At 46.3% G+C, this 133,295-nt stretch overlaps 7 protein-coding genes across 9 annotated transcripts; all 7 read left to right on the top strand.

The window, feature by feature from the left end:
- Positions 1-9,627: 9,627 nt before the first annotated feature.
- On the top strand, positions 9,628-14,780 carry LOC149453317 (uncharacterized). 2 transcript variants are annotated; one of them, XM_089688412.1, is made up of 7 exons: positions 9,628-9,720; positions 9,840-9,896; positions 10,099-10,231; positions 10,491-10,588; positions 10,704-10,847; positions 11,029-11,170; positions 12,389-14,780. In XM_089688412.1, the coding sequence occupies exons 3-7, from the start codon at positions 10,111-10,113 to the stop codon at positions 13,558-13,560; spliced, it is 1,677 nt and encodes a 558-aa protein (XP_089544538.1). In that variant the 5' UTR covers positions 9,628-9,720; positions 9,840-9,896; positions 10,099-10,110; the 3' UTR covers positions 13,561-14,780. The 2 variants fall into 2 exon arrangements, with proteins under 2 accessions (XP_089544538.1, XP_089544537.1); XM_089688411.1 differs by having other exon boundaries at positions 9,840-9,989.
- A 10,108-nt stretch (positions 14,781-24,888) lies between these two features.
- On the top strand, positions 24,889-54,088 carry LOC149453315 (uncharacterized). Its single transcript, XM_089688567.1, has 8 exons — positions 24,889-24,992; positions 25,079-25,202; positions 25,319-25,518; positions 25,598-25,810; positions 25,922-26,065; positions 28,042-28,183; positions 29,452-31,248; positions 49,404-54,088. The coding sequence occupies exons 2-8, from the start codon at positions 25,118-25,120 to the stop codon at positions 50,864-50,866; spliced, it is 4,044 nt and encodes a 1,347-aa protein (XP_089544693.1). The 5' UTR covers positions 24,889-24,992; positions 25,079-25,117; the 3' UTR covers positions 50,867-54,088.
- On the top strand, positions 44,327-46,332 carry LOC149453316 (uncharacterized). Its single transcript, XM_089688595.1, has 4 exons — positions 44,327-44,466; positions 44,582-44,704; positions 45,538-45,918; positions 46,039-46,332. Exons 1-4 carry the CDS (start codon positions 44,395-44,397, stop codon positions 46,330-46,332), a joined length of 870 nt encoding a protein of 289 aa, XP_089544721.1. The 5' UTR covers positions 44,327-44,394.
- An 8,382-nt stretch (positions 54,089-62,470) lies between the features above and the next one.
- LOC149453314 (uncharacterized) lies at positions 62,471-68,939 on the top strand. Its single transcript, XM_089688318.1, has 6 exons — positions 62,471-62,743; positions 62,830-62,953; positions 63,070-63,161; positions 63,273-63,620; positions 64,424-64,553; positions 67,090-68,939. Exons 1-6 carry the CDS (start codon positions 62,627-62,629, stop codon positions 68,478-68,480), a joined length of 2,202 nt encoding a protein of 733 aa, XP_089544444.1. The 5' UTR covers positions 62,471-62,626; the 3' UTR covers positions 68,481-68,939.
- Positions 68,940-77,436: 8,497 nt separating this feature from the next.
- LOC149453313 (uncharacterized) lies at positions 77,437-91,342 on the top strand. 2 transcript variants are annotated; one of them, XM_089688241.1, is made up of 7 exons: positions 77,437-77,530; positions 81,753-81,940; positions 82,057-82,970; positions 83,088-83,237; positions 83,339-83,413; positions 86,915-87,050; positions 89,117-91,342. In XM_089688241.1, exons 2-7 carry the CDS (start codon positions 81,907-81,909, stop codon positions 90,436-90,438), a joined length of 2,631 nt encoding a protein of 876 aa, XP_089544367.1. In that variant the 5' UTR covers positions 77,437-77,530; positions 81,753-81,906; the 3' UTR covers positions 90,439-91,342. The 2 variants fall into 2 exon arrangements, with proteins under 2 accessions (XP_089544367.1, XP_089544368.1); XM_089688242.1 differs by lacking the exon at positions 77,437-77,530 and having other exon boundaries at positions 80,551-81,940.
- A 13,616-nt stretch (positions 91,343-104,958) lies between these two features.
- LOC149453312 (uncharacterized) lies at positions 104,959-110,429 on the top strand. Its single transcript, XM_089688538.1, has 5 exons — positions 104,959-105,123; positions 105,240-105,643; positions 105,761-105,910; positions 106,012-106,086; positions 110,163-110,429. Exons 1-5 carry the CDS (start codon positions 105,090-105,092, stop codon positions 110,391-110,393), a joined length of 894 nt encoding a protein of 297 aa, XP_089544664.1. The 5' UTR covers positions 104,959-105,089; the 3' UTR covers positions 110,394-110,429.
- An 827-nt stretch (positions 110,430-111,256) lies between these two features.
- LOC149453311 (uncharacterized) lies at positions 111,257-115,018 on the top strand. Its single transcript, XM_089688497.1, has one exon. The coding sequence runs from the start codon at positions 111,403-111,405 to the stop codon at positions 113,230-113,232; it is 1,830 nt and encodes a 609-aa protein (XP_089544623.1). The 5' UTR covers positions 111,257-111,402; the 3' UTR covers positions 113,233-115,018.
- Positions 115,019-133,295: the final 18,277 nt, after the last annotated feature.

The raw sequence follows: 133,295 nt of genomic DNA, 5'->3' as shown, positions 1-133,295 counted from the left end.
GATCGGATATGCGGATTGAGCATAATGGATCGAAGTCTGATTCATTATCCTCTCCAATCCGCAGATCCCATCCATCCTGCGGGGATCATTGGCTTGCAACCTATACGGGGTTAACTGATCTCTCCACAAAAAGGTACGTTTTAAAGCAAGCCAATGATCCCCGCAGGATGGATCGGATCTGCGGATTAGGGAGCATAATGGATTGGACTCCAATCCATTATGCTCAATCTGCCAGAGCATAATGGAGTCCGATCCATTATTCTCCCCAATCCGCAGATCCGATCAATCCTGTGGGGATCATCGGCTTGCTTTAAAACTTACCTTTTTGTGGAGTGGTTCCAGTGTCACCACGTGCAATAGGTGTCACCGGGTGCGGCGCGCACCCACCGCACCTGCCTAGGGACACGCCTGCCCCCCAGATTTTCCCTTCTAGGCAAAATCTCTCCCCAAATCCCCCTCCTAGTACCAATTCCCCCTACAAATCACCCCCCAAATACCCACAGTGCCTAGGGCAGTTGTTCCTCCTGCCCACCCCTTTCCCTGACCCAGCTCCTGATGTAACAACAATTACTTATAGAAATAGCATTAAATAACAGAGCGCAGGGGGTCAGGATATAATTCTGATATGATTTCCCCTTTACCTCATTTCCTGTGACAGAAAACAGACCCCATTCCACCGTCTCTTCTGTCCCCGATGTAAAACAAAATGGAGAATTCAGGAATAGAAGAGCTGAGGATAGCTGCACACCTCACAGCGACCTACAGAGGACTGAATTCACAGACACCCCGAAAATCAAAGTGAAGAAATGATGCATCAGGCGAGTCCATTGTGCTGAAATGTCATTGCAGCAACTCAGAATGGTCCTCAGTAGTTTGTATGGCCCCTATGTGCTTGTATGCATGCTAGAGAAAGTCAGGGGAGGCTCCTAATGAGACAATGGATGGTGTCCTGGGGAAATTCCTCCCAGATCTGGACCAGGGCATCACTGAGCTCCTGGACAGTCTGAGGTGCAACCTGGCGGCAGTGGATGGACCAAAACATGACATCCCAGAAGGGTTCTATTGGATTTAGGTTAGGCGAGTGTGGGGGCCAGTCAGTGGTATCAATTCCTTCATCCTCCAGGAACTGCCTGCACACTCTCACCACATGAGGCCGGGCATTGTAGTGCACCAGGAGGAACTCAGGACCCACTGCACCAGGAGGAATCCAGAACCAACTACACCAGGAGGAACCCAAGACCCACCGCACCAGGAGGAACCCAGGACTCACTACACCAGGAGGAACCCAAGACCCACTGCACCAGGAGGAACCCAAGACCCACCGCACAAGGGAGGAACCCAGGACCCACCTCACCAGCGTAGGGTCTGACAATGGGTACAAGGATTTCATTCTGATACCTAATGGCAGTCAGGGTGCCATTGTCTAGCCTGTTGAGGTCTGTGCATCCCTCCATGGATATGCCTCCCCAGACCATCACTGACCCACCACCAAAACGGTCATGCTGAACCATGTTACAGGCAGCAGAACGTTCTCCACGGCTTCTCCAGACCCTTTCACGTCTGTCAGGGTGAACCTGCTCTCATCTGTGAAAAGCACAGGGCATCAGTGGTGGACCTGCCAATTCTGGGGTTCAATGGCAAATGCCAATCCAGCTCTGTGGTGCCAGGCAGTGAGCACAGGGCTCACTAGAGGACATCGGGCCCTCAGGCCACCCTCATGAAGTCTGTTTCTGATTGTTTGGTCAGAGACATTCACACCGGTGGCCTGCTGGAGGTGATTTTGTAGGGCTCTGGCAGGGCTCATCCTGTTCCTCCTTGCACAAAGGAGCAGATACCGGTCTTGCTGATGGGTTAAGCACCTTCTACGGCCCTGTCCAGCTCTCCTAGAGTAACTGCCTGTCTCCTGGAATCTCCTCCATGCTCTTGAGACTGTGCTGGGAGACACAGCAAACCTTCTGGCAATGGTACGTACTGATGTGCCATCCTGGAGGAGTTGGACTGCCTGTGCAACCTCTATAGGGTCCAGGTATGGCCTCATGCTACCAGTAGTGACACTGACCCTAGCCAAATACAAAACAAGTGAAAAACAGTCAGAAAAGATGAGTAGGAAAAAAAATGTCATTGACCTCCACCTGTAAAACCATTCCTGTTTTGGGGGTCATCTCATTGTTGCCCATCAAATGCACCTGTTGGTAATTTCATTAACACCAAAGCAGCTGAAACTGATTACCATCCCCCTCAGCTACTTACCTGACCAGATCAATATCCCAGTTTACCGGATTTGATGCTAGACTCTGATTAAAAAGTGTTTCTTTCATTTTTTTGACCAGTGTACATTTATATAGCTGTGACATATACCGCAGCGCTGTACAGAGAACACCAAGCCAGTCACATCAGTCTCTGTACCAGAGGAGCTTACGCTCTGCACCAGAGAGGTTGTGCTGCAGTTGCTCTCCCTCTCCAGGCACTAGGGGGCCAGGCCTGCTCGCCTGGCCCCAGAAACATGGCCTCTTCTGGGCTAGGCTCAGACCATGCTCCCCCTGAGGGACCCAGCTTGCCCTCCCATACTTCACCAGCACCTGAAGACCTTGACTGTGGCCCTAAAAGAGGGGAATCCCTCCCTGTCTTCAGAGAACGGGTTGCTGATTATCTGGTGAGAATTGCGAAGGAGGAGTAAAAGTTGATGAATCTGAAAGCTGACTACAAGAAGAAGAAAGTTCTCCATGACAAGTCATGGAGCAGCAAGAGGCAGAGTCTGAAGCCGGAGATGAAGGGTTTGGAGGACGCCATTAAGAAGCAGCAGAATCTGGTAAAGACTCTGAAGGAGAAGAGCGGAGCTTTTAAAGAAAAGTTCCGTAATGAGGAAAGGTTCCGGAAGATGAAGGGAGACTCCGGTAAGGATCCAGCATCGGCGGTGGCAGTATGGGTGGAGAGCGAGGAGGGGGTCCTGGATGCTGCCCCTGGTATCCCATCCACCTCAGGATCTGCTTCCCTGGAGGAAATGTCAGCCTCTGCTTCCCTCCCTCCACAGCAAGCTGGAGGAACAGCACAGGAGGTAGAGGAACATGGCGGAGGGCTGCTAAACTTCATTAATGAATTGGAGTCTTCCCTAATTGGAAGAACCTTCCGCTTTTCCGAGGATTCTGCGGATGAGGAAGACGGTGAGGACTCTGTACCTGGTCCTGTAAAGGAGAAAAAACAGAAAAGCCACGCTTTATTAAAAGTGACAGTTTGGACTTCAACATGGACAGCCATGTGCACAGCAGTGTTTTGGAGGGAAATCCTCCTGTGTGCACAGAGCTTTGCAGGGAAGATGGCTGCTGTGCCTGCAGGACTGCACTCTGCTGGGACTGTGGATACCAGGAACCCTGTGACTGTGGACTCTGCTGGGGGGAAGGTAAAGGGGGGATCTGAGTCTTTTTCTGGACAATCCCTGCTGATGGCTGCAAATGCAGCAGAAAATGGTGGGAGGGAAAATGTCAGCAGCACTCTGAAAGGTGTTGCTGAAACCCAGGGGAGAGTGACCAGGAGTGGAAGGCTTTTGCCTAAGAGGAATATGTTGGGGGAGGGGGAGACAGGAGCATCTGGTGTGAGTGGGTCTGCTGGGAGCAGTAGTGCCACGAGTGAAAGGAAACATGTGAATGATAGTGCTTGCAATGCTGGAAAGGGGAATGCCTGTGTGTTGGTGGATGGAGTGACTGCTGCTGCTGCCTCTGATGGTAGTTTGCAGAGCGGGGGCTCTGAGGTTCCTGCAACCAATGGGCAGGGTGCAGCTTTAAGGTCCAGTACAACTAATGCTGCAAATAAAACCTATTCTGGGGCTCTGGCTGGGAGGAGGGGGTCACATCATGCTGTCAGCTCTGGGGGGAGGTCTGCTGCAGGTCTGCCATCTGCACCCCTGTCCTTCAGGAGGAGGAATTTGGTGCAGCTCAGGTGGGAAGGTGGGGGTGCTCCCCCGGTCAGGAAGTTGGTGGTGGACAGGATTTTGGAGATGGGGTTTAGGGTGGATAACATCTTCGCCTTGATCAGCCCTGTAGGATCCTATGAATATGACTTGTCCTTTGTGCGCCCCGAGTCTTTGGATATATTCTGGGAGAAATATGAACACATGTATAAGGGTCAGCCGGAGTGGAAGGGACTTGTCCCAAAGGTTGTCTCACGCCAACCTCTAGTGAAGATGGTCACCATTCTAGTACGGAATGAGTCAATTCCTTCTGCTGACTTGGCTGTCTGGCTGAGGAGATTTGGGGAGCTACTGACCCCCCTGAAGAAGATTGTGGATGAGAGGGGGATATGGACTGGTGGGTGGTCAGTGCAGATGAGGTTGTATGTGTGTGGGAATGTGGTCCAGCATCTGCCATCCTCAGCCTTCATTGGGAAGGATAGGATTGTGGTGTTCTACCCTGGACAGCCCAAGCTCTGCAATAAGTGTGGTTCTCGGGGTCACTTCGCCTCCTCATGTCCAGAGATGAATGAAGTGCTCTCTATGTCAGGATCTGGGGCATCTGGCTAAGGATTGTAATATCATCAGGTGCAATCTGTGTGATAAGGTTGGCCATTCGTACAACCGGTGCCCTGAGGCCATGCATAACCAGTCAGCTTTGGTGGAAGAGTTTTTTCGTCTGGACATGGAGGAGGCAGAGGAGAAGGAGGCTGTGCCAGGGGTCCCCAATGTCTCTGTCCCTGTGGTCCCAGTGTCTGATGGTCCCTCTAATGTGTCATCTCCTTGTGTTGTGCCCCCTGAGTTAGTGTCTGTGGATGTTGTGTCTGATCCTCCTGTGTCAGTTTCCCCAGAGGTAGTGGGGGCTGTGGAGGGAGCTGGACCAATGTGTATGGTTGCACCGACCCCCGCTCCTCGGCGTTTGAGGGTCAGAGGGCATGAGGCGCTGGGGGGTGGAGTGAATGATGGTGGGGGTGTTGTGGTGAAGGTTGGGGGGACTGCTGTGGTGAGTGGAGAGAGTGGGGTGGATGATGTTGTTGGTGATGGTGGAAGGGAAGGGCAGGGGGCTTTGCAGTCCGGTTTATCAAATGATGATATGGAGTGGTTGGAGGCAAAAAGGAAGTCTGGGAAGAAGAAGCGGAAGAAGGATGTGCCTGTACCTGACCCTGGGAGGGTGGAGGTGTCAAACACATTTGATGTGTTATCTGAGGTGGAGGATGAGGGATCTTCGGGTGATGAGTCTGTGGTTTCCATGGAGGAGGAATCACAGAGGACTCTGAAGCGTGTAGGGTCTCCAAGTAGGGAGGGGGGTAAGCAGGCTAAGAAACGGGTACCTCGATCATCCTGATGGCGGTTCCCACTCCTTTGAAGGTGGCGACCATTAATGTCGCCAGCATAAAATCAGTAAGCGCTCGTAACATGGCCTTATTTTTGCTCAGCTGGTTTGAGGCTGACATTTTCTTTTTGCAAGAGACCAGGTTGTCCAGTTTTGGGGATGTTCATATGGCGAAGGAGTGGAGGCGTGGCCCCTCCTTCTGGTCTCTTGCGGCCGAGCCTTACACTGGAGTTGCGGTACTTTTTTCCGGCATGGTAACCTGTCGGCGGATTATTGAGGTAGAAATGGGGAGATGCATGGTCTTAGACGTCTCCATGGGGGGGCAGGACCTACGCCTGATTAACATCTATGGGCCCCAGACAAAATGGGACAGGAAATGCCTCTTCATGAAGATCAAGCCTTTCCTTTTTACAGCCCAGCAAGTTGTCTTCGGTGGTGACTTTAACACCGTCACTAGGACTAAGGACAGGAGAGGGACCGGAGTCAGGCTGGACTGTGACAGGTTTTTTTTAAACAAAATAGCTAGAGAGGCAGGTCTGGTTGATGTGCACATTCATTGCTGCCCAGACGACACGGGATTCACTTTTCAGCGAGGTTCTAGTCAGAGTAGAATAGATAGGTTTTTTTTAAAGGGGAACTCCGCCTTTTTGGCACCAGTGTGTCAGGCGGTGGAGTTTTCCGATCACTGTATTCTGTCTGTGACTCTGAGTGGCCCCGATACACCACCTAAGGGGAGGGGTACCTGGAAGCTGAATTCGGAACTCCTGGACGATGAGAAGGTGAGTCAATCCTTTGAGGATTTTTTTCAGGCACAGGTATCAATCATGGACGTTTGCAGCAGTAAGTCCGAGTGGTGGGAGCTTACAAAACTAAGGATCGTTGGGTTTCTCAAGGCCATAGGAAGAAATAAACAGCTTGATAAGTATGTCACCTACCAGCGTCTGCGGAGGAAGCTCGATTGGCTTGTCTCGAATAATGGAGATCCAGAAGTGATCTCTGAGGTTAAACTCTTGCTCAGGCAGTGTCAATATGACAGGCATGCCTCTTTGGTTCTGGAAAGGGTTTATGGGAAATATCACTCGCCCGACCCTTACCAGAATTGCAAACAAGGTAGAGCAGTTAAGTCAGTTGTAGGCCTGGTTGACAGTACGGGTTCCCTGACAAAGTCCAAGTCGGGGATCCTGGAAACTTCCAGGTCATATTATGCTGACCTCCTGGGTAGGAGGGACCTCGATCGGGCGAGCATGTTGGGTTTTCTGGACTCTACTCCAGGACTGGGAAATGGCAGTTCTCTTGTGAGTTTGACAGAGGACATCATGGCAGATGAGGTGGTGAAAGCTATTGATCAGCTTGCCATGAAGAAGTCGCCTGGGCCAGACGGATTGACAGCCGAGTTTTATAAGCACTTTAAGGTGACTCTGGCCCCATATTTAGTGGAGGTTTTTATTGGCTGTCTGAGAGAGGGTTCGCTCTCTCCCTCCATGCGACAATCTGCAGTGATTCTTCTGTCAAAGGGTAAGGATTCCTCGAGAATTGAGAATTGGCGGCCCATTAGCCTTCTCAATGTTGATAGGAAGATATTGGCAAAGATTATTTTCTGGCGTTTATCGTCTGTTGTGGGCAATTTACTTTCTTGTCATCAGCACTGTTCGGTTCAGGGAAGAAGCACTTTTTCAGCGGTGTTAGCTTTCCGGGAGGCCCTGGAGCGGTGCAGGGCTGCAGGCTGGGGAAAGTTCCTGCTGGCATTGGATCAGGCCAAAGCTTTTGATCGAGTCAATCATGAATACCTATGGCTGCTTCTTGGCAAGTATGGCCTGGAGGGGGGCTTTATCGATTGGCTAAAGACCTTATACAGAGGAGCTGAAAGCTTCATGCTTGTAAATGGTTGGATTGGACGGCCCTTTGAGGTTGGCTCAGGTGTGCGTCAGGGGTGTCCTTTGAGTCCTCTGCTATATGCGTTTGTAATCGATCCCTTCATTCGGAGGTTAGAGAGCGGACCATTGTGTGGAGTTCCTTTGGGCATTCTTGGGGAGCCCCCTCTGAGGGTCATGGCCTATGCTGATGACGTGTCTGTTTTCATCTCCGGGACGCAGGAGGCGGAGGAGGTGGTCTCGGTGATGGAACAGTATGCTGAGGCATCTGGCTCAAAGATCAATCAGGATAAGAGTGAGGTTTTCTGGATGGAAGAGGAAGGCGAAGGCTTTACCCTTCCGGACGCCTTCCCAGAGCCCCAGCAGGAAATTAAAGTTTTAGGCATCAGATTTGGTCCCGGTGATTACGGCCTTGCAAATTGGGTAAGCAGGCTACAAGATGCCGATGCCAAGGTGGCCAGCTGGAAGGATTGGAAACTCTCTTACAGGTAAAGGATTGACCTGATTAAAACTTACCTGATCCTGGTATTTCTGTATGTCAGCTTTGTCTGTGTTTTGCCAGTGTCTCTCTATGCGAGGATCTACAGTTGTTTCTTCCAGCTGTTATGGGGGCACAAACTGAACCTCATTAAGAGGTCTGTAACCTACCTTCCCAGGCGGATGGATGGCCTAGGTATGGTCAACCCGGTGGTTTTCTTTTCTCTGATGTTTTTGAAACATAATTTTGGTAGCATGCTGGCAGAGGAACCGCCTGGGTGGGTTGGTATTTTTCAGTCCTGGTTTAGGCCTTTTCTACGGAGCTGGGAGAATGGTGGGCCAGTGAAAAGCCTGAGGGTCCAACATGGTAAGCTCCCGGCTTATGTTGCCCCATGTCTGAAAATGCTTCGGTAATGGCGAGTGACGGCGGAGGAAATTAAATCTCTTCCTAGGAAGGCCCTGGAGAGGAGGGTTGTTGAATCTGCCTTTAGCGAGCCATTGGCCTTGAGGGATTGCCCAGGCCCAATTATGAGGGAGGGTCTGCGTTTGATGAATCTGGAGAGAATCCCTTTAAAGTTTCGGGATTTGGCCTGGCTCTCGTTCCATGGCAGACTCTATGCGAAGGGCAACCTGAAGCATCGCTCTGCGGAGAACCGTGGTTGTCCAAGAGTGGAGTGCGGTGGAGTGGAGGAGACGATGGACCATTTCTTGCTTCAGTGCCCCTTCAATATAGATGTCTACAAGCGGGTGGGTGGGGCTCTGGGGATCCCTTTCCTTTCTCGCTTGAGTTACGCGGAGTGGTCTTACGGTGCCTTTCAGACTCACCGGGACTTTGATTTTGAGACACTTTTTTCTAGTTAGCTTAGCAGTCCGTTACTACACGTGGAATGCACGGTGTCAGGTTTCCATTCGCAAAAAAGTCCTTCCTGTCGAGGTGGTGGTGAATAACATTCTGGGTGAGGTTGGGAAGATTCGGGGTCTTGAGAAGGACAGGTGGCGGCAGGGAGCCTGGACAAAGGCGTGGAGGAATGTCAGGTCCCCGTAGCTGCTGTCTGTCAGTCTCTGGGGGCGTGGCTTCTCTTTCTGTCCTTTCACGTCCCCTAGATTTTGTAACATCAGATTTTTGAAGAAAGGCTGCATGCATGGGATCAATGTTTCATCGTTTCTTAGCCTGAGGGGGTGTTTAGGTGACGGTCAGGATTTGTTATTGTTTTGCTGATGTAAGCTGGTTTTGTTTATATTTTATTCTGTATATATGTAAATATGTTTTTATGATGTTTTTTGTTTGCAAGATTTTAATAAACAAAAATTTACACTCTAATGTCCCCTCCCCCACAGTCACACACTATTATTATTATTATACATTTATATGTTGTGGAGGAACACACGTTAGCGTAGTAGACTGCAGTATTTATATTCAAGAGACCTTCTCACATTGAACATACCAGACAGGAAATGATGTAAGTTACAGACAGGAAGTGATTTAGGCACACAAACAGGAAGTTCTGGGTGAGAGGCAAGTCAGGAAGAAGTAGAGAGGAGACATTGCTGGAACTGGCAAAAGAGGAGATAATAGAAATTTAAAGATAGAGGGCAGACGGAGCTCTGCAAGAGAAACCATAAGAAGATTCTAGAAGTCACCCAGAAGATCATTGATCTGCTGACAGGAGAGGTGAGCGGTGCCAGGAATTCTGGGACATTCTCCAGTAACAGACAAGGGATGTGTCTGGATGGTGACTGTATCATTGTGTGTGTCAGGTTCCTATAAGGTGTCAGGATGTCACTGTCTATTTCTCCATGGAGGAGTGGGAGTATTTAGAAGGACACAAGGACCTCTACAAGGACGTCATGATGGACAATCAGCCGCCCCTCACATCACCGGGTAAGAGGAGACTTTATTGTAAAGGAGAGAGCAGTACGGAGGGTCCACCTAGATCCCCCATCATCTGATAAACACATAGAAATAATGGATTCAGTCAGTGTATGTGTTTCCTACAGATGGATCCAGTCATGGGAACCAACCAGAGAGATGTCCCCGACCTCTGTATTCCCGGGATTCCACACAGGAAGGTCACACCATCCCTCACCATCATTCGGTAGGTGGAACTGAGCAATTACAACTCAAAAATAATTCTAATCTTTGAGATGATAGGTAATGATCTATATAATTTCTTGCTTTTTTAAAAATTGTTCTCTAACATATTTTGGGACTTAGGAAGAAGAACTGGAAGATATCAAAGCTGAGATTAAAGAGGAAGAAGAAGAGAAATTGGTGAGTGGAGCTCAGCAATCTATGGCAGAGTGTGGTCCTCTGTATTCCCAGAATTCCACACAGGAAGGTCACACCATCCCCCACCATCATCAGGTAGATGGAAAGAACATAAAAGTGGCTCCAGACTGTATGAGATTTTATTCTTCTCTCTGGCTATTGGTCCTCACATTTGTAAAGTTTTCGTTCTTTTTTGTTGGTTTAGCATGAAGAACAGATGTATGTGAAAGTTGAGTTTAAAGAGGAGGAAGAGGTGATGGATTATCAGGAGTCTATGGGGGAAGTTGGGATGATGGTGACAACTAAAGAGAAGAAACCTTCTCTCGATACCAGCACAGGTGAGAAATGAACATTAAATACAGCAAATGTTCCTGTTCAAGGATATACATTGATGACTGAGGATATTTAGACCTTCACATCAGATATTATGATCTTAACACGGACGTCATGATTTACAATCAGCTGCCCCTCACATCACCGGGTAAGAGGAGACTTTATTGTAAAGGAGAGAGCAGTACGGAGGATCCACCTAGATCCCCCATCATCTGATAAACACATAGAAACAATGGATTCAGTCAGTGTGTGTGTTTCCTACAGATGGATCCAGTCATGGGAACCCACCAGAGAGATGTCCCCGTCCTCTGTATTCCCTGGATTCCACACAGGAAGGTCACACCATTCCTCACCATCATCAGGTAGGTAGGACTGAGCAACTAGAACTGAAATAGCTTTCTATACTTTTAGATTACATTCTTCTGTCATCTCTTGTTTTTTTTTCTACAAGTCCATTCTATCATATTTGTGCTTTAGGGTGAAGAACTGAAAAACACCAAAGTTGAGGTTAAAGTGGAAAAAGAAGAGGTGTTTTGTGATTCGCATTCTATGGAGGAGGGTTGTTTTCTGTATTCCCAGGATTCCACACAGGAAGATCACACCATCCCTCACAATCATCAGGTAGGTGGACTGCAAGAGCCTGATACCAGGTCACATTCAGGTACTTATACTGCTTACATTAATTTAAAAAAAAAAACTCATTGAATGATGTATTAATGATTGCAGAAAAGCTGTCATTATTGGCTTTTATATCTTCCCGGAGTAAATTTGAATAGATGTTTTTGATTATTTTGGGGTTTAGGGTGAAGAACAGATTAATATAAAATCTGAGGTCAAAGAGGAAGAAGAGGAGATGTATGTGGGGGGGGATCAGCCGTCCACGGAGGAGGTTGGGATGATTATAAAAAGTGAACAGGAAGAAGTTTTTCTACCTATTGGCACAGGTAAGCAGAGGCACTATGGAAGAAACGGGTCTCATTTTATTTCCAAGTAAGGATTGTAGTTTAACCAGATCGGTTCTGGAGCAAATCTTTTTATATTTTATGCACATACCAACCATGTCAAGTCTTAAAATTGCGTATGCCCGTAATATCCCAAAAAAATATGGTGCCCAAAAATCTATAGGTTACGATTTGAAAGCCTTTACAGCTCATCAATATTGAGTTAACTAGGAGCCATTCTGTTAAAATTAGTGCTTTCACTTCAACATTCACTATGATATCTCACGTGTGGTGCGACCGCGGTTTTCATATGTGTGCACACCTTTGGCGTGCATTTGCACAAGTATGTAGGACAAAGGTGTTATGCAATTGATGAGTGATTGTGATTGAAGAATCAAGATAAAATAATAGTTAAAAACAAATCTCAGTTCTCTTTTTCAGTGGCTCCGCACCCCGTGCTTTGCAGTGCCGCCATTATGGCACTTGCGCAAATCTGCTAAAAGGTTCTTTCCGGCCTTTGGGTTGTGGCAGATTTCTTTGGCACATCTGCACGTACACAGGAGATACTGTAGACCATAGGAAAGGTCCATCTCCATTCCTCAGTATAACAGCATGTTCCCAACAAATGAGGAGGAGATACTGGACACCATATGAAAGGTCCATCTCCATTCCTCAATATAATGTCATGTTCCCAACAAATGAGGAGGAGATACTGGACACCATATGAAAGGTCCATCTCCATTCCTCAATATAACGTCATGGTCCCAACAAATGAGGAGGAGATACTGGACACCATATGGAAGGTCCATCTCCATTCCTCAATATAACGTCAATTGCACCCAGTTTCCATGCCAGAGCTCTATGAAACTGTTGGACCAATGTGACTTTTTATTGCTGACATTTTAGAAAAGTGTTCTCACTGGACTCCATATATGATCTGCAAAATATTTATAATTTAAAATCCAGACAAATACAGGCAATCCAATGTAGTAACAAACCACTAATGCGTTTTGGCTAACTAAACCAGTCATAGCTATTTAATATTAGACTTTGCAGATCATTTATAGACTCCAGTATGACCATTTTCCAGACTGATTTTGGAGGGAGAACAGGAGCCCAGCTGTGAGATCGGCATTTCCACTTATTCCACTGATGGGACGGTAAAGCTAAAAATCCAGTTATTTTGTGAACTACTGACTTTTTTACATTTCTTTCCATCAGATGGATGTTATGCAAGGAATACCTCGGAGAGACGTCTTCTATTATCTGCTGATTGGAAGTCAGAAGATAATGCCATCACACAGGATTCTCCAAGAGTGAATCCAAATACACCCAATATCCATCACAGACCTTCCTGTCCGGAGACATCAGTGGATCCCTCTGATCAGGGGGAATCTTCTGACCAATCACATACTATTGAGTGTCCTTACTTATGCTCAGAGTGTGGGAAATCTTTCAAAAGGAAAGATAATCTTGTTACTCACCAGAGAATTCACACAGGTGTACGCCCTTATTCATGTTCAGAGTGCGGGAAATCTTTCACTCTTAAAGGAGGCCTTGATACACACCAGAGAATTCACACAAGTGAGCGTCCTTATTCATGTTCAGAGTGCGGGAAATCTTTCACTCATAAAGGAGGCCTTGATACCCACCAGAGAATTCACACAGGTGAGCGTCCATATTCATGTTCAGAGTGCGGGAAATCTTTCACCCGTAAAGAAGGCCTTGATGCACACCAGAGAATTCACACGGGCGAGCGTCCTTATTCATGTTCAGAATGCGGGAGATCTTTCACTCATAAAGGAGCCCTTGTTAAACACCAGAGAATTCACACAGGTGACCGTCCTCATTCATGTTCAGAGTGCGGGAAATCTTTCTTTCATAAAGGAGACCTTGTTGCCCACCAGAGAATTCACACGGGTGAGAATTCATGTACAGAGTGCGGGAAATCTTTTACTCAGAAAGAAGGCCTGGTTAAACACCAGAAAATTCACACAGGTGAGCGTCCTTATTCATGTTCAGTGTGCGGGAAATCTTTCTCTTTTAAAGAAGACCTTTTTAAACACCAGCGCATTCACACCGGTGAGCGTCCTTATTCATGTTCGGTGTGTTGGAAATCGTTCACTGTAAAAGGAGTCCTTGTGGAACATCAGAGAATTCACACGGGTGAGCGCCCATATTCATGTTCAGAGTGCGGGAAATCTTTCACTCAGAAAGGGAACCTTGCAAAGCACCGAAGAATTCATACGGGTGAGCGGCCTTATTCATGTACTGAGTGCGGGAAATCTTTCACTCAGAAAGAAGCCCTTGTGGCACATCAGAGAACTCACATTACACAGAATCCTCAGTGTATTCAGACTGCGGGAAATGATTTAGAGATAAAAGAAGTTTAATTAGACATCAGAGGAAATGCGCCTGCTGTTTCTTTTGACATATGTCATGTTCCCAACAAATGGGGAGGAGGTACTGGACACCATATGAAAGGTCCATCTCCATTCCTCAATATACCATCATGTTCCCAACAAATGGGGAGGAGGTACTGGACACCGTATGAAAGGTCCATCTCCATTCCTCAATATAACATCATGTTCCCAACAAATGAGGAGGAGATACTGGACACCATATGAAAGGTCCATCTCCATTCCTCAATATAACGTCATGTTCCCAACAAATGGGGAGGAGGTACTGGACACCATATGAAAGGTCCATCTCCATTCCTCAATATAACGTCATGTTCCCAACAAATGGGGAGGAGGTACTGGACACCATATGAAAGGTCCATCTCCATTCCTCAATATAATGTCATGTTCCCAACAAATGAGGAGGAAGTACTGGACACCATATGAAAGGTGCATCTCCATTCCTCAATATAACGTAATGCTCCCAACAAATGGGGATTAGGTACTGGACACCATATGAAAGGTGCATCTCCATTCCTCAATATAACGTCATGTTCCCAACAAATGAGGAGATACTGTACACCATATGAAAGGTCCATCTCCGTTCCTCAATATAATGTCATGTTCCCAACAAATGACAAACGACAGATCCATCCATGGTGACAACAGTTTTTACTAGCGGAAGTTACTGATCCATAATGCAACTGTAGGAAGAAAATATTTCGTTTATAAAGGGGTGCGTCTTGGAAAAAGTGGTTTTACGTTTATAGGAGATGGATGGAGCCGGGTTTTTTTTACTCGTATTTTTTTTGGAGACTCCCGATGGTGGAATTTCTCTGCTACAGTTTCTGCTCCCCACATTCTAGCATCCCCATTCCTCTTTTTTTTCATAAATACAGCATAGTGAGTGCTAGCCACTCATAATAGGTTACAATGGTACACCAAGATATAATCATACCAAACGTTTAACTTATTGAGCCTCAGATTCTCCAAGACAAGCCAAGTGATGTACAGTGAACCAAGAATAAATTCTAGTAATTCAGTCCTCATTTAAACAAGTACTGAGATGCTTTAATACTTGCATAGCTAGTCATGTAACTGTGGGTAGCAAACTAGCATTTGTGACAATACCAGGACAATTTTATCAATACACGGCAAGAAACATGCAATTGTAGCAATATATAGGCAATAAAATGCAGGAACAATAATTGAAACTCAGTCTATCTTTTGTTTTTGTCTTCTGCTGAAAAGCCTGGATATGGATCTAACCTACTGAATGCAGAAAGGGTGACTGTAAAAAATAGACCAAGGCCCACTTACTTTGGTAGAAAGTGAAGGATCTTTTTACACAGGTGGTCAGTGCAGATGGACTTCTTGAAATGTTGGAAAGAATGTTCCTTCCACTTGTGGTCAGTTTGGTAAAATCACCCTCATAGACCACTCGAAAGAATGCTCCAGTAAATATATGGATAAGATGGGAAACAAAGTAATTACAGACAGTGAGGAGTCAGCTGTCAGAAAATGAATGTCGGTGAGAGCTTTCATAGAAGGTAGCATGGATGGTGGGAGGAGAGCTGTCAGAGAATGTAGTGTGGATGGTGGGAGGAGAGCTGTCAGAGAATGTAGTGTGGATGGTGGGAGGAGAGCTGTCAGAGAATGTAGTGTGGATGGTGGGAGGAGAGCTGTCAGAGAATGTAGTGTGGATGGTGGAGGAGAGCTGTCAGAGAATGTAGTGTGGATGGTGGGGGAGGAGAGCTGTCGGAGAATGTAGTGTGGATGGTGGAGGAGAGCTGTCAGAGAATGTAGTGTGGATGGGAGGGGGAGGAGAGCTGTCAGAGAATATAGTGTGGATGGTGGGGGAGGAGAGATGTCAGAGAATGTAGTGTGGATGGTGGGGGAGGAGAGCTGTCAGTGAATGTAGTGTGGATGGTGGGGGAGGAGAGCTGTCAGAGAATGTAGTGTGGATGGTGGGAGGAGAGCTGTCCGAGAATGTATTGTAGATGGTGGGGGGAGGAGAGCTATCAGAGAATGTAGTGTGGAGGGAGGAGAGCTGTCGGAGAATCTTGTGTGGATGGTGGGGAGGAGAGCTGTCGGAGAATGTAGTGTGGATGGTGGATGAGATGTGTCGGAGAATGTAGTGTGGATGGTGGGGGAGGAGTGCTGTTAGAGAATGTAGTGTGGATGGGGGGAGGGGGGAGGAGAGCTGTCGGAGAATGTAGTGTGGATGGTGGACACTGAGCTCTTTATATCTACTCTGTGGCTTTTGCTTCTGTGTGCCCAGCTTTTGCAATGAAGTCCTGCTTAGCCAAGCATGGCTCAGTGGCTGGAGAGTATGAAAGCAAATTGATGTGGGCTTTTGGCAGCAATCTAAAAGGGTGAGGTTATGAAATTTGTATTCTCGAGTGTTATTTCAAAGACAGCAGCCATATTGTATAAACTCACTGCCCAGTGTGATAGCATTTGTACTTGGCCACTATGAACCATATTTTGTTTTGCAAAAAATTCTGTTTATTACATCAGAGCCTGAAATATTTAATGGACTCACTGCACACCATGTAAGTGTTTTTACTAAGCTACAAGAGAAGATGGAGAGACTTGGCTGGTGTTATATGTAACTAAATTCAAGCGTAATTTTCCTGAGCCACAAGCAAGTGATTCGTTGAGCAGTATGTACTTTTTTTTTTTCTATGTGCAGCTCCCCCCCTTATACTTACTGATATTGATCCACTATATCCATCTGCCTTGGCTCAGTCATAATCTGAGCTGAGAACCCTCTCTCCCTTACTGAAGACTCCTGGGTTGTATGACGTCATTTTGCCTAGACATGGAAACCACCAAGTTACTGAAGAAATGTAAAAAAAAGTTTAAAACAAGTAACAATGATATACTTTTCTGTCTATTTACTAACTCCAGCAGTGTAAGGATTAAACATAGTCCATGTTATTAGAGAGAGGGAAGTTTTACTTTAAGAGACTTCTATTGGACTTCCAAGAGGCCAGAGGCTGTGTCTCCTGAATAAACATTCTTACTTTTTTTGATTTTTTTTCTTTAGTATTTAATTAGGGATGACTGATCCCGACTACACTGTATTTGTGCATTATGTACGTTGGCCATATGTAAAGGGGAACTTCACTCACTCTCTCAATCAGCATTGACTATTTTTAATCCTTTTGCTGCTAGCATTAGTAAATAAATAGGAAAGTATATATTTTTGTTTTTAAACTTTTTTTTTTTTTTTTTGCATTTCTTCAGTTACTTCCTGGTTTCCATGCCTAGGCAAATGATGTCATACATCCCAGGAGTCTTCAGGAGGAGAGTAAGTACCACAATTTTTTTTAAATGTTATATACACTGCTCAAAAAAATGAAAGGAAGACTTTGTAATCGGAGTCTAGCATCAAGTCGATGAAACTCCTGGGATATTGATCTGGTCAGTTAAGTAGCAGAGGGGGTTGTTCATCAGCTTCTTTGGTGTTAATGAAATTGCACTAGATGGGCAACAATGAGATGATCCCCAAAACAGGAATGGTTTTACAGGTGGAGGCCACTGACATTTTGTTTTCCTACTCATCTTTTCTGACTGTTTTTCACTCATTTTGCATTTGGCTAGGGTCAGTGTCACTACTGGTAGCATGAGGCCATACCTGGACCCTACAGAGGTTGCACAAGCAGTCCAACTCCTCCAGGATGGCACATCAATACGTTCCGTTGGCAGAAGGTTTGCTGTGTCTCCCATCACAGTCTCAAGAGCATGGAGGAGATTCCAGGAGACAACCAGTTACTCTAGGAGAGCTGAACAGGGCCGTAGAAGGTCCTTAACCCATCAGCAGGACCGGTTTCTGCTCCTTTGTGCAAGGAGGAACAGGATGAGTACTACCAGAGCCCTACAAAATTACCTCCAGCAGGCCACTGGTGTGAATTTCTCTGACCAATCAGAAACAGACTTCATGAGGGTGGTTTGAGGGCCTGAAGTCCTCTAGAGGGCCCTGTGCTCACTGCCTGGCACCATAGAGCTGGATTGGCATTTGCCATTGAACACCAGAATTGACAGGTCAGTGCTTTTCACTGATGAGAGCAGGTTCACCCTGAGCACATGTAACAGATGTGAAAGGGTCTGGAGAAGCCGTGGAGAACGTTCTGCTGCCTGTAACTTGGTTCAGCATGACCGTTTTGGTGGTGGGTCAGTGATGGTCTGGGGAGGCATGTCCATGGAGGGACGCACAGACCTCTATAGGCTAGACAATGGCACCCTGACTGCCATTAGGTATCGGGATGAAATCCTTGGACCCACTGTCAGACCCTACGCTGGTGCAGTGGCTCCTGGGTTCCTCCTGGTGCACGACAATGCCCAACCTCATGTGATGAGAGTATGCAGGCAGTATACAGGATTTGATACCACTGAATGGCCCCCATGCTCGCCTGACCTAAATCTAATTGAACACCTCTGGGATGTCATGTTTCAGTCCATCCGACACCGCCAGGTTGCACCACAGACTGTCCAGGAGCTCAGTGATGCCTTGGTGCAGATCTGGGAGGAAATCCCCCAGGACACCAACCGTCATCTCATTAGGAGCCTCTCCCAACGTCAGGCATGCATACAAACACGTGGGGGCCATACAGACTACTGAGGACCATTCTGAGTTGCAGGCACAGGGAGAACATGGAAACTCCATGCAGGTAGTGCCGTGGTTGGGCACACACATACATACAACGGAGTAGACTACAGTATTCATGGGCAATCTCACTTGAAAGCACAGATAGGAAATGATATATGTTACAAGCAGGAAGTGATATAGGCACACAAACAGGAAGTTCCGGGTCAGTTGGAGGGAAGTAGAGAGGAGACATTGCTGGAACTGGCAGCAGAGGAGGTAATAAGATCTTATTTTATATTTACACCCAGTAACCCCCCCCCCGTCATGTCCGTCCTCTTCCTCCAGTGACGTCTTTTATTTTTACCTGCTACTACGGCTATATAGAACCATTTATCCAACCGTCCATCCAGAGCCTCTGGTTTATAGACCGGATGCATCCTAAATATAGAACCATATATCCAAATGTCCATCCAGAACCTCTGGTTTATAGACCGGATACATCCTAAATATAGAACCATTTATCCAAATGTCCATCCAGAACCTCTGGTTTATAGACCGGATACGTCCTAAATATAGAACCATTTAGCCAACCGTCCATCCAGAGCCTCTGGTTTATAGACCGAATACATCCTAAATATAGAACCATTTATCCAACCATCCATCCGGAGCCTCTGGTTTATAGACCGGATACATCCTAAATATAGAACCATTTATCCAACCGTCCATCCGGAGCTTCTGGTTTATAGACCGGATACATCCTAAATATAGAGCCATTTATCCAACCGTCCATCCGGAGCCTCTGGTTTATAGACCGGATACATCCTAAATATAGAACCATTTATCTAACCGTCCATCCAGAGCCTCTGGTTTATAGAACGGATACATCCTAAATATAGAACCATTTATCCAACCGTCCATCTGGAGCCTCTGGTATATAGACCAGATACATCCTAAATATAAAGCCATTTATCCAACCGTCTATCCAGAGCTTCTGGTTTTTATTCCACATACATGAGACTGCTGGTGGGTTCCGCCACCTTGGGTAGGAGCTGACAGGACATACTGGGATAGGGAGTTGCAGAGGATGGGAGAGGTTCCTAGAGGCGAGTGTGGAAGAGGTAACAAGGGAGCTAGAGAGCAAGCCATCTTGTGAGGAGTGGAGAGGACAATTTAGACGATATCTGCAGATGAGGTTGGTGATGTAGCTAGGGGCAATGTTATGGATGGCTTTGTACATTGGGGTTAGTTTTTAGAATTTTATATGTTGGTTTAGTGGAAGCCAGTGAAGGGTTTGGCAGAGAAGGGCAGCAGTCAGGGATCGGTTGGTAAAGTATATAAGGCCAGCAGCAGCATTCATAATAGACTGAAGGGGGGATATCCTGTGTAAAGGTAGGCCAATGAGGAGGGAGTTGCAGTAGTAAAGGTGGGAATTAACCAAGGAGTGAGTAAGTTGTTTTGCGTTGTTAATCTGAAAGGAGTGAATTCTGGAAATGTGGATGTTGAGGCAGCAATATTTAGCCTGTGATTAGATGTGGGAGGCAAAGGAGAGTTCTGAGTCTAGGATTACACCTAGCACCCTGGCAGGTGGGGAGGAACCAATGGCTGTGCTATTGATCTCAATGGTAAAGTCATGGGGGTTATTCAGAGAGGAGGAAATATTACGAACTCAGTTTTGGAAAGATTAAGTTTGAGGAAGTGATGTGACATCTATACTGATATGTCGCTCAGTAAATTTTTGATACGTGAGGAGATCAAGGGGCTGAGTTAAGGGAGTAGATAGAATTGGGTGTCGTTGGTGTAGAGGTGGCACAGGAAGCCATGGGAGGTTATCATCTGGAGAGAGAGTAGGAGGATCCCAAGGACCGAGCCCTGGGGTACCCCAACAGAAAGAAGAAGGGGACTGAAAGAGACGGCGTTGTATGTGACACTGAAAATACTCTGAGATACGTAAGAGGAGGACCAGGAAAGAGCAGAGTCACGGAGGCCAAGGCAGTGGAATTTGAGGAGGAGTGGGTGGTCATCTATGTCGAAGGCAGCAGAAAGGTCTAAGAGTATGGATATGGCGTTATGGCTGTTGTGTTTTAGCAGTTAGTAGGTCGTTATTGAGTTTTAGTAGGGTCGTTTCATTGGAATGTTGTGGGCAGAAGTCAGACTGTAGGGGGTCAATGAGGTTGTTATCAATGAGGTAGCAACTCATACGGTTGTGGACAAGGCATTCAAGAATCTTGGAGGCAAACGAGAGCAGGGAGATGGGTCTGAAGGTTTTTTAAATATGGGGGTAATTAGTACATGCTTGAGGTAAAGGTGATGGTGGAGAGGGAGAGGTTGAAGATGTGGGTTAGAGAGTTTAGGATAGAGCAGGAAGGGGTAGGGTTGCCCCCTCATCCCTTTAAACCCGAGAACATATTAATGACACAGGTTCTGAGGCTAATTTAATGAAGACAAGGCACTAAGTGAGTTTAAATATCGCCTTAATCAGCCACAGAACCCGTGTCATCACTATGTGTTTGATTTTTAAAGGGGTGAGGTGGCAACCCTAGGAAGGGTTGTAATTGTGTGGTGACAGGGTCCAGGGGACAGCTAGTGATGTGGGCCTTCGAAAGGAGTTTGGCAACTTCCTCAGTGGGTCGAAGGAGGAAAGTATTAAGGGTGGTGTGTTGGCTAGAGGAGAAGGCTGGACACTGGAGATCTCATTATCAATTGTGTCGATTTGGGCAGGAAGTTGGTGGGTGAAGCAAGGAATTAGGGGAAGAAAAAGAGTACATGGGGATTGGGTTTTGATGAGAGTGGTGTAGTAGGCAGTATGGAGGCCACAGTTGTGTTTGAGAAGAACAGATTTGTAGAGGGGGGAAGTCTTGCCTTATGGATGCCCAAGAAAGAGGCGGATCTTCTACAGCCAGCCCCAAAGTGGGGGTGTTGAAGTTACCCTGAATACTAGGTGTGGTATAATAGAGTCTCCGTCTACTTGTGTATACACCACACATGTACGCCATATTCCTCCTACTCACAAAATACTCCTTCATGACAGAGGAACCAATGAGAGTCCTAGACACATAAACACGCAATGCGAAAACATTTTATGGAAAGGAGAAACGCGGCAAGTAAGCCATTTACACGCTTCATTTTTCTGTTCTTTTATCTTTTGTTTAGATGGTTACGGCTCGGGTTGGTTCTTTTCCAATAACATACTGAAAGTAGAAGGGACTCCTTTTAGACCCGGTTCACATATATACAAATAGGATGCGTTTTGAGCCACATTCGACTCAAGACATGTGAACCAAAACCGCTTTCCATGGAGCCGAATCACATATTGCATGGGCCGGGCCACAGTACGTCTTTAAAAAAAAAATGAGTCGGGTACCATTGTCAGTCCGGTTCAGGTTCGATTTCAAGCGTTGTACACTTTAAAAATTTGCACTTGGGCTGCTGAACAACACCGCACCGGACTCCTTTTATAAAATCGTGCTGAAACCCGCCCTGCACATATGTGAACACCGTCTTAATGGCGTTACATTTAAAGTGGAAATGTTTTCTGATTTTATTGAGTGGTGGGAGAGGGAGAATGGAAGATTGTTTTTCTACAGACACAGGAAGTGGTGTCCATTGCAGACAGGAAGTCCTATACAGATAGGAAGTGATGTAGGGGGTCTAAACAGGAAGTTCTGGGTGAGAGGTGAGTCGGGAGGAAGTAGAGAGGAGACATTGGTGGAAGTGGCAGCAGAGTAGGTAATAATTATATTTACACCCAGTAACCCCCCCCCCCCCGTTATGTCCGTCCTCTTCCTCCATAGTCACTGTGATGTCCGTCCTTTTCCTCCATAGTCACCGTGATGTCCGTCCTCTTCCTCCATAGTCACCGTGATTTCCGTCCTCTTCCTTCATAGTCACCGTGATGTCCAACCTCTTCCTTCATAGTCACCGTGATGTCCGTCCTCTTCCTTCATAGTAACTGTGATGTCCGTCCTCTTCCTCCATAGTCCTCATGATGTCCGTCCTCTTCCTCCATAGTCATGTCCGTTCTCTTCTTTCATAGTCACTGTGATGTCCATCCTCTTCCTCCATAGTCATCGTGTTGTCTGTCCTCTTCCTCCATAGTCATGTCCGTCCACTTCCTCCTTAGTCATGTCTGTCCTCTTCCTTCGTAGTCACTGTGATGTCCGTAATCTTCCTCCACCGTTTCTGTAACTTCCGTCCCCTTCCTCCATAATCACCGTGATTTTCCGTCCTCTTCCCCCATAGTCACAGTGATGTCCGTCTTCTTCCTCCATAGCCATGTCCATCCTCTTCCTCTGTAGTCGCTGTGATTTCTGTCTTCTTCCTCCATAGTCATTTCTGTCCTCTTCCTCCATAGTCTCTGTGATGTCCATCCTCTTCCTCCATAGTCACCGTGATGTCCATCCTCTTCCTCCATAGTTACTGTGATGTCCGTCCTCTTCCTCTATAGTCACTGTGACGTCTTTTATCTCCAGCAGATGCTGATATACAGAAACAAATGTATATACAGTGTATACTAATAGATTGTAAGCTCGAAAGAGCAGGGCCTTCGAACCACTCGTGTATTGTACTGTATTGTCTCATGTTCTGTCCCCCTCGCTAATGTACAGCGCTGAGCAAACCCTTTTGCGCTATATAAATACTGTATAATAATAATATTCAATACAGCAATATTACTTATACAACTATATACAGTACTCAGCATAAATGAGTACAGTCAGAAAACCTTTACTTTCCTTCCAGAATCCACATTTTCTATGGGACATGATACTACAAACTCCTCCCACAAATTCCGGCCATTGATTGCAGACAAGATTTGTTCATTTGCACCCACAAAATATTAATTTTCCCAACATATTCATCCGAGACCGTGTTGCAAAAATGAATACACCCCAATGAAAGTCTTAGGAGCAAAGCTAAATTGTAGACAACAAAATCCTAATTAACAAGAATTCAACTCCAGGTGAGTCTAATTATTCATTAAACAGGTGTCCAGCAGACAGGCGATTATAAAAGAGCGTTACTTAACAAAGAAAACCCCGCCCATTTCATGCTGTCAGCAATGGCACCACATGGAAGAGAAATGTCAAAAGACCTTAGAAAGAAAATAATTCCTTTACATAAGAAAGGTGAAGGCTACAGGAAGATCAGCAAAGCTTTATTTATCAGACAGAATACTGGGGCAAGAGTGATACAAAAATGTAACAAAGATGGAACTGCAACCACCTCTCAGAGACGTCCAGGCCATCCATGGAAGTTAACACCTCGACAGGAGCATCATCAGAAGGGTTGAAGAAAATCGCCATGCAAGTTCACTGCAGTTAGGTAACGAAGTAGAAAGCCAAACTGGGGCGATTGTTTCCCGTGACACAATACGGCATACACTGAAGAGGAATGGCATGCATGGGGGTCGTCCACCAAGGAAACCTCTCCTAAAGCCCATGCACAAAAAAGCCCACTGAGAATTTGCCAGGGCCAATGCTGGAAAAGAAGAAGACTACTGGGACTCTGTACTGTGGAGTGATGAGACCAATAAATGTTTTTTGGAACTGATGACTTTAAAACTGTACAGCGTCACAAAGGTGAGTGGTACAAAGAAAAATGCATGGTGCCTACTGTGAAACATGGTGGTGGCAGTGTCCTTCTGTGGGGCTGCATAAGTGCTGTTGGTGTCGGGGAGCTGCATTTCACTGATGGTATCATGAATTCAAAGATATACTGCTCTATATTGAAAGAGAAGATGCTCCATCACTCCGTGTCCTCGGTCGTTGTGCACTTTTCCAACATGACAATGATCCAAAACACACATCTAAGGCCACTGATGCATTTCTGAAGAAGAACCGGGTGAAAGGGACTCAGGGGCCAAGTATGTCTCCAGATCTGAACTCAATCCAACATCTATGGGGAATTCTGAAAAGACAAGTTGAGCATCACTCTCCCTCCAGCATCCAGGCTCTAGAAGAGGTCGTTCTTGAAGAATGGAAGAAGACCGATGTTACAATATGTCGCCAACCTGTTCATTCCATGCCTAGAAGACTCGGTGCCGTCCTTACAAATCATGGAGGTCATACAGAATACTTTTGCTGGGGGGTGTATTCATTTTTGCATCGACTAATTGGAGTAAAACTAAAGATTTTGTCATCGAAGTTCGATTATTAATCTTACTTCCATGTCATGAGCCGAACAAATGTTCTAGAAAACTCAGTTTTGTCAAAATTTTGGAAATTGTTCTTGTGTCCATTGAGATATTGATTAAAATCTTACTTTTCAAAAGGGGTGTCCTCATTTATACTGAGCACTGTAAATGCACGATGCCTCCATAAATAGAACTTCTCATAACTAATATTAAATGTGTTTTTAAATATACAGAAAATATTAAAATAAATATTGAAAAACATAATTGTTGCTGCATATTTACAAATTAGGGTATTGTAGGGTTTTTGTTTTGTTTTTTTAGTGTTTCAGGCTCTCGTGGTTTTCATGTTGGATATATTTGGTGTTTATTAACACAATGCAGACACTGTTGTAAACCTTCTTCACTTGAATTCTAGTACACACCCCACCCAGGAGATCTTCTACGAGGAGGATTCTAGGAGGTCACATGACATCACTCATATCTCTATTAATAAAACACAGACCTGACCGGAGAGGTGAGGAGGATTCTAGGAGGTCACTTGACAATTTTATTGCTCTTTCGATGCAGATTGTTCCTCCAGTGAAGCTTGGTGGCCATATAACCATTAGAGTGCATCCATCACATATCCTGAAATTCAAGAGAAACATTGGCAAGAAGATTCTAGAAGTCACACGGAAGATCATTGATCTGCTGACAGGAGAGGTGAGCGGTGCTGGGAATTCTGGGACATTCTCCAGTAAAAGACAAGGGATGTGTCTGGATGGTGACTGTATCATTGTGTGTGTCAGGTTCCTATAAGGTGTCAGGATGTCACTGTCTATTTCTCCATGGAGGAGTGGGAGTATTTAGAAGGACACAAGGACCTCTACAAGGACGTCATGATGGACAATCAGTCGCCCCTAACATCACCGGGTAAGAGGAGACTTTATTGTAAAGGAGAGAGCAGTATGGAGGGTCCTCCTAGATCCCCCATCATCTGATAAACACATAGAAACAATGGATTCAGTCAGTGTGTGTGTTTCCTACAGATGGATCCAGTCATGGGAACCCACCAGAGAGATGTTCCCGTCCTCTGTATTCCCTGGATTCCACACAGGAAGGTCACACCATCCCTCACCATCATCAGGTAGATGGATCCAGTCATGAGAACCCACCAGAGAGATGTCCCCGTCCTCTGTATTCTCGGGATTCCACACAGGAGGATCACACCATCCCTCACTACCATCAGGTAGGTGATTAGCAATTATTACTAATTATGATTTCTATACAGCATGTTTGTTACAATTAATGTTTTATTATATTCTCAGAGTGGAAACCTCCGGGATGATAATATTTTCATTAAAGAAGAGTTTAAAGAGGAGGATGAGAAGTATGGTGTGATGGAGGAGCTTTCTGAAAGACACAAAGACCTCTACAAGGTCATTATGATGGAGTCGCCTAAGAACAGAAACCCACCTCCCTATCCTCTGTATTCCCGGGATTCCACATGCAAAGATCAAAACTATGCACACCATGATCAGGTAGATGGCACTAAGCAACTGGAACTCGAATAGAATTCTATCCTTTGAGATGATATTCTTCTGTCATCTCGTTTCCATTTACAAATCCATTCTATCACATATGCACTTTAGGGTGAAGAACTGAAAGACATCAAAGTTGAGGTTAAAGTGGAAAAAGAAGAGATGTTCGGAGATCAGCAGTCTAATGAGGAGAGTGGTCCTTTGTATTCCCGGGATTCTACACAGGAAGATCACACCATCCCTCACCATCATCAGGTAGGTGGGACAGGGCTTATAGACTTTTTCTAAGCTATGAGATGACATTTTTATGTAGTCTCTTTTTTTTATTGCTTACTTCTCCATCTGAGAGTGCTGCCTTTACTCCCCAAACCCCCCATCTCAATTTCCAGCTCTTTTGAGCACCCTACATTTTTCACCCCCCATTTTTATTGGGTTTTTTTCAAGCAGTATATGTCCCATTCTTCTGTAGGTGTTAAGTTCAGTCATCATGGGTCCTCCCATTCCTCAATTCCTCAATATAACGTCATGTCCCCAAGAAATGAGGAGGAGATACTGAACACCATATGAAAGGTCCATCTCCATTCCTCAATATAACGTCATGTTCCCAACAAATGAGGAGAAGATACTGGACACCATATGGAAGGTCCATCCCCATTCCTCAATATAACGTCATGTTCCCAACAAATGAGGCGGAGATACTGGACACCATATGGAAGGTCCATCTCCATTCCTCAATATAACGTCATGTTCCCAACAAATGAGGAGAAGATACTGGACACCATATGGAAGGTCCATCCCCATTCCTCAATATAACGTCATGTTCCCAACAAATGAGGCGGAGATACTGGACACCATATGAAAGGTCCATCTCCATTCCTCTGTATTTTTACATTGGAGTCCATTTGTGATCTGCAAATTCTTTATTATTAAAGATCCAAGAAATTCCAGGCAATCCAATACACCAGCTAACCACTAACGCAGTTTGGCCAATTAAGCCTTAGTCATAGCTGTTCAATACTGAAGAATTTGCAGATCATACATGGACTCAAACAAATATATTTGAAATATATTTTAAAAATACTCTTCCCAAATATATTGACTTATATTTGAAATGCTACAATTTTGACCATATTCTATATATTTCAAAATATAGTTCAATAAATATATATATACTGTATGTTGAAATGTGTTTCAATTACAAAAGATATGAAAAATATTTTTTGAAATACATTTCAAATATACTGTACAGTATGTCTTTAAATATACCAATCTACATTTTTGGAATGCATTTACAAATATATGTAAAAATATATGTTAAAATGACTTTCTTTAAAAAAAATCTGAAGAATATATTAAAAAAAATATATATTTTTTAAATATATTCTTCAGATTTTTTTTAACATATAAAAAAGTCATTTTAACTATATATATTTTTACATATATTTGTAAATCCATTCCAAAAATGCAGATTTGTATTTTTAAAGACATTCAGTATATTTGAAATGTATTTTTAAAAATATTTTTCATATCTTTTGTAATAAAAACGCATTTCAACATACAGTGTGTGTGTATATACATATACATACACACACACACACACACACACACACACACACATATATATTGAATATGGCCAAAATTGTAGCATTTCTTTTAAAATATATGTCAATATATTTGGGAAGAGTATTTTTAAAATATATTTTAAATATATTTTTCTTCCATATGGGCTCTTCCTCTTTATGTAACTCCAACATGGGGGTGCGCTGAATGACATGGTGCTTTTCTATGCTCCTCTTAGTCCAGACCAACTAAATAAATGCCAATAGGGAATGAGCCTCTGGCTTCCTAGGCTCACAGGAAATGGGCAGTAGACCGGATTTATCTCTGCTTCAGGTCATTAACACCTGCCGGTCTTGTCCCTCCCCCAGCCTGTTACTGGACAGTGAAAGGAGAAGCAGAAGACTGATGAGCTCATCTCTGCTCTCTCGTCCTATCAGCATGTTCCTTGTTAGCTGCTGCTTGTTCTGCTTCTCCCTCTCCCTCTCCCAGTCTGTGCTCTTATGTACAGATACTGCAAGAGCCTGATACCAGGTCCCATTCAGGTACTCACACTTTCATTTATTCAAAAAACACATTTAGTTATGTTTTCAGGAATTCAGAACTGCTGTTATTTGTGTCTTATACGCCATGAGCTGACCTTGTTAGACGTTTTCTATTATTTTGGGGTCTAGGGTGAAGAACGGATTAATATAAAATCTGAGGTTAAAGAGGAAGAAGAGGAGACGTATGTGGGGGGGGGTCAGCCGTCCACAGAGGAAGTTGGGATGGTGATGAAGAGTGAACAGAAAGAAATGTCTCTACTTATCAACACAAGTAAGTACAGGCACTGTGGAAGAAACAGTCACAATCTCAATTTACTTGTGAGTAGGTTTGTAGCTTAAGGACAAATGATCGATAATCCTCAGATCTTCACATCCTCCTGCAGGCAGGTGCTAAAAGGTTAAATATTTGTTTACCAAATAAAGGGTTAATGTGTGGTGTTTCAAGGGTTAACACTTGGTGCTGTGATGTACCTTCCCCCACACGTGTCACTTCCTGCTTCTGAAGAGATATATGCAGGAGGAGCCTGGACCTCTTGGTCTGTTAGTGTATGAGAGGCTGGACCCCTAACTTTGGACCTACTGCAGAACAAAACTCTCCTATGGAACCACGTGTGCGAGGCTTCTTGAGGTATGTGTTGTGGTTCTCCTCTTTGCTTTTGGATTGGATATGGTGAAGGATATGTGATAAATGAGGAGGAGATGCTGTACATCATATGAAAGGTCCATCTCCATTCCTCAATATAACGTCATGTTCCCAACAAATGAGGAGGAGATACTGGATACCATATGAAAGGTCCATCTCCATTCCTCAATATAACGTCACGTTCCCAACAAATGAGGAGGAGATACTGGACACCATATGGAAGGTCCATCTCCATTCCTCAATATAACGTCATGTTCCCAACAAATAAGGAGGAGATACTGTACACCATATGAAAGGTCCATCTCCATTCCTCAATATAACGTCATGTTCCCAACAAATGAGGAGGAGATACTGGACACCATATGAAAGGTCCATCTCCATTCCTCAATATAACATCATGTTCCCAACAAATGAGGAGGAGATACTGGACACCATATGAAAGGTCCATCTCCATTCCTCAATAGAACGTCATGTTCCCAACAAATGAGGAGGAGATACTGGACACCATATGGAAGGTCCATCTCCATTCCTCAATATAACGTCACGTTCCCAACAAATGAGGAGGAGATACTGGACACCATATGGAAGGTCCATCTCCATTCCTCAGTATTTTTACATTGAAGTCCATATGTGATCTGCAAATTCTTTACTATTAAAGATCCAAGCAAATCCAGTCAATCCAATACACCAGCTAACCACTACCGCCATTTGGCCAATGAAGCCTTAGTCATAGCTGTTCAATATTGAAGAATTCATCTTACATGGACTCAGCGTGAACATTTTTCTGTTCGATTTTGAAGGGAGAAACTGAGATCGGCATTTCTGCTTATTCCACTGTTGGGGAGGTGAAGCTAAAACTCGAATTATTTGTGAACTACTTTTTTTCTTTCCAACAGATGGATGTTATGCCTGGAATACATCAGAGAAGCATCTTCTATTTGCTGATTGGAATTTAGAAGATAATGCCATCACACAGGATTCTCTAGGAGTGAATCCAAATACACCCAATATCCATCACAGACCTTCCTGTCCGGAGACATCAATGGATCCCTCTGATCAGGGGGAATCTTCTGACCAATCACATACTAGGAGTGCAAATGTCCATTTAGGATCTCACACTGCAGAGAGATCAACAGATTCATCTAATCCCAAGGAATCTTCCTCACCCCATGAAGGAGCTCACCAAGGGGACAATCTAATATCATGTTCAGAGTGTGGGAAATGTTTCACTCATAAAGAATACCTTGTCCAACATCAGAGAATTCACACGGGTGAGCGTCCGTATTCATGTTCAGAGTGTGGGAAATCTTTCACTGTAAAAGGAAGCCTTGTTGCACACCAGAAAGTCCATACGGGTGAGCATTCATGCACAGAGTGTGGGAAATCTTTTGCTCAGAAAGGAAACCTTTTGCAACATCAGAGAATCCACACGGGTGAGCGTCCTTATTCGTGTACAGAGTGTGGGAAAACTTTCACTCAGAAAGGAAACCTTGCAAAACACCAGAGAATTCACACAGGGGAGCGTCCATATTCTTGTTCAGAGTGTGGGAAATCTTTCTCTAATAAACAGAACCTACAAGAACACCAGAGAAATTACACGGGTGAGCGAAACTATTCCTGTTCAGAGTGCGGGAAATCTTTCTTTAAGAAAGATAATCTTCTTAAACACCAGAAAATTCACACAGGTGAGCGTCCCTATTCATGTTCAGAGTGCGGAAAATCCTTCTTTAAGAAAGATAATCTTGTTAGACATCAGAGATTTCACACTGGTGAGCGTCCTTATTCATGTTCAGAGTGTGGGAAATGTTTCTCTCATAAAGGAGACCTTGTTGTACATCAAAGAATTCACACAGGTGAGCGCCCATATTCATGTGCAGAGTGTGGGAAATCTTTCACTCATAAAGGGGACTTTGTTAAGCATCAGAGAACTCACACGGGTGAGCGCCCATATTCATGTTCAGAGTGCGGGAAATCTTTCATTCATAAAGGCGATCTTCATAAACATCGGAAAATTCACACGCGTGAGGGTCCTTATTCATGTTCAGAGTGCGAGAAATCTTTTACTCATAAAGAAGACCTTGTTAAACATCGGACAGTTCACACGGGTGATCATCCCTATCCATGCTCAGAGTGTGGGAAATCTTTCAGTCATAAAGGAGACCTTGTTAAACATCAGCGAATTCACACGGGTGAGCGTCCGTATTCATGTTCAGAGTGTGGGAAATCTTTCACTTATAAAGGAGTCCTTGATAAACACCAGAAGATTCACACAGGTGAGCGCCCTTATTCATGTTTAGAGTGCGGGATATCTTTCACTGAGAAAAACGTACTTTTTAGACACTACAAAATTCACACGGGTGAGCGCCCCTATTTGTGCTCAGAGTGTGGGAGATCTTTCTCTAGGAAAGACAACCTAGAAGACCACCAGAGAAAACACACAGATGGGCATTCGTGTTCAGAGTGCGGGAAATCTTTTACTACTAAAGGCAGCCTTGTTATACACCAGAGAATTCACACAGGCGAGCGCCCTTATTCTTGTTCAGAGTGCGGGAAAGCCTTCACTAAAAAAGGAGGCCTTGTCAGACACCAGATAACTCACGCGGGTGAGCGTCCTTATTCGTGTATGGAGTGCGGGAAATCTTTCAATCAGAAAGAAACCCTTACGACACATCAGAGAACACACGCTTCACAGAGTCCTCAATCCCTTCAATGTGCAGGAAATCTACAGAAAGAAGAAGTCTAATGAGACTTCGGAGGGTAAGCACATCGTGGCCAAAGCAGATGCGTGATGGGCCGGGTCTTCTTCTGGCTTCTTGTATTTCTTGGAGTTTCCAATGGTGAGATGTGTCTGCTACGGTTTTTACCCCCCTAGTTTGGGGTATCCGCATTCCTTTTTTTTTTTTTTTTACTTTTGTACACTTTGATTATAAAAACGTAGCCCCTCATGAAAGATTACGGCGGTACACAAAGATATACGCGCTCCAGTGAACAATTGTAACACCACGAGCCTCAGATTGTCCAAGGTTGCAGATAGGATAAGTGGTGTACAATGCCCATTAGAGTACATTGGGGGCATAGTGTAAATATTTCAGTTTTTAGGGTGGTGGGGTGATAGTTATATACCCAAAAGGCTTAAATTATAGTAATGAAGTCCTGAGCGACTTCAATACAGGTATACCTCGGTTTACAAATTTAATGCGTTCCCCGGGACATTTCATATTGCGAAAAATTCACAAACCGAAATGTGGTTTCCCATAGGAATGCATTGAAAACCAATTAATCCGTTCCGGAGGTCAGAAAAAAGTTTAAAAAAAAAAAGTCGCTGTCACTATTGGTCAGTGCCAAATTTTAAATGTAATTATTGGCTCTTTATATTCTTCACTATAGCTCAGAAAATCAGCTGTCACTTTCCCTCCCAGCTAAAAGAAACAATGTTTACTTTTAGTTTCTTTCCCAAAATAAAAGGAACAAAGTTTCCTTTTAGTTTCTTTCCCGAGATAAAAGAAACAAAGTTTCCTTTTAGTTTCTTTCCCGAAATAAAAGGAACAAAGTTTCCTTTTAGTTTCTTTCCATAGATAAAAGAAACAAAGTTTCCTTTTAGTTTCTTTTCCGAGACAAACAAAGTTTCCTTTTAGTTTCTGTCCATAGATAAAAGAAACAAAAGTTTCCTTTTAGTTTCTTTCCCGAGATAAAAGGAACAAAGTTTCCTTTTGGTTTCTTTCCAGAGGTAAAAGAAACAAAGTTTCCTTTTAGTTTCTTTTACGATATAATCAAAGTTTCCTTTTAGTTTCTTTCTCTAGATAAAAGGAACAAAGTTTCCTTTTAGTTTCTTTCTCTAGATAAAAGGAACAAAGTTTCCTTTTAGTTTCTTTCCCGAGATAAAAGAAACAATTTCCTTTTAGTTTCTTTCCCGAGATAAAAGGAACAAAGTTTTCTTTTAGTTCCTGTCCATAGATTGTAAGCTCCACGAGCCGGGCCCTCCTATTCCTTCTGTACTGAAATGTATTGTAATTGTACTGTCTCCCGTTATATTGTAAAGCGCTGCGCAAACTGTTGGCGCCATAAATCCTGCATAATAATAATAATAGATAAAAGAAACAAAAGTTTCCTTTTAGTTTATTTCCCCGGATAAAAGAAAAAAATGTTTCCTTTTATTTTCTTTCCTGGGATAAAAGAAACAAAATTTCCTTTAGCTCCGGGGAAAATCACAGCTAATTCTGTGAGCTATAGTGAAGAAAAAAAACAGCCGGCAATTGCATTTAAAAATCGGCACCTCCATACACTTTGTATTGCGAAAAAAATTTGTAACAATATGTAAATCAAGGCATTATTTTCAATGGAATTTCATTTGTAAACTGAAAATTACGTTAACCGAGGCGTTCGTAATCCGAGGTAGGAATACACGGCAAGAAACAAGCAATGCTAGCAATACATAGGTGAAAGAAATGCAAGTACAAAAACCGGAGCTCAGCCGGACTTTTATGTTAGCCTTCTGCTGAAAAGCATGTAAATGGATGTAACCTACTGAATGCAGAAAAGATCACTGTAATAAAAGTACTAAACCAAAGGCATCCAAACAGAATCCCCACTGTTACTTTGGTAAAAGGGAAGGAGCTTCTTATATGGGGGGTCAGTACAGGAGGACTTCCTTAAATTGTTACTCATTGGAAAGAATGTTCCTTCCACTGGTAGTCAGTTGGGTCACACTTATAGACAACACAAAAAATGTTACTGCAGAGAATGTAGTGTGGATGGTGGAGGGAAGAGAGCTGTCAGAGAATGTAGTGTGGATGGTGGGAGGAGAGCTGTCAGAGAATGTAGTGTGGAGGAGGAGAGCTGTCAGAGAATGTAGTGTGGATGGTGGAGGAGAGCTGTCAGAAAATGTAGTGTGGATGGAGGGAGGAGAGATGTCAGAGAATGTAGTGTAGATGGTGGGGGAGGAGAGATGTCAGAGAATGTAGTGTGGATGGTGGGAGGAGAGCTGTCAGAGAATGTAGTGTGGACGGTGGAGGAGGAGAGCTGTCAGAGAATGTAGTGTGGACGGTGGAGGAGGAGAGCTGTCAGAGAACGTAGTGTGGATGGTGGGGGAGGAGAGCTGTCAGAAAATGTAGTGTGGATGGTGGGAGGAGAGCTGTCGGAGAATGTAGTGTGGATGGTGGAGGAGAGCTTTCAGAGAATGTAATGTGGATGGTGGAGGAGAGCTGTCAGAGAATGTAGTGATAATGGTGGGAGGAGAGCTGTCAGTGAATGTAGTGTGGATGGTGGGAGGAGAGCTGTCGGAGAATGTAGTGTGAATGGTGGGAAGAAAGCTGTCAGAGAATGTAATGTGGATGGGGGAGGAGAGCTGTCAGAGAGTGTAGTGTGGATGGGGGAGGAGAGCTGTCAGAGAATGTAGTGTGGATGGGGGAGGAGAGCTGTCAGAGAATGTAGTGTGGATGGTGGGGGAGGAGAGCTGCCAGAGAATGTAGTGTGGATGGTGGGGGAGGAGAGCTGCCAGAGAATGTAGTGTGGATGGTGGGGGAGGAGAGCTGTCAGAAAATATAGTCTGGATGGTGGGGGGAGGAGAGCTGTTGGAGAATGTAGTGTGGATGGTGGGGGAGGAGAACTGCCAGAGAATGTAGTGTGAATGGTGGGAGGAGAGCTGTCAGTGAATGTAGTGTGGATGTGGAGGAGAGCTTTCAGAGAATGTAGTATTGATGGTGGAGGAGAGCTGTCAGAGAATGTAGTGTGGATGATGGGGGAGGAGAGCTGTCAGAGAATGTAGTGTGGATGGTGGGAGGAGAGGTGTCAGAGAATGTAGTGTGGATGGGGGAGGAGAGCTGTCAGAGAATGTAGTGTGGATGGGGGAGGAGAGCTGTCAGAGAATGTAGTGTGGATGGGGGAGGAGAGCTGTCAGAGAATGTAGTGTGGATGGGGGAGGAGAGCTGTCAGAGAATGTAGTGTGGATGGTGGGGGGGGGAGAGCTGTCGGAGAATGTAGTGTGGATGGTGGGGGAGGAGAGCTGTCAGAGAATGTAGTGTGAATGGTGGGGGAGGAGAGCTGTCAGAGAATGTAGTGTGAATGGTGGGGGAGGAGAGCTGTCAGAGAATGTAGTGTGGATGGTGGGAGGAGAGCTGTCAGAGAATGTAGTGTGGATGGGGGAGGAGAGCTGTCAGAGAATGTAGTGTGGATGGTGGGAGAAGAGGTGTCAGAGAATGTAGTGTGGATGGTGGGGGGAGGAGAGCTGTCAGAGAATGTAGTGTGGATGGTGGGAAAGGAGAGCTGGCAGAAAATGTAGTGTGGATGGTGGGGGAGGAGAGCTGGCAGAGAATGTAGTGTCGATGGTGGAGGCGAGCTGTCAGAGAATGTAGTGTGGATGGTGGGGGAGGAGAGCTGTCGGATAATGTAGTGTGGATGGTTGGGGGAGGAGAGCTGTCAGAAAATATAGTCTGGATGGTGGGGGGAGGAGAGCTGTTGGAGAATGTAGTGTGGATGGTGGGGGAGGAGAACTGCCAGAGAATGTAGTGTGAATGGTGGGAGGAGAGCTGTCAGTGAATGTAGTGTGGATGTGGAGGAGAGCTTTCAGAGAATGTAGTATTGATGGTGGAGGAGAGCTGTCAGAGAATGTAGTGTGGATGGTGGGAGGAGAGGTGTCAGAGAATGTAGTGTGGATGGGGGAGGAGAGCTGTCAGAGAATGTAGTGTGGATGGGGGAGGAGAGCTGTCAGAGAATGTAGTGTGGATGGGGGAGGAGAGCTGTCAGAGAATGTAGTGTGGATGGTGGGAGAAGAGGTGTCAGAGAATGTAGTGTGGATGGTGGGGGGAGGAGAGCTGTCAGAGAATGTAGTGTGGATGGTGGGGGAGGAGAGCTGTCAGAGAATGTAGTGTGGATGGTGGGGGAGGAGAGCTGGCAGAAAATGTAGTGTGGATGGTGGGGGAGGAGAGCTGGCAGAGAATGTAGTGTGGATGGTGGAGGCGAGCTGTCGGAGAATGTAGTGTGGATGGTGGGGGAGGAGAGCTGTCGGATAATGTAGTGTGGATGGTTGGGGGAGGAGAGCTGTCAGAGAATGTAGTGTGGATGGTGGAGGAGAGCTGTCGGAAAATGTAGTGTGGATGGTGGGGGAGGAGAGCTGTCAGAGAAGGTAGTGTGCATGGAGGTCCTACGTGCTGCCAGTAGGTTGTCTTGTTGCTACACCCATGCACTTCTTGTTCTCTTCCTGGCTCAGTGATTCTAGGCTCTCTTTGTTGCAGCCTACTTATAGTGGCCCCCTTTGATCCTGTACACCTTCACCCTTTCCCAGTTCTTCTCTATGTCTGTGCACTCCTGCCTGCTTAGAGTATGTTACCCAATGACCGGTGAGTCCTGCGTTAAATCCCTGCTAAGGACTATATCGAGCATACTTACCTTCATTTCCCAGTAGGTGGTTCCTTGGCTGATCAAAGGACCACAACCTTGATGACACCTGCAGCGTAACATCCCCACCTCTCTAAGTTCTGGTGAAGACCAGAGTGTTTGGTGATGTGGACTTTGCTGAGAGAACAATAGGTGGTGGGGATGTAGACACTGATGATCAAGGAATGTCCTTACCAGGGTGTTGTTGTTCTTGAACAATGTGCGCGCTGATTACTTTTCGGCATTGCCAAATAAAACTCCAGAAGAGACCTAGAAATTCTGGTGAAGACCAGGCCGGTACCTTAGACTCTGCACCTTGGCTCTTAGGGCTCTCAACATCACTCATCAAGCAAGAACACTGAGCTCTCTGTGTCTACTCTTTGGCTTTTGCCATTGGCTGTCCAGCTGGTACAACTAAGTCCTGCTCAGCCACTCTGTCCTCTAGTGAGAGCAGAATTCCAATCTCTGAGAGTATGGTCTGGGGATGGGGCTCCCAGAGAATGTAGTATGGACATTGAGAAAGGAGATACAACACCGGGGTGCAGAGAGTGTTTGGTAATGTGTACTCTGTTGAGAGAACAACGGGGATGGGGATGTAGACACTGATGATCAGGGCATGTAGACACTGATGATCAGGGAATGTCCTTACCAGGGTGTTGTTATTGAACAATGTGCATGCTGATGACTTTTCAGCATTGCCAAATAAAACTCCAGAAGTGACTGGATCTGATAAGAGCTGCATCTCCTTCCCTAGTTCATTCATTCTCCATGATAGATTCTCCAGCACTGTACATAAGTGAAGCACTCAGATCTGGGCTCTACTCTACATCCTGAGGACTTACAGGCAACGCATGGCAGAACCATCAGAGCAAACAGGAAGTTTCAGCATCTTTGGTTAAGAATGGGAAGATACATTATCCACGGAACAGACAAACTATACCAGAATCATCGACAGAGATGTCAAATGTGAACCGGCATGTAACCAATGAGTCCTGCGTACATCGGTGATCATTTTAAACCCTTGTTAAATATTCATATATTGACACAATTAAAGTGTGGACTTTATACCTTTGTGAATCCATTTCATTTTGTTGTTCGTTCTTTAGTTTTGCCATAATTATAAATAGAGATGAGATGAATGGACCCGGGTTTGATTCAGTGCAGGTTCAGCAGATGTTATGAAGTTTGGATCCCGAATTTGAAACCCATTAAATTTAACAGGAGCCAAACCTTAGCTACACTATATTGCCAAAAGTATTGGCGCCGCCCTCCAAATCATGTGATTAAGGTGTTCCAATCCCCTCTATGGACACAGGTGTATACAATCAAGCCCCTAGGCATGAAGACTGCTTCTACAAACATTGGTAAAAGAATGGGTCGCTCTCAAGAGCTCAGTGACTCCAAGCGTGGTCCCGTGATAGGTGGCTACTAAATATTCCACGCTTAACTGTTAGTGGGATTATAACAAAGTGGAAGCAACTGGGAACAACAGCCACCAAGTGGTAGGCCACGCCACATGACAGACCGGGGTCAGTGTAGCAATTGTGCATACAGAGATGGACACGGTCATCCATCTTGCTAAGGATCCTCCATTTTGTATCATTTCTACTCCCAAATCAGCTTCCCTCCTATTCCCCCCCCCCCTCAGGAATGTGGTCTGTATGATGCCAGAGATCACAGACAATCAGGCTCAGCGGGAGAGCTTAATGGTTATATATCCCCAAATTAGCTGTTGCCCAGGTGTTTGTTAGCTTCTCAATCTGAGATATCGTAAAGCCATAAACCAGTCCTTCACTGAGCTTCAAAGACATTCCAGATAAGCCATAAAACAGACATCACATTAAAAATCCACTTTCCCCTATGCTTTCATATCTTGGAATATGAAAGACTTACAAGGAAACCAGGCATATGTTCAGATCAGTCACTTTAATACAAGTTGCCTGATATCTTACACCCCCTAGTTGAAGTCTACAGGAGAGCAGAAAATGATATCTCCTTAACCGTCCCAAGCCGGTATGTCATGTTTAATATCTAGACGTTCAGCAGATGCTTCTGCATATTAATCTACTAGTGGCTAGGCTACTACATGCACCGAGGGTAAGTTATGGATCATGATAGAAACTGAGAGGGATTTTGGGCCTCCAACACCCTCCCCAAATGAGGCGATTGGTTCTCTGCTTCAAGGAGACACCCTGCTGAGTTCCTAGAAAGGCTGTTATGCTTGGAGCAGAAAGTTAAGTTGAGTGAGTTGAAGTTGAAGAATCCTCCCTTTGAACATCGGAACCAAGTGGATTCTTTGGGAGAAAAGGCCCTTTTGCTCAGGAAACTTGATCTGCTTAACCCAGGACTTTTGGCAAGTACTCTATCTCTCTAAACTTCTTTCTCTTATCTCTCTGTTGTGGTATTGCTCTCTGTATTTATATATATATATATTGGCTACATCTTTTTCTGTAAATATTTTTATTGCACCCTTTTGACCTTTTAGTAATAAATCTTACTTTCTGAAAATGTTGAACTGTTTCTAAAGCTCTTTAATGCAAACTAAGAACCCCTGCCTCTGAAGAGCGCTACTGTGTGTTTTTAAACTTCTGTACATCTCTGCCTGCGGTTACAGTGGTATACAGACGATTATTCAACATCATAGTGTATTGCTAATATCTCTGTACAAAAGGGAGGTGGTGGCAGTGTGAAGGGTTAATTGCGTAATTAACCTGACCCAGTAACATTCGCTCCGGGCTGCAAGTACACAGATTGTGGTCCATTAGCTGGAAAATCTTTGTGCAGAGTGCAGCTGGGCGTGGCATTGTTACGCACGTGACAATTTAGATTAGCTAGTTCTTCGGTCGCGAGTTTGGTGAAAAAGGCTGGGGTCTGACACCGCGATCGTCACAATCAGCACATGCTGAAGCACACAGAGCGCAGAAGTCGCCAACTGTCTGCAGAGTCAATAGCTAAAGACCTCCAAACTTGGTGTGGCCTTCAGATGAGCCCAGCAACAGTGAGTAGAGCGCTTCATGGAATGGGTTTCCGTGGCCGAGCAGCTGCATCTAAGCCTTCCATCACCAAGTGCAATGCAAAGCATCGGATGCCGTGGCATAAAGCACGCCACCACTGGACTCTAGAGCAGTGGTGGCGTGTTCTCTGGAGTGACTACTCTTCTCTGTCTGGCAATCCGATGAACGTGTCTGGGTTTGGTGGTGGCCAGGAGAACGGTACTTGCCTCACTGCATTGTGCCAAGTGTAAAGTTTGGTGGAGGGGGGATTATGGTGTGGGGTTGTCTTTCAGGGGTTGGGCTTGGCCCCCTAGTTCCAGTGAAGGGAACTCTTAAGATGACATTTTGGACAATTTCATGCTCCCAACTTTGTGGGAAGAGTTTGGGGATGGCCCCTTCCTGTTCCAACATGACTGCGCACCAGTGCACAAAGCAAGGTCCATAAAGACATGGAGGAGCCAGTTTGGGGTGGAAGAACTTGACTGTCCTGTACAGAGTCCTGACCTCAACCCCATAGAACACCTTTGGGATGAATTAGAGTGGAGGCTGCAAGCCAGGCCTCCTCCCCCGACATCAGTGCCTGACCTGACAAATGTGCTTCTGGAAGAAAGGTCCAACCTTCCCCTAGACACCCTCCTAAACCTTGTGGACGGCCTTCCCAGAAGAGTTGAAGCTGTTATAGCTGCAAAGGGTGGGGCCAACTCAATATTGAACCCTACGGACTAAGACTGGGGGGTCATTAAAGGCCATGTGTAGAGGACAATGCAATGCAAAAAAAATTAAAAATTGTCTTTCAGCAGGAAGAGGGTTTTATCGGGCAGCTTAAAGGTGAATATTGAAAAAACAAAGATCCTCTGAACTATGCTTTCGATTCCACATCCAATCACTGTTCAAAGCGTGCCACCTCAACCTCCGCAACATCTCCAAGATACACCCCTTCCTCATCAATGCCACCACAAAGCTTCTAACTCACCCCCTGGTCATCTCTCGCCTCGACTACTGCAACTCCTTTTTTTCTGTCTTACCTTTACATAGGCTATTCCCCCCTTCAGTTCATCCTTGATGCTGCTGCCAGGCTCGTCCGTGTTTACAGCTGTCTGTTTTACAGAAGCCAGTCTTATGACCAACTTCTGTCAAACGGGCATACTGGCTACCAGCGCTGATCAGTGCGCTCTGGCAGGAGAGGGAGGGAGTCCCCTGTGAGAAAACAAAGGCACAGTAGGGGAGATCAACACACTGACATCACATTACGCAAAGCCAGCTATCTGCCAACTGCTGCTTTGGAACTTCTGCACATATCTACTGTACATATGGAAAGGTTTATAGACCGGATACGTCCTAAATATAGAACCGTTTATCCAACCGTCCCTCCGGAGCCTCTGGTTTATAGACCGGATACGTCCTAAATACAGAACCGTTTATCCAACCGTCCATCCGGAGCCTCTGGTTTATAGACCGGATACGTCCTAAATACAGAACCGTTTATCCAACCGTCCATCCGGAGCCTCTGGTTTATAGACCGGATACGTCCTAAATACAGAACCGTTTATCCAACCGTCCATCCGGAGCCTCTGGTTTATAGACCGGATACGTCCAAAATATAGAACAGTTTATCCAACCGTCCATCCGGAGCCTCTGGTTTATAGACCGGAAACGTCCTAAATACAGAACCGTTTATCCAACCGTCCCTCCGGAGCCTCTGGTTTATAGACCGGATACGTCCTAAATACAGAACCGTTTATCCAACCGTCCCTCCGGAGCCTCTGGTTTATAGACCGGATACGTCCTAAATACAGAACCGTTTATCCAACCGTCCCTCCGGAGCCTCTGGTTTATAGACCGGATACGTCCTAAATACAGAACCGTTTATCCAACCGTCCATCCGGAGCCTCTGGTTTACAGACCGGATACGTCCTAAATACAGAACCGTTTATCCAACCGTCCATCCGGAGCCTCTGGTTTACAGACCGGATACGTCCTAAATACAGAACCGTTTATCCAACCGTCCATCCGGAGCCTCCGGTTTATAGACCGGATACGTCCTAAATATAGAACCATTTATCCAACTGTCCATCCGAAGGTCACATTTTCGCCGTAGTCCTTCTTTTGACAGAATACTTAACATGCTTATTTTTTGTGCTTTTATTTGCAATTTGAAGGTGTTTACAGGATTTGTTCTTATTTTTTTTTTCAACCACTTCAGTGTTTTCCTTTAATAGTCCAGTAGTGAAAATAGACAGGACTCCCCCTTTAAATAAATTACTCTGGTGGAGATTTTCCAATTTTATAGAGACAGGAAGAGCCTGATTGTATGGACACCAGAAGTGATCCCACCAATGGGGAGGAAGTGGTGTTAGGTGCAGACAGGAAGTGAAAGACAGACAGGAAGTGAGGTCACTTGTGGACAGGAAGTGATGTGAGGGTCTAAACAGGAAGTTGTGGGTGAGAGGCGAGTTGTAAGGAAGTGGAGGGAAGATGAGGAGGTAATAAGATATTATTTCATATGGAAGTATGATGTCTCCAGAAATAGAACTTCTCACTTATTTATTCTTAAAGTTTAATATATTATACATTTTTAAAAAATTATTAGAAAAACACACATTTAAAGGTTTTTGTTACATATTTACAATTTTAAGTATTGTTTTGTTTTTTAAGTTTTTCAGGCACTCGTTTTTTTCATGTTGAATATATTTGGCATTTATTAACACATTACTTAACCCCTCGCTCTCCAGGGGATTTCCCCCCTTCCTTCCTGACCAGGCCATTTTTTGCGTTACGGTGCTGCATTACTTTACCTGATAATTGCTCATTCATGCAACGCTGCACCCCAAATGAAATTGACGTCCTTTTTCTTCTCACAAATAGAGCTTTCTTTCGGTGGTATTTGATCACCTGTGCTTTTTTTTTATTTTTTGCGCTATAAGCAAAAAAAACACCAACAATTTCGAGAAAAAATACAATATTTTGGACTTATTGCTATTAAACATGTCCAGTAAAAAAAATTCAAAATATCAAATTTCGACATAAATTTCGGCCAAAACGTATCCTGCTCCGTGTCTTTGCTGAAAAAAAAATACGTGTAAATTAATTGGATTACGTGAAAGTTATAGCGTCTACAAATGGCGGAATAGATACTGGGATTTATATTTTTTCAATACTAGTAATGGCGGCGATCAGCGACTTTTGGACTTTTTGCTAATAAAAAATCCAATTTCGTCATAAATTTTGTCCAAAATGTATTCTGCTCCGTATTTTTGCTTAAAATCTCAATACGTGTAAATTAATTGGTTTACAGTCATAGCGTTTACAAATGGCGGTATATATACACAGAGATTTTTTTTTTTTCTACTAGTAATGGCGGCAATCAGCGACTTTTAGCGGGACTGCGTTGGACATTCTGACACTGGGAGGGGGGGAACTGACTTGGTGTCACTGACACCCCAGTGACACCAATACAGTGATCAGCGCTAATAAAAAGCACTGACACTGTACTAATGGCACTGGGCAGGAAGGAGTTAATGTGAGGGGCGATCGTAGGGTGCTGGGAGTGGTTTACTAGGGGGCGGGAAAACAATCTTCCTCCCTGTTGGAGATGCTCGGTAATCACTGGGCACCAGTGGGTAGTTACTGGCTGGGACCCAGTGATTGACATCCGTGGGTGCAAATAGGGTGCGCGCGTGCCCTCTACCTGGAAATGCAGAATGACATATATATAAGTGATCCTGCGCACAGGTGCCACCCTATATATATTTTTATAAAGGCTGTAAAAGCAATAATTTCTCCTTCTCTCTGGCTGCATTCCTGCAGCCATTGAGAAATACTGTGAGAGCTGTGATTGGTCACAGATTGTCACATGGTACAAGGCTGTTGTGAACAGCCCTGTACAATGTGATCTCTGTGATTATTCGCAGATTTAACTAGTAGTAAGCAATGATGTCAGGAAGTGACATCTTGTTTACTACTGTTAGTGTGATCACTGATTGGCTAATCAGGGATCACATGATCGGGACCTCACACAGAGGTCCCATACAGCGATCGATGTTCCGCTGTGTCCTCCGGATCGCGGTGCCGTGTGCTCCCAGGGAGCGGGGAGGACGTTTGTAAATGGCCACCCGCTCCTGCACTGCTCCCGTCTGGCCGTTTATATACATGGGCTGGATGGGAAGTGGTTAATAAAACTTTTTTACACTATACCTTTAATTATTATTTTTTTTTAACTTTATTGCTATTACAGGGGATGGGCAACATCGCTTGTGATAGCATGGGCCATGGCAGATCCTCTTTATGGAGAGATTTGGGGTTCTATTGGATCCCAGATGTCTCTTCTGCCTTCCAAAGCATCTGATTAAACCGAGATTGGTTTGATCAAATGCTTAACGAGCCGGTAATGTCTTGTAAACAAACAAACCAAAACTGTGAGTGAAAAATATGAAAGTTTTGTAACTTCCGATTTCTGATCTGAGCTCCTGAGTCTGAGCTCCCAGGATGCACCTGTTTTAATTTCTTTTTAGAATGAAGGAGTTTTTTTTATAAAGGCAAAGCAGTCCCTAGTTTCTGTAAAGCAGTACATTTATTCTGGGCTTTAGTTAGTAGCTGAATTTAATATTGCATAGTGATTTCCCCAGCTGAAGGCAGAACGGAACCGCCAGCATTAAAAAAAAATGATCTCTCCATCATTGCTGCAGCAATGACTAAGATAACAGCTCTCCCATCCGAGGGACGTATATATAACTGTGGCAGATGGGAAGTGTTTAATGTAGAATTTCATCTAAAGACTAACTAGTCCTAAACTGTCCCTCCCCCTCCAAACACCTATACTACCTATCTTGGGTATAAACCTCCCTGCTGACAGGAGAGGTGAGCGGTGCTGGGAATTCTGGGACATTCTCCAGTAACAGACAAGGGATGTGTCTGGATGGTGACTGTATCATTGTGTGTGTCAGGTTCCTATAAGGTGTCAGGATGTCACTGTCTATTTCTCCATGGAGGAGTGGGAGTATTTAGAAGGACACAAGGACCTCTACAAGGACGTCATGATGGACAATCAGCCGCCCCTCACATCACCGGGTAAGAGGAGACTTTATTGTAAAGGAGAGAGCAGTACGGAGGCTCCACCTAGATCCCCCATCATCTGATAAACACATAGAAACAATGGATTCAGTCAGTGTGTGTGTTTCCTACAGATGGATCCAGTAATGGGAACCCACCAGAGAGATGTCCCCGTCCTCTGTATTCCCGGGATTCCACACAGGAAGGTCACACCATCCCTCACCATCATCAGGTAGGTGGAACTGAGCAACTAGAACTTAAATATGTTGTAGAATTCTACTCTTCGAGATAACATTCTTCTTTGTCCTCTCTTGTTTCCTTTTACAAATCCGTTCTATCATATTTGCACTTTAGGGTGAAGAACTGAGAGACCTCACAGTTGAGGTTAAAGTGGAAAAAGAAGACACATTTGGGGATCAGCAGTCAATGGAGGAGGGTGTTCCTCTGTATTCTCGGGATTCCACACAGGAAGATCACACCGTCCCTCACCATCATCAGGTAGGTGGGACTGATCAACTAGAACTCAAATACAATTCTACATTTTGAGATAACATTCTTCTATGTCGTCTCTTGTTTCTTTTTACAAATCTGTTCTATCATTTTTGCTCTTTAGGGTGAAGAACTGAAAGACATCAAAGTTGAGGTTAAAATGGAAAAAGAAGAGTTCGGAGATCCGCAATCTATGGAGGAGGGTGGTCCCCTGTATTCCCGGGATTCCATCCCTCACAATCATCAGGTAGGTGGGACTGAGCAACTAGAATTCAAATGTATAATAAGCTATGAGAATATATATTTTTTTCCATGTAATTTCTTGCTCCATTTTATAAATGTACAGTAATACCTTGGTTTAAGAACGCCTCGGTTAAAGTAATTTTTGGTTTACAAATGAAAATCCGCTGAAAATAATGCCTCGGTTTACAAATTTTGTATGAATTTTTTTCGCAATACGAAGCGTATGTCAGTGCTGATTTTTAAATGCTGGCTCTTTTTTTTTTCTTCACTATAGCTCACAGAATTAGCTGTCACTTTCCCCAAAGTTAACGGAAATGTTGTTTCTTTCAAGAAACTAAAAAGAAACATTGTTCCCCCTCTCCCCCCCTTTCCTTACCTGCCAGGCTGCATGCTCTGAAAAGGGTCTGGTATGGATTTTGGGGAGAACCCTATGCCATTTTGTTTTAAATTTTGGCGTGGGAGTTCCCCTCAAATCCATACCAGACACGAAGGGCTTGGTATGGATGGGAAGGGGGACCCCACACAGTTTTTTAAATTTTTTTTAATTGCCGGCAATTCTTTTACATTCAGCTGTCAGTGGGGAACCCTGCTGACAGCTGAAATATTAACACATGGTTGTCACTACTAAAATGCCACATGACTTGACAAAATAACTCATGCGGTATTTATTAGTGTTTACTATTTTCTGATCTCCGGAACAGATTAATTGGTTTTCAATGCATTCCTATGGGAAACTGCGTTTCGGTTTAAGAATTTTTCGCTATAAGAAAGGTCCTGCAGAACGAATTAAATTCTTAAACCGAGGTATTACTGTATTTTATCATCTTTGGGGTTTAGGGTGAGAGATGTCCCCATCCTCTGTATTCCCGGGATTCCACACAGGAAGGTCACACCATCCCTAACCATCATCAGGTAGATGGATCCAGTCATGGGAACCCACCAGAGAGATGTCCCTATCCTCTGTATTCCTGGGATTCCACACAGGAAGATCACACCATCCCTCACCGTCATCAGGTAGATGGATCCAGTAATGGGAACCCACCAGAGAGATGTCCCCGTCCTCTGTATTCCCGGGATTCCACACAGGAAGGTCACACCATCCCCCACCATCATCAGGTAGATGGATCCAGTAATGGGAACCCACCAGAGAGATGTCCCCGTCCTCTGTATTCCCGGGATTCTACACAGGAAGATCACACCATCCCTCACCATCATCAGGTAGGTGGAACAGAGCAACTAGAACTTAAATATGTTGTAGAATTCTATGCTTCGAGATAACATTCTTCTATGTCCTCTTGTTTCCTTTTACAAATCCGTTCTATCATATTTGGGGTTTAGGGTGAAGAACTGAAAGACATCAAAGTTGAGGTTAAAGTGGAAAAAGAAGACACATTTGGGGATCAGCAGTCTATGAAGGAGGATGTTCCTCTATATTCCTGGGATTCCACACAGGAAGATCACACCATCCTTCACCATCATCAGGTAGATGGATCCAGTAATGGGAACCCACCAGAGAGATGTCCCCATCCTCTCTATTCCCGGGATTCCACACAGGAAGGTCACACCATCCCTCACCATCATCAGGTAGGTGGGACTGAACATGGAGACCTAAATATGTATTCTAAGCTATGAGATGACATTCTCCCATGTAGTTTCTTGTTTTGATGCTTCTACATCTAAAGTTTTCTAGCTCCTTTGAGCACCCTACATTTTTCACACCCCATTTTTATTTATTGATGTTTAATCAATATACATTTTTTTCCTCTGTGGGTCTTAAACCCAGTCACATGTCATCATGGGTCCTCTTTCTCTTTGCACGGTGGGGGGGGGGGGGGTGCATACTGAATAGCACAGTGCTGTTGTTTGCTCCTGTAAGTCCAGGCAGATGTGATAATGTGCCACTAGGGATCCAGGGATTCCTAGGTTCACAGGAAACGGGCTGTAGACCTGATTTCTCTCTGCTTCAGGTCAATAGCTCCTGCTGGTCTTGCCCCTCCCCCAGCCAGTGAAAAGAGGAAGCAGAAGACTGATGAGCTCATCTCTCTGTCACTCTGCTCTCTCGTCCTATCAGCATGTTCTTTGTTAGAACTGCAGCACAGTTGATTGGCTCACTGTTCTGCTTCTCCCTCTCCCAGTCTGAGCTCTTATGTACAGGTCCTGAAAGAGCCTCATACCAGGTCCCATTCAGATATTTACACATTTAATGATGTTGTAGAGAATGCAGAGCTGCTGTCTTTTGTGTCTTTTATATCTGCCTGGAGTTCGGCTTTATTAGATGTTTTCTATTATTTTGGGGTTTAGGGAGAAGAACGGATTAATATAAAATCTGAGGTTAAAGAGGAAGAAGAGGAGATGTATGTGGGAGGGGATCAGCCATCCACGGAGGAGGTTGGGATGGTTATGAAGAGTGAACAGGAAGAAATTTCCCCACCTATCAACACAGGTAAGTACAGGCACTATGGAAGAAACGGGTCACAATCTCATTTTACGTCTGAGTAGAAGGTTTGGAGTTTATGATGGTATTTACTGGGATGCAACTAAACCATCAAAAGGTATGGAGAGCGCCACACAGCACAGCCAAGTCCGGTACAGCGATTGGACAGAGATTGGAAATGCAATTGAAATTCTGTATATCACACAAATGTACTTCTACGGAACCCGTACAGAGCTGTAAATATCGTTTTATTCAGTAAAGGGCTTATTGGTTAAGAGTAACCATCTGTTACTTTGGAAGAGAAGGTGTTTTGCAGCACATTTGTCAAGCACAAGGCCCATGGGCCAAATCATGTAGTCCTTGCACCTCTCCTGCAGCTGTGACACTCCTACATCGTTCCCTCCCCCCCCGTCTCAGCAGTCAACAGCAGAGAGGAGAGCAGAAGTCCTCCTCCAGATCCTGCACTTCTCTGAGCAGCCGCAAAAAGCCTCATCTCTGCCCCCTTCATCTCAGCAGAGAGGACAGAACTCCTCCTCCAGGAACATCATGTTCCCAACAAATGAGGAGGAGATACTGGACACCATATGGAAGGTCCATCTCCATTCCTCAATATAACGTCATGTTCCCAACAAATGAGGAGGAGATACTGGACACCATATGAAAGGTCCATCTCCATTCCTCAATATAACGTCATCTTCCCAACAAATGAGGAGGAGATACTGGACACCATATGAAAGGTCCATCTCCATTCCTCAATATAACGTCATGTCCCCAACAAATGAGGAGGAGATACTGGACGACATATGAAAGGTCCATCTCCATTCCTCAATATAACGTCATGTCCCCAACAAATGAGGAGATACTGGACACCATATGAAAGGTCCATCTCCATTCCTCAATATAACGTCATGTTACCAACAAATGAGGAGGAGATACTGGACACCATATGAAAGGTCCATCTCCATTCCACAATATAACGTCATCTTCCCAACAAATGAGGAGGAGATACTGGACACCATATGAAAGGTCCATCTCCATTCCTCAATATAACGTCATGTCCCCAACAAATGAGGAGGAGATATTGGACACCATATGAAAGGTCCATCTCCATTCCTCAATATAACGTCATCTTCCCAACAAATGAGGAGGAGATACTGGACACCATATGAAAGGTCCATCTCCATTCCTCAATATAACGTCATGTCCCCAACAAATGAGGAGGAGATACTGGACGACATATGAAAGGTCCATCTCCATTCCTCAATATAACGTCATGTCCCCAACAAATGAGGAGATACTGGACACCATATGAAAGGTCCATCTCCATTCCTCAATATAACGTCATGTTACCAACAAATGAGGAGGAGATACTGGACACCATATGAAAGGTCCATCTCCATTCCTCAATATAACGTCATCTTCCCAACAAATGAGGAGGAGATACTGGACACCATATGAAAGGTCCATCTCCATTCCTCAATATAACGTCATGTCCCCAACAAATGAGGAGGAGATACTGGACGACATATGAAAGGTCCATCTCCATTCCTCAATATAACGTCATGTCCCCAACAAATGAGGAGATACTGGACACCATATGAAAGGTCCATCTCCATTCCTCAATATAACGTCATGTTACCAACAAATGAGGAGGAGATACTGGACACCATATGAAAGGTCCATCTCCATTCCACAATATAATCCAGACAAATTCAGGCAATCCAGTGTAGTAACAAACCAATGATATGTATGGGCTGATGAAGACTTAGTCGCAGCTATTGAATAGTAAAGACTCTGCAGACCATATATGGACTCGGTGTAAACACTTTTCTGATCGATTTTGGAGGGAGAACAGGAGCCCAGCTGTGCGATTTCCATTCATTCCATTCATTTCCATTCATTCCACTGACGGGGGGAGGAGCTAAATCTCCAGTTATTTGTGAATTCTGACATTTCTTCCATTTCTCTCCATCAGATCGCACTGATGTCAGGAATTCCTCGGAGAGACGTCTTCTATTATCTGCTGATTGGAAGTCAGAAGATAATGCCATCACACAGGATTCTCTAGGAGTGAATCCAAATACACCCAATATCCATCACAGACCTTCCTGTCTGGAGACATCAATGGATCCCTCTGATCAGGGGGAATCTTCTGACCAATCACATACTAGGAGTGCAAATGTCCATTTAGGATCTCACACTGCAGATAGATCAACAGATCCATCTAATCCCAAGGAATCTTCCTCACCCCATGAAGGAGCTCACCGAGGGGACAATCTATTCTCATGTTCAGAATGTGGGAAATGTCTCACTAGGAAAGGAAACCTTGTTAAACATCAGAGAATTCATACAGGGGAGCGCCCCTATTCATGTTCAGAGTGCGGGAAATCTTTCCATATGAAAAATATTCTTGTTAGACACCAGAAAATTCACACGGGTGAGCGTCCTTATCTGTGTTCAGAGTGCGGGAAATCATTCACTAACAAAGGAGACCTTGTTAGACACCAGAAAATTCACATAGATGAGTGTCCTCATTCATGTTCAGAGTGCGGGAAATCTTTCCTTAAGAAGGGTAATCTTATTAAACACCAGAAAATTCACATGGGTGTGCATCCCTATTTATGTACAGAGTGCGGGAAATCTTTCACTCATAAAAAAGACTTTGCCAAACACCGGAGAATTCACATGAGGGTGCATCCCTATTTATGTACAGAGTGCGGTAAATCTTTCACTCATAAAGCAAAATTAGCAAAACATCAGAAAATTCACACAGGTGAGCATCCTTATTCATGTTCAGAGTGCGGGAAATCTTTCACTCATAAAGGAGACCTTGTAAAACATCAGAAAATTCACATGGGTGAGCGTCCTTATTCATGTTCAGAGTGCGGGAAATCTTTCCTCAAGAAAGATAATCTTGTTAAACATTTGAGAATTCACACAGGGGAACGTCCCTATTCCTGTTCAGAGTGTGGGAAATCTTTCACTCATAAAGGAAGCCTTGTTCAGCATCAGAGAATTCACACTGGTGAGCGTCCGTATTCATGTTCAGAGTGCGGGAAATCTTTCATTCAGAAAGGAGACCTTGTTGTACATCAGAGAATTCACACGAATGAGCGTCCTTTTTCATGTTCAGAGTGCGGGAAATCTTTCACTCATAAAAGAAGCCTTGTTAAACATCAGAGAATTCACACAGGTGAGCGTCCCTTCTCATGTTCAGAGTGCGGAAAATCTTTCATTCAGAAAGGTGACCTTGTTGAACATCAAAGAATTCATACGGGCGAGCGTCCCTTTTCATGTTTAGAGTGCGGGAAATCTTTCGCTCACAAAGGAGACCTGGTTAAACATCAGAGAATTCACACCGGTGAACATCCCTATTCGTGTTCAGAGTGCAAGAAATCTTTCATTTGTAAAGGAAAACTTGCAAAACACCAGAGAATTCACACAGGTGAACGTCCCTTTTCTTGTTCAGAGTGCGGGAAATCCTTCCCTCATAAAGCTGGCCTTGATAAACATCAGAGAATTCACACTGGTGAGCGTCCCTTTTCATGTTCAGAGTGCGGGAAATCTTTCATTCATAAAGATTACCTTGTTCAACATCAGAAAATTCACACGGGTGAACGTCCTTATTGTTCCAAATGTGGGAAATCTTTCTATAAGAAAAGTAATCTTGTTAAACACCAGAAAAAACAGTGTAGTGTGTATGGTGGGGAGGAGATCTGTCAGAGAATGTAGTGTGGATGGTGGGGAGGAGATCTGTCAGAGAATGTAGTGTGGATGGTGGGGGAGGAGATCTGTCAGAGAATGTAGTGTGGTAGTGGGGGGAGGACAGCTGTAAAAGAAAGTAGTGTGGATGGTGGGGGGAGGACAGCTGTAAGAGAATGTAGTGTGGATGGTGGGGAGGAGAGCTGTAAGAGAATGTAGTGTGGATGGTGGGGAGGAGAGCTGTAAGAGAATGTAGTGTGGATGGTGGGGGAGAGCTGTAAGAGAATGTAGTGTGGATGGTGGGGAGGAGATCTGTCAGAGAATGTAGTGTGGATGGTGGAGGAGAGCTGTCAGAGAATGTAGTTTGGATGGTGGAGGAGAGCTGTCAGAGAACGTAGTGTGGATGGTGGGGGAGGAGAGCTGTCAGAAAATGTAGTGTGGATGGTGGAGGAGAGCTGTCAGAGAATGTAGTTTGGATGGTGGAGGAGAGCTGTCAGAGAATGTAGTGTGGATGGTGGGAGGAGAGCTGTCAGAGAATGTAGTGTGGATGGTGGGAGGAGAGCTGTCAGAGAATGTAGTGTGGATGGTGGAGGAGAGCTGTCAGAGAATGTAGTTTGGATGGTGGGTGGAGGAGAGCTGTTGGAAAATGTAGTGTGGATGGTGGGGGAGGAGAGCTGTCAGAGAATGTAGTGTGGATGGAGGAGAGCTGTCAGAGAATGTAGTGTGGATGGTGGGGGAGGAGAGCTGTCAGGAAATGTAGTGTGGATGGTGGGGGAGGAGAGCTGTCAGGAAATGTAGTGTGGATGGTGGGGGAGGAGAGCTGTCAGAGAATGTAGTGTGGATGGTAGGGGAGGAGAGGTGTCAGAAAATGTAGTGTGGATGGTGGGGGGAGAGCTGTCAGAGAATATAGTGTGGATGGTGGGGGGAGAGCTGTCAGAGAATATAGTGTGGATGGTGGAGGAGAGCTGTCAGAGAATGTAGTGTGGATGGTGGGGGAGGAGAGCTGTCAGAGAATGTAGTATGGATGGTGGGGAGGAGAGCTGTCAGAGAATGTAGTGTGGATGGAGGAGAGCTGTCAGAGAATGTAGTGTGGATGGTGGGGGAAGAGCTGTCAGAGAATGTAGTGTGGATGGTGGGAGAGGAGAGCTTTCAGAAAATGTAGTTTGGATGGTGGGGGAGGAGAGCTGTCAGAGAATGTAGTGTGGATGGTGGAGGAGAGCTGTCAGAGAATGTAGTGTGGATGGTGGAGGAGAGCTGTCAGAGAATGTAGTGTGGATGGTGGGAGGAGAGCTGTCAGAGAATGTAGTGTGGATGGTGGGGAGGAGATCTGTCAGAGAATGTAGTGTGGATGGTGGGGGAGGAGAGCTGTCAGAGAATGTAGTGTGGATGGTAGAGGAGAGCTGTAAGAGAATGTAGTGTGGATGGTGGAGGATAGCTGTCAGAGAATGTAGTGTGGATGGTGGGGGGAGAGCTGTCAGAGAATGTAGTGTGGATGGTGGGGGAGGAGAGCTGTCAGAGAATGTAGTGTGGATGGTGGGGGAGGAGAACTGTCAGAGAATTTAGTTTGGATGGTGGGGGAGGAAAGCTGTCAGAGAATGTAGTGTGGATGGTGGTGGAGGAGAGCTGTCAGAGAACGTAGTGTGGATGGTGGGGGAAGAGAGCTGTCAGAAAATGTAGTGTGGATGGTGGAGGAGAGCTGTCAGAGAATGTAGTTTGGATGGTGGAGGAGAGCTGTCAGAGAATGTAGTGTGGATGGTGGGAGGAGAGCTGTCAGAGAATGTAGTGTGGATGGTGGAGGAGAGCTGTCAGAGAATGTAGTTTGGATGGTGGGTGGAGGAGAGCTGTTGGAAAATGTAGTGTGGATGGTGGGGGAGGAGAGGTGTCAGAGAATGTAGTGTGGATGGTAGGGGAGGAGAGGTGTCAGAAAATGTAGTGTGGATGGTGGGGGGAGAGCTGTCAGAGAATATAGTGTGGATGGTGGAGGAGAGCTGTCAGAGAATGTAGTGTGGATGGTGGGGGAGGAGAGCTGTCAGAGAATGTAGTATGGATGGTGGGGAGGAGAGCTGTCAGAGAATGTAGTGTGGATGGAGGAGAGCTGTCAGAGAATGTAGTGTGGATGGTGGGGGAAGAGCTGTCAGAGAATGTAGTGTGGATGGTGGGGGGAGAGGTGTCAGAGAATGTAGTGTGGATGGTGGGAGAGGAGAGCTTTCAGAAAATGTAGTTTGGATGGTGGGGGAGGAGAGCTGTCAGAGAATGTAGTGTGGATGGTGGAGGAGAGCTGTCAGAGAATGTAGTGTGGATGGTGGGGAGGAGATCTGTCAGAGAATGTAGTGTGGATGGTGGGGGAGGAGAGCTGTCAGAGAATGTAGTGTGGATGGTAGAGGAGAGCTGTAAGAGAATGTAGTGTGGATGGTGGAGGATAGCTGTCAGAGAATGTAGTGTGGATGGTGGGGGGAGAGCTGTCAGAGAATGTAGTGTGGATGGTGGGGGAGGAGAGCTGTCAGAGAATGTAGTGTGGATGGTGGGGGAGGAGAACTGTCAGAGAATGTAGTGTGGATGGTGGTGGAGGAGAGCTGTCAGAGAACGTAGTGTGGATGGTGGGGGAGGAGAGCTGTCAGAAAATGTAGTGTGGATGGTGGAGGAGAGCTGTCAAGAGAATGTAGTTTGGATGGTGGAGGAGAGCTGTCAGAGAATGTAGTGTGGATGGTGGGAGGAGAGCTGTCAGAGAATGTAGTGTGGATGGTGGAGGAGAGCTGTCAGAGAATGTAGTTTGGATGGTGGGTGGAGGAGAGCTGTTGGAAAATGTAGTGTGGATGGTGGGGGAGGAGAGCTGTCAGAGAATGTAGTGTGGATGGTGAGAGGAGAGCTGTCAGAGAATGTAGTGTGGATGGAGGAGAGCTGTCAGAGAATGTAGTGTGGATGGTGGGGGAGGAGAGCTGTCAGGAAATGTAGTGTGGATGGTGGGGGAGGAGAGGTGTCAGAGAATGTAGTGTGGATGGTAGGGGAGGAGAGGTGTCAGAAAATGTAGTGTGGATGGTGGAGGGAGAGCTGTCAGAGAATATAGTGTGGATGGTGGGGGGAGAGCTGTCAGAGAATATAGTGTGGATGGTGGAGGAGAGCTGTCAGAGAATGTAGTGTGGATGGTGGGGGAGGAGAGCTGTCAGAGAATGTAGTATGGATGGTGGGGAGGAGAGCTGGCAGAGAATGTAGTGTGGATGGAGGAGAGCTGTCAGAGAATGTAGTGTGGATGGTGGGGGAAGAGCTGTTAGAGAATGTAGTGTGGATGGTGGGGGGGGGGGGGAGAGGTGTCAGAGAATGTAGTGTGGATGGTGGGAGAGGAGAGCTTTCAGAAAATGTAGTTTGGATGGTGGGGGAGGAGAGCTGTCAGAAAATGTAGTTTGGATGGTGGGGGAGGAGAGCTGTCAGAGAATGTAGTGTGGATGGTGGGGAGGAGATCTGTCAGAGAATGTAGTGTGGATGGTGGGGGAGGAGAGCTGTCAGAAAATGTAGTTTGGATGGTGGGGGAGGAGAGCTGTCAGAGAATGTAGTGTGGATGGTGGGGGAGGAGAGCTGTTGGAAAATGTAGTGTGGATGGTGGGGGAGGAGAGCTGTCAGAGAATGTAGTGTGGATGGTGAGAGGAGAGCTGTCAGAGAATGTAGTGTGGATGGAGGAGAGCTGTCAGAGAATGTAGTGTGAATGGTGGGGGAGGAGAGCTGTCAGAAAATGTAGTGTGGATGGGGGAAGGGAGAATGTAGTGTGGATGGTGGGGGAGGAGAGCTGTCAGAGAATGTAGTATGGATGGTGGGGAGGAGAGCTGGCAGAGAATGTAGTGTGGATGGAGGAGAGCTGTCAGAGAATGTAGTGTGGATGGTGGGGGAAGAGCTGTTAGAGAATGTAGTGTGGATGGTGGGGGGGGGGGGGGAGAGGTGTCAGAGAATGTAGTGTGGATGGTGGGAGAGGAGAGCTTTCAGAAAATGTAGTTTGGATGGTGGGGGAGGAGAGCTGTCAGAAAATGTAGTTTGGATGGTGGGGGAGGAGAGCTGTCAGAGAATGTAGTGTGGATGGTGGGGAGGAGATCTGTCAGAGAATGTAGTGTGGATGGTGGGGGAGGAGAGCTGTCAGAAAATGTAGTTTGGATGGTGGGGGAGGAGAGCTGTCAGAGAATGTAGTGTGGATGGTGGGGGAGGAGAGCTGTTGGAAAATGTAGTGTGGATGGTGGGGGAGGAGAGCTGTCAGAGAATGTAGTGTGGATGGTGAGAGGAGAGCTGTCAGAGAATGTAGTGTGGATGGAGGAGAGCTGTCAGAGAATGTAGTGTGAATGGTGGGGGAGGAGAGCTGTCAGAAAATGTAGTGTGGATGGGGGAAGGGAGAATGTAGTGTGGATGGTGGGAGTAGAGCTGTCAGAGAATGTAGTGTGGATGGTGGGGGAGGAGAGCTGTCAGAGAATGTAGTGTGGATGGTGGGGGGGAGAGGTGTCAGAGAATGTAGTGTGGATGGTGGGAGAGGAGAGCTTTTAGAAAATGTAGTATTGGATGGTGGGGGAGGAGAGCTGTCTGAGAATGTAGTGTGGATGGTGGGGGAGGAGAGGTGTCAGAGAATGTAGTGTGGATGGTGGGGGAGGAGAGGTGTCAGAGAATGTAGTGTGGATGGTGGGGAGGAGAGGTTTCAGAAAATGTACTGTGGATGGTGGGGGAGGAGAGGTTTCAGAAAATGTAGTGTGGATGGTGGGGGGAGAGCTGTCAGAGAATGTAGTGTGGATGGTGGAGGAGAGCTGTCAGAGAATATAGTGTGGATGGTGGAGGAGAGCTGTCAGAGAATGTAGTGTGGATGGTGGGGGAGGAGAGCTATCAGAGAATGTAGTGTGGATGGTGGGGGAGGAGAGCTGTCAGAGAATGTAGTGTGGATGGTGGGGGAGGAGAGCTGTCAGAGAATGTAGTGTGGATGGAGGAGAGCTGTCAGAGAATGTAGTGTGGACGGTGGGGGAAGAGCTGTCAGAGAATGTAGTGTGGATGGTGGGGGGGAGGAGAGCTGTCAGAGAATGTAGTTTGGATGGTGGAGGAGAGCTGTCAGAGAATGTAGTGTGGATGGTGGGAGGAGAGCTGTCAGAGAATGTAGTGTGGATGGTGGAGGAGAGCTGTCAGAGAATGTAGTTTGGATGGTGGCTGGAGGAGAGCTGTTGGAAAATGTAGTGTGGATGGTGGGGGAGGAGAGCTGTCAGAGAATGTAGTGTGGATGGTGGGAGGAGAGCTGTCAGAGAATGTAGTGTGGATGGTGGGAGGAGAGCTGTAAGAGAATGTAGTATGGATGGTGGGGGAGGAGAGCTGTCAAAGAATGTAGTGTGGATGGTGGGGGAGGAGAGCTATCAGAGAAGAGCTGTCAGAGAATGTAGTGTGGACGGTGGGGGAAGAGCTGTCAGAGAATGTAGTGTGGATGGTGGGGGGGAGGAGAGCTGTCAGAGAATGTAGTGTGGATGGTTGGCAGAGGAGAGCTGTCAGATAATGTAGAATGACACTGAACACTTTCAGGGATCACATGCCAGAATCCCCAAAGTAAATTCCAGCATCTTTTGATAAAAATGGGGAAATCTATTATCCCCCGGGTAGTGTATCTATACAGAATAGATTTGCAGTGATGTCAGAGATGTGACTGTACAATGGAGGGACATGACCGGCAATGCTGAGTCCTCCTGAGATTTGTGAATATTCGAAAACACTGTTAATAATCTAATAGAATCATGTACTTAATAAATGTGTGCATCAGTTACCGTTTACTTTTCATTCTTTTGTTTCGGATTTGAGCAGGTACATTGAATCTAGAAATAAAACAGTATTGTCGGTTTATTACAAATTTGACACTGACTGACACTGTGCTAATGGCACTGGGCAGGAAGGGGTTAACATCCGGGGGCACTGACACTGTACTAATGGCACTGGGCAAGAAGGGGTTAACATCCGGGGACACTGATACTGTACTAATGGCACAGGGCAGGAAGGGGTTAACATCTGGGGGGCACCGACACTGTACTAATGACACTGGGCAGGAAGGGGTTAACATCCGGGGGCACCGACACTGTACTAATGATACTGGGCAGGAAGGGGTTAACATCCGGGGGCACTGACACTGTACTAATGGCACTGGGCAGGAAGGGGTTAAAATCTGGAGGCACTGACATTGTACTAATGGCACTGGGCAGGAAGGGGTTAACATCTGGGGGCACTGACACTGTACTAATGACACTGGGCAGGACGGGGTTAACATCTGGGGGCATTGACACTGTACTAATGGCACTGGGCAGGAAGGGATTAACATCTGGGGGCACTGACACTGTAATAATGGATCTGGGCAGGAAGGGGTTAACATCCGGGGCACTGACACTGTATTAATGACACTGGGCAGGAAGGGGTTAACCTCTGGGGGCTAGAACTAGCGCGTTGCATCTGAAAATAAAAAAAAAATGCAAGTATATTTTTGGAGACTGTAGATGATAAACGTTTATGGATTTGAACCATAGATCCTAAACCTGCAGTTTCCGAGTGACTGAGCCAGCACCACAGCTTTGAGTCCTTTATTGGATAGGAAGCAATTCCTGAGGGAGAGAGCAGGCACATTGCATCTGGAAGCAAAAAAGGTATGTCTTGATTTAGAGCAGTGGTCTCCAAGCTGCGGCCCTTTGCTTGCTTTTATCCGGCCCTCGGGGCACTATTTCATCTACCGATGCCAGCAGTAGGACATAATTCCTGCAGCTGACACCAATGATAGAGCCCACTGATACCAATGATGGGGCACTATTCCTCCCACTGACACAGATGAAGGAGCACAGTTCCTCCCAATGACACTAATGATGGGACACAATTCCGCCCACTGACACCGATGAAGGGGCACAGTTCCTCCCAGTGATGGGACACAATTCCACTGAAATCAACAATGGGGCCCACTGACACCGATGAAGGGGCACAGTTCCTCCCACGGACACCAATGATAGGACACAATTCCTCCCACTGACACCAATCAAAATGTGTTTTTTCCCATTGATGTCAGGACTGTTTCTACTCCTAATGGTCACAGTCCGGCCCCCTAAATTCTGAAGAACCGTAAACTGGCCCTTTGTTCAGAAAGTTTGGAGACCCCTGATTTAGAGACTGAAGATAAGAAAATGGAAGATACTTACATGGCAGATATCAAGCCTGTATGGATGTTCTGCAATTTCTGAGTGATTGAGCATGCAGATTACATCTGGAGCAAAGAAAGTATTTTTTTGTGTAAAATTTAAAGATTGAACAGAATTGCACCACCCTTGTCACACCTTTACTGGAATAGACTACAATTTCTTTGAGATAAGTGCAGGTCCACCTTCACCCCCGAAACCTAAAATATATGCATCCCTATAGGGAGGTTCAGCCAGCACTGTGCCCTGCCCCCTCTCCCCACTGGTTTATAGACCGGATACATCCTAAATATAGAACCATTTATCCAACCGTCCATCCAGAGCCTCTGGTTTATAGACCGGATACATCCTAAATATAGAACCATTTATCCAACCATCCATCCAGAGCCTCTGGTTTATAGACCGGATACGTCCTAAATATAGAACCAATTATCCAACCGCCCATCCAGAGCCTCTGGTTTATAGACGGGACTCTCCCTTTAATGACATTACTGTCAAGGTTGAGATCTATTCCTGTTATATAGAGCGCCCTCAGTCGCTGACCCGCAACATCCGCATGCACTGGCTCACTTCGCCCACGGATGCCGAGCCCTACTGCACCTACCAACGCCGAGCCCACTCCACCTCCAGACGTCGGTCCACACCACCTCCTGACGACGACCCTTCAACACCTCCTGACGCTGAGCCCTTCAGCGCCTCCCGACGCCGAGCCCTCAGCACCTGACGCCCGGCCTCAACATCTCCAGTCACCGAGCCGCCAGCATCACCAGATACCGTGCCTACCAACACCCCCAGAAATCACACCCTACGACCCCTCCGCTCGCCAAACCACCAGACCCACCGAAGACGTGCCGCAGCACCCACGGACGCCAGCATACTGCACCCACAGACTGCAGCCAGCCAGCTGCTGCCCACCGCTCTCACTCTCCCCCTACAAAAGGACTCAAATGGACTCCTCCACGGTGATACAGACTCTCCACATCACCTTGCCCTGACCTGTATCCCTTCACCTCCCCCGACCCGCACTCCACTCACCCCACATGCCACCTGCACTCTTCCTCCTCGTTTTTCTCTCTTCCATCCCAAAAATCGCCTCCCTCTACCCGCCTACCCCCCCAAAACAGCTCTACATTGCCCCTTCACTTCTCCCCTCTCCCCACTACAGCACTCACCACCTCCTCCTGCTACTCCACTCCCCCGTCGACCCACACGCCACCACTATCAGACCTACACGCTCCGGCACTTCCCATTCCCATGCCACCTTCCTCACCCTTCTCCTTCCTGCTGGGGACATCTCCCCGAACCCTGGCCCCTCACCACCTCACCCATCCTCTAGGGGCCCCCCTGCTCTCGCAAGCCGCCGCAACCCCCTCAAACTCATACCTGTGCCCCTCCTCCCCGCATCCATCCCCTCTCTCGGTTGCACTCCTGAATGCCCGCTCGGTCTGCAACAAGCTTACCGCCATCCATGACCTCTTTATCTCCCACTCCCTCAACCTCCTAGCCATCACCGAAACCTGGGTACAGGCCACTGACTCTACCTCTCCTGCGGCACTTTCCTATGGAGGTCTCATCTGGTCCCATGCACCAAGACTGAGTGGTCACAAAGGTGGTGGGGTCGGCATGCTCCTATCACCGCTGAGCACCGTCCAGGTCCTCCCTAACCCCCCCTCCCTAACCTTCTCCTCCTTCGAGGCCAACTGCATCCGACTCTTCACCCCCACCCCCCTAAGGATCACAGTGATCTACAGGCCTCCCGGATCCATACCCCGCTTCCTTAATGACTTCGCCGCCTGGCTTCCCTTCTTCCTCTCCTCTGAGCTACCGACCATCATCCTTGGGGACTTTAATATCTCCATCAACGACAACAACCCGACTACTTCCCAACTCCTCCACCTAACCTCCTCCTTCGCGCTCACACAGTACACTCAATCCTCCACCCACATCAATGGGAACACCCTGGACCTCGTCTTCTCCCACCTCTGTACCCTCAACCATTTCACTAACACCCCCTTCCCTCTCTCCGACCACCACCTCCTCACGTTCTCCATCTCCCCTTCCCCTAACTCCCCCCCAGAGCGCCAAACCATCACCAGCCGCAACCTCCGCAACCTGAACCCGGCCCCCCTCCACTCGGCTGCCGACTGCCTACACGACAGCATCCTTCCACTGTCATGTCCTAACCTAGCCACCACCACATACAACGACTCACTATCAGCTACCCTAGACTCTCTGGCACCCCTAACCACACGCAACATCAAACCTAGACCACTCCAACCATGGCAGAATGACCATACTAAACGCCACAAACGTCGCAGTCGCGCGCTGGAGAGACTATGGCGCAAAACCAGGTCCCCTCATGCGTTCTCTCTCTACAAGTCTGCCCTCCTCACTTACACCTCCTCCCTCCACGCCACCAAGCAGGCCTTCTTTGTAAACTTGATCAACACCCTCTCCACCTGCCCTCGCCGACTCTTCTCCACCTTCTCCCCCCCCCTCCTCCACTCAGTACCTCGCTTACCGCCCACGAGATTGCCACTCATTTCCACAACAAGATTGACGCAATCCGTAAGGACATAGTCAACTCGCAATCTACCTCCCCACCTAGCCTCCCCCCCCCATCTCTTCCCTCCTCTGACCTCGCAACCGCACTACCCCCACCACACCCAAGGCCCCGCTTACCGCAACCCCCCCAGCACTGCACTCCTTCAGCCCTGCTACCACTGAGGAAGTCACCAGGGTATTCTCAGAAGCCCGCCTCACTACCTACCCCCTGGACCCTATCCCCTCTCAACTCCTCCGGTCACCCCCCTCTTCCCTCATCCGCTCCCTCACCTACATCTTCAACCTCTCCCTCTCTACCGACGTATTCCCCTCCCCCCTAAAGCATGCGCACATCACCCCCATACTCAAAAAGCCCTCCCTGGACCCCACTGACCCAAACAAACTCAGACCCATCTCCCTGCTGCCACTCACTTCCAAGCTTCTTGAGCGCTTAGTCTACGACCGCCTAAGCGCCCACCTCACTGACAACAACCTCCTTGATCCACTACAGTCCGGCTTCCGTCCCCTACACTCCACTGAAACCGCCCTCCTCAAAATCACCAACGACCTACTTACCGCCAAAGCCAAAGGCGACTACTCTGTCCTCCTTCTCCTGGACCTCTCCGCGGCCTTTGACACAGTTGACCACCCCCTCCTCCTTAATAAACTACTCTCCCTTGGCATCAGAGACACCGCTCTCTCCTGGTTCTCCTCTTACCTATCCCGACGCTCCTTCAGCGTTTCCTACAACGGTGCCACCTCCCCTTCCCTCCCACATTCTCCTCCCGCATCACTCACCTCCTTAACAACATCTCAGACTGGATGTCGCTCCATTTCCTCAAGCTTAACCTCTCCAAAACCGAGCTTCTCGTCTTTCCCCCTCCCCGCGCCCCCCCCCCCATCCTATCCATCACTACCAACACCACCACCATCAATCCTGCCCCGCAAGCCAAAGTCCTTGGCGTCATTCTGGACTCAAACCTTTCCTTCCAACCTCATGTCAAATCACTTACAAACACATGCAGGCTCCACCTTCGCAACATCGCCAAGATATGCTCCTTCCTTACCCCAGACACCACTAAACTACTAGTACACTCCCTGATTATCTCACGCCTCGACTACTGCAACTCCCTCCTCACCGGCCTACTCCAGTGCAGGCTCTCCCCGCTTCAGACCATCCTGAACTCAGCGGCTAGACTCATCCACCTCACCAACTGCTCCACCTCTGCCTATCCCTCCACTGGCTCCCTATTGCCCAACGCATCAAATTCAAACTACTCACTCTGACCTACAAAGCCATTCACAACACTGCCCCTACCTACCTCACCAACCTGATTCCTAGGTACCACCCTACCCATACCCTTCGCTCTTCACAGGACCTCCTATCTTCCTCCCTGGTCTCCTCCTCCCACTCACGACTGCAAGACTTCTCCAGGTCCTCCCCCATCCTCTGAAACTCACTACCCCAATCCATCAGACTGTCACCTTCCCTCCTCACCTTCAGGCGCTCCCTGAAAACCCACCTCTTCAGGGAAGCCTACCCCACCCTCACCTAACAGCCGTTCTCCTTCATTCCTCCTACCACTCCATCCCCCACAGCCATTTCCTCCTGTACCACTACCCTCTCCCTTCTAGATTGTAAGCTCGAAAGAGTAGGGCCCTCTAACCCCTTGTGTGCTGTTTGTAGTTGCTGTACTGTTTCATGTATTGTCCCCCCCCCTCTATTGTACAGCGCTGAGCAAATCCTTTGGCACTATATAAACTCGATGTAATAATAATAATAACAAGGAGACAGGAAGAACCTGATTGTACCGACACAGGAAGTGATCCCACCAATGGGGAGGAAGTGGTGTCAGTTGCAGACAGGAAGTGATATGCAGATAGGAAGTGATGTCACACATAAACAGGAAGTGATGTAGGGGTCTAAAAAGGAAGTTCTGGGTGAGAGGTGAGTTGGGAGGAAGTAGAGAAGACGGTGGAACTGGCAGTAGAGGAGGTAATAAGGTCTTATTTTCTGAACCTCACCCTGGAGATCATCTACCTGCTGACCGGAGAGGTGAGGAGGATTCTGGGAGGTCACATGATATCACTCTTCTCTCTATTAATAAAACACAGACCTTACCGGAGAGGTCAGCATCTGTCTTTCCAGGACATCACCCATCACAGTGCCTCCACCTCACTACCTGACAAGAGAGAGGTAAGCGGTGCCAGGAATTCTGGGACATTCTCCAGTAACAGACAAGGGATGTGTCTGGATGGTGACTGTATCATTGTGTGTGTCAGGTTCCTATAAGGTGTCAGGGTGTCACTGTCTATTTCTCCATGGAGGAGTGGGAGTATTTAGAAGGACACAAGGACCTCTACAAGGATGTCATGATGGACAATCAGCCGCCCCTCACATCACCGGGTAAGAGGAGACTTTATTGTAAAGGAGAGAGCAGTACGGAGGGTCCACCTAGATCCCCCATCATCTGATAAACACATAGAAACAATGGATTCAGTCAGTGTGTGTGTTTCCTACAGATGGATCCAGTCATGGGAACTCACCAGAGAGATGTCCTCTGTATTCCCCGGATTCCACACAGGAAGGTCAAACCATCCCTCACCATCATCAGGTAGGTGGGACTGAGCTTGGAGACCAAAATGTATTCTAAACTTTGAGATAAAAGTTTTTTTTATGTAATCTTGTTATTCAGTTCAAATGTATTTCATCTTTTGGGGTTTAGAGTGAAGGACTGAAGGAAATAAAAGTTGAAGTTAAAGTGGAAAGAGAAGAGATGTTTGGAGCTCAGCAGTCTATGGCGGAGGGTGGTCCTCTGTATTCCCGGGATTCCACACAGGAAGATCACACCATTCCTAACCATCATCAGGTAGATGGATCCAGTAATGGGAACCCACCAGAGAGATGTCCCCATCCTCTGTATTTCTGGGATTCCAAACAGGAAGGTCACACCATCCCTTACCATCATCAGGTAGATGGATCCAGTAATGGGAACCCACCAGAGAGATGTCCCAGTCCTCTGTATTCCCGGGATTCCACACAGGAAGGTAACACCATCCCTAACCATCATCAGGTAGGTGGAACTGAGCATGAAGACCTAAAAATGTATTCTAAACTTTGAGATAAGTCTTTTACGTAATCTTGTTTTTCATTTCAAATGTATTTCATCTTTTGGGGAGATATATATATATATATATGTATGTGTGTGTGTGGTTTTTTTTTTTAACCCGTGTTTTTTTTTTTCAAAAAATATATATTAATTTTTTAAAACTGCGCATTTCGGTTTTTGGCCAAGTGCATTTTTTATTTTCGTTTTCGGCGTCAGAATTTTCATTTCGGTGCACCCCTACTTGCTTCTGTATTTCTTTTTTTATATGACTGTATTGCTACATGTCGCTTGTTCCGTGGTCATAAAGAATTTGAAGAAAAAAAAAAAAAAGAGGTCCTTGCTCCTTTAGAGCTCACAATCTAGATTTCCTGATGTCTAGAAGGTGATCAAGGTGGTCGTATAAGTGCCCAAAAAGTGTCATGCGTCTATACAAGTTGTCCACGTAGAAGAGGACACCAAGTCCCGCACTGTCTTGTCACTGCTCCCCATGTAATAATTTCCCTTTTGGGATGAATACAGTATTGTGAATGTGTTGGTAGTACCTGTCACCAACTACAGATCTCTCAGGATTGAAACCATAGGAGGGGGGATGGGGGTAGAGGACTGTTCGGGACAGAGAAGGTGGAAGATGCCACCTTGAACATAGCTCCTGTGGTCAGATGTGGAGATATGAAGCCCAGGACAATGGAGATCTGCTGTCATTTGTGTCTTTTATATCTGCTTGGAGTTCGACTTTATTAGACGTTTTCTATTATTTTGGGGTTTAGGGTGAAGAACGGATAACTATAAAAGAGGAAGAAGAGGAGACGTATGTGGGAGGGGATCGGCCGTCCACAGAGGAGGTTGGGATGATGATGAAGAGTGAACTGGATGAGATGTCTCCACCTTTCCACACAAGTAAGTACAGGCACTGCACTTGCCATGGCCTTCACAATCTCCTGACCTCAACATAATTGAAAATCTATGGATAGACCTTAAAAGAGCAGTGTGTGACAGACAGCCCAGAAATCTCAAAGAACTGGAAGACTTTTGTAAGGAAGAATGGGCAAAGATACCTCAAACAAGAATTGAAAGACTCTTGGCTGGCTACAAAAAGTGTTTACAAGCTGTGATACTTGCCAAAGGGGGCAGTACAAGATATTAACTCTGCAGGGTGCCCAAACTTTTTTGCAGATGCCATTTTTTTGTTTTCTGTTATTTTGAAAGTGTAAATGATGGAAATAAAATCTAACTTTTGCTGACATATTATAAGAATGTCTAATCTGTAATTTGATGCCTTTTGGAGATTTCTCCATCTTTCCTTGGCTTCTTTCTTCTTTATGCAAATTAATACAAATTTTTAGCTGGGGTGCCCAAACTTTCGATCACCACTGTGTATATGTGTATATGTGTATATATGTATGTATGTGTGTGTGATTTTGTATTTGTGTAGGGGGTGCGCACGCGCCTTACCCGCACCGCCATTGGCAGCTACAGATGTCAATCACCGGGTCCCGGCTGGAGATTCCCCACCGGCGATCGCCAAGGAACACTGCTTTGTATCTCTCCGCATAGCAGCATGTCTCCCAGCACCACATTAACCCTTTGATCGCCCCAGATGTTAACCCCTTCCTGCCCAGTGCCATTAGTACAGTGCTAATAAAAAGCACAGACACTGATCACTGTATTGGTGTCACTAGGGATGCCCTACCTGCGCTGCCATTGGCGGCTACAGATGTCAATCACCGGGTCCCGGACGGAGATTCCCCACCAGCATCCGGCGATCGCCGAGGAACACTGACGGGAGAGGTCTGTATGTAAACATTACAGATCTCTCCCCTGTCAGCACCAACATGCTGCTTTGTATCTCTCTGCACAGCAGCATGTCTCCCTAGTAACACTTCCAGCGCACAGTTAACCCTTTGATGGCCCCAGATGTTAACCCCTTCCTGCCCACTGCCATTAGTACAGCGATCAGTGCTTTTTATTAGCACTGATCACTGTATTGGTGTCACTGGGGATGTCAGTGACACCAAGTCAGTCCCCCCCATTGTCAGAATGCCCGCTGCAGTCCTGCTATAAGTCGCTAATCGCCACCATTACGAGCGCCCGCCCTACCTGTCCCGCGGATCACGGCTGGTCGTTACCGGCTGTGTCCCGGCGATCAACGGCAATCACTGACAGACAGCGGGGCTGCAGTAGCTCTGCTCTCTGTCAGTTCCCTGACAGCTCCTGACATGCTGAGCCAGAGAGAAGAGTTTATAGCAATACACACCCCCGCCCCCTAGTAAAACACTGCCCTCACACAGTTAACCCTTTCACTGAATAATAAAGTTAACCCCTTCCTCCCCAGTGCCATTAGTACAGTGTCAGTGTTTTTTTTTTTTTTTTTTTCACTGATCACTGTATTGGTGTCACTGGGAATGTCAGTAACCCAAAGTCAGTTCCCCCCCAGTGTCAGAATGTCCGCCGCAGTCCCGCCATTATTAGTATAAAAAAAAAATTAAAAATCCCAGTATCTTTCCCACCATTTGTAAACGCTATAACTTTCACGTAAACCAATTAATTTACACATATTGGGTTTTTTTTTTTAGCAAAGACATGTCGCAGAATGCATTTTGGCAGAAATTTATGACTAAATTTGATTTTTAAATTTTTTTTTTTACTGGACATGTTTTATAGCAAAAAGTCCAAAATATTGTTTTTTTTCCTCAAAATTGTCAGCCTTTTTTTTTATAGCGCAAAAAATAAAAAAACGCACAGGCGATCAAATACCACCAAAAGAAAGCTCAATTTGTGGAGGAAAAAAAGGATGTAAATTTCATTTATGTACCGTATTGCATGACCGCGCAATTGTCCGTTAAACTAGCGCAGCGCTGTATAGCAAAAAATGGCGTAAATTGCAGTATCTATACCATAGTTTGTAGACGTTATAACTTTCACACAAAGCGATCAATATACACTTAGTGGGATTTTTTTTTAGCAAAGACACGGAGCAGAATACATTTTGGCCGAAATTTATATATTTTTTTGTTTTTTTACTGGACGTGTTTATTAGCAAAAAAATTTTTTTAGATTTATTATTATTATATATATTTTTTTTTTCAAAATGTGCGGCCTTTTTTTGTTCATAGCGCAAAAACTAAATGCAGACGCGATCAATTACCACCGAAAAGGATGCTCCGTTTGGGGGGGGGGGGGGGGAAGGATGTCAATTTCATTCGGATGCGGTGTTGCATGACCGCGCAATTGTCAGACAAAGTAACGCGGTGCCATATCGCCACAAAATGGCCCAGTCCGGAAGGGGGGGGGGGGAAATCCTCTGAACGGGGAGGTGGTGGGGTTAATAAAGTACTTCTCTCTGGCAGCTCTTCACCTTTATACTCCGAGATAAAACTTTACTCCTCTGTGATCTCCTCTCTTTACATTTATTTCTTCCATTTCTCTCCATCAGATGGCGCTGATGTCAGGAATTCCTCGGAGAGACTTCTTCTATTATCTGCTGATTGGAAGTCAGAAGATAATGCCATCACACAGGATTCTCCAGGAGTGAATCCAAATACACCCAATATCCATCACAGACCTTCCTGTCCGGAAACATCAATGGATCCCTCTGATCAGGGGGAATCTTCTGACCAATCACATACTAGGAGTGCAAATGTCCAATTAGGATCTCACACTGCAGATAGATCAACAGATCCATCTAATCTCAAGGAATGTTCCTCACCCCATGAAGGAGCTCACCGAGGAGACCATCTATTCTCATGTTCAGAGTGTGGGAAATGTTTCACTCGGAAAGGAAAACTTATTCAGCACCAGAGAGTTCACACGAGCGAGCGTCCTTTCCCATGTGCAGAGTGCGGGAAACGTTTTAAACATAAACAAAACTTTGTTGCACACCAGAAAATTCACACGGGTGAGCTTCCCTTTTCATGTTCAGAGTGCGGGAAATCTTTCACTCACGAACGAGACTTTGTTAAACACCAGAGAATACACACGGGTGAGCGTCCCTTTGGATGTGCAGAGTGCGGGAAATCTTTCATTTCTAAAGGAGACCTTACTAGACACCGGATAATCCACACCGGTGAGCATCCCTATTCATGTTCAGAGTGCGGGAAATCTTTCCAGAAGAAAGCTTATCTTGTTAGACACCAGAAAATTCACACGGGTGAGCGTCCCTATTCATGTTCAGAGTGCGGGAAATCTTTCATTTATAAAAAAGACCTTGATATACACCAGAGAATTCACACGGGTTTGCGTCCTTATTCATGTTTAGAGTGCGGGAAATCTTTCACTCAGAAAGGAGGACTTGTTGAACACCAGAGAGTTCACACGGGCGAGCATCCTTATTCATGCTCAGAGTGCGGGAAATCTTTCACTCACAAAAGAGACTTTGTTAAACATCAGGGAATTCACACGGGTGAGTGGCCTTATTCATGTCCGGAATGCGGGAAATCCTTCACTACAAAAGGAGGCCTTGTTGCACACCTGAGAATTCACACGGGTGAGCGTCCTTATTCATGTTCAGAGTGCGGGAAATCTTTCACTAAAAGAGGAGGCCTTGTTACACACCAGATAACTCACACGGGTGATCGTCCTTATTTGTGTTCGGAGTGCGGGAAATCTTTCACTCATAAAGGAGACCTTGTTAAACATCAGAGAGTTCACACAGGAGAGCGTCCTTACTCGTGTTCGGAGTGCGGGAAATCTTTCACTCATAAAGGAGACCTTGTTAAACATCAGAGAGTTCACACGGGTGAGCGTCCCTATTCGTGTCCAGAGTGCGGGAAAACCTTTGTTTATCAAGGAGACCTTGTTAAACACCAGAGAATTCACACGGGTTAGTGTTCTTTATTCATGTGCGGGAAATCTTTCAATCAGAAAGAAAACCTTTTTATACAGTGCGCTCAGGTTGCGGGAAATGTTTTACAGATAAAAGAAGTCTAGTTTTTCTTCAGAGGGAAAGCAACTTCCAATTCTTTTGACGGTGGTTTTGGCCGTTTGTCGCACTCCTGTGCCCTTCCTGCTTCAGTGATCTCACTGCAGCCAAACTTCTCCACCTCTAGTTCTGGTGAAGACCAAGTGGTACTTTTTGACTCTGCATCTCGGCCCCTCACCATCACTCATCAAGCAGGCACGCTGAGCTCTCTGTGTCTACTCATTTGATGTAGCAAGGAATAGGTTGGCCGCACTATCAATGGTGAGTGGGAAATAAAATCCTTTACTAGAGTCTTCACAAACAATGCAATGCAGACATGACCGCTCCAATGATGGACAGAGAACAATAAACGGATTTCACACCAATATGTGCTTAGTCATTATTGAGTTCCACCTGTCGGGGAACAGCTTAAATAATTGAAAATGTGAAAAAAAATTTATTTCATTGTTTATGAAGACTTCAATAAAGGATTTCTTTCCACCACACCGTTGATAGTGCAGCCAACCTATTCCTTTCCACATCATTGCTACAAAATAATCGATAAAAAAAGAGATGACCACTCCTGGTGAATGCTGAATCACATAGCCCCTCCACCCACTCGTTGGTGCTGGCCTGATCCATGATCGTAGCAATGATGTGGAAAGGAATAGGTTGGCCGCACTATCAACGGTGGGGTGGAAATAAAATCCTTTATTGAAGTCTTCACAAACAATGCAATGATGTGGAAAGGAACAGGTTGGCCGCACTATCAATGGTGGGGTGGAAATTAAATCCTATATTGAAGTCTTCACAAACACTGCAATGATGTGAAAAGGAATAGGTTAACCGCACTATCAAAGATGTGGTGGAAATAAAATCCTTTATTGAAGTCTTCACGAACAATGCAATACAGACATGACAACTCCTATGCTGGACAGAAAACAGTAAACGCGTTTCACACCAATATGTGCTTAGTCAATATTGAGTTCCACCTGTCGGAACAGCTTAAGTAATTGAAAACTTGAAAAAAATGTATTTCATTGTTTATGAAGACTTCAATAAAGGGTTTTATTTCCACCACACCGTTGATAGCGCAGCCAACCTATTCCTTTCCACACCATTGCTATGAAATAATCAATAAAACAGAGAGAGGACTGCTCCAGGTGAATGCTGAATCACATAGCCCCTCCACCCACTCATTGGTGCTGACCCGATCCGCGATTATAGCAATGATGTGGAAAGGAATAGGTTGGCTGCACTATCAACGGTGTGGTAGAAATAAAATCCTTTATTGAAGTCTTCACAAACAATGCAATACAGACATGACAGCTCCTATGATGGACAGAGAACAGTAAATGCGTTTCACACCAATATGTGCTTAGTCATTATTGAGTTCCACCTGTCAAGGAACAGCTTAAATAATTGAAAACATGAAAAAATGTATTTCATTATTTATGAAGACTTTGATAGAGGATTCTATTTCCACCACACCGTTGATAGTGTGGCCAACCTATTCCTTTCCACATCATTGCTATGATTGTGGCCAGGGCCTGGTCTGATTGGTGATGTAATCTTTACATTTACCAACCCACTGGATTGGAAGTTTGCACCTCATGATTTGGGACATGGGTATGCTGCCACTTTGAGAGGTGCAAAAAGCAATCTACAGGTCGCAGTGTGGATAGAGGATAGATCTCCCAAAGAATGTAGTACAGACATTGAGAAAAGAGATACAACACCGGGGTGCAGAGAGTGGTGATGTGGACTCTGCTGAGAGAACAATAGGTGGTGGGGATGTATACTCTGATGATCAAGGAATGTCCCTACCACGGTGTTGTTATTAATGAGGGAACAATTTGTGCACCGAGGACATTTCTTCAAAACTTGGAAGATACTGGATCTGATAAGAGCTTTCCGAGTCCGTTCATTCCTGGTGATAGAGCCTCCGGCACTGTTGACAGGTTACAGCAGAGCTCCATTCGAAAGAGGAAGTTCCTCCTTAAGGCCTCGTCCCCCGCTCCCTATTAAGGATTAGCACCTTTGGGGAGCGGGTACCTGATGTTGACCGTTAAGGCAATCTGAAGCGGCCATTGTCCTCCCCATAGTCTTCTGGGACTCACTATATCCGCTCTCCACGGACCACGCATTCACTATATCCGCTCTTCCTGGACCACACATTCACTATATCCGCTCTCTCAGGACCCCGCATTCACTATATCCGCTCTCTCAGGACCACGCATTCACTAAATCCGCTCTCCCCAGACCCCGCATTCACTATATCCGCTCTCCCCGGACCCCGCATTCACTATATCCGCTCTCCCCGGCCCCGCATTCACTATATCCGCTCTCCCCGGACCACGCATTCACTATATCCGCTCTCCCCGAACCCCGCATTCACCATATCCGCTCTCCTCGAACCCCGCATTCACCATATCCGCTCTCCCCGGACCCCGCATTCACCATATCCGCTCTCCCCGGACCCCGCATTCACCATATCCGCTCTCCCCGGACCCCGTATTCACCATATCCGCTCTCCCCGGACCCCGCATTCACCATATCCGCTCTCCCCGGACCCCGCATTCACCATATCCGCTCTCCTCGGACCACGCATTCACCATATCCGCTCTCCCCGGACCACGCATTCACCATATCCGCTCTCCCCGGACCCCGCATTCATCATATCCGCTCTCCTCGGACCACGCATTCACTATATCCGCTCTTCCCAGACCCCGCATTCACTATATCCGATCTTTCCGGACCCCGCATTCACTATATCCGATCTTTCCGGACCCCGCATTCACTATATCCGCTCTTCCCGGACCCCTCATTCACTATATCTGCTCTCCCACAGTACATAGAACATGGAAATGCAATTATTTTAGTAAATATAAACTGCTAAATACCTTTTCCCATCAGCAGTATATAGCATACAGTATATAGTCTTGTGACTTCTACCAGTGTCCAGCGGAGCACTGGTTAAAATTTGTAGGAGGAGTTTTCTTTCTGTTTTAGGAGAATGCAGAACCCCTGTCAAACACGGAGGAGCTGGGAAGTGGCCTGAGGGATATGGACCAATGCTTAAAAAAAAAAAAGTAGAGGATTTTACTAATGCTTCCTTCACTGGCTCCCCTGCTGAATAAAAAGAAAAGCCTAACATTGTGTTTTACCCACAAACAAATAAATACATTTTTTAATTTTCATTTATTACAGGTACTTGTATAGCATCGTCAAATTACATATATATATATATATATATTGTACATTCACATCAGTCCCCGCCCCCGAGGAGCGTACAATCTAAGGTCCCTAACTCACATTCATACATACACATACTAGGGCCAATTTAGACAGAAGTCAATTAACCTCCCAGCATGTCTTTGGAGTGTGGGAGGAAACCCACAAAGGCAGAACATGCTAATTCCAGGCAGGTGGTGCCGTGGTTGGGATTTGAACCGACAACCCGAGTACTGCCAGGCAGAAGTGCTAACTCTTCATTAACCACTTGCTCTCCAGAACATTCCCCCCCCCCTTCCTGACCATGCCATTTTTTTTGGCGTTACTGCACTGCGTTACTTTCCCTAACAATTGTGCGGTCATGCAATGCTGCACCCAAATGAAATTTATGTCCTTATTTTCCCACAAATTGAGCTTTCTTTTGGTGATATTTGATCGCCTCTGTGGTTTTTATTTTTGTGATTGTAAACAAAAAATATATTTTGAAAAAAAAAAAACTAAGAAAAAAATTTTTTTTTCCCGCTATGGAATACATCCAATAAAAAAAAAATAAAAAAATATAATTTCTTTATAAACTTAGGCCAAAATGTATTCGGCTACATATTTTTGGTAAAAAAAAAAAATCCCAATAATTGTATATTCATTTGCGCCAGGTGGTGCTATTACTAGGGGATGTAATGGATCAAGTTCCCAGCTCTGCAGTGACACACGATCCATGACTTTCCCGTCACAACAGAACTATATATAGACACAGCCCTGTTCTTCCTCCCTGACCAAAGATCTGCAGGTGCTGGCGAGCAACTGCTTATCGGGGACTGTAGATAGGTTTGTGCCTTGACATTTCACAGCAGAAGAGCCATCCTCCGGCGGTGCGATGTTAAGTGGTTAAAGGTATACCCCATAGCACCCACATACACAGAGTCCTTACCCCCACACCCCATAGCACCCACATACACAGTCCTTACCCCCACACCCCATACCACCCACATACATAGAGTTCCTACCCCCACTCCCCACAGCACCCACATACACAAAGTCCCTACCCCCACTCCCCATAGTACCCACATACACAGAGTCCCTACCCCCACACCCCATAGCACCCACATACACAGAGTCCCTACTCCCACACCCCATAGCACCCACATACACAGTCCTTACCCCCACACCCCATAGCACCCACATACATAGAGTTCCTACCCCCACTCCCCACAGCACCCACATACACAAAGTCCCTACCCCCACTCCCCATAGTACCCACATACACAGAGTCCCTACCCCCACACCCCATAGCACCCACATACACAGAGTCCCTACCCCCACACCCTATAGCACCCACATACACAGTCCTTACCCCCACACCCCATACCACCCACATACATAGAGTTCCTACCCCCACTCCCCACAGCACCCACATACACAAAGTCCCTACCCCCACTCCCCATAGTACCCACATACACAGAGTCCCTACCCCCACACCCCATAGCACCCACATACACAGAGTCCCTACCCCCACACCCCATAGCACCCACATACACAGTCCTTACCCCCACACCCCATAGCACCCACATACATAGAGTTCCTACCCCCACTCCCCACAGCACCCACATACACAAAGTCCCTACCCCCACTCCCCATAGTACCCACATACACAGAGTCCCTACCCCCACACCCCATAGCACCCACATACACAGAGTCCCTACTCCCACATACACATAGTCCCTACTCCCACATCCCATAGCACCCACATACACATAGTCCTTACCCCCACACCCCATAGCACCCACATACACATAGTCCTTACCCCCACACCCCATAGCACCCACATACACAGAGTCCTTACCCCCACACCCCATAGCACCCACATACACAGAGTCCTTACCCCCACACCCCATAGCACCCACATACCCAGAGTTCCTACCCCCACTCCCCACAGCACCCACATATACAGAGTCCCTACCCCGACTCCACCATAGCACCCACATACACAGAGTCCTTAACCCCACACCCCATAGCACCCACATACATAGAGTTCCTACCCCCACTCTCCATAGCACCCACATATACAGAGTCCCTACCCCCACACCCCAAAACACCCACATAGAGAGTCCCTACACCCACACCTCATAGCACCCACATACACAGAGTCCCTACCCCCCAAAGCACCCACATATACAAAGTCCATACCCTCACACCCCCCAAAGCACCCACATATACAAAGACCCTACCCCCGCACCCACATATACAAAGTCCCTACCCCCACACCACCCAAAGCTCCCACATATACAGAGTCCCTACCCCCACACACCATAGCACCCACATATACAGAGTCCTTAACCCCACACCCCATAGCATTCACATACATAGAGTTCCTACCCCCACTCTCCATAGCACCCACATATACAGAGTCCCTACCCCCACACCCCAAAACACCCACATAGAGAGTCCCTACACCCACACCTCATAGCACCCACATACACAGAGTCCCTACCCCCACACCCCCCAAAGCACCCACATATACAAAGTCCCTACCCTCACACCCCCCAAAGCACCCACATATACAAAGACCCTACCCTCACACCCCCCAAAGCACCCACATATACAAAGTCCCCACACCCCCCAAAGCTCCCACATATACAGAGTCCCTACCCCCACACACCATAGCACCCACATATACAGAGTCCTTACCCCCACACCCCATAGCACCCATATATACAGAATCCCTACCCCCCACATATACAGAGTCCTTACCCCCACACCCCATAGCACCCACATATACAGAGCCCCTACCCTCACACTCCATAGCACCCACATATACAGAGTCCCTACCCCCACACCCCATAGCACCCACATATACAGAGTCCCTACCCCCACACCCCATAGCACCCACATAAACAGAGTCCCTGCACCCACATACACAGCGATTACTAGTAGGGGAATGGTTTGCTCTGAGCAGCATTGGAGATTCTCTATATTGGAGGCCACAGAACTCACACTGTCCAATAGCTGGTCATTACTCCTCTACTAGGTGGAAGACAGGAAGTGGTGTCACACAGGCAGGAGGTGGTGCCACACACAGGCAGGAAGTGGTGTCATACACAGGCAGGAAGTGGTGTCACACACAGGCAGGAAGTGGTGCCACACACAGGCAGGAAGCGGTGCCACACACAGGCAGGAAGCGGTGTCACATATAGTCAGAAACTTTCTAGTTGAGCAGAAGTAGAAAGAAAACCGGAACCCCTGTCATGTCTGTCCTCTTCCTCCATAGTCACTGTGACGCCAGCGGATACTACATATACATATAGAGGGATATAAAAATGTGACGCCTGTGATGATTGCGGCGTCAGACCCCAGCCCTTCTCACCAAACTCGTGTCCGAAGGACTAGCCGATCTAAAACAGCGCTGTCACGTGCGTGACAATGCCACGCCCAGCTGCACCCTGCACAAAAATTTTCCAGATAATGGACCACAATATATGTACCTGCATCCTGAGAGCGATTGCTACTGGGTTAGGTTAATTACGCAATTAACCCTTCACACTGCCACCACCACCTTTTTGTACAGAGAAAGAGGAAACTCGGCAATATCAGCAATAACACTATGATGTTTGAATAATCGTCTGTATACACAGTCTCACCGCAGGCAGAGATATATCGAAGTTTAAAACACACACACAGTAGCGTTTTTCAGAGGCAGGGATTCTTAGTTCACATTAAAGAGCTTTAGAAACAGTTCAACACTTTCAGAAAGTAAGATTTATTACTAAAAGGTCAAAAGGGTGCAATAAAAATATTTACAGAAAAGATGTAGCCAATATATATAAATATACAGAAAACAATAGCACAGCAAAGAGATAACAGAAGTTTAGAGGGTTAAAGTACTTGCCAAACGTCCTGATTTAAGCAGATCAGGTTTCATGAGCCAAAAGGATTTCTTATCTCCCACTGTTAGTTCCAATGTTAAAAAGGGAGATTCTTCAACTCTTACACAGCTCAACTCAGCCTAACTTAGCTTTTTCTAGCAACTCCACAGGGTGTCTCCCTGGAGCAGTAAACTAATTGCCTCATTTAGGGAGTGAGTTGTAGGTGGAGACCTAAGCTATGACCAAAAACTCTCCTAGCTTATATTATGGTTCAGAACTTATTCTCGGTGCATTTAGCAGCCTTGCCACTAGTAGATTAATATGCAGACGCATCTGCTGAATGGTTAGATATGAAATATCCACTTGAATGGTTCAGGAGATATAATTTTCTGCTCTCCTGTATATGTCAGATAGGGGGTGTAATATACCAGGAGACTGGTCTTCAAGTGAGCTGTCCGAATATGGGCTCCACGTTTATGTAATTATGTCCTATTTGAAGATATAAAATTATATGGAAAAGTGAGTTTTTAAATGTAAGTCTGTTTTTACAACTACCTGGAATGTCTTTAAGCTCAGGGAAGGACTTAGTTTATGGTCTTACGATATCCCAGATTGCGAGCTAACAGGCATCTAGGCACCATCTCAGCTTTGGAATTTATAACAATAACGCCCTCTCAGTGAGTTTGCTGCCTGTGATCTACATCAGACAGACCACATGTCACTCAACAGAGAGGGAAGGGGGATGAAAAAAGCTGATTTGGGAGTGAGAGATAGTACAAAATGGAAGATTCTTAACAAGATGGATGACTGCGTCCATCTCGGTGTGCACGATTGCTACAACGCCGATATGATTTTCCTTTTAGCTATAAAGAAAAGGGAAAAAAGGGGGGCACACCAGTCTAATACAATAACTAGGATGGTAGCTTTATTAAATCCAAAGTTAAAATATAATTGGGTGCAAAGCACCAATACACAGGATCAGCTCCCAATCTCGCGAGGACCCTCTTGTGGCTGACGCGTTTCAAGGAGCAGTTTCCTCTTCCTCAGAGGCTCTGATGGCATTCTATCCATGGAAACCAATCAAAGGTCAGAATCAGGAATTCCACAAGGGACACACTTAGACCTCACCACAGTCACACACTATTATCATTATTATACATTTATATAGCTCTGACATATACCACGGAAATGTACAGAGAACTGTCCATCCACAGCCTCTGGTTTATAGACCGGATATGTCCTAAATATAGAGCCATTTATCCAACCGTCCATCCAGAGTCTCTTTTTTTTATCGACCGGATACGTCCTAAATATAGAACCATTTATCCAACCGTCCATCCGGAGCCTCTGGTTTATAGACCGGATACGTCCTAAATATAGAACCATTTATCCAACCGTCCATCCGGAGCCTCTGGTTTATAGACCGGATACGTCCTAAATATAGAGCCATTTATCCAACCGTCCATCCGGAGCCTCTGGTTTATAGACCGGATACGTCCTAAATATAGAACCATTTATCCAACCGTCCATCCACAGCCTCTGGTTTATAGATAGGATACGTCCTAAATATAGAACCATTTATCCAACCGTCCATCCAGAGCCTGTCATATTATAATAATCACATGCTGATAATAGAAGGGACTCCCCCTTTAATGACATTACTGTCAAGGTGGAGATCTATTCCTATCATATAGAGCAGAACACCAAGACAGGTAGAGCCTAATTGTACCGACACAGGAAGTGATCCCACCAATGGGGAGGAAGTGGTGTCAGGCGCAGACAGGAAGTGATAGACAGACAGGAAGTGATGTAAAGGTCTGAACAGGAAGTTCTGGGTGGGCGGTGAGTTGGGAGACAAAACGTTGTAAGTGGCAGCAGAGGAGGTAATATTATTATTATTATACAGGATTTATGATGATAACAGTTTGCTCAGCGCTTTACAATATAACGGGAGACAATACAGCAACAATACAGTTCAATACAAGAGGGATAGGAGGGCCCTGCTCCTCAGAGCTTACAATCTAGGAGGGAGGGGTTAGTGGTACAAAAGGTAGTAACTTTTGGGGATGGACTGGTTGGAAGAGTAGAAGATTCTATTATTAGCTGAGGGCAGGATAGGTAATAAGATATTAATTTAAATTTACACCCAATAACACCCATGATGTTCATCCTCTTCCTACAAAGTCACTGTGATGTCTGTCCTCTTCCTCCGTAGTCACTGTGATGTCCACCCTCTTCCTCCGTAGTCACTGTGATGTCTGTCTTCCACAGTCATGTCCGTCCTCTTCCTACATAGTCATCGTGATGTCCGTCCTCTTCCTCCATAGTCATCATGATGTCCATCCTCTTCCTCCGTAGTCACTGTGACGTCCGTCCTCTTCCTCCATAGTTACAGTGACATTCATCCTCTTCCTCCATAGTCACTGTGATGTCCATCCTCTTCCTCCATAGTCACCGTGATGTTCGTCCTCTTTCTCCATAGTCACCGTGATGTCCGTCCTCTTCCTCCATAGTCACTGTGACGTCCGTCCTCTTCCTCAATAGTAACTGTGATGTTCGTCCTCTTCCTCCATAGTCACCGTGATGTTTGTCCTCTTCCATAGTCACTGTGATGTCCGTCCTCTTCCTCAATAGTCTCTGTGATGTCCGTCCTCTTCCTCCATAGTCACCGTGATGTTCGTCCTCTTCCTCCATAGTTACCGTGATGTCCGTCCTTTTCCTCCATTGTCATGTCCGTCCTCTTCCTCCATAGTCACTGTGACGTCCGTCCTCTTCCTCCATAGTCACTGTGACGTCCGTCCTCTTCCTCCATAGTCACTGTGACGTCCGTCCTCTTCCTCCATAGTCACTGTGACGTCCGTCCTCTTCCTCCATAGTCACTGTGACGTCCGTCCTCTTCCTCCATAGTCACTGTGACGTCCGTCCTCTTCCTACATAGTCACTGTGACGCCCGTCCTCTTCCTCAATAGTCTCTGTAATGTTCGTCCTCTTCCTCCATAGTTATTGTGGTGTCCGTCCTCTTCCTCCATAGTCACCGTGACGTCGGTCCTCTTCCTCCATAGTCACCGTGACGTCCGTCCTCTTCCTCCATAGTCACCGTGACGTCCGTCCTCTTCCTCCATAGTCACCGTGACGTCGGTCCTCTTCCTCCATAGTCACCGCGACGGCCGTCCTCTTCCTCCATAGTCACCGTGATGTTCGTCCTCTTTCTCCATAGTCACTGTGATGTTCGTCCTCTTTCTCCATAGTCACCGTGATGTCCGTCCTCTTCCTCCATAGTCACCGTGACGTCCGTCCTCTTCCTCAATAGTAACTGTGATGTTCGTCCTCTTCCTCCATAGTCACCGTGATGTTTGTCCTCTTCCATAGTCACTGTGATGTCCGTCCTCTTCCTCAATAGTCTCTGTGATGTCCGTCCTCTTCCTCCATAGTCAATGTTATATCCGTCCTCTTCCTCCATAGTCACCGTGATGTTCATCCTCTTCCTCCATAGTTACCGTGATGTCCGTCCTTTTCCTCCATTGTCATGTCCATCCTCTTCCTCCATAGTCACTGTGACGTCTGTCCTCTTCCTCCATAGTCACCGCGACGTCGGTCCTCTTCCTCCATAGTCACCGCGACGTCGGTCCTCTTCCTCCATAGTCACCGCGACGTCGGTCCTCTTCCTCCATAGTCACCGCGACGTCGGTCCTCTTCCTCCATAGTCACCGCGACGTCGGTCCTCTTCCTCCATAGTCACCGCGACGTCGGTCCTCTTCCTCCATAGTCACCGCGACGTCGGTCCTCTTCCTCCATAGTCACCGCGACGTCGGTCCTCTTCCTCCATAGTCACCGCGACGTCGGTCCTCTTCCTCCATAGTCACCGCGACGTCGGTCCTCTTCCTCCATAGACACCGCGACGTCGGTCCTCTTCCTCCATAGTCACCGCGACGTCGGTCCTCTTCCTCCATAGACACCGCGACGTCGGTCCTCTTCCTCCATAGTCACCGCGACGTCGGTCCTCTTCCTCCATAGTCACCGCGACGTCGGTCCTCTTCCTCCATAGTCACCGCGACGTCGGTCCTCTTCCTCCATAGTCACCGCGACGTCGGTCCTCTTCCTCCATAGACACCGCGACGTCGGTCCTCTTCCTCCATAGTCACCGCGACGTCGGTCCTCTTCCTCCATAGACACCGCGACGTCGGTCCTCTTCCTCCATAGACACCGCGACGTCCGTCCTCTTCCTCCATAGACACCGCGACGTCCGTCCTCTTCCTCCATAGTCACCGCGACGTCCGTCCTCTTCCTCCATAGACACCGCGACGTCCGTCCTCTTCCTCCATAGTCACCGCGACGTCCGTCCTCTTCCTCCATAGTCACCGCGACGTCCGTCCTCTTCCTCCATAGTCACCGCAACGTCGGTCCTCTTCCTCCATAGTCACCGCGACGTCGGTCCTCTTCCTCCATAGTCACCGCGACGTCGGTCCTCTTCCTCCATAGTCACCGCGACGTCGGTCCTCTTCCTCCATAGACACCGCGACGTCGGTCCTCTTCCTCCATAGTCACCGCGACGTCCGTCCTCTTCCTCCATAGACACCGCGACGTCCGTGCTCTTCCTCCATAGTCACCGCGACGTCCGTCCTCTTCCTCCATAGACACCGCGACGTCCGTCCTCTTCCTCCATAGTCATCGCGACGTCCGTCCTCTTCCTCCATAGTCACCGCGACGTCCGTCCTCTTCCTCCATAGTCACCGCGACGTCCGTCCTCTTCCTCCATAGTCACCGCGACGTCCGTCCTCTTCCTCCATAGTCACCGCGACGTCCGTCCTCTTCCTCCATAGTTACCGCGACGTCCGTCCTCTTCCTCCATAGTCACCGCGACGTCCGTCCTCTTCCTCCATAGCCACCGCGACGTCCGTCCTCTTCCTCCATAGTCACCGCGACGTCGGTCCTCTTCCTCCATAGTCACCGCGACGTCGGTCCTCTTCCTCCATAGTCACCCTGACGTCGGTCCTCTTCCTCCATAGTCACCGTGACGTCGGTCCTCTTCCTCCATAGTCACCGTGACGTCGGTCCTCTTCCTCCATAGTCACCCTGACGTCGGTCCTCTTCCTCCATAGTCACCCTGACGTCGGTCCTCTTCCTCCATAGTCACCCTGACGTCGGTCCTCTTCCTCCATAGTCACCCTGACGTCGGTCCTCTTCCTCCATAGTCACCCTGACGTCGGTCCTCTTCCTCCATAGTCACCCTGACGTCGGTCCTCTTCCTCCATAGTCACCCTGACGTCGGTCCTCTTCCTCCATAGTCACCGTGACGTCGGTCCTCTTCCTCCATAGTCACCGTGACGTCGGTCCTCTTCCTCCATAGTCACCGTGACGTCGGTCCTCTTCCTCCATAGTCACCGTGACGTCGGTCCTCTTCCTCCATAGTCACCGTGACGTCGGTCCTCTTCCTCCATAGTCACCGTGACGTCGGTCCTCTTCCTCCATAGTCACCGTGATGTCCGTTCTCTTCCTCCATAGTCACCGTGACGTCCGTCCTCTTCCTCCATAGTCACCGTGACGTCCGTCCTCTTCCTCCATAGTCACCGTGACGTCCGTCCTTTTCCTCATATATAGTGCATATTATATACAGAAATATTACCTGTATAGAGTCGTATATTCCAGTATGTGGATGTAGGATGTCTCCATAAATAGAATTTCTCACTAATTTATCAATAACATAAATAAAATATAAAATAAAGAATGATTGAAGCTCACACCCCCCTGCAGGTTTAGACTTGGTACATATTTACAGTTTTGGGTAATGTCATTTTTATAGTTTGTTAGTGTTTCAGGCCCTCGTGGTTTCCATGTTGGATATATTTGGTATTTATTAACACAATGCAGACACTGTTGTAAATCTCCTTCACTTTTGGGCGGAGGGTTTCAAATGAATCTTTACTTGTCTATGCGTTATGATGACCAGAGAGGGCACTATATTATCTGTCTACAGAGATCAGGGTCTTGGATGGATCACATCAATGAGGATGGAGGAGGACCCGAGTCACATGACTGAGAAGATATTAATATAGAATTCTAGTTCAGCTTATTTAGTCAAAAAAAATGACCATTTAACTGTTACAGTGTCGTCACTTCATTCCCTGAAACCCAAGAGAAACAACTGCAAGAAGATCCTAGAAGTCAATAATCATTGATCTGCTGACAGGAGAGGTGAGCGGTGACTAGAATTCTGGGACATTCTCCAGAAAAAGTCAAGGAGGATCTCTACAAGGACATCATGATGGACAATCAGCCGCCCCTCACATCACCGGGTAAGAGGAGACTTTATTGGAAAGGAGAGAGCAGTACGGAGGGTCCACCTAGATCCCCCATCATCTGATAAACACATAGAAACAATGGATTCAGTCAGTGTGTGTGTTTCCTACAGATGGATCCAGTCATGGGAACCCACCAGAGAGATGTCCCCGTCCTCTGTATTCCCGGGATTCCACACAGGAAGTTCACACCATTCCTCACCATCATCAGGTAGATGGATCCAGTCATGGGAACCCACCAGAGAGATGTCTCCGTCCTCTGTATTCCCAGGATTCCACACAGGAAGGTCACACCATCCCTCACCATCATCAGGTAGATGGATCCAGTCATGGGAACCCACCAGAGAGATGTCTCCGTCCTCTGTATTCCTGGGATTCCACACAGGAAGGTCCCCCCATCCCTCACCATCATCAGGTAGATGGATCCAGTAAGGGGAACCCACCAGAGAGATGTCCCCGTCCTCTGTATTACTGGGATTCCACACAGGAAGGTCACACCATCCCTCACCATCATCAGGTAGATGGATCCAGTCATGGGAACCCACAAGAGAGATGTCCCCGGCCTCTGTATTCCTGGGATTCCACACAGAAAGGTCACACCATCCCTCACCATCATCAGGTAGATGGATCCAGTCATGGGAACCCACAAGAGAGATGTCCCCGTCCTCTTTATTCCCGGGATTCCACACAGGAAGATCACACCATCCCTCACCATCATCAGGTAGATGGATCCAGTCATGGGAACCCATCAGAGAAATGTCCCCGTCCTCTGTATTCCCGGGATTCCATACAGGAAGGTCACACCATCCCTCACCATCATCAGGTAGATGGATCCAGTAATGGGAACCCACCAGAGAGATGTCCCCGTTCTCTGTATTCCCGGGATTCCACACAGGAAGGTCACACCATCCCTCACCATCATCAGGTAGATGGATCCAGTAATGGGAACCCACCAGAGAGATGTCCCCGTTCTCTGTATTCCTGGGATTCCACACAGGAAGGTCACACCGTCCCTCACCATCATCAGGTAGGTGGGACTGAGCATGTAGAACCTTGCTAAGATTTGTAATCTATAAGAAGACATTCTTCTGTGCAATCTCTTGTTACCTTTTACCAATGTATTCTACCATTTTTGGTGTTTTAGGCCACAGAACTGAAAGACCTCAAAATTGAGATTAAAGAGGAAGAAGATGAGATGTTGGTGAGTGGAGCTCAGCAGTCTATGGAGAAGGGTGACCCCCTGTATTCCTGGGATTCCACACAGGAAGGTCACACCATACCTCACCATCATCAGGTAGGTGAGACTCAAAAGTATTCTAAGCTATGAGAATATATTTATTCTATGTTATCTCTTGCTCAATTTTATAAATGTTTTTGATCATCTTTGGGGTTTAGAGTGAGAGATGTCCCCGTCCTCTGTATTCCCAGGATTCCATAAAGGAAGATTACACCATCCCTCACTGTCAACAGGTAGGTGGAACTGGGCGTCTGCTGCTGGAGGGAGAGACAGACCTGGCCAGATCAAGGGGGTGCCCTTGTGTTCCTGAGTGGCTGCTGAACTCCTTCCCTGCCCGCACCCAAAGCCAGGACAAGGGGAAAGCCTGGAGCAGGAAGAGGAAAAGTGGCAGAGAGGAAAGAGCTGGGAGAAGGTGAGCTGTGTTGTGTTCTTTTGTCTCTCTCTCTCTCTCTCTCTCTCCTGCTGTCCATGCAGCACATGAGACAGGACCAGTGACAGACCATATAGGAAAACACACCCACCCATCCACATTTCCTGCTGTCTGGAGATGAGCAGCCCTTGGAGGAGGTAGGGGGTGGTAATCATACTGTGTGTGTGTGTGTGTGTGTGCAGTCCTATATGATCTTTCAGTGATTCTGTTTCCTGTGCTGCATGGACGACGAGAGAGAGCCCAGAGAACATAACACAGCTCACCTCCTCCTGGCTCTTTCATGTCCACTTTTTCTATGAAGTGTAATGTGGATTTGGGGGGGAAGGGGGGTGTTATTTGCTAGGAGGAATGGGGGGAATAAGGAGAGAGAGAGAGAGAGAGAAAAGAGAGAGAGGGAGGGGGGAGAGAGGGAGGGGGGGGAAGAAAGAGGAAGGGAGAAAGGGAGAGAGGAAGAGGGGGGGGGGGAGGAAGGAAGAGAGGGGGAAAGAAAGAGAGGGGGAGAGAAAGAGAGGGAAAGAGGGAGGTAAAGAGGGGGGAGAGAGAGAGGGGGGGTAGAGAGAAAAGGGGGAGAGAGAAAGGGGGGGGAGAGGGGGAGGAGAGAGAGAAAGGGGGGGAGAGAGGGGGAGGAGAGAGAGAAAGGGGGGGAGAGGGGGAGGAGAGAGAAAGGGGGGAGAGAGAGAAAGGGGGAGAGAGAGAAGGGGGGGGGGAAGGGGGAGAGAGAAAGAGAGGGAGTGAGAGAAAGAGGGGGGGGAGAGAGAGAAAGGGGGGGGGGGGAAGAGAGGGGGGAAGGGAGAGAGAGAAGAGTGAGAGGGAATGGCAAGAGAATTCAAAGACCTAGTCCGACCCTGGATCTGACACAAACCATGCTCAGACAAACATAGTTACAACTACAAGACAACCCCAAGCCTCGCCACTAATCCAAAACAACAATACAGTCAACCAATCCACAGGGCCACGAATATGGCAAGAACAGTGGAAACCACCTGCATCAAGATGAAGACCAAGACCACCACAGAGCAGAGAAATGGAGGAGATAAGGACCCTCCTCAACACATTATGCAATAAACTAATGTGACTGAGCTCAAAAAGCAAAAACCCAACGACAACCACTCATAATTCTGTTTTGTACCAGGAAATTTACTCATCTCAAGGTATATAATTGCAAAATGAAATCATTCGTAATCAGTAGCTGGAATGTGCAGGGTCTGAATGCTTCAGCCTTCGGATCCAAAGTAAACGATCCAGATTCCAACCAAAGACTACGTGAGGCCGCCATACAAATCGTCCTGGAAACAAGGCGCACAGGAGGAACCACTAGCACCTACTGGCTGTAGGGAATTCTCTGTCCCCGCACAGAAGGACAGAAACACCAAACGGGGACGATGTTCAGGAGGAATACTAGTCTGACCATCCTCACCTCTTAGTCTGGCATCTACCTGTGTGCAGCATACATTGCCCCACAAGAGTCCCCATATTTCAGACCAGATATCTATAAGATCTTCTAAAGTGAGGTCATCCACTTCCAATCCCTAGGACAAGTGCTCATCCTTGGGGACCTCAATACTAGGACAGGAAGGGAAAATGACTATGTAAGTTCTGAAGGCGACATGTACATACTGGGCCCTGCAAGTTGTTGTCACAGATACAAAGAAACAGCTATGACAACATACCCAACAAAAATGGAGTCAGCGGCTCTTCATCCTTAAAAGCCGCACCAAGGGAGACTCTCTGGGAAGATACACATTACACTCCCATGTAGGCAGCAGTGTGGTAGACTATGCCATCAGAGACATGATCCCCACACCCATCAATGCCTTTACAGTCACTCCACAAACACACCTATCAGACCACAGCCAACTACTGCTATATATTACCCGCTTAAGGACCTCTGTATAGCGGATATACTGCTACAGGGCGGCAACTGTGCGCAGAATCACGTATATATACTTGATTTTGCATTTCTGGGTAGGGGGTGTGCGCGCCCTACTCGCGCCGCCATTCCCGGCCGCTGATGTCAATCACCGTCTTGGAGGATGAGGAAAACTTCCTGCTACAATGTGACCACGGGATCCTGGAGGATGAGGACAACTTCCTGCTACAATATGACCACGGGATCCTGGAGGATGAGGACAACTTCCTGCTACAATGTGACCAGGGGGTCCTGGAGGATTAGGAAAACATCCTGCTACAATGTGACCAGGGGATCCTGGAGGATGAGGAAAACTTCCTGCTACAATGTGACAATGTGACCAGGGGGACCTGGAGGATTAGGAAATCATCCTGCTACAATGTGATCAGGGGATCCTGCAGGACGAGGACAACTTCCTGCTACAATGTGACCAGGGGATCCTGCAGGACGAGGACAACTTCCTGCTACAATGTGACCAGGGGATCCTGGAGGATAAGGACCATTTCCTGCTACAATGTGACCAGGGGGTCCTGGAGGATGAGGACAACTTCCTGCTATAATGTGACCAGGGGATCCTGGAGGATGAGGACAACTTTCTGCTACAATGTGAGAAGGGGGTCCTGGAGAATGAGGACCATTTCCTCCTACAATGTGACGAGGGGATCCTGGAGAATGAGGACCATTCCTCCTACAATGTGACCAGGGGATCCTGGAGGACGAGGACAACTTCCTGCTAAAAGCTAAAACGTGACCAGGGGGTCCTGGAGGATGAGGACAATTTCCTGCTGCAATGTGACCAGTGGGTCCCAGAGGATGGGGACCATTTGCTGTGAGTCTCATCGGTGAGGAACATGTTATTTGGTCCTGCCAATAAAGCTCTTTTGAAAAGAGAGAGAGAATTTTATATATATATATATATATATATATATATATATATATATAGATAGATAGATAGATATATATATCTTATATACATACACACACTTATTGAACTCTTGCTCTTTCATTGGGACGGGGGGTGCACACAAAATCTAAATACACCACTCTTGCCCCTCTCCCAGCCTATGACTGGACAGTGAAAGGATAAGCAGCAGGCTGATGAGCTCATCAGTCTGTCACTCTGCTCTCTCCTCCTTTCAGCGTGTCCCTTGTTAGAACTGCAGCACAGACAATTGGCTCCTTGTTCTGCTTCTCCCTCTCCCAATCTGAGGTTCTATGTACAGATACTGCAAGAGCCTGATACCGGGTCACATTCAGGTACTCACACTGCTTACATTTATTAATAAAATACTATTTTACTGATGTAGTAGGGAATGCAGAGCTGCTGTCATTTGTGTCTTTTATATTTGCTTGGAGTTGACTTTAACAGATGTTTTCTATTATTTTGGGGTTTAGGGTGAAGAACAGATTAATATAAGATCTGAGGTTAAAGAGGAGGAAGAAGAGACGTATGTGGGGGGGGATCAGCCATCCATGGAGGAGGTTGGGATGAAAAGTGAACGGGAAGAAATGTCTCTACTTATCAACACAGGTAAGTACAGGCACTATGGAAGAAACGGGTCACACTCTCATTTTACTTCTGAATAGAACGATTGTAGTTTTAGGAAAAATGTTAGATAATTCTCAGATCTTCACATCATCCTGGAGGAAGGTGCTAAAAGGTTAAATATGTGTTTGCCTAATAAAGGGTTAATGTGTGGTGTTCCAATGGTCAACACTTGGTGCTGTGAGGAGCCCTCCTCCGCACGTGTCACTTCCTGCTTCTGATGTGATATATGTAGGAGGAGACCGGACCATGTGGTGTGTCTGTGTATGGGGAGTTCATCTGTGAGGGTGCTGCAAAGATGTGAACTGAACTGTACAATGGGTTCCAAGGCTTTTGATGCTGCTTGCTGGGATGCAACTAATCTAAAAAAAAAGTTGTAACAAGTGACACCCTCATTACCCTACAAAATAGCTTAACTAGTGAAAATAAGATGGGGGGGCGAGTGTGTCCCCCAGGGCCAACTTGCTGAGCGAGCTGAGGACTCAAGGCTGGCTTTGTCACTCTATATGAAATGTCCATCTCCATTCCTCAATATAACGTCATGTTCCCAACAAATGAGGAGATACTGAACACCATATGAAAGGTCCATCTCCATTCCTCAATATAATGTCATATTCCTAACAAATGAGGAGATACTGGACACCGTATGAAAGGTCCATCTCCATTCCTCAATATAACGTCATGTTCCCAACAAATGAGGAGGAGATACTGGACACCATATGAAAGGTCCATCTCCATTCCTCAATATAACATCATGTTCCCAACAAATGAGGAGGAGATACTGGACACCATATGAAAGGTCCATCTCCATTCCTTAATATAACGTCATGTTCCTAACAAATGAGATACTGGACACCATATGGAAGGTCCATCTCCATTCCTCACTATAATGTCATGTTCTCAACAAATGAGGAGGAGATACTGGACATCATATGAAAGGTCTATCTCCATTCCTTAATATAACGTCATGTTCCCAACAAATGAGGAGGAGATACTGGACACCATATGAAAGGTCCATCTCCATTCCTTAATATAACGTCATGTTCCTAACAAATGAGATACTGGACACCATATGAAAGGTCCATCTCCATTCCTCAATATAACGTCATGTTCCCAACAAATGACGAGGAGATACTGGACACCATATGAAAGATCCATCTCCATTCCTTAATATAACGTCATGTTCCTAACAAATGAGATACTGGACACCATATGAAATGTCCATCTCCATTCCTCAATATAACGTCATGTTCCCAACAAATGAGGAGATACTGGACACCATATAAAAAGGTCCATCTCCATTCCTCAATATAACGTCATGTTCCCAACAAATGACGAGGAGATACTGGACACCATATGAAAGATCCATCTCTATTCCTTAATATAACGTCATGTTCCTAACAAATGAGGAGATACTGGACACCATATGAAAGGTCCATCTCCATTCCTCAATATAACGTCACGTTCCCAACAAATGAGGAGGAGATACTGGACACCATATGAAAGGTCCATCTCCATTCCTCAATATAACGTCACGTTCCCAACAAATGAGGAGGAGATACTGGACACCATATGAAAGGTCCATCTCCATTCCTCAATATAACATCATGTTCCCAACAAATGAGGAGATACTGGACACCATATGAAAGGTCCATCTTCATTCCTCAACATAACGTCATGTTCCCAACAAATGAGGAGGAGATACTGGACACCATATGAAAGATCCATCTCCATTACTCTCTGCTGTTATTTGTTGAAGTCCATATATGATCTGCAAATTTTTTATCATTTAAAATCCAGACAAATACAGCCAATCTGATGTATTAAAAAACCAATAATGCATGTTGGCCAATGAAGACTTAGTTGCAGCTATTTAATATGAAAGAATCTGCAGATCATATATGGCCTCGGTGTGAACACTTTTCTGATCGATTTTGGAGGGAGAACAGGAGCCCAGCTGTGAGATCGACATTTCCACTTATTCCACTGACTGGGAGCTAAATCTCCAGTTACTTGTGAATTCTGACATTTCTTCCATTTCTTTCCATCAGATGGCTGTTATGTAGGGAATTCCTTGGAGAGACGTCTTCTGTTATCTGCTGATTGGAAGTCAGAAGATAATTCCATCACACAGGATTCTCCAGGAGTGAATCCAAATACACCCAATATCCATCACAGACCTTCCTGTCTGGAGACATCAATGGATCCCTCTGATCAGGGGGAATCTTCTGACCAATCACATACTAGGAGTGCAAATGTCCATTTAGGATCTCACACTGCAGATAGATCAACAGATCCATCTAATCCCAAGGAATCTTCCCCACCCCATGAAGGAGCTCACCGAGGGGACAATCTATTCTCATGTTCAGAGTGCGGGAAATGTTTCAGTAGGAAAGAAAATTTTATTCAGCACCAGAGAGTTCACACAGACAAGCGTCCTTATTCATGTGCAGAGTGCGGGAAATCTTTCACTCAAAAAGGAAACCTTCTGCAACACCACAAATATCACACGGGTGAGCGTCCCTATTCATGTTCAGAGTGCGGGAAATCTTTCTATAAGAAGGATAATCTCATCAGACATCAGAGAATTCACACGGGTGAGCGTCCCTATTCATGTTCAGAGTGCGGGAAATCTTTCACTCAGAAAGGAAACCTTGTGCTACACCAGAAATATCACACGGGTGAGCGTCCCTATTCATGTTCAGAGTGCGGGAAATCTTTCATTCAGAAAGGAAACCTTGTGCAACACCAAAGATTTCACATGAGTGAACATCCTTTGTCATGTTCAGACTGCGGGAAATCTTTCACTAACAAAGCAGACCTTTTTAAACATCAAAGAATTCACATGGCTGAACGTTCTTATTCATGTTCAGAGTGCGGAAAATCTTTCACTGACAAGGGAGATCTTGTTATACATCAGAGAATTCACATGGGTAAGCGTCCTTTTTCATGTTCAGAGTGCGGGAAATCTTTCACTCAAAAAGGAGGCCTAGTCAGACATCAAAGAATTCACACGGGCGAGCGTCCTTTTTCATGTTCAGAGTGTGGGAAATCTTTCAATCATAAAGAATGCCTTGTTAAACATCAGAGAATTCACACAGGTGAGCGTCCGTATTCATGTTCAGAGTGCGGGAAATCTTTCTTTAGGAAAGATAATCTTGTTGAACATCAAAAAGTTCACACGGGTGAACATCCTTATTCATGTTGCAAGTGTGGGAAATATTTCGCTAGAAAAGGAAACCTTGAACAACACCAGATAATTCACACGGGTGAGCGTCCCTATTCATGCTCAGAGTGCGGGAAATCTTTCTATCAGAAAGATAAGCTTGTTAAACACCTGAAAACCAAGTGCAGTGTGGATGGTGTAAGGTGAACTGCCAGAGAATGTAGTGTGGATGGTGGGAGGAGAGCTGTCAGAGAATGTAGTGTGGATGGTGGGAGGAGAGCTGTCAGAGAATGTAGTGTGGATGGTGGGGGGAGGAGAGCTGTCAGAGAATGTAGTGTGGATGGTGGGGGGAGGAGAGCTGTCAGAGAATGTAGTGTGCATGGTGGGAGGAGAGCTGTCAGAAAATGTAGTGTGGATGGTGGGGGGAGAGCTGTCATAGAATGTAGTGTGGATGGTGGGGGGAGAGCTGTCAGAGAATGTAGTGTGGATGGTTGGAGGAGGTGAGCTGTCAGAAAATGTAGTGTGGATGGTGGGGGGAGAGCTGTCATAGAATGTAGTGTGGATGGTGGGGGGAGAGCTGTCAGAGAATGTAGTGTGGATGGTGCTGGAGGAGATCTGTCAGAGAATGTAGTGTGGATGGTGGGGGAGGAGAGCTGTCAGAGAATGTAGTGTGGATGGTGGGGGAGGAGAGCTGTCAGAGAATGTAGTGTGGATGGTGGAGGAGAGCTGTCAGAGAATGTAGTGTGGATGGTGGAGGAGAGCTGTCAGAGAATGTAGTGTGGATGGTGGAGGAGAGCTGTCAGAGAATGTAGTGTGGATAGTGGGGGGAGGAGAGCTGTCAGAGAATGTAGTGTGGATGGTGGAGGAGACCAGTCAGAGTATGTAGTGTGGATCGTGGAGGAGAGCTGTCAGAGAATGTAGTGTGGATTGTGGGAGGAGATCAGTCAGAGAATGTAGTGTGGATGGTGGAGGGAGGAGATCAGTCAGAGAATGTAGTGTGGATGGTGGAAGAGAGCTGTCAGAGAATGTAGTGTGGATAGTGGGGGGAGGAGAGCTGTCAGAGAATGTAGTGTGGATGGGGGAGGAGAGCTGTCGGAGAATGTAGTGTGGATGGTGGGGGGAGAAGAGCTGTCAAAGAATGTAGTGTGGATGGTGGGGGGAGGAGAGCTGTCGGAGAATGTAGTGTGGATGGTGGGGGGAGAAGAGCTGTCAAAGAATGTAGTGTGGATGGTGGGGGGAGGAGAGCTGTCGGAGAATGTAGTGTGGATGGTGGGGGGAGAAGAGCTGTCAGAGAATGTAGTGTGGATGGTGGGGGGAGGAGAGCTGTCAGAGAATGTAGTGTGGATGGTGGGGGGAGGAGAGCTGTCAGAGAATGTAGTGTGGATGGGGGAGGAGAGCTGTCAGAGAATGTAGTGTGGATGGGGGAGGAGAGCTGTCGGAGAATGTAGTGTGGATGGTGGGGGCAGAAGAGCTGTCAGAGAATGTAGTGTGGATGGTGGGGGGAGGAGAGCTGTCAGAGAATGTAGTGTGGATGGTGGGTGGAGAGCTGTCAGAGAATGTAGTGTGGATGATGGTGGAGGAGAGCTGTCAGAGAATGTAGTGTGGATGGTGGAGGAGAGCTGTCAGAGAATGTAGTGTGGATGGTGGAGGAGAGCTGTCAGAGAATGTAGTGTGGATGGGGGAGGAGAGCTGTCAAAGAATGTAGTGTGGATGGTGGGGGGAGGAGAGCTGTCAGAGAATGTAGTGTGCATGGTGGGAGGAGAGCTGTCAGAAAATGTAGTGTGGATGGTGGGGGGACAGCTGTCATAGAATGTAGTGTGGATGGTGGGGGGAGAGCTGTCAGAGAATGTAGTGTGGATGGTTGGAGGAGGTGAGCTGTCAGAAAATGTAGTGTGGATGGTGGGGGGAGAGCTGTCATAGAATGTAGTGTGGATGGTGGGGGGAGAGCTGTCAGAGAATGTAGTGTGGATGGTGGGGGAGGAGAGCTGTCAGAGAATGTAGTGTGGATGGTGGGGGAGGAGAGCTGTCAGAGAATGTAGTGTGGATAGTGGGAGGAGATCAGTCAGAGAATGTAGTGTGGATAGTGGGAGGAGATCAGTCAGAGAATGTAATGTGGATGGATTTCATTTCTTGGAGATTAGTTTAGATTTCTCTAGTTCCCGCCATTTCTCAGGGTTATTGTACTGTGAATGGGATGTCAAACTAAATTGATCACACAATACATGTAATATACAATTCATTGGATTCAGAAGAGCGAAGGTTCTCCTAGTGATTATCAAATGATACTTTATGAATACAGTGATTGGTGCAGAATTTGGACCCGCCCTGCGATTCGGAAGGCTTTGAATACGACGACCCATAGAGCGAGTGTCCTTCTGATCTTGTGTTTTGAGCCCCCCCATCCCCCCTCCCCGAACTTTCCTTTTTTTGTTATTCCTCCAAATCCCCTTACACCCCGGTCACACTGGATGTAAATCGCATGCCAAGCTTCACCCTCTTGTCCCCAATTACAGCATACATGCACTACTTTTGGTGCATATATTTGCATAGACGTCTGTGTCCAGATCTCTTTCAAATCGCACCTGAAATCGGCGTCTCACCCGACTTTGAATCCGTGCGCCCTCACTGTACATCGAATGATTTCAGAGTTAGATTTAATGTGACCGTGGGGGGGTTGGTTATCTAGAGACCAGCCTGGAGGGTGTCGTTTGGAATATTTACTGGTGGCTGATCGGTGTGTAATATCACCAATGGTCTCTTTGCTCTGTCAGTGGTTTCACCTTTCCACGAGACGTTTCTCTAAGACTCGGAATCCCTAGATTAGGTTTTTTGGGAATAAAATTAGATTTTTTTTCTTCTCAGTCCAGTTGTGTATGGGATAAAATATTTTATCGCCGACTTAATCTAAATATGTTCTCTTAGTAAAAGGAATAAAATGTAATTTAAAATGTGTTTATTATTTCCATGTGTCTATTATTTCCTTGTGATACCAATGATGGGGCACTATTCCTCCCACTGACACCAATGATGGGGCACTATTCCTCCCACTGACACCAATGATGGGGCACTATTCCTCCCACTGACACCAATGATGGGACACTATCCCTCCTACTGACACCAATGACGGGGCACTATTCCTCCCACTGATACCAATGACGGGGCACTATTTCTCCCACTGATACCAATGATGGGGCACGATTACTCTCACTGACACCAATGATGGGGCACTATTCCTCCCACTGACACCAATGATGGGGCACTATTCCTCCCACTGACACTAATGAGGGGGCACTATTCCTCCCACTGATACCAATGATGGGCACTATTCCTCCCACTGACACCAATGATAGGGCACTATTCCTCCCACTGACACTAATGATGAGGCACTATTCCTCCCTCTGACTCCAATGATGGGACACTATTCGTCCCACTGACTCCAATGATGGGACACTATTCGTCCCACTGACACCAATGATGGGGCACTATTTCTCCCACTGACACCAATGATGGGGCACTATTCCTCCCACTGACACCAATGACGGGACACTATTCCTCCCACTGACACCAATGACGGGACACTATTCCTCCCACTGACAACAATGACGGGGCACTATTCCTCCCACTGACACCAATGACGGGACACTATTCCTCCCACTGACACCAATGATGGGGCACTATTCCCCCCACTGACACCAATGATGGAGCACTATTCCTCCCACTGACACCAATGATGGGGCACTATTCCTCCCACTGACACCAATGATGGGGCACTATTCCACCCACTGACACCAATGATGGTTATCTAGAGACCAGCCTGGAGGGTGTCGTTTGGAATATTTACTGGTGGCTGATCGGTGTGTAATATCACCAATGGTCTCTTTGCTCTGTCAGTGGTTTCACCTTTCCACGAGATGTTTCTCTAAGACTCGGAATCCCTAGATTAGGTTTTTTGGGAATAAAATTAGATTTTTTTTCTTCTCAGTCCAGTTGTGTATGGGATAAAATATTTTATCGCCGACTTAATCTAAATATGTTCTCTTAGTAAAAGGAATAAAATGTAATTTAAAATGTGTTTATTATTTCCATGTGTCTATTATTTCCTTGTGATACCAATGACGGGGCACTATTCCTCCCACTGACACCAATGATGGGGCACTATTCCTCCCACTGACACCAATGATGGGGCACTATTCCTCCCACTGACACCAATGATGGGACACTATCCCTCCTACTGACACCAATGACGGGGCACTATTTCTCCCACTGATACCAATGATGGGGCACGATTACTCTCACTGACACCAATGATGGGGCACTATTCCTCCCACTGACACCAATGATGGGGCACTATTCCTCCCACTGATACCAATGATGGGCACTATTCCTCCCACTGACACCAATGATAGGGCACTATTCCTCCCACTGACACTAATGATGAGGCACTATTCCTCCCTCTGACTCCAATGATGGGACACTATTCGTCCCACTGACACCAATGATGGGACACTATTTCTCCCACTGACACCAATGATGGGGCACTATTCCTCCCACTGACATTAATGAGGGGGCACTATTCCTCCCACTGACACCAATGACGGGACACTATTCCTCCCACTGACACCAATGACGGGACACTATTCCTCCCACTGACAACAATGACGGGGCACTATTCCTCCCACTGACACCAATGACGGGACACTATTCCTCCCACTGACACCAATGATGGGGCACTATTCCCCCCACTGACACCAATGATGGAGCACTATTCCTCCCACTGACACCAATGATGGGGCACTATTCCTCCCACTGACACCAATGATGGGGCACTATTCCACCCACTGACACCAATGATGGTTATCTAGAGACCAGCCTGGAGGGTGTCGTTTGGAATATTTACTGGTGGCTGATCGGTGTGTAATATCACCAATGGACTCTTTGCTCTGTCAGTGGTTTCACCTTTCCACGAGATGTTTCTCTAAGACTCGGAATCCCTAGATTAGGTTTTTTGGGAATAAAATTAGATTTTTTTTCTTCTCAGTCCAGTTGTGTATGGGATAAAATATTTTATCGCCGACTTAATCTAAATATGTTCTCTTAGTAAAAGGAATAAAATGTAATTTAAAATGTGTCTATTATTTCCTTGTGATACCAATGATGGGGCACTATTCCTCCCACTGATACCAATGATGGGACACTATTCCTCCTACTGACACCAATGATGGGACACTATTCCTCCTACTGACACCAATGACGGGGCACTATTCCTCCCACTGATACCAATGACGGGGCACTATTCCTCCCACTGACACCAAGGACGGGGCACTATTCCTCCCACTGACACCAATGACGGGACACTATTCCTCCCACTGACACCAAAGACGGGGCACTATTCCTCCCACTGATACCAATGATGGGCACTATTCCTCCTACTGACACCAATGACGGGGCACTATTCCTCCCACTGACACCAATGATAGGGCACTATTCCTCCCACTGATACCAATGATGGGCACTATTCCTCCCACTGACACCAATGATAGGGCACTATTCCTCCCACTGACACTAATGATGGGGCACTATTCCTCCCTCTGACTCCAATGATGGGACACTATTCCTCCCACTGACTCCAATGATGGGGCACTATTTCTCCCACTGACACCAATGACGGGACACTATTCCTCCCACGGATACCAATGATGGGGCACTATTCCTCCCACTGACACTAATGACGGGGCACTATTCCTCCCACTGACACCAATGACGGGACACTATTCCTCCCACTGACAACAATGACGGGGCACTATTCCTCCCACTGACACCAATGACGGGGCACTATTCCTCCCACTGACACCAATGATGGGGCACTATTCCCCCCACTGACACCAATGATGGAGCACTATTCCTCCCACTGACACCAATGATGGGGCACTATTCCACCCACTGACACCAATGATGGAGCACTATTCCTCCCACTGACACCAATGATGGGGCACTATTCCTTCCACTGACACCAATGATGGGGCACTATTCCTCCCACTGACACCAATGATGGGGCACTATTCTTCCCACTGACACCAATGATGTGGCACTATTCCTCCCACTGACACCAATGATGGGGCGCTATTCCTCCCACTGATACCAATGATGGGGCGCTATTCCTCCCACTGACACCAATGATGGGGCGCTATTCCTCCCACTGACACCAATGATGGGGCGCTATTCCTCCCACTGACACCAATGATGGGGCGCTTTTCCTCCCACTGACACCAATGATGGGGCGCTATTCCTCCCACTGACACCAATGATGGGGCGCTATTCCTCCCACTGACACCAATGATGGGCACTATTCCTCCCACTGACACCAATGATGGGCACTATTCCTCCCACCGACACCAATGACGGGGCACTATTCCTCCCACTGACACCAATGACGGGGCACTATTCCCCCCACTGACACCAATGACGGAGCACTATTCCTCCCACTGACACCAATGATGGGGCACTATTCCTCCCACTGACACCAATGATGGGGCACTATTCCACCCACTGACACCAATGATGGAGCACTATTCCTCCCACTGACACCAATGATGGGGCACTATTCCTTCCACTGATACCAATGATGGGGCACTATTCCTCCCACTGACACCAATGATGGGGCACTATTCCTCCCACTGACACCAATGATGGGCATTATTCCTCCCACTGACACCAATGATGGGCACTATTCCTCCCACTGACACCAATGATGGGGCGCTATTCCTCCCACTGACACCAATGATGGGGCGCTATTCCTCCCACTGACACCAATGATGGGGCGCTATTCCTCCCACTGACACCAATGATGGGGCGCTATTCCTCCCACTGACACCAATGATGGGCACTATTCCTCCCACTGACACCAATGATGGGCACTATTCCTCCCACTGACACCAATGATGGGCACTATTCCTCCCACTGACACTAATGATGGGCACTATTTCTCCCACTGACACCAATGATGGGCACTATTCCTCCCACTGACACCAATGATGGGGCACTATTCCTCCCTCTGATACCAATGATGGGGCACTATTCCTCCCTCTGATACCAATGATGGGGCACTATTCCACCCTCTGACTCCAATGATTGGGCACTACAAAAAAAATCCACTCTCTTGGTCTCAGAGACTCCGCTCTCTCCTACCTATCGCAGCGCTCCTTCAGCATTACCTATAACTCTGGCTCCTCCTCTTCACTCCCCCTCTCTGTTGGGGTCCCTCAAGGTTCTGTCCTCAGACCCCTTCTCTTCTCCATCTACACCTCCTCCCTTGGTCACTTGATAAACTCCCATGGCTTTAAGTTCCATCTCTATGCTGATGACACAAATCTATCTCTCTCCTCACCTCACCCCTTCAGTCTCCCCCCGCATTACTAACCTACTAAGAGACATATCGGTATGGATGTCACTCCACTTCCTCAAACTAAATCTTTCCAAAACTGAGCTCTTAGTGTTCCCCCCAGCCTGTGACCCCTCCCCTGACTTCTCCATCAAGATCAATAATACGACCATCAGTCCCTCCCCTCATGCCAGGGTACTAGGTGTAACCCTAGACTCCCATCTGTCCTTTCAGCCCCAAATCCAATCGCTGTCTAAATCTTGTAGACTTCACCTCCGCAACATGTCCGACCTCTGCCCGTTCCTAACCTCGGAAACCACTAAGCAACTTATTCCCTCCCTTGTCATATCTCGCCTTGACTATTGTAGCTCCTTCCTCATTGGCCTACCTAATCGCAGGCTATCCCCCCTCCAGTCTATCATGAATGTTGCTGCCAGACTCATCCACCTTACTAACCGTTCTGTATCTGCCACCCCTCTCTGCCAATCCCTCCACTGGTCTCCACTCAGTGTCCTCCAGCCCTCTCTGCCAATCCCTCCACTGGTGTCCACTCAGTGTCCACTCCTCTCTGCCAATCCCTCCAGTGTCCTCCACCCCTCTCTGCCAATCCCTCCACTGGCCTCCAATCAGTGTCCACTCCTCTCGACAATCCCTCCAATGGCCTCCACTCATTGTCCTCCACCCCTCTGCCAATCCCTCCACTGGTCACTCAGTGTCCTCCACCCCTCTCTGCCAATCCCTCCAATGGCCTCCTTTCAGTGTCCACCCCTCTCTGGCAATCCCTCCACTGGCCTCCACTCAGTGTCCTCCACCCCTGTCTGCCAATCCCTCCACTCAGTGTCCTCCACCCCTCTCTGCCAATCCCTCCACTGGCCTTTCACTCAGTGTCCTCCACCCGTCTGCCAATCCCTCCACTCAGTGTCCTCCACCCCTCTCTGTCAATCCCTCCACTGGCCTTCACTCAGTGTCCTCCACCCCTCTCTGCCAATCCCTCCACTAGCCTCCATTCAGTGTCCTCCATCCCTCTCTGCCAATCCCTCCACTGGCTTCCCATTGCCCAACGGATAAAATTCAAAACATTAACAATAACATATAAAGCCATTTATAACTCCGCCCCAAATTACATCAACGATCTTGTCTCTAAATATCACCCAAACCCTCTTCTCCGCTCCTCGCAAGACCTCCTGCTCTCTACCTCCCATGTCTCCTCCTCCCATGCTCGTCTCCAGGACTTTTCCAGAGCTTCCCCCATCCTCTGGAACTCTCTACCCCAATTTATCAGACTATCACGTACTCTGCTCACTTTTAGGCGATCTCTAAAACCTATCTCTTTAGGGAAGCCTATCCTGCCCTCAGCTAATAATGGAATCTTCTACTCCTCCTACCAGTCCATCCCCCACTAGCCCCTCCCAACTAGATTGTAAGCTTCGAGGAGCAGGGCTCTCCTTTCCCTCTTGTATTGAACTGTATTGTTGCTGTATTGTCTCCCGTTATATTGTAAAGTGCTGAGCAAACTGTTGGCGCCATATAAATCCTGTATAATAATAATAATAATAGTACATGTTGGCATTCATGGTTCCCTCAATGAACTGTAGCGCCCCTGTGCCGGCAGCACTCATGCAACCCCAGACCATGACACTCCCACCACCATGCTTGACTGTAGGCAAGACACACTTGTCTTTGTACTCCTCACCTGGTTGCCGCCACACACGCTTGACACCATCTGAACCCAATCAGTTGATGATGGTGTCATCAGACCACAGGACATGGTTCCAGTAATCCATGTCCTTAGTCTGGTTGCCTTCAGCAAACTGTGGGCTTTCTTGTGCATCATCTTTAGAAGAGGCTTCCTTCTGGGATGACAGCCATGCAGACCAATTTGATGCAGTGTGCGGCGTATGGTCTGAGCACCGACAGGCTGACCCCCCACCCCTTCAACCTCTGCAGCAATGCTGTCAGCACTCATACGTCTATTTCCCAAAGACAACCTCTGGATATGACGCTGAGCATGTGCACTCAACTTCTTTGGTGGACCATGGTGAGGCCTGTTCTGAGTGGAACCTGTCCTGTTACACCGCTGGATGGTCTTGGCCACCGTGCTGCAGCTCAGTTTCAGGGTCTTGGCAATCTTCTTATAGCCTAGGCCACCTTTATGTAGAGCAACAATTCTTTTTTTCAGATCCTCAGAGAGTTCTTTGCCATGAGGTGCCATGTTGAACTTCCACCCCATAGCACCCACATATACATAGTCCCTACTGTAGCAGCAGCTTTGGGAATACCAGGTAAAACTCCAGACACGAACTTGAGGAAAACAAACCTTTGATTCACCAGCTGGTTTGACCCAGTCTGCAAAGCTAAGTGCTTTCAAAGGCCTCTTACATGGTGTATATACTGTACCAACAATTACGTCACAATGCATATATTTCCTCTTTCACTTTCTGTACATTCAAAAGACTTTCTAAATTGTGCAGTATATGGCCTTGAGTACCAGCTACAGATAAGAATACCAGCTACAGACTGGAACACATTACTTCACAGGAAATAAGGGAGAAGGGAAGTGAGCTGATGACCTTGCGAATAGAGGCTGTTAGAAATGTTAAAGTTTAAAGGAAAAATCTGCAATATCTTGGTGCTGCCACACTACCCCCACACCCCATAGCACCCACATATACAGAGTCCCTGCCCCCACCTATACAGAGTCCATACCCCCACACCCCATAGCACCCACATATACAGAGTCCCTACCCCCACACCACATAGCACCCACATATACAGAGTCCCTTCCCCCACCCTAAGCAGTCATATATCTCTGCCTATTTACAATGTATAGCAATTACTAGGAGGGGATTGGTTTGTTCTGAGCAGCATTGGAGATGCTTTATATTGGAGACCACAGAACTCACACTGTCCAATAGCTGGTCATCTCTCCTCTACTAGGTGGAAGACAGGAAGTGGTGTCACACACAGGCAGGAAGTGGTGTCACATGTAGTCAGAAACTTTCTAGTTGAGCAGAAGTAGAAAAACGAAAACATCGGAACCCCCCTAATGTCTGTCCTCTTCCTCCATAGTCATGTCTGTCCTCTTCCTCCATAGTCACTGTGATGCCAGCAGATCCTACATATACATATAGAGGAATATAAAAATGTGATGCCGATATGATTTTCCCTTTAGCTGTAAAGAAAAGGGAAAAAAGGGGGCGCACTAGCCTGGTGCAATACCTAGGATGACAGCTTTATTAAATCCAAAGTTAAAATATACTCACATACACTGTGGTAACAAAGGCATATCGGATACAAAGCACCAATACACAGGATCAGCTCCCAATCTTGTGAGGACCCTCTTGTGATTGACGCGTTTCGAGGAGCAGTCTCCTCTTCCTCAGAGGCTCTGATGGCATTCTTTCCATGGAAACCAATCAAAGGTCAGGATCAGCATTTCCACAAGGGACACACTTAGACCTCACCACAGTCACACACTATTATCATCATTATTATACATTTATATAGCTCTGACATATACCACGGTAATGTACAGAGAACACTGAGCCAGTCCCATCAGTCTCTGTACCAGAGGAGCTTGACCATGTTGTGGAAGTGAAGAATCACTGCAGTAGTCAGCTCTACTCAAGGCATTCTCTGACTGGGCGACTGTCCATCCAGAGCCTCTGGTTAATAGACTGGATACATCCTAAATATAGAACCATTTATCCAACCGTCCATCTAGAGCCTCTGGTTTATAGACCGGATACATCCTAAATATAGAACCATTTATCCAACCGTCCATCTAGAGCCTCTGGTTTATAGAACGGATACATCCTAAATACGGAACCATTTATCCAACCGTCCATCCAGAGCCTCTGGTTTATAGACTGGATACATCCTAAATATGGAACCATTTATCCAACCGTCCATCCAGAGCCTCTGGTTTATAGACCGGATACGTCCTAAATATAGAGTCATTTATCCAACCGTCCATCCGGAGCCTCTGGTTTATAGACCAGATACATTCTAAATATGGAACCATTTATCCAACCAACCATCCGGAGCCTCTGGTTTATAGACCGGATATGTCATAAATATAGAGCCATTTATCCAACCGTCCCTCCGGAGCCTCTGGTTTATAGACCGGATACGTCCTAAATATAGAACCATTTATCCAACCGTCCATCCAGAGCCTCTGGTTTATAGACCGGATACGTCCTAAACATAGAACCATTTATCCAACCGTCCATCCAGTGCCTCTGGTTTATAGACCGGATAAGTCCTAAACATAGAACCATTTATCCAACCGTCCATCCAGAGCCTCTGGTTTATAGACCGGATACCTCCTAAACATAGAACCATTTATCCAACCGTCCATCCAGAGCCTCTGGTTTATAGACCGGATACCTCCTAAACATAGAACCATTTATCCAACCGTCCATCCAGAGCCTCTGGTTTATAGACCGGATACGTCCTAAACATAGAACCATTTATCCAACCGTCCATCCAGTGCCTCTGGTTTATAGACCGGATACGTCCTAAACATAGAACCATTTATCCAACCGTCCATCCAGTGCCTCTGGTTTATAGACCAGATACGTCCTAAACATAGAACCATTTATCCAACCGTCCATCCAGTGCCTCTGGTTTATAGACCGGATACCTCCTAAACATAGAACCATTTATCCAACCGTCCATCCAGAGCCTCTGGTTTATAGACCGGATACGTCCTAAACATAGAACCATTTATCCAATCGTCCATCCAGTGCCTCTGGTTTATAGACCGGATACGTCCTAAACATAGAACCATTTATCCAACCGTCCATCCAGTGCCTCTGGTTTATAGACCGGATACGTTCTAAACATAGAACCATTTATCCAACCATCCATCCAGTGCCTCTGGTTTATAGACCGGATATCCCCTAAACATAGAACCATTTATCCAACTGTCCATCCAGAGCCTGTTATCTTATAATAATCACATGCTGATAATAGACGGGACTCCCCCTTGTCAAGGTGGAGATCTATTCCTATCATATGGAGTGGAAAAAGGAGACAGGAAGAGCCTGATTGTATGGACACAGGAAGTGATCCCACCAATGGGGAGGAAGTGGTGTCAGGTGCAGACAGGAAGTGATGTATGGGTCTGAACAGGAAGTTCTGGGTGAGAGGTGAGTTGGGAGAGAAGACATTTTAAGTGGCAGCAGAGGAGGTAATTATTTACAGTATTTATAAAGCGCCAATAGTTCGCTCAGCGCTGTACATTACAGAGGGGGACAGAACATGTGACAGAACAATACCAATACAATGCAAAACATGAGGGGATTGAGGGCCCTGCTCTTTCGAGCTTACAATCTAGAAAATAAGATATTAGTTTAAATTTACACCCAATAACCCCTGCGATGTCTGTCCTCTTCCTCCATAGTCACTGTGACATCCATCCTCTTCCTCCATAGTCACTGTGATGTCCATCCTCTTCCTCCATAGTCACTATGATGTCCGTCCTCTTCCTCCATAGTCACATTCATCCTCTTCCTCCATAGTCACCGTGATGTCCATCTTCTTCCTCCGTAGTCACTGTGACGTCCGTCCTCTTCCTCCATAGTCACATTCATCCTCTTCCTCCATAGTCACCGTGATGTCTGTCATCTTCCTCCATAGTCATGTCCGTCCTTATCCTCCATAGTTACTGTGATGTCCGTCTTCTTCCTCTATAGTCACTGTGTTGTCCGACTTCTTCCTCCATAGTCACTGATGTCTGTCCTCTTCCTCCATCGTCATGTCCATCCTCTTCCTCCATAGTCACCACGATGTCTGTCCTCTTCCTCCATACTCACTGTGACATCCATCCTCTTCCTCCATAGTCACCGCGATGTCTGTCCTCTTCCTCCATAGTCACTGTGACATCCATCCTCCTCCTCAATAGTCACTGTGATGTCCGTCCTCTTCCTCCATAGTCACTGTGATGTTTGTCCACTTCCTCCATAGTCACTGTGATGTCCGTCCTCTTCCTCCATAGTCACGGTGATGTCCGTCCTCTTCCTCCATAGTCACTGTCACGTATTTTATCTCCAACAGATACTGATACACACATATATAGTGCATATTATATACAGAAATATTACCTGTATAGAGCCGTATATTCCAGTATGTGGATGTAGGATGTCTCCATAAATAGAATTTCTCAGTATTTTATCCATAACATAAATATAATATAAAATAAAGAATGATTGAAGCTCACACCCCCCTGCAGGTTTAGACTTGGTACATATTTACAGTTTTGGGTAATGTCATTGTAACGGAGGGTAAGCGGGACAGAATACACAAGGCAGGCGGCAAACACTTAAAGCTTTATTAAAACAGTCACTCAATGGGGAGTAGTGCAGGGAGAGAGAGTCCAGAATACTTGTAATCCAGCCCCGGTGGGCAACGTTAAAGGCTGTACAGCAATTTGTAATCCAAGAGGCAGTTCATAAGCAGTCAGATAGCACAAGGGGAGCATACACTCACGCAAAGCTGATGCGATAGTCTCAGGCAGAGCTGACAGCGTTCCAGGCAGGGCTGATGTAGCTTCTGGGATCCCCCTTCCTCCAATGGGGCTCAGGCAGAGCCGGGGGGGCCACTAGAGTCCAGCTGGACCCCTCAGTGGTTGCCAAGCAGAATGGCACAACAAGAGAGATCAGCACTGACCTCTTAAACCCCCTGAGCAGGAAGAGAGGCGGAGGGGGGTCATTAGCAGGTGACAATGAAGGGAATGGAACTACAGTAATTTAATTTGTGGCTGTACACAGAAAGGACTGGTTGGGCAGGATAGTTAGTGGGGGGAAATACATTAATACCAAAGTAAGGCACTAATTAGGGATGTATATACTAATTGAATTTGGGACCTTTTGTGGAGGGGCGAGTTAATTACAGCTAGGGGTCTTTGGCACACAGGAGTGAATACTAATTGGAGGAAGCTCTTACTATGGCCAGGAGGGATTAGGAACAAGGAATTAATACCTGGGACTGGCAGAGACCCATATCGTGACAGTCATTTTTATAGTTTGTTAGTGTTTCAGGCCCTCGTGGTTTCCATGTTGGATATATTTGGTATTTATTAACACAACGCAGACACTGTTGTAAACCTTTTTCACTTTTGGGCGGAGGGTTTCAAATGAATCTTTACTTGTCTATGCATTATGATGACCAGTCTACAGAGATCAGAGTCTTGGATGGATCATGTGATCACATCAGTGGGGATGGAGGAGGACCCGAGTCACATGACTGAGAGGATATTATTATAGAATTCTAGTCCAGCTTATTTAGTCTAAAAAAAATGACCATTTAACCGTTACAGTGTCATCACTTCATTCCCTGAAACCCAAGAGAAACAACTGCAAGAAGATCCTAGAAGTCACCAATAAGATCATTGATCTGCTAACAGGAGAGGTGAGTGGTGACTGGAATTCTGGGACATTCTCTAGAAAAAGTCAAGGAGGATCTCTACAAGGACGTCATGATAGACAATCAGCCGCCCCTCACATCACTGGGTAAGAGGAGACTTTATTGTAAAGGAGAGAGCAGTACGGAGGGTCCACCTAGATCCCCCATCATCTGATAAACACATAGAAACAATGGATTCAGTCAGTGTGTGTGTTTCCTACAGATGGAACCAGTCATGGGAACCCACCAGAGAGATGTCCCCATCCTCTGTATTCCTGGGATTCCACACAGGAAGGTCACACCATCCCTCACCATCATCAGGTAGATGTATCCAGTAATGGGAACCCAACAGAGAGATGTCCCCGTCCTCTGTATTCCCGGGATTCCACACAGGAAGAACACACCATTCCTCACCATCATCAGGTAGATGGATCCAGTAATGGGAACCCACCAGACAGATGTCCCCGTCCTCTGTATTCCTGGGATTCCACACAGGAAGGTCACACCATCCCTCACCATCATCAGGTAGATGGATCCAGTAAAGGGAACCCACCAGAGAGATGTCCCCATCCTCTGTATTCCTGGGATTCCATTCAGGAAGGCCACACCGTCCCTCACCATCATCAGGTAGGTGGAACTGAGCAACTAGAACCTTGCTAAGAATTCTAATCTATAAGAAGACATTCTTCTGTGCAATCTCCCGTTACTTTTTACCAATGTATTCTACCATTTTTGGTGTTTTAGGCCACAGAACTGAAAGACCTCAAAATTGAGATTAAAGAGGAAGAAGATGAAATGTTGGTGAGTGGAGCTCAGCAGTCTATGGAGAAGGGTGACCCCTTGTATTCCTGGGATTCCACACAGGAAGGTCACACCATCCCTCACCATCATCAGGTAGGTGGGACTCAAAAGTATTCTAAGCTATGAGAATATATTTATTCTATGTAATCTCTTGCTCAATTTTATAAATGTTTTTGATCATCTTTGGGGTTTAGAGTGAGAGACGTCCCCGTCCTCCGTATTCCTGTGATTCCACAAAGGAAGATTACACTATACCTCACTGTCAACAGGTAGGTGGAACTGGGCATCTGCTGCTGGAGGGAGAGACAGACCTGGCTGGATCAAGGGGGTGCTTTGGTGTTCCTGAGTGGCTGCTGAACTCCTTCCCAGCCCACACCCAAAGCTGGGACAAGGGGAAAGCCTGGAGCAGGGAGAGGAGAAGTGGCAGAGAGGATAGAGTCAGGAGGAGGTGAGCTGTGTTGTGTTCTTTTGTCTCTCCCTCCTGCCGTCCATGCAGTTTATGAGACAGGACCAGTGACAGATCATATGGGAAAACACACACATACACACACACACGCCCCCCACCCACCCAAATTTCCTGCTGCCTGGAGATGAGCAGCCCTTGGAGGAGGTAGGGAGTGGTAATCATACTGTGTGTGTGTGCAGTCCTATACGATCTATCAGTGATTCTGTCTCCTGTGCTGCATGGACAACAGGAGAGAGAGCCCAGAGAACACAACACAGCTCACCTCCTCCCAGCTCTTTCATCTCCATTTTTTCTATGAAGTGTAATGTGGATTTGGGAGGGGGGGGGGGTGTACAGCCATCCCGATCAGTGTGCTTACAGTGAAGAACACCCCCCTAGTAAAACACTCCCAGCACACAGTTAACCCTTTGATCACATCTCACATTAACCCCTTCCTGCCCAGAGCCATTAGTACAGTGTCAGTGTTTTTTTTTTTTTGTAGCACTGATCACTGTATTGGTGTCACTGGGGATGTCAGTGACATCAAGTTAGTTCCCCCCCAGTGTCAGAATTTCCGCCGCAGTCCCGCTATAAGTTGCTGATCGCCGCCATTACTAGTAGAAAAAAAATACATTCCCATTATCTATCCTGCCATTTGTAGGCGGTATAACTTTCACGTAAACCAATTAATTTCCACGTATTGGGATTTTTTTTTTGCGAAGACACGAAGCAGGATACATTTTGGCTGAAATTTGTGACGAAATTTGATTTTTTAAATTTTTTTATTGGACGTGATTAATAGCAAAAAAGTAAAAAATTTTGTTTTTTTTTCTCTAAATTGTCGGGTTTTAAGGCTTACAGTGCAAAAAATAAAAAACGCAGAGACAATCAAATACCACCAAAATAAAGCTCCATTCGTGGGAAAAAAAGGATGTAAATTTCATTTGGGTGCAGCGTCACATGACCGCGCAATTGTCAGTTAAAGTTACGGAGCACCGTATTGCAAAAAATGGCCTTGTCAGGAGGGAGGGGATGAATCCTCTGGGGGGGGGTTAAATCTTCAAACAAACCATCTCGAAAACTCCACCGGACTTCTCTTTGCAACCTGCCACCATCATTTAATGGTCTAAAGAGTCAACCACAAAATACAGAGAGGTAACTGACAGACCTGACATAAAAAAACAGCTTGAAACCTTCCAAAACAACACCTATGAGGTAAGCCCAGGAGATGTCAACCTGGCAGCAAAGGACATCCACAAAATATTACACACCATTGCAGGAAAGGCCTAGCTGAGAAAAGTCAACTACAAGAAGCCATCCAACAAACAATCCAATAAATGGTTTGATTGCAAAAGAATGCAAAGCATTGAGGAACACCTTACGGACGGTCTCAAATAACAAACCCAGAGACCCCCAACAACACCAGACCTAAGGAGAGCTCATGACACCCTACAGAAAAAATAAAAACAAACCCTTAAAAAGAAAAAAACAAAACTTCATCACCAACAACCTGTAATAGTTGTTCCTTCAGGAAAACTCCTTCTGGGACATATGGAAGAATATTGGCTCAGCAACCAGGAAAAATGACCTACGCATCCAAAATGGCGGCACCTGGCTCAACCACTTTTAAGAACCTCTACAAAAGATATCCCAGAAGAGGCGCTAACTGTGGAACAAAAAGGCATCATCAAATCATCAAAAGCCTGAATGATATGGAGGAAAAAAATCAAGGACTCTCAAAGAAATGGAGAAAATTTTCGGAATGGATGGAATCCTGCCAGAGAGGATTAAACACGGCTCCCCAGATAGACATGCTGCCATATGTAAAGTTTTCAACCTGGTCCTGAGTGCTGGTCACTACCTTCAAGTATGGAACCAAGGCCTAATAACACCCCATCCATAAAAGTGGAGACCAGTATGATCCAGCCAACTACAGAGGAATATGTGTCAGCAGCACACCAAGGAAACTATTCAACACTATCCTCAACAAAAGGATCCTCAACTTCCAGATGGAACACAACGTCCTCAGTAGAAGCCACGTGGGGTTCATGCCAAACCACCACACTACAGACCACATCTACACCCTGCACAGTCTCATCAAGAACCATGTCCATCATACAAAATATGGAAAGATATTTGCCTGTTTTGTGGACTTTAAGAAGACCTTTGGCTCAGTGTGGCACCCAGGGCTGTTCCTGAAAATATTAGAGAGTGGAATAGGAGGGAAAACCTCAAGAGATTATATATACCAAGAACGGCTGCATCGTAAAGGTGAACAAGAAAAGAACAGAGCACTTCCAGCAGGCCCGAGGAGACGGACAGGGCTGAAGCCACGTCCAACCCTCTTCAACATCTACATCAATGAACTGCTCTAGAATCCTCCCCAGCACCTGGACTGACTCTACGTGACACCGAAGTGAAGTTCCTGCTGTATGCGGATGACCTCCTACAGAGAAAGGCCTACAAGACAGTCTGGAAGTGCTGGAGACCTACAGCACCACATGGGCACTACCTATCAATTCAAAGAAAACAAAAATCATGGTGTTCCAAAGGAAGAACACAAAACAAGCTAAGAGCCCTACATCAAACAAATGCACTCTTAATGAATCCCACAGCTACACATACCTTGGCCTTGAAATGAACCAATCAGAAAGTTTCAAGCCAGCCATAGAGGCCCTGAAAGACAAGGCAACAATCTGACCTGACAAATTCTCAAATTAAAAATGTAATGAATGATTCCCAAGAAAAATATGTTGAGAAACTGTTTACCAATCACTGCAGAGAGACTGCAAAATGGCCCTGTACCTGGAGGTGCTACAAGACCCCAAAGACAGGCAGACCCTGAGCCGGTACAGACTTAGTGCCCATGGCCTGGAAATCGAATCAGGGCGGGACAGACAGACCTATAAGCCCAGGAGTGTGCCAGCAATGTGACCAGGGGGTCCTGGAGGATGAGGACCATTTCCTGCTACAATGTGACCAGGGGGTCCTGGAGGATGAGGACCATTTCCTGCTACAATGTGACCAGGGGTCCTGGAGGACGAGGACAACTTCCTACTACAGTGTGACCAGGGGATCCTGGAGGATGAAGACCATTTCCTGCTACAATGTGACCAGGTGGTCCTGGAGGATGAAGACCATTTCCTGCTACAATGTGTCCAGGGGGTCCTGGAGAATGAAGAATCATTTCCTGCTACAATGTGACCAGGGGGTCCTGGAGGATGAAGAACCATTTCCTGCTATGTGACCAGGGGATCCTGGAGGATGAAGAACCATTTCCTGCTACAATGTGACCAGGTGGTCCTGGAGGATGAAGACCATTTCCTGCTACAATGTGACCAGGGGGTCCTGGAGGATGAAGAATCATTTCCTGCTACAATGTGACCAGGGGGTCCTGGATGATGAGGACCATTTCCTGATACAATATGACCAGGGGGTCCTGGAGGATGAGAGAGAGAGAATATAAATATATATATATATCTTATATACATACACACACTTATTGAACTCTTGCTCTCTCATTGGGGGGCGCACACAAAATCTAAATACACCACTCTTGCCCCTCCCCCAGCCTATGACTGGACAGTGAAAGGAGAAGCAGCAGACTGATGAGCTCATCTCTCTATCACTCTGCTCTCTCCTCCTTTCAGCATGTCCCTTGTTAGAACTTCAGCACAGCCGATTGGCTCCTTGTTCTGCTTCTCCCTCTCCCAATCTGAGCTTCTATGTACAGATACTGCAAGAGCCTGATACCGGGTCACATTCAGGTACTTACACTGCTTACATTTATTAATAAAATACTATTTCACTGTTGTAGGCAATGCAGAGCTGCTGTCATTTGTGTCTTTTATATCTGCTTGGAGTTCAGCATTATTAGATGTCTATTATTTTGGGGTTTAGGGTGAAGAACGAATTAATATAAAAGCTGAGGTTAAAGAGGAAGAAGAGGAGACGTATGTGGGGGGGGATCAGCCGTCCGCGGAAGAGGTTGGGATGATGATGAAGAGTGAACGGGAAGAAATGTCTCCACTTATCAACACTTGTAAGTACAGGCACTGTGGAAGAAACGGGTCGCAGTCTCATTTTACTTCTGAGTATATAGATTGTAGTTTTAGGAAAAATGTTAGATAATTCTCACATCTTCACATCATCCTGGAGGAAGGTGCTAAAAGGGTTAAATATGTGTTTGCCTAATAAAGGGTTAATGTGTGGTGTTGCAATGGTTAACACTTAGTGCTGTGATGAGCCTTCCCCTGCATGTGTTACTTTCTGCTTCTGAAGAGATATATGTAGGAGGAGACCGGACCTTGTGGTGTGTCCCTGTATGGGGAGTTCATCTGTGAGGGCACTGCAAAGATGTGAACCAAACTGTACAATGGAGTTTCCCTTTAGCGGGACCCAAGGATGGGTTCCAAGGCTTTTGATGCTGCTTACTGGGACACAACTAATCTATAAAAAATTGAAACAAGTGACACCCGCATTACCCTACAAAATAGTTTAGTGAAAATATGATGGGAGCGAGTGTGTCCCCCAGGCCATCTTGCTGAGGACTCAAGGCTGGCTTTGTCACTCCATATGTAAGGTCCATCTCCTCAAAATAACGTCATGTTCCCAACAAATGAGGAGGAGATACTGGACACCATATGAAAGGTCCATCTCCATTCCTCAATATAACGTCATGTTCCCAACAAATGAGGAGGAGATACTGGACACCATATGAAAGGTCCATCTCCATTCCTCAATATAACGTCATGTTCCCAACCAATGAGGAGGAGATACTGGACACCATATGAAAGGTCCATCTCCATTCCTCAATATAACGTCATGTTCCCAACCAATGAGGAGGAGATACTGGACACCATATGAAAGGTCCATCTCCATTCTTCTAGAGATCAGCATTTCCACTGATGGGGAGAAGGAGCTAAAACTACAGATATTTGTCAACTACTGACATTTTTACTTTTTTTTTTTTTTCTATTTCTCTCCATCAGATGGCGCTGATGTCAGGAATTCCTCGGAGAGATGTCTTCTATTATCTGCTGATTGGAAGTCAGAAGATAATGCCATCACACAGGATTCTCCAGGAGTGAATCCAAATACACCCAATATCCATCACAGACCTTCCTGTCCGGAGACATCAATGGATCCCTCTGATCAGGGGGAATCTTCTGACCAATCACATACTAGGAGTGCAAATGTCCATTTAGGATCTCACACTGCAGAGAGATCAACAGATCCATCTAATCCCAAGGAATCTTCCGCACCCCATGAAGGAGCTCACCGAGGGGACAATCTATTCTCATGCTCAGAGTGCACAGAAGGTTTTTTCTATATAAGAGACCTTGTTAAACATCAAAAAATTCACACGGATGAGCGTCCCTATTCATGCTCAGAGTGCGGGAAAACGTTCACTAAAAAACGACAACTTAATCAGCACCATAGAGTTCACACAGGTGAGCGTCCCTATTCGTGTTCAGAGTGCGGGAAATCTTTCACTCAGAAAGGAAACCTTCTGCAACACCAGAAATATCACACGGGTGAGCGTCCCTATTCATGTTCAGAGTGCGGGAAAGCTTTCCATAAGAAAGATGGTCTTGTTAGACACCAGAGAATTCACACGGGTGAGCGTCCCTATTCATGTTTAGAGTGCGGGAAATCTTTCAGTGACAAAGGAGAACTTTCTAAACATCAGAACATTCACAGGGATGTGCGTCCTCATTCATGTTCACAGTGCGGGAAAGCTTTCCATAAGAAGGATGGTCTGCTTAAGCATCAGAGAATTCACACGGGTGAACGTCCTTATTCATGTTCAGAGTGCGGGAAATCTTTCACTCATAAATCAAGCCTTGTGAAACACCAAAAAATTCACATGAGTGAGCATCCTTATTCATGTTCAGAGTGCGGGAAATGTTTCACTGACAACGGAGACCTTGTTAAACATCAGAGAATTCACACGGGTGAGCGTCCCTATTCATGTTTAAAGTGCGGGAAATCTTTCACAGAGAAAGGAGCCCTTGTTAAACATCAGAGAATTCACAGCGGTGAGCATCCTTATGTATGTTCAGAGTGCGGGAAATCTTTCACTCATAAAGGTAGCCTTGTTATACATCTCAGATTTCACACGGGTGAATATCCTTTTACATGTTCAGAGTGCGGGAAATCATTCAATTATAAAGGAGACTTTGTTAAACATCAAAAAAATCACACAGGTGAGCGTCCTTATTCATGTTCTGAGTGCGGGAAATCCTTTGTTGACAAAGGTGACCTTGGTAAACATCAGAAAATTCATAGGGGTGAGCTTCCTTTTTCATGTTCAGAGTGTGGGAAATCTTTCCTAAAGAAAAATACTCTTCTTACTCATCAGAGAGTTCACACAGGTGAGCGTCCTTATTCGTGTTCAGAGTGTGGGAAATCTTTCACTCAGAAAGGAAACCTCGTGCAGCACCAAAGATTTCACACGGGTGAGCGTCCTTTTTCATGTTCTGAGTGCGGGAAATCATTCGTTGACAAAGGTGACCTTGGTAAACATCAGAGAATTCACACAGGTGAGCGTCCTTATTCATGTTCAGAGTGCGGGAAATCTTTCCTTGAGAAACATACTCTTTTAACTCATCAGAGAATTCACACGGGTGAGCGTCCTTTTTTGTGTTCAGAGTGCGGGAAATCTTTCAGTCATAAGGGAGACCTTGTTAAACATCAGAGAATTCACACGGGTGAGTGTCCTTATTCATGTTCAGAGTGCGGGAAATCTTTCAATCATAAAGGAGTCCTTGTTAAACATCAGAGAATTCACACGGGTGAGCGTCCGTTTTCATGTGCAGAGTGCGGGAAATGTTTCACTTGTAAAGGAGTCCTTGTTGATCATCAGAGGATTCACACTGGTGAGCGTCCTTTTTCGTGTTCAGAGTGCGGGAAATCTTTTACTCATAAAGGAGTCCTTGTTAAACATCAGAGAATTCACCTGGGCTAGCATCTCTGTTTATGTTCAGAGTGCGGGAAATCTTTCTATAAGAAAGATAATTTTGTTAAACTCCAGAAAATCTGATGTAGTGTGGATGGTGGAGGAGAGCTGTCAGAGAATGTAGTGTGGATGGTGGAGGAGAGCTGCCAGAGAATGTAGTGTGGATGATGGGGGGAGAAGAGCTGTCGGAGAATGTAGTGTGGATGGTGGTGGGAGGAGAGCTGTCAGAGAATGTAGTGTGGATGGAGGAGGAGATCTGTCAGAGAATGTAGTGTGGATGGTGGAGGAGAGCTGTCAGAGAATGTAGTGTGGATGGTGGGAAGGAGGAGAGATGTCAGAGAATGTAGTGTGGATGGAGGAGGGAGGAGAGCTGTCACAGAATGTAGTGTGGATGGTGGAGGAGAGCTGTCAGAGAATGTAGTGTGGATGGTGGGGGGAGAAGAGCTGTCGGAGAATGTAGTGTGTGGATGGTGGTGGGAGGAGAGCTGTCAGAGAATGTAGTGTGGATGGAGGAGGAGATCTGTCAGAGAATGTAGTGTAGATGGTGGAGGAGAGCTGTCAGAGAATGTAGTGTGGATGGTGGGAAGGAGGAGAGATGTCAGAGAATGTAGTGTGGATGGAGGAGGGAGGAGAGCTGTCAGAGAATGTAGTGTGGATGGTGGAGGAGATCTGTCAGAATGTAGTGTGGATGGTGGAGGAGAGCTGTCAGAGAATGTAGTGTGGATGGTGGAGGAGTAGAGCTGTCAGAGAATGTAGTGTGGATGGTGGAGGAGAGCTGTCAGAGAATGTAGTGTGGATGGTGGGAGGAGAGCTGTCAGAGAATGTAGTGTGGATGGTGGGAAGGAGGAGAGCTGTCAGAGAATGTAATGTGGATGGTGGGGGGAGGAGAGCTGTCAGAGAATGTAGTGTGGATGGTGGGAGGAGAGCTGTCAGAGAATGTAGTGTGGATGGTGGGAAGGAGGAGAGCTGTCAGAGAATGTAGGGTGGATGGTGGGATGAGAGCTGTCAGAGAATGTAGTGTGGATGGAGGAGGAGATCTGTCAGAGAATGTAGTGTGGATGGTGGGGAGAGGTGAGCTGTCAGAGATTGTAGTGTTGATGGATTTAATATATCGGAGATTAGTTTAGATTTCTCTACTTCCCATCATTCCTCGGGGTTATTGTACTGTGAATGGGATGACAAACCAAATCGATCACACAATACACACACATATACAATTCGTTGGATTCAGAAGAGCGAAGTTTCTCCTAGTGATTATCAAATGATACAGTGATTGGTGCAGAATTTGGACCCAACCTGCGATTCGGAAGGCCGTGAATACGTCGTCCCGTAGAGCGAGTGTCCTTCTGATCTTGTGTTTTGAGCCCCCCCATCCCCCCACCTCCTCTCTGAACTTTCCTTTTCTTTTTATTCCCCAAATCCCCTTACACCCCGGTCACACTGGATGTGAATTACATGCTGTGCGACTTCACTGTACATCACATGATTCCAAAGTTAGATTTGATGTGACTCGGGGGGGGGGGGGGGGGGGGTGTTATCTAGGGACCAGCCTGGAGGGTGTTGTTTGCAATATTTACTGGTGCCTGATTGGTGTGTAATATCACCAATGGACTCTTTGCTCTGTCAGTGGTTTCACCTTTCCACAAGATGTTTCTCTAAGACTCGGAATCCCCAGATTAGGTTTGTTGGGAATAAAATTAGATTTTCTTTTGTGTATGGGATAAAATATTTTCATCACTGACTTAATCTAAATATGTTCTCTTAGTAAAAGGAATAAAATGTAATTCAAAATGTGTATTATTTCCACGTGTCTATTATTTCCATGTGACACTAATGATGGGGCACTTTTCCTCCCACTGACACCAAGGATGGGGTACTATTCCTCCCACTGACACCAATGATGGGGCACTATTCCTCCCACTGACACCAATGATGGGGCACCATTCCTCCAACTGACACCAATGATGGGACAGTATTCCTCCCACTGGCACCAATGATGGGGCACTATTCCTCCCACTGACACCAATGATGGGACAGCATTCCTCCCACTGACACCAATGATAGGATACTAGTCCACCCACTGACACCAATGATGAGACAAAATTGATCTTTTATGTACATCCATCACCTATGTACACCCATCACCTATGTACGCCATCACCTATGTACGCCATCACCTATGTACACCCATCACCTATGTACGCCATCACCTATGTACACCCATCACCTATGTACACCCATCACCTATGTACCCCCATCACCTATGTACGCCATCACCTATGTACGCCATCACCTATGTACACCCATCACCTATGTACAGTCATCACCTATGTACGTCATCACCTATGTACGTCATCACCTATGTACGCCATCACCTATGTACAGCCATCACCTATGTACAGCCATCACCTATGTACAGCCATCATCTATGTACAGCCATCATCTATGTACAGCCATCACCTGTGTACGCAGCCATTTTAAAATAATTGAGCATCAAGGGACAAAAAAAACTGGGGTGATAAGAGACAGACAGCCACACCCCAGAAAGAGACTCCTGGTAGTCAGGGAGGCTTGAAACCCCTCCACGCCTTTAACCAAGCCCCCCGACCCCACGTGTCTCTCTCAAGCACCCAAATCTTCCCCACCTCATGCAAAACATCACATACCGCCACCTGAACAGGAAGGATTTTATGCCGAGTGGTGACCTGACACATAGGGGTTTATTTACTAAAGCTGGAGAGTCCAAAATCAGACTCCCTTCTGCATAGAAACCAATCGGCTTCTAACCTCAGCTTGTTCAATGAAGCTTTGGCAATGAAACCTGGAAGCTGATTGGTTTCTATGCAGCAGTGAGTCTGATTTTGCACTCTCCAGCTTTAGTAAATAAACCCCATAGACCCTGATTTACTATTGTGCCTGGGCGCATTTCCGTGGGCGAACGTCTAATTTTTATGAGCGACCGTCTACTTTTACCCCGCTAAGAGATTTACTATTGAGCAGCATCAACAAGTAGACGCCCAATCGAATTTACTAATGAGACACACGCCCGGAATCAGACTCACAAAGCAGACTTGGTAAGAGGTATGTCTAACACCATGAAAATTCACTGCAGAGACATGTTCACTTTGAAATTTGCTTTTCCAAATATCAGGACTTCACTTTAAACAATATCTGCCATTTCAAAAAATAATTTAAATGTGTTAAAAAGTTTTTTTTTAAGCAAATCGACACAGTGAATAACTAGACGCTCGTGCAGCTTATTTGGCTGATACAAATGCGCATGTGCAGAACACATTTTAGACGTCCTCTGTGGGCGTTTGCTTTTTAGCCACTGCCCAATAGTAAATCTCACTGTGGATTCCTCTGACAGCCGGCACTCGGTCGCGTCTATTGTGTTTAATAAACAGCACTCGGCATATCTTTATGTATTCTAATTTGATTTCCTTAGTTCTAGTGATTCTATTTTTGTTTCTTATCCTTTAGAATTATTTCTGTAATGATTTTACTTATTTCGAAGGTCTAGATCAGCGGTTCTCAACCTGGGGGTCGAACGACGCTTTCACAGGGGTCGCCTAAGACCATCGGAAAACACATATTTCCGATGGTGTTAGGATGACATGCCGCCCCTGTCATCTGGACACACCCTCGGGATCAATCCTCGCCGGTGATTGGCCGCCGGAACTGTAGCTCAGGAGAGGCACACAGGCGGCCAATCACCGGCGAGGAGGTGGAGCTTGGAGAGGAGGAGCCGAGCGGCACCGCGAAGATCGAGCGGGTGAAGAGGAGGAGAGCGGCCGGAGAAGGAAGACAGCTGACAGGTAAGTGTCTGTACCATGGGAGAGGGAGGGAGCGAGCGAGCCCAGGCTGGAGCAGGGGTCAGCAAGGTAAGTATCATTGGTGTCAGTGGGAGGAATAGTGCCCCATCATTGGATTCACTAATACCAATGATGGGGCACTATTCCTCCCACTGACACCAACGATGAGGCACGATTCCTCCCCCCACTGACACCAACGATGGGGCAGTATTCCTCCCCCCACTGACACCAACGATGGGGCACTATTCCTCCCCCCACTGACACCAACGATGGGGCATGATTCCTCCCCCCACTGACACCAACGATGGGGCACGATTCCTCCCCCCACTGACACCAACGATGGGGCACTATTCCCCCCCCCCTGACACCAACGATGGGGCACTATTCCTCCCCCCTCTGACACCAACGATGGGGCACTATTCCTCCCCCCACTGACACCAACGATGGGGCACTATTCCTCCCCCCACTGACACCAACGATGGGGCACTATTCCTCCCCCCCACTGACACCAACGATGGGGCACTATTCCTCCTCCCACTGACACCAACGATGGGGCACTATTCCTCCCCCCCACTGACACCAACGATGGGGCACTATTCCTCCCCCCACTGACACCAACGATGGGGCACTATTCCTCCCCCCACTGACACCAACGATGGGGCACTATTCCTCCCCCCCTGACACCAACGATGGGGCACTATTCCTCCCCCCACTGACACCAACGATGGGGCACTATTCCTGCCCCCACTGACACCAACGATGGGGCACTATTCCTCCCCCCCACTGACACCAACGATGGGGCACTATTCCTCCCCCCACTGACACCAACGATGGGGCACTATTCCTCCCCCCCACTGACACCAACGATGGGGCACTATTCCTCCCCCCACTGACACCAACGATGGGGCACTATTCCTCCCCCCACTGACACCAACGATGGGGCACTATTCCTCCCCCCACTGACACCAACGATGGGGCACTATTCCTCCCCCACTGACACCAACGATGGGGCACTATTCCTCCCACTGACACCAACGATGGGGCACTATTCCTCCCACTGACACCAACGATGGGGCACTATTCCTCCCACTGACATTAATGAGGGGGCACTATTCCTCCCACTGACACCAATGATGGGGCACTATTCCTCCCACTGACACCAATGATGGGGCACTATTCCCCCCACTTACACCTATGATGGGGCACTATTCCTCCCACTGACACCAATGATGGGGCACTATTCCTCCCACTGACACCAATGACGGGGCACTATTCCTCCCACTGACACCAATGACGGGGCACTATTCCTCCCACTGACACCAATGACGGGGCACTATTCCTCCCACTGACACCAATGACGGGGCACTATTCCTCCCACTGACACCAATGATGGGGCACTATTCCTCCCACTGACACCAATGACGGGGCACTATTCCCCCCACTGACACCTATGATGGGGCACTATTCCCCCCACTGACACCTATGATGGGGCACTATTCCTCCCACTGACACCAATGATGGGGCACTATTCCTCCCACTGACACCAATGATGGGGCACTATTCCTCCCACTGACACCAATGATGGGGCACTATTCCCCCCACTGACACCTATGGCGGGCACTATTCCTCCCACTGACACCAATGACGTGGCACTATTCCTCCCACTGACACCAATGACGGGGCACTATTCCTCCCACTGACACCAATGACGGGGCACTATTCCTCCCACTGACACCAACGACGGGGCACTATTCCTCCCACTGACACCAATGACGGGGCACTATTCCTCCCACTGACACCAATGACGGGGCACTATTCCTCCCACTGACACCAATGACGGGGCACTATTCCTCCCACTGCAAAATTACAGTTATGAAGTAGCAACGAAAATAATTTTATGGTTGGGGGTCACAACAACATGAGGAACTGTATTAAGGGGTCGCGGCATTAGAAAGGTTGAGAACCACTGGTCTAGATAATATTTATTTTGACAGCTAAATGTAAAAATAAAGGTCCGCAATAAAAAAAAACAAAAAAAAAAAACAGCGTGGGTCCCCCCTCTCATCCATACCAAGCCCTTTAGGTCTGGTATGGATATTAAGGGGGAACTCACCACATAAGGCTAGTAAGCCTCGTCGAGTGCGGAATAATAAAGGACTTGTCAAAGACCCCGTACTGTGTTTTTTTTTAACACAACACTTTGTTTTCTTGTGAATGAGTAGTGGGGCCATGTACCGCAGACTCATTCACGTAGGGGGGGGGCGGGATCTGGGGGCCCCCTTGTTAAAGGGGGCTTCCAGATTCTTATAAGCCCCCCACCCGCAGACCCCCACAACCACCGGCCAGGGTTGTGGGGAAGAGGCCCTTGTCCCCATCAACATGAGGACAAGGTGCTTTGGAGGGGGAGCCCCCCCTTCCCCAAAGCACCCCCCCATGTTAAGGGCATGTGGCCTGGTACAGTTCAAGAGTGGGGGGGGGCGCTCGCTCGTCCCCCCCCCTTTCCTGACCTGCCGGGCTGCATGCTCGGATAAGGGTCTGGTATGGATATTGGGGGGTCTTAACGCTGTTTTTTTTTTTTAATTTTCGGTGTGGAGTTACCCCTTAACATCCATTCCAGACCCGAAGGACTTGTTATGGATGGGAGGGGGGACCCACGCTGTTTTTTAAATTATTTATTTAATTCACGGAAATTATTTAAAATTCAGCTGTCAGTGGGAAACCCCGATGACAGCTGAAACATTCCTTCTGTCCCTGCAGAGAGCTCCGCTATTATATTTGACATTAAAAAGTATAGAGACTGCAACATTGTATCTATTTGTATCCATTTCGGATACAGATGTTTTTATTCGGATACATATAGATACAATGTTGCAACCTTTATACTTTTTAATGTCAAATATAATAGCGCAGCTCTCTGCAGGGACAGAAGTAATTACTTCGCTATTATATTTGCCGGCCGTAGAAAATTGGCATATTTTTTTTATCATTGGTGGTAACGTCGGCCCATTGAACAACCGATTTTTCGGGTTTTTTTATTTTTTTTTAAACGGCCAGTTTTCGCCCCATCTATGGCCTGCATTTTTCTTTTTCTTCTTTTTTTCTTCTTCTTTTTCATTTTCTTCTTCTTTTTCTTCTTTTTCTTGCAGGTCATGGCTCATGCGCAGATTTTTTTATCTGTTAAAAGATCAGCCAATTTGCCGATCATTGCCGCCAAAATTCGCCGATCTGCAAAATCGGCCGATTTTTATCCAAATTTACCGATTAAAAAAAGTAGCAAAATCCCCAAAAATGGCTGACCAATTAACCCACTAACGGCCCGAAAATCAGCCGATTTTTTTTTCAGCCGATTTTACACCCATCTAAAGCAGGCCATAAATGGGTCTAAAATCGGACGATTTTTCTGCCGAAAAAAAAATCGAACGATTTTCGGGCTGTTACTGGGTTAATTGGTCGGCCGTTTTTCGGGATTTTGGCACATTTTTTTTATCAGTAAAGTTGGAAAAAGTTTTTTCCCACTAATGGAAGAGGCCCTTGTCCCCATTAACATGGGGATAAGGTGCTTTGGGGGGGAGCCCCCCCTGCCCCAAAGCACCCTCCCATGTTGAGGGCATGTGGCCTGGTATGGTTCAGGAGGGGGGGCGCTCGCTCATCCTCCCCCTTTCCTGACCTTCCGGGCTGCATGCTCGGATAAGGGTCTTGTATGGATTTTGGGGGGAACCCCAAGCTGTTTTTTATTTAATTTTGGCATGGAGTTACCCCTTAATATCCATACCAGACCCGAAGGGCTTGGTGTGGATGGGAGGGGGGACCCCATGCCGTTTTTTTTTTACATTTTGGTGTGGAGTTTCCTCTTAAGATACATACCAGACCCGAAGGGCTTGGTGTGGATGGGAGGGGGGACCCCATGCCGTTTTTTATTTATTATGGTGCTGGTTTTTAAATGTAATTTTCCCTTTTTTTTTCTTCACTATAGCTCAGAAATTCAGCTGTCACTTCCCCCAGCTAAAACAGAAAGTTTTCTTGGAATTTATATCCCTAAAGGAAACAATGTTTACTTTGAGTTTATTAAAAGATACAAAGTTTTCTGTAACTTCGGGGAAAGTGACTTCTAAGCTTGTGAACTATAGTGAAGAAAAAAAAAGGCTGGCATTTGCATTTGAAAATCAGCGCCGACATGCACTTTGTATTGCGAAAAAAATTATTAACAATTGTGTAAACCGAGGCATTATTTTCAATGGATTTTCATTCGTAAATCGAAAATTACGTTAACCGAGGCGTTGGTAAACTGAGGTACGCCTGTGTTAGTATTGCAATCCTTTGTATTGGGGTACATAGAACCAACATACATCTGAATTGGCAACATAGCACAACATTTGTGTCACATTTGAGATATCTGGCTAGTTACACTGACCTTGCCCAGGGACCTAGGATTGATTCACACCACAAAAATACAGGCAGGATTAGTGTTCAACAGCTCCGTGGATTAGTGGTTAGCACTACTGTCTCACAACGCTAGGGTTGTTGGTTTGAATCCCAACCACAGCAATGAATTTGTATGATCTCCATGTGACTACCCTAACATACATGTGCTGGTGGCAGCATCTTTGCTTTCTGTTTAAATGATCCCTAGAATGTGAATTAGAATGAGGTCTTGTCTGTTCAAACACCTTTAAAGTAGCACCTTATGTGAATGTCAAATGATGGGATGAGATAAGGGCCTGGACTAATGATTGATTGGATAATGCTGGTTTGCACTCCACCTCCTTTTGAGAAAGTTTGTCAAACCATGAGAAGAGTGAGCGAGAGAAAGAAAAGGATTAAAAAAAAAAAAATAAATAAATAATGGCATGGAGTCCCCCCCCCCCCCCCCCCAATCCTTAACAGACCCTTATCTGAGCATGCAGATACCGCATGCCTTCAAAGATTTATTTCCTTTGTTGAATTGCCTGCTTGGTTCACACTAGATGTGATTTATAATTGTGCTTTTTATTGGCAATTTCACCGTGTTTTCTGTAGATTTACCAATGAGTTATTGTGTTTTCAATTGTGTTTTGCATTGTGATTTCTATTGTAGTCTATATGTGAAATCGCTACAAAATGCTGAAAAAGTTAGACGAGAACTACTTTTGAAATTGTGCTGCAGCAAATCGCTTACGTTAGGACAGTCACATCCACATTCATTAGATCGGATATCAGGTACAATTTCAATTCCCAAATCGCACCTGAAATTGTGCACTCTAGATGCGACTTGGCATGCCATTTGCATGGCATGCGACTTGCAAATCATATGCCAAGTCGCACCCTATTGTCTGCTATTAGAGCAGTCACATGGGTGCGTTTCCGACACTGATTTCTAAAGTAGTACATGTACTACTTTTGTGACGATTTGCATAGATATCTGTGTCAGATGTCTTGCAAATCGTAAGGAAATCAGCATCTTCACTGTATGTCGCAAAATTAAATCGGCTTTGATGTGACCGCGGTGTAAGGCCTTTTTATGTTTGATTTCCTGAGTGTTTTTCCGATTTATGGAAAATGCCGCATACTAGCAAAAGTGAATTGATATTTTCAGTATTGCATGTGAGATGTGGTCATGTGACTGCCTTAACTCATGCGATAATCTGGAGTGAATTGTGCCCATAGGGCCAAGAAATATTGCCAATAGGGTTCCCTTTCACATCCCTGTTCAATGTTCTGTTGTATGCTGCACAGGTACAGTTCACTGTGGCTTCCTTTCTGACTCTGATTTGTGGGGCCTGTATACCAAGGGTTAACACAAGTGGGAAGAGGATTCATCAGGTGCAAACACTTTCTCTGACCAAATGAATGACAGTGGTGGGTGTTGCCTACCTTATATATAGAGATGCAGTTGTGGCTGATTTTTTGCCTTGTACAGGCACATTATTTCTGCAAGTCCTTGTCTGTGGCGGAAGAGATATTATGGTGAATTGCCCCAGGCCACACTCACGCTGTGTTTTGATGTGGGCTGTAAATGTTTTGCATGTTCTTCCTTCTAAGGTGTGTTTGTGTGTTATTGTACAATGATTGTGTGTTTATTATCTTTGCATTGTAATCCTAACACATCTCCACTGCTCTGCTCTTCCAAGTTTGCTTTATTTAGAATGAAATGCAGTTTTCAGACAAACATGGTGAGAAATGTATGTGTGGGGGATTTGGGGAGGTGGGAGGTGTTTTTATTTTGGCACGTATATATTTTTATATTGATATTTCGATCTGCATCTTGTTTTGTGAATAAGCCCAAGTGATTCATATTAACCTTTTGTTTCCTGCTGTAACCTGTGAAAGCACAGTTCATTATAAGTATAATCTTTTAGATTGTAAGCTCTTATGAGCAGGATCAATCCTGTTTTTTTTTTTTTTTTCACACCAAGATATTGAATGTAGCTTTTTGTTGCTGTCCAAATAAATGTGGAATGTATATTTGATCAATAAACATTTGTACTATGTATTTTTTGGGGGGATTATTTCACGGTCTAGTTGAATGTAGCACAGTGGCTAAATGGTTAGCACTTCCACCTAGCAGTACTAGGGTCATTGGTTCAAATCCCAGCCATGGCACTTCCTGCCTGGAGTTTGCATGTTCTCCCTGTGCCTGTTTCCTCCGGGCACTCTGGTTTCTTCCCACACTCTAAAAACATGCTGGTAGGTTAATTGGATCCTGTCAAAATTGGCTCTAGTATATGTATGAATGTAAGTTAGGGCTCTTAGTACGCCCCTTGAGGGTTAGGGACTGATGTGAATTTACCACATCTATATGTAAAGCGCTGCGTAAATTGGCAGCGCTATGTAAGTATCTGAAATGTACTAGCACCCCTAACACTTATTTTTGCTAGCTATATAATATGCCCAAATCTTCCTTGTTAGAGCGCACATGTGCAAGTATGTCCAAAATAACAAACCAAAAGCCCCCTATTGCACCACAAGACCATGTTCTGTACCAATGAATAGGTCATGTTCAATGTGCAGCTAGCTATTCTTTTTCTAAAATCCTCTTAACAGTAATAAATTGGGCCCCCAATTTATGTTGACTTTGGGCCTTTACTGGCAAATATATATTTGCCAATGTCATATACACAGTATAGATGCAAGCATACATTCACCAATGCCAAATCTACAATAGAACTGCAAACATATATTTGCGAATGTCATATACACAATGGAGCCGCATGTAAAATTGCTATGGTACACAAATAAACGCCAAGACAGCTGTTGGAGGAGGTGCTAGAGCAGCTGTCATACCGGAAATACGTCATGATGTTGGCGGAAGGATGTTTGCACACACCCGGAAGTGGAAATGGGGAGTGTGAGTGGATGGGAGTGTAGTTAGGAAAGTTTAGTGGTAATTTGCAAGTCTATTTTTTAGTTTTGTGAATTGTTCTTTTGTGGAATTCCAGACCACATCTGGACATGGCGAGATCGCTGTTCTCCACCGAGGAGCTGATCCTCATTTGGTGGGGAAACAATACTAATAATTGTTGCATTTTCAGTTGAAAACATGTCCAATTCCTAGATCCATTGAGGTACATAGCAGAGGTTCAAGGTTCTTCCTAACTATACAGGTGGCACAGACACAAGCATACACCCAGGGCCACTGTTAGATATCATGGGGCCCCGTACTGCATACCTGACAGCCCCCCACCACCAGAGAAAATATCCAAATTATATTTATGGTAAAAATACACTAAAAACATTATTAATGGACATTATCCCAACCATATTCCTGTGAAATCTAAATGATAAAACTGTACTGAGTTCATAAATAAAGCTGTGTGTGTAATTGAGGTGTAATTGAGGTTTTGGGGCTCATGGGTGCTGTGGCCTGTAGAGTGATAATCAGTGGTTTGTCTTTGTGGCTATCGCCACCTATGTTACACTACAGAATTGCTGCAGGTCATAATTTGACAAGCATATGGGTGCAGGTGTACAGCCCTGAACACAGACAGTGAGCATTCAGGGCCACTTCCCCACGCCTTCACACCTGTCAGATGACAACCTGTGTTCATACAGCTGCTGTGTCCCCATAGTGTAACAGGTGGCTCTAGCCACATAAACAACCCACTCATTCATGCTGTACAGGCCAGAGGACCTGTGTGAATGGGGCATTTTTTACTTTTTTTTTTTCCTCAGCTCGTTAATTTCAATGGGCTGCCTAATGTGTGGGAACATGCAAAAATACTGCAGGCATATTATTTTAAAAGTGTGTTGCACCTAACCGCGCACATCTGCAAAGGGCATTGCATTTCTTTGCTGTGCTGGAAAATGTGTGTTCTTGCATGCGTTTCTGCACCACCAATGGTGTGAACAAGTCCTAAGGGCCAGTTAACACTATAGAAACAGTCTAGATGTGTTCCTGATGCGTTTTTGCATGACCTTTTGGCATGCATGTTTAGTGTGTTCCAGTACATTTTGGATGCTTTTTGGACACGTTGCATTGCATTTTTGTATCCTTCCAGTTAGTTTTTTCTACTTTCTTTTTATTCAATTTAATTAGGGACATGTGCGTTTTAGTACATTCAAGGACGTTTCAATGTGTTCCAGTACAGTTCTGTGCAGAAACAATGCAGCGTGGTCAACTTTGTTTACAGCACCTGCAATGAACTGAAAATGCAAGCGCTGATGTGAACTATGACATTGACAACCATATAACCTTTCTTTCTGTGCGTTTGTGATGCCGAAAAAGCAACTGAAACACATGTAGTGTGAACTGGCCCTAAAGATTATTAGAGGTAAGGGAACCAGGGATTGTGAATTCAATCAGACTAGTGGTGATATACAATCAGCAATCGTATAATAATGTGAGATCTGAGCTGTAGCTGATAGAAAATGAGACACATTCACTTGATCAGTAAATAGTTAAAAAGAGTGGGGCGGTGATCCATAGATTTGCATATGGGACAGGTGATGATGGGGTGGAGGAGGGGATCAAGTTGTATAAGGAGACAGATTTAAAAGAAGAGAAAAAAGTTACAATGAAATATACACAGCATGAAACTTGCACATTTCCTAATTGGCAGAAGAACAGGACGCAGGTAACATTCATCCACTTTCTATTCATTAGGCAAAATCATAATTGATTGATCAATATTCCTGGCACTGACACAACCCAGAAAATTGATCTCCATTTTTTTAATGTTCATAAATGTCAAGGAGTTTATAATCTAAAGGCAGAAACTCAGCCATGTTACTAGGTCCAATGAACCTAACAGCATGTCTTTTTAGTGTTGGCAGAAACACATCCATACAGGGAAAGCATGCAAACTGGGTTGCAGCCATGACTGGGATTAGAACCCATGACCCAAGTGCTGTAAGTTCTGAGCTCTAACCACTAAACCACTGTGGGAGACACAGGTTGAGCTATAATGTAGAATAGTTACATTGTTTAAAAATGATAAAGTGAGCGCTGGTAAAATTATATAGACTACTAAAACGGTATTACACAAGATAAATATAACCACAAACAGTAGTGCATGAACTCGTGAAAGGTCATCCACCTTTGTGACAGTGTTCTACACTATTAAGCACCTTTCTGGCTCCTGTGGCTGAGCTAATTCCTCCCCAGGACCATTTGGGCACCCACCCTGATGGATGAATGGCTGGAGCTGGATGACTAACCCATAGCTGCCAGCATACCGCTGCACCCCCAGATGTGTGATGTGAAAAACCCATGCGCATTAATACTTTTGTTCTGGTGAGTGTAGACCAGTCCCAAGGGTGGTTTAGCTTTCACAAGTTCATTCACTACTGTCCGTCATGGAAAAACCACACGTGCCATTCATAGGCACTCTCTGAGTTGGTACTCTCACACGAAGGACATTCCATTATTCAGGAATGATTATATGAACTTATTTTAGCACCATTTACCATTTTACATCATTATTGCAATTCTTTGCACTTTTTGGTTTTTACATGCGTTCATTATTGATCACATGCATTTATAGCGCTGCACTTGACTTTAACATAGAATAGTTACTTGATTAAAGAGAATGAAGATATATAATTATATTGGGAAATTAGAACTAGACAATCCAAATTATTTGAGATATAAGTGTAAAAATGTTTAACATTTGAAAATAGAATGTATGACATTCATTAGTAAATGCATTAGTTGTCTTATCATTTTGGAGAAACAGCAAACAAAAAAAAAAACAATTCTAATATAGGTGTACTATTTGTTACATTCTAAGTATTCTCTTATGCTAACACAAAAACGCCAACCGGACAAAGCCCGCGCTTGTGCGCCATCTAGCGAACATATCCGGTATTGCACCTAAAAATGTGCCAGACGCGATTCCACATTTACTAATAGCAAAGTAGACGTTCGTCAATGAGATTGCTAGACACCGCTCAGAAGACTGACAGGTCTTGATTGATTTAACTGAGTCTGCCTGAATGTTCAGAGTCTGCTGGTAGACTCAAGTCTTAGTAAATCAGGGCCTGTGCATTCCAGGTGAAATAACGGACTACTAGACTAACTAAAAAAAAGTGTATCCAAACAAAAAGCTCCACCAGTGTTGAATGCTCCGTACACCCACTCAGCATAACCCAGCCTAGAGAGGAAAGGAACACCGAGGGCCCACCCCACCTCTTTGTATAACTCTATGTTAAAAGGGCAACGAAGCAGAAAATGGTCCATAGTCTCGTCACCTGCACACTCCTCCCGAGGACAACTACGATCCATCTCACTGCGATATTTCGAATTGCCCTGAACAGAGAGCCTCCCATGGAAGCACAGCCAGGCCAGATCCCTAAATTTAAGGGGGACTCTTTCCAAATTAATCAGCCTTAATGCTTCCCTCATAATTTCACCTGGGCAATCCCTTAAGGCCAGTGGGTCATGAAAGACTTCGCTCAAGACCCGGGTCATAAGGACTTTCCTCAGAGCTGAACTGAGATCTTCAGCCAACAATCGCCACTGCCGCAGCAACTTCAGGCACGGAGAGAATTGGCTGGAAGCTGACCACGATGACCTCTGAGATTCTTCACTTTGCCACCTTCTTCCCAAAGTCGTAGAAAAGGCCTAAACCAAGATCTAAACATGCCTGCCCATCCAGGAGGTTCCACTGCAAGCCTATTACCAATGTTAAACTTGAAAAAGAGCAGTGAAAAGAAAAGAACTGGGTTGACCATACCTAAGCCTCCCTCCCTCCTGGATAGATAGGTGACGTTCCTCTTGATGAGGTTCAGTCTGTTCCCCCACAGCATCTGGAAGAACACACTAGAGACCCTAGCATAGAGAGACACTGGCAAGATGCAGACACAGCTGACATACAAGAAGATCAGAATCAGGTAAGTCATAATCAAATCAACCCTTTCCCTCAGAGGTAACTTCCATCTCTTCCAGCTAATCACCCTAGTATTGGCAACTTCCAGCCTGCCTTCCCAATTTTTAAAGCCATAATCGCCGGGTCCGCATTCAATGCCTAGTATCTTTTCCTGGAGCGTTGGAAAGGTGTCCAGGATATCAAACACCTCACCTTCCTTTCCCATCCTGAAAACTTTACTCTTATCCTGGTTGGTCTTGGAGCCTGATGCTTCAGAGTACCGTGATGACAGAGAGACCACCTCCTCTGCTTCATCCATCCCAGTGACAATCACTGATACATCATCCACATAGGCAACAACCCTCAAAGGTGGCTCACCTGGGAGCCCCACTGGTACCCCACACAACATGCCGCTCTCTAGCCTCCTGATGAAGGGGTCGATTGAAAACACATAGAGCAGGGGACTCAGAGGACAACCCTGGTGCACTCCAGAGCCAACCTCATAGGACTGCCCAACCCAACCATTAATAAGGGAAGCTTTCCGCCCCCTTATACAAGACTTTCAACCAAAGACTTTCGACAAAGCCACCTGGCAGACCGTACTTACTACAGAGCAGCCACAGGAACTTACAGTTGACACAATCAAAAGCCTTTGCCTGATTCAATGCCAGCAAGTACTTTCCTCAGCCTGCATCCTTGCACTGCTCCAGGGCCTCCCGGACAGCTAACACCGCTGTGAAGGTGCTCCTACCCTGGACCGAACAGTGCTGGCGGGGAGAAAGCAAAGACTCTGCTACTGACGATAAGCGCAGAAAAGTATCTTTGCCAGCACCTTTCAATCAACATTGAGAAGGCTGATGGAGTGCCGATTCTCAATCATTGAAGGATCCTTACCTTTTGACAGAAGAATCACAGCTGAGTGCCTCATGGAAGGGGGAAGAGTCCCCTCAGCGAGGCAGCGGTTAAAAATCTCTACCAAATGTGGGGCCAGAACAGACTTAAAAGCTTTGTAAAGCTCAACCATCAAGCCATCCGGTCCAGGTGACTTTTTGATGGCTAGCTGCTCAATTGCCCTCATCACCTCTTCAACTGTGATCTCCTTTTTCAAATTCATCAATGGAACATCTCTCACCATTTAGACTTAGAGTCCAAAAAGTCTTCCATCTTGCCTCGATCAAGCTCTTTCCTCCAAAGAAGATCAGCATAAAAGGACCTCACGACCTCCAGGATCCCTGACCTTGACTTTGTTAAGGAATCTGTACTATCCTTAAGGTCAACGACAGTCTTAACAGCTACACCTTGTTTGCAGTTCTAGTAAGGGTCGGGCGAGTGGTACTTCCCATAGTCCCTCTCCAGAACCAAAGAGGCCTGCTGGTCATATTGACACTTCCTGTCAGGAATGGACTTGCCAATAATGGTGGGACTCACCTGCCTTGTGGGCTGCAGTACCAGGGCTGGCCAGTGGGTGCTCTCAGCAATCAGAGTCTCACCCCTGCAGTCAGCCAAACACCTGAAGCTGATTGCAGGGGTTGTATTTAAGGAATGGCCAGACTCACAGTCAGGGCCTTGGTGTGTGTTTTTCCATGGGCCCCTGTATCTTGTATCCTGTGTTCCTGTTTCAGCCTGACTTGTTGCCGACCCTGCCTGATCCTGACCTCTGCTGACTTCTCCTGTTTGATCCCTGGCTTGTGACCCTGACCATTCTCTGCCTGACCCTCTGCACTGCGCTGCCCGTGAGTTACTGAACCCAGCTTGTGACCCCGACCACTCTCCCGCCTGTTCCTGGTATTCCGTTTGCCCGTTTGCTACTGACCCGGCCTGCCTGACGACTCTTGCATTGTATGTATTGTTATCGGTGGGTGGTTTGGTTTGTTTGCACTGTGTTTATGTTTAGTTTTGCACTGCGTTTTGTATTGTTAGTCTTAATAAATCATATTGTTTATACCATATCTGAAGCCTGCGTTTCCCTGTGTCAGTCCACACACCTCTGGTCATACCCGGAGCCCTGACACTTCCTGAGGAGGAATTTCACCTCAGAGATTGCCCCAGGTTCTCCTCCTCTCGAGACAAGAATATCCAGCTTCTTCCACAACCTTTGGTAGGTCATGTGTCTATCAAACTGCTTTCTATTGGCTAGAAGAATCCAGTGATGCCCTTTTTGGTCAGTTCCCACCACTCAGTCTTGCTGCTACAAAAGTCCAGGATGGTCACCTGTGCCTGAAAGAATTCCTCAAAGGATTGGCTAACATGTTCTTCCTCGAGGAGAGTCGAATTCAATCTCCAGATGTCCTTACCCCTCTGAAGGGAGTCTAAAACATTCAAGACCACAGATAGCATACAGTGATCAGACAACTCTACTGCCTGCACCACTGGGGGAGAGAAAGCAGAGGTCTCCTTTAAAAAAAAAAACCTATCTATCCTATTCTGGCTATTACTTTGATAAAAGGTGAGCCCTGTGTCGTCTGGGAGGTGCTTAATGTGCACATCCACAAGACCAGAATCCCTAACCATACTATTTAAAAAAACTCTATCATATCCCAGCTTGTCTTTGAAGTCCTTCCTGTCCTTGGACCTAGTCACAGTATTAAAGTCACCTCCAAAGACCACTTGCCGGGATGTAAAAAGAAATGGCTTGATCCTTGTAAAAAGGCATTTCCTGTCCCACTTTGTGTGCGCCCCATAAACATTAATTAGGCACAGGTCCTGCCCTCCCACAAGGACGTCTAAGACCATACATCTCCCAATCTCCACCTCAATAACCAGTTACCATGCCGGTTTTAAAAACACCGCTGCAAGGCTCGGCTGCAAGAGACCAGTTAGATGGACCATACCTCCACTCTCTCAGCCATATGAATATCTGCCAAGGAGGTGAGCCTAGTCTCTTGCAAAAATAACATTTCAGCATCTAACTGGCTGAATAAAAAAGAAGGCCATAGAACGAGCGCTTACTGACTTAATGCTGGCGACATTTACACCACTTTTAGTGGAGGGGGAACTGCCATTTGGGTTATTGGGTGGATTACTTCTTAGCTCCTCTCTGCTGCTCATCACCAGAAGTCTCTCTCTTTCTCGAGGCCTCCTCAAACTCCATTTCAGATTCTGAACTACATTCAGAAGCAGCACCTGATGAGGAAATATTTAAATTGGTGGCTCAAAAACGGTTGGAGACAGGCACTGGAGCTTCCTGTCCCTGTTCCGTCCCCACCGCCCACCTAACAACCTTCCTTCTCCCCTCTAGGTACTGCCAGTCAAACTCTGAGATGCTCTCATCTCTTGCTTTTTTTGTTAGAGTTCTTCACAGAAGACTTCTCTGCTGCTCATCGCCAGAAGCCTCTCTCTTTCTCAAGGCCTCCTTAAAGTTCATTTCAGAAGGATTCTGGGAAGCTGTACTGAATAAATATCATAGAATAACAGGTACACATATATATAACCCAACCCCCAAATACTATTCAAGTTATATGGAGCAGAACAAGGAGACAGGAAGAGCATGACTGACAGGAAGTGATCCCACATATGGGAAGGAAGTGGTTTCAGGCGCAGACAGGAAGTGAGGTCACTTAGGAACAGGAAGTGATTTGGGGGTCTAAAAAGGAAGTTCCAGGGAGAGGTGAGTTGGGAGGAAGTATAGAGAAGACCATTGGAAGTGGCAGCAGACGAGGTAATTTATTTCAGGTACTTATATAGCGCCGTCAATTTACGCAGCGCTTTACATATATATTGTACATTCACATCAGTCCCTAACCCTCAAGGGGCGTGCAATCTAAGGTCCCTAACTTACATCCATATATACACATTATAGGGACAATTTAGACAGGAGCCAATTAACCTACCAGAAAGTCTTTAATAAGCTATTATTTTATATTTACACCCAGTAACCCCCCTGTCATGTCTGTCCTCTTCCTCCATAGTTACGGCTCCATGACATCTTACTTCTCATGCTTCCTCCATGACATTTTTATTATACAGTATTTATAAAGCGCCAACAGTTTGCTCAGCGCTGTACATTACAAAGGGAGACAATACATGAGACAGTACAATAACAATACAATGCGATACACGAGGGGTTCGAGGGCCCCGCTCTTTCCAGCTTACAATCTAGGAGGGAGGAGATAGTAGTACAGGAAGAGATAGCTGTGGGGGATGGAGTGGTAGGAAGAGTGGAGTAGGTCGGCAAATTAGCAGGGGGTGGGGTAGGCTTCCCTGAAGAGGTGGGTTTTCAGGGTGCGCCTAAAGGAGAGGAGAGTAGGTGATAGTCTGATGGGTTGGGGCAGGGAGTTCCAGAGGATGGGTGACACCCTGGAGAAATCCTGGAGGCGGGCGTGGGAGGAGGAGACCAGGGAACTAGAGAGAAGGAGGTCTTGTAAGGAGCGGAGTGTGCGTGCTGGGTGGTACTTGGATATTAGTTCGGTGATGTAATTTGGGGCAGTATGGTGGAAAGCTTTGTACGTCAGTGTTAGGATTTTGAATTTGATCCATTGCACAATCGGAAGCCAGTGGAGGGATTGGCAGAGGGGGGTGGCAGAAACGGAGTGGTTGGTAAGGTGAATGAGTCTGGCTGCCGTATTCAGGATCGATTGAAGCGGGGATAGCCTGTGGCCAGTGAGGAGGGAGTTACAGTAATCGAGTCGTGATATGATGAGGGAGTGGATGAGCTGTTTAGTGGTTTCTGGGGTTAGGAACGAGCGGATTTTGGCGATATTGCGGAGGTGGAGTCTGCATGAGTTTGTTAAAGATTGGACTTTGGGCTGGAAGGATAGGTTGGAGTCCAGAATGACACCAAGTACTCTGGCCTTGCTGGGCGGATCTGATAGTGGTATTGTTGGACGTGATGGAGAAGTCAATGGGGGGGGGGGGTGTGCAGGCTGGGGGGAAGACTAGGAGCTCAGTTTTGGAGAGGTTCAGTTTAAGGAAGTGGAGCAACATCCAGTCTGATATGTCGTATAGTAGGTTTGTGATTCGGGTGGAGACTGAGGGG

Source organism: Staurois parvus, unplaced genomic scaffold (genome assembly GCF_062004578.1).
Source record: "Staurois parvus isolate SC_StPar_1 unplaced genomic scaffold, SC_StPar_1.0 ptg000449l, whole genome shotgun sequence".
NCBI lineage: Eukaryota > Metazoa > Chordata > Amphibia > Anura > Ranidae > Staurois > Staurois parvus.
This window is presented reverse-complemented; position numbering and strand designations above follow the sequence as displayed.

What these genes read in the sequence shown, in the direction of transcription:
- LOC149453317 (XM_089688411.1), top strand. Translation starts at nt 9,918, where the DNA reads ATGGCAGAGTGTGGTCCTCTGTATTCCCAGAATTCCACACAGGAAGGT. An exon ending in CCATCCCTCACAATCATCAG is followed by an intron (nt 10,848 to 11,028) that starts GTAGGTGGACTG and finishes TTTGGGGTTTAG; the next exon opens with GGTGAAGAACAGATTAATAT. An exon ending in TTTTCTACCTATTGGCACAG is followed by an intron (nt 11,171 to 12,388) that starts GTAAGCAGAGGC and finishes TCTTTCCATCAG; the next exon opens with ATGGATGTTATGCAAGGAAT.
- LOC149453315 (XM_089688567.1), top strand. Translation starts at nt 25,118, where the DNA reads ATGGAGGAGTGGGAGTATTTAGAAGGACACAAGGACCTCTACAAGGAC. An exon ending in GTCGCCCCTAACATCACCGG is followed by an intron (nt 25,203 to 25,318) that starts GTAAGAGGAGAC and finishes TGTTTCCTACAG; the next exon opens with ATGGATCCAGTCATGGGAAC. An exon ending in GTCTCTACTTATCAACACAA is followed by an intron (nt 28,184 to 29,451) that starts GTAAGTACAGGC and finishes TCTTTCCAACAG; the next exon opens with ATGGATGTTATGCCTGGAAT.
- LOC149453316 (XM_089688595.1), top strand. Translation starts at nt 44,395, where the DNA reads ATGGAGGAGGGTGTTCCTCTGTATTCTCGGGATTCCACACAGGAAGAT. An exon ending in CCATCCCTCACAATCATCAG is followed by an intron (nt 44,705 to 45,537) that starts GTAGGTGGGACT and finishes TTTGGGGTTTAG; the next exon opens with GGTGAGAGATGTCCCCATCC. An exon ending in CCATCCCTCACCATCATCAG is followed by an intron (nt 45,919 to 46,038) that starts GTAGGTGGAACA and finishes TTTGGGGTTTAG; the next exon opens with GGTGAAGAACTGAAAGACAT.
- LOC149453314 (XM_089688318.1), top strand. Translation starts at nt 62,627, where the DNA reads ATGATATCACTCTTCTCTCTATTAATAAAACACAGACCTTACCGGAGA. An exon ending in CCATCCCTCACCATCATCAG is followed by an intron (nt 63,162 to 63,272) that starts GTAGGTGGGACT and finishes TTTGGGGTTTAG; the next exon opens with AGTGAAGGACTGAAGGAAAT. An exon ending in GTCTCCACCTTTCCACACAA is followed by an intron (nt 64,554 to 67,089) that starts GTAAGTACAGGC and finishes TCTCTCCATCAG; the next exon opens with ATGGCGCTGATGTCAGGAAT.
- LOC149453313 (XM_089688241.1), top strand. Translation starts at nt 81,907, where the DNA reads ATGATGGACAATCAGCCGCCCCTCACATCACCGG. An exon ending in GCCGCCCCTCACATCACCGG is followed by an intron (nt 81,941 to 82,056) that starts GTAAGAGGAGAC and finishes TGTTTCCTACAG; the next exon opens with ATGGATCCAGTCATGGGAAC. An exon ending in GTCTCTACTTATCAACACAG is followed by an intron (nt 87,051 to 89,116) that starts GTAAGTACAGGC and finishes TCTTTCCATCAG; the next exon opens with ATGGCTGTTATGTAGGGAAT.
- LOC149453312 (XM_089688538.1), top strand. Translation starts at nt 105,090, where the DNA reads ATGATAGACAATCAGCCGCCCCTCACATCACTGG. An exon ending in CCGTCCCTCACCATCATCAG is followed by an intron (nt 105,644 to 105,760) that starts GTAGGTGGAACT and finishes TTGGTGTTTTAG; the next exon opens with GCCACAGAACTGAAAGACCT. An exon ending in CCATCCCTCACCATCATCAG is followed by an intron (nt 105,911 to 106,011) that starts GTAGGTGGGACT and finishes TTTGGGGTTTAG; the next exon opens with AGTGAGAGACGTCCCCGTCC.
- LOC149453311 (XM_089688497.1), top strand. Translation starts at nt 111,403, where the DNA reads ATGGATCCCTCTGATCAGGGGGAATCTTCTGACCAATCACATACTAGG.